The sequence below is a fragment of the Atractosteus spatula genome, chromosome 22 (genome assembly GCF_055471065.1).
Source record: "Atractosteus spatula isolate fAtrSpa1 chromosome 22, fAtrSpa1.hap1, whole genome shotgun sequence".
In the NCBI taxonomy this organism is placed as follows: domain Eukaryota; kingdom Metazoa; phylum Chordata; class Actinopteri; order Semionotiformes; family Lepisosteidae; genus Atractosteus; species Atractosteus spatula.
The window spans coordinates 9,195,304-9,313,735 of record NC_142727.1 but is presented as its reverse complement, the minus strand read 5'-3'; the positions used below and the strand labels follow the sequence as shown (position 1 = coordinate 9,313,735).

The 118,432-nt window shown below is 44.2% G+C and overlaps 1 protein-coding gene and 1 long non-coding RNA gene across 3 annotated transcripts; both read left to right on the top strand.

Moving 5' to 3' along the window:
- Positions 1 to 13,741: 13,741 nt before the first annotated feature.
- On the top strand, positions 13,742 to 36,217 carry LOC148816743 (uncharacterized). Its single transcript, XR_016094666.1, has 4 exons — positions 13,742 to 14,056; positions 16,950 to 17,032; positions 22,433 to 22,574; positions 36,134 to 36,217. It is a non-coding gene; the product is annotated as an uncharacterized LOC148816743 (long non-coding RNA).
- A 1,738-nt stretch (positions 36,218 to 37,955) lies between these two features.
- Positions 37,956 to 69,968, top strand: ets1 (ETS proto-oncogene 1, transcription factor). 2 transcript variants are annotated; one of them, XM_088939519.1, is made up of 8 exons: positions 37,956 to 38,332; positions 55,162 to 55,281; positions 57,080 to 57,280; positions 57,554 to 57,628; positions 57,840 to 58,085; positions 60,508 to 60,768; positions 65,896 to 66,014; positions 66,446 to 69,968. In XM_088939519.1, the coding sequence occupies exons 1-8, from the start codon at positions 38,272 to 38,274 to the stop codon at positions 66,659 to 66,661; spliced, it is 1,299 nt and encodes a 432-aa protein (XP_088795645.1). In that variant the 5' UTR covers positions 37,956 to 38,271; the 3' UTR covers positions 66,662 to 69,968. The 2 variants fall into 2 exon arrangements, with proteins under 2 accessions (XP_088795645.1, XP_088795644.1); XM_088939518.1 differs by having other exon boundaries at positions 37,970 to 38,332; positions 57,551 to 57,628.
- The last annotated feature ends 48,464 nt before the right edge of the window (positions 69,969 to 118,432 follow it).

Genomic DNA, 118,432 nt, shown 5'->3' with positions numbered 1-118,432 from the left:
CATCAAGCAACCTCAACTGGAGACTGATCGCTTAGATTGTCTTGACAAATGAGCAGGGGTCTTTAAAACCGTTTGCTAACAAACCTACAAAATCTGTCTCCCTGTATGCATCATTATACCACTAAAGCCGACTTCTGTTTTCACTTTCTACAGCTATTCAAGGCAGATTTCAGCATTACCCAGTCCTCTGGACTTTATCAGAGCTTCCAGCTTTTTCTCAGCCTGTGCGTTCCTAGATTGTAACACTCTTATCACCTTGCAGCACGATGATGTGGTGGTTAGCACAGACGTCTCACAGCCCTTGGGTCTGGTGTTTGATATTTGCCGAGAGCACCGTCTGTGTGGAGTGTGCACGATCTCTCCAGATTGGAGTGGGCTTTTTTTTTTTTCCCATGTGGATTGGGGGAGTGCCACGACCCTCACCAGGAAAAAAGAGACTTTCTGATAATGGATGGATGAAAAACATCATCTTACCTCTGCCTACATGGACTTGGGGTGGAGCGGTGGCTCTGTGGCTAAGGATCTGTAGCTGGAAGGTTGCCGGTTCAAATCCCGCAGCCGGCAGAGGAATCCTACTCCATTGGGCCCCTGAGCAAGGCCCTTAACCCCAGCTGCTCCAGGGGCGCTGTATAAATGGCTGACCCTGCGCTCTGACCCCAAGCTTCTCTCCCTGTCTGTGTGTCTCATGGAGAGTAAGCTGGGGAATGCGAAAAGACAAATTCCTAATGCAAGAAATTGTATATGGCCAATAAAGTGATCTTATCTTACCTAATTGTGTCCTCCCTACTGCCACACAATACAGAGGATCAATTAAGGTGTTGTTCTTACTGCACTGAAAGGTGAACAGTCCACTACAGTGAATCCAGGTGACTTATGTTCCCATATATAAATCACAAATCCCTGCTGCAAAGAAAGAAATCAGAATAATAACTTCATTGTCATTATTTCCCCCAGTTTGTCCAGTTTGAGCTTTGCAGACTATAAATAATTTCTTGACACAGCTACAGGAAGTGCAAATAAAAAGTGTGATTTGTTCTTCAAGTCATTTGAAGTGTTGTTACCTAGACACCACAGCAATTCCCCTGCAAGCAGTCAGAATTTACTTCACAATAAGATTCTGTGGTTTGGCCCCATAGTTTCCAGTCAGTTCTGTTTGCATTGATCAAAAAATACAAATAAATCACATTTGTCACAGGTTTCTCACCAATCTTATAAAGGCTGGGAAGTCAGATGAACAGAACTTACATATAAAGCCTGATTCCTCGAAATGATAAGCATTAGGCCAAATGAAACACAATTGTTTCATACACTCATATGTAGACATTTGATAGCGACTGCAAATTCACCATTCACAGCTAGAATAATCTCAGCTATGACGCCTGCCAGCAAAAAAAAAAGTATCAGGGAATACAGCAAGGCCAAGCAGAGTGAGTGGTGTGTTACACATGTTATAGCAAAGAGAAACGATGGCCAGGACTATTGTCTTCAAAACACCGGAGTGAAATAAAAAAAGATGCAACATTACAAGAAGATCCATCCTTCAAATAAAAAAGAGAACCCCAGACTTCAAAGCACAGGCAGGCAGGGAGGCAGTCCAGGAGCGAGTCTGCGTGTGCGACTGAGAGGGCACTGCCCCGCACGCCAAGACAAAACCACAGCATTCTTCCTGTCTTAAAGCAGCAGTGCGGCCCCAGCGCACAAAACGACAAGCGCTCAACACCGCATTCGCAGCTGACCGCCCCACACTCATGTGATTATTTGGTCAAATTTAGGTGGCATGTCACAGCCGGGAGTTAGAACCGGAGAAGGGTTACAAACAAGAGGGGGCCCCTTGAACTGCTTCAACCACAGGGCTGCTGGCCTGTTCCACACCCCCACCACCCTTTGTGTAAAGAGGTGCCTCCCGTGGCACTGTGGTATCCACAACACTGCTTTTTCCACTCACAGGAGACTGAACGTGGGTTCTAGACGTCAACTCAATCGCCCCGACAATTCTGGGACTATTCTGGTGGAAGCTGCCCAAGAAAATAGTTCCTCACTTTGTGTAACTTGGTCGGATCCCTGCAGGTGAAAGGTCAGATGAAGAAACACCAACACGTAGCCAAGACTGATTCTAAAGGAGGAACATAAAAGTTCTCAGACAGAAGGAAGACATCTGCCCTGTCTTTGGTATTTATTTGCTAATGGCAAATGAATACCCAAATTCTTATTTTCAAGGATGCAAGAGGATCGCCTTCAGCAGATCGGTGGAGCTCTTTGTTCCAGACTCTCACAACTCTTAGTGTAAACAGACTGCCTACTAATGCATACCCAAATGCATACCCTCTTCTTAATTTTCCCACAAATCAGGATGTAGAATTACGACAAATGAATTTGAATTTATACTCAAAATATACGACAAGAAAACTAAAATGCTCTGAAATGTCAAAGTTTGATTGCGCTATTGTTATTTTTTTACTTTACCTGTTAAGGTGTTTCCAGAGGCAGACATGCAGCAAGCTCTTTCTTCGGTGTGGGTTAAGTAAAGCCCTCAGTTCTTCCCAAACAGTTTCTCCATTTTCTGTTGATAGGGGGCACCGTTGAGCTAAGAAACTAGCCACAGACAAGACCGTAAAAATATCAATAATGGAACAATCTGTGGTAGTGGGAGCAATAGCAAAGTACTTACATTTGTAGAAACAGTGTTTAATATATCACTCTACAGTCCTCACCCAATAGAAGAATCGTCTCATGTGAGTTAATACACAGTGTAAACCAAGGAGCACAGAAATATTGATAACAACTCAACAGTAGAATGTTTGGCTCCTGTTCTCATCAGTTGTATGGTGCTGCTTTTTCTTCCAGAATATCTATGGATGAACTCCATTTACCAAAAGCATGCATGATTTATTCTAAAATATGAGCCCTACTGAATGTTACCCTGGGAGTTTCAAAGGACAGTTCAGCTGTGTTTTACAAAATACAACTGGATTTGAAGTACAGCGAATCAGCACACTGCTCCCTCAGCTCACAATACATTCAGAAAACTGAAAAGAGAATGTGCCACTGTTTACCAATGGATATTTGATTAATAAACAGCTAGAAGAGGGGGCAACACGACCTTTTAGCTAAAGCGACTTGATCACAGATGTGTAATGTAGGCCTACAGGCAAACAGGGCAGGGTCTGTCAAACTTCATGAAGTCTCTTATAACCCACGACCCACTGACTTCACAGCCAATGGACATATTTTCACGCGTCCTTGTCCAATTACAGTGCTCAAACAAATGATTTTAAGTTCCCATGAAAGCTGGGCTGTGCACCGATGACTTCCCAATGTCCTGGACCACACTCTGCCCACACAGTAGTTAAGCGAAGTGGTGTCAAGTTATACTTTGTTTTCTGCTGCAAAAAAAAAAATCAGATCTTATCTGATGCTTCTGTGACTACTCAAGTGTCATCCATCAAATTGTCAGAGTTAAACTCTCTGGGAGACCCGTGTCTGACATGAAAGGAGACTTCCAGCAGCTCTTACCACTGCCTGGTTCCAGCACAGTATCTGCTTGTCTTGGTGAGATCTATAACATTGAAGTCTGTTTGTACGCTGTGTGTTGTGTGGGTTTCACATGAGCTTTTCCTTTCCTGATGACAGCCTCACTAAAATACAATAAACAGAAATGTTTAAAATATGAACATCTTTTTAGAAGAATTTGTTCCCTCCATCCATGTGCAATAACGGCTACCTTAGTCCAATGAACACCAGGCAGAACATACCTTAGACAGTATGACAATCCATCGCAAATCACACACATTTATGCGTACAGGGGACAATCTAGAGATGCATATAACCTAGACAGCATGTGTTTAGGCTGTAAGAGGACTTCAGAGCATCTGATGAAAAGCCACGCAGAGAACATGCAATCTCCGCACAGAAGGTGCCCTATACCAGGATTTAACCCAGGACCTCAGAACTGTGAGACAGCAATCCCACTGCCCCAGGATTCATTGAGGACACCACCATACTGCAACAGACTTCATCACAATCCTTCATAAATGTAGCCCATATACTGGACAAGTCTGTCACAATCTTCCTTATTTTTCTGCGCAGTTTTGGGTAATTGTGGTCAAAGCATTCATTCAAAACTGGGACAATATCAAATTGGTGGCAAAAGCAACTCAGTCTACTTAGTAAAGAGCGTGGGCATGCTATTTTTACACCTGCTTTTGAACTAATTAGGAAACACCAGGGAAGTTATAAACTGACATGTGAATCTGTCAAGCCTGCTAAATCAAGGGTCTGTGTAGGCAGTTCTAACATTTTTGATTCAGTGACATTAGGTGTTTCTTAAAAAAAAAAACGGCTAAAATTGGGTGCAATGGAAAATAAACGTTGCATGAGTATGCCTCTCTGTCAGAAGGCTTCGGAAGAGAGTGATGGGAACTCTCCTCTCTCCTCCCATGCTGCTGTCTGGCTGCCATGTGGGGGGGGGGGGGTGCTGAGGCGGGCAGATTCAGGAGGGCCCGGGTCCAACAGGGGCTGGGAACGAAAAGCGCTGACACGCAGCCGATAAGGCGGTTTCAAAGTTTTTTAATAAGCGAGAGAGCAAGAAGGGGAGAGCGAGAGAGCAAGGGTGTGGGGGAGAGGGGCTGAGGGCAGGCAACGATGAAGCTCGCCGTCTGTTTCCTCACAAAATCACGACACAGGATGGAGTGCACATCCTAAAAACGTCAAAGCACGGCTAAAAATATCGCACGGGGTGGGGGTGTGGGGGGGGGGGGGTAGGGTCACTGAAGGCACCGGAGGGGGGGCTTCACTATTTTTGCAGACATGATGTGGTGCTCTCTCTAATAGGAGTAAGACTCTCCAGAAGCAGGCAAAAACACAAGTATTCCACTATTAATTACAGGAATCACTCTGTAAACATTCCTCCAAGCGGGGCTTAAAGAGGATGGAGTCAGTCTTGGGTTTATGGGTTTCTCCTGTTCTCAGGGTCGATACAACCAGGTTTTCTCGAGGGAAGCTTTTATTGAAGGCAGCAGTTAAGGAAAGCATGCAACCAGGGATAAAGACAATCCAAACTTTGGTTCTCAAGGCCCAAACGTTGCCCTAACAGTTAAATTACAGTTAAATGGCAACCAGGGGGGGAATAACTGTTTAAGAGAGATGATGGTAAGGAAAACATTTTTTTTCTAAATCTGACAGTGACTTGTGTATCGTTTAAGAACACGTCAGAAGCTTTCGGTCACAATCCTATAGACTCACACCACAGAAGGAGATTATGGCCAGTTCGAATCATTCTCAAATTCGGTTTGCATTCCCCTGTTGGCAATATTGCAGCAAACTCTGTTGCACCAACGGGCAACAACTCTCAATCCATCAAAGAAAACCCGTTTACCAAGAGTGATCCCTGCAGGGCTGCAACAGTGTTGCAACTCTGTGACACAAGAGACGAACACAACACTGATAAGAAGCCTGTGAGAGAGTCAGACAGTAGTATGTGTGCTTCGCACGGCTAAGAAACTAATTTTGAGTTCTCCGAACCCCATGGTCTCTGCTTCCTGACAGCTGCCAACAAACGTGCAATGACTCCAGTCACAACAATGGTACAATATTAGCTTTGCTGTCTTACGAGAATTGTGCAAACAAGCTCATACCCTCCACCACGCTTGCTCTGTGCACTGCCTGTTTTCACCACACATCCCAATACTGTGTATATTATGCAACCAACCTGAAATGGAGAAATTCTTTCACTTTCTTTCAGCAGTCAAGAGCAAAATGCTTCCTGGCAGTTACTGACACTGAAACACTTAGTGAAATCCACAGACATGATGTTTGCTGCATAATTAAACCCAATGTGCTTTGCACGTACCGTGATAATGGGGCTCATGTGCAATACCTGCTATCAGTGAAAATGCCCACGGATGGGATCAGGCGTTGTCTGCATGCTCTCAGGCACCTCCTAAGGATGTGAGAATGAGCTGGAGGGACTTCCACAGGAAGAAGGGACAGAGATTAGAAACAGGGTTCACCAAAACGCACCCTTGTTTGTTTGTGAACGCAAGAGTGAACTGCTGGTGCTACTAGTCACTGCTTTGCAGTCCCCTTCATCCTGAGATGCGTTTTTTTTCCTTCACCATTAGTGAGAAGGTGTTACACAAGCACTCAACACACTCCCTTCCTCATCAGGAGACAAGCCGCTTGCTTTCAGCTGCTAATCCAGAGAAACCACAAATACTGGGCCTAAACGGAGGCGTAGGACATTTGTTTTGGCTTTCTCCCAGGGCTTTATCAAGGTCGCACACCAAGAGCCGCGCATCTCCTGCAGGAGTGATGCAGGCACGAAGAGAAACGCCTCTTCCTTCTTCTTAAAACCAAAAATCTTTTTTGTGTCTTTCTTTCTTTCCTCTTTTGACCGACTCCATCCTCGTGTTTTGTCCTGCTGACTTCTAAGGGGTCCTGCAAGATCCAGGTATGAAAATGAAGAAAACAGGAACCAGGGGGATCCTGAGTGGCTCAAACAGTAAAAGCTCTCGTTCTGAGTGATCTGCTCCCATGTCTAGATATCCGTGGTTTGAGCCTGTCGGACTGTGACCAGGGTTTCTCCAAGCCACAGAGCACAGCTGTCAGGATGGACAGACTCTCAGTCTTGATAAAAAAGTGGCCTTTGAGGCCTCCTGAGGGCACATGGTTCTCCTCCTCTGGCCCTGTGGAGCTACCGACTTGCCAGAAGATGAGCGTCACCAAGAGGTGGTCGTGCCAGAGGACCATGTCTGACCTTCCTCATTCTCCACTCCCCCCCCGTGTGACTTAGTGCTTTTTTAAAAGCAAAAATGGCCAAACTGACTAAAATGCCCAAACTGGGTAAGAGGAACTAAGAGTTCCCAATTTTAAAAATGAAAAAAAAACGTCAACAATCCTCCACACGTGGGCACAAGGCCACAACCGCAGTGTTGCCATGTGTGAGATAATGCCACCGTCGGGCGTTCTGATCAGTTAGTTCAAGGCAGGAGACTTCAGCCTAGCCTACTCACACCTTACATCATAGCTCGTTGCAACTATGGCTGCTGGTGCTGCTGTACATGCTATTGTGTGTCTCTGTGTTGACATCTGTTCTGACCAAACTATCCTATTCTCCTCCCCACACGTCCGGATGCCCCATTACTGCCATGGATCCAAGAGGGACATCATGGATATAGCTATCATTTAGGAGGATTTTGCTGGTCTACAGAGATCTGTATGGAGTACTGATATACAGAAGACATGATGGATGGATTAATACCCTTATTCATTTATTGAGAGAATGAGTGAAATGAAATTGAATGAATGAAATGGCCAGTTGACCTTGGACCCCTAGAGGTTTCTTTTCTCCTTACTAAGGAGTTTTTCTTTCCTCTCCTCCGTTGTCTTCTGGTCTTTTCTGTTCAGTCTTCATAAAATGTATGGTTACTTGCATTAGGAAGCGCCTTGGGGCAACCTTGTTGTGAAAGGCGCTATATAAAAATAAATTGAATTGAATAAGGCCGCCCAACACAACACACCACAGCAGGCCATCTCCTGCAACTCCATCTCAACAGCTGAGCCCCGGAACAAGGCTGTGGTCTTCAGGGATACACATGCAGCATGAAGCACCTGGGTGGACATAAGAAAGATTATGAAAGAGGAGGCAATTTGGCCCCTCTAGCCTGTTCGGCAGTTAGCTGATCCAGGGATCTCACCCAGATGTTTCTTGACAGAAGCCAGGATAGTGGCTTCAACACCATGGCTGGGTAGCTTGTTCCATATTTCCCACGATCCACTGAGTAAAGAAGGGCCTCCGGCCCTCGGTTTTAAATGTAGTGACGTAGTGACGTAGTGTACACTTGTGTTCTCTGATTTGTGTCTTAAGTGTTGCTTTTAAAGAAAATGGCTGGGTTGACTTAGTCTCTGTTCAAGACTAAAAAGGTTAAGTTCCGCCTGCCTGTCAGTGTAGTACAGTCCTTTAAGCCCTGTGAAGTATCCGACTGCCCTTCTCCGGACTGATTCCAGAGTAGGGCTATCTCTACTCCATCATGGTGACCAACAATGCATGCAAAATTCTAGAAAGGCCATTCTAGTGTATTGTACAACTCCAACATAACTGATTTCAATACCGTCAAAGGTCTGTAACCATCAAGCACAGAGGGAGTTTGTCCAAGTTAACAGACTCATTGTAGTTGTTTGGAGAGCTTATGAGAGAGATCGATGCCTTAATTTAAAAATATCATAACGACTCTCAATGTCTCTCAAAATATTAGCACACTCGGTCCTCTGTATTTATGAAAGTGTAAATGTGTTCAGGCTCAGCTTCAAGCAAAGACCAGGAACAAGGTTCATACTGGAACTCCTCCCTATGTGCGCAGCTTTGTTTTCTTGAACGGTACATTCAATTGATAGAGAACGGTTTCCTGATACAATCCCCTCTAGCCATTTTATGTTTAGTCTTTGTATCTGTAAAAGGGGAATTAAATATCAGTTTTGGCTTTAAGAAAGAAAAGGAAAAAAGCTTCAGTTTTCATAGTGCAAATCAGGTCTGGACATCAGCCGTCGATACCGATATAAAATATGACTTTTTTTCAGTTTTGCCGGCTTTAATCTAAAAATAGCAATGCAAGAATTAAAACAGAACCGTGCATGGAGATCAGCTTCCACCTCTCAGAGCAGCAGCCTGTCGGAAAAAACGGGGGCCCAAAATAGACATTTTCCTCATAAAGGCCTCCTTCTTTGTAGCTGGAGAAGCAACATCTGCAGGGCAGTTTCTTTTGGGGAAAAAATCGGGCAGCGTATCAAAGAAACCTTGAATCTCCTGTATAATAAGGAGTGGGAGGAGAGCGCTCCCTTCCATCTTGCTGAAATGAAGAGTAATGTAGAATAATAAGAGTAAGAGTAATAAAAAAAGCCTATTTCAAAAAACGTCCTACCAGAGATTTGGCATTTAAAAATAACCTAAAGGAGTTACTGATGATGGCTTTCCAGGAGCACAGATTGTGGCCAGGTGATACTCTGTGAGGGAAAAAGCCTTTGATTTTTGTATTGCCACCCGAGCTCACAGACCTCCTTCACCCTTAATCCAGGGCTACAATAATGGACATCCAGATGTAAATACCATGAGGATTCCGTGTAGCCATGGGCTTTCATTCGGACTTGACGTAAGGGCTTGCTTTACAGACACAACTTGTATGACAATATGAACGCAAAGCAGACAAACACAGTAACCGGGCAGCAGGTCACTCGGAAAAAGATTATTCGGCAACAGCGTCTCAGTGTGCTCCTCGGCACCTCAAGTTGTTTTAAGAGAGCAGCACTGCAGTTAGCGAACAGTACAGCGTCTTCCCAAAAACAACCCAGAGTCTTCAACAAAAATGGACAACTCAAGCAGAGAAACACAAAATCCCAGAGAGTTAAAACCAGACTAAAAGACATAAAACAACCGATAAATGAATAAAGGAAAAACAAATGAACCGTCAGGGAAGGAGAAGATCCAGAAGAGAAGGAGATTTGTCTGTGTGTCAGTGCACTTGCTAGCCTGATTACTCATTAGAGTAGTGGTTTATTTGTTAATCTACCAGATTACTCATTAGTGGAAAGGTATATTCGTTAATCTAGCAGATTATTCATTAGCGTATGGGCAGATTTGAAGCTGCCTTTCTGGGGGATCTCTGCTGGTTGGCGGCTTTTCACATATTGCTGCCTTCAATTCCATTTGCAGAAGCACGCTGTGCTTGTTAGTCATTCATGGGAAACTCTAACTCTGTTCCAGTCCTAGAATATTGTCGCCCTCGCTCACTTGACATTTTTGGCACTGGTGATGTCGGACGTTTCTACTGCACACGTACTTTTGTGATTATGATGATTGTCCTGGGCGATGACAGACAGCAAAATACACCACCTGTCTATGGCCATGTTGTCCATCACCTGTTGAAGTCATGGAAAAAGAGTGTGAGCTGTGCGAAGAGACTGGAGCACAAAACACAAAGTCACTTAACTCATGGATCTACAGCACAGATTCCGCGCCTGTGCACTGTTCCAAGTTATTTGGCACAAATTAAACCTCGTCCCCCTTACAGAAGGCGTCTACTGTACGAGATTTTCTTTCCATAACCTGGAGACAAAGAGACTCTCTCTCCAAGGACTAAGCACACAAATCCCACGACCTGGGTCTGCGGACATGGTTTTCGTTGCAACCAGTCACCGGCGTCTGTTTAGGATAAAGCGTGACCAAAGTAGGTGAAATGAGAACCGACAGAGCAAAAGGGCAAAGATGAGTGCAGAAGGAAGAGGTGAAAGGTAAGAGGGAAGGGATGAGAATTGTCTCATATGGAGCAGGAGTCTCGCAGCCTTGTCTTTGAACGGGCGAGCTGCTAATTGAAACAATACTGTGGCATCAAAGCCTGGGATCCAATTCATTCTCCTTATTCAATTTGGCTTGTCAGAAGGCGCACATACCCCTCCACACTGCCATACGCTGAGCTATCCCCTGACTCTCTCCAGCATCTGTGCTGGACATCCAGTCCTGACTTGCACTGAGAAACTGCAGAGATGAAATTTACCACACATGGATTTGCTTCACACACGCTGCTCCACCAAACTAGAATTTTGCGTTGGCCACCATGGCATTGAGTGCCTGAGAAACGATCCGAAATAGACTCCAACTACCAGTGATTTTCTGACGTTTTATTTCCCTATTCTTGAATTCTGCCAGTATTACTTGGTGTGAGAGCCCAGTTCTTTGAATTCCCCTCACTGCTTCGCACTGCAGTGATCATAACTGCAGTTAACACTAGTTTCTAGCAAGTCAACGAGACGCGAGACTTTATCATCATTCAAGGTTGCGAAGACAAGCTCTTTCGCCACCAAGTCCAACAGTTTAGTCTTTGTAGTGTTCAGAGAATCAAAACAGAAACAAAAAAATGCTACTTGTCCTAAATTACAATCGGGCAGCAATTTACAAAAAAAAAAAACACATTTAACCTGAACCACTCAGAATTACTTTCGCATTTTCTATCAATCACATCTTGTACTTTTTGCTGTGGTAAACTTAAGGAGTGCTTTCCCTCTTAACAGAGAATTTTTCATTAAAGCAAAGTGTGTGTGTCAACCACATGGTTCTGCACTGTGTCACAGACAACACCCCCCACACATGGCCTTTAAGTATGATCCCCAGCCTCCAATCTGTGTTCTGTATGCCCCCAGAGTACAAGAATAGATGTGTTACTGAGGTGAACCCAGTTTGCACATTTTCAGCTTGATCTTGCCCACAGAATGGAAAAGAACAGAACACAACACAACATAGAACAGAACACAACACAATATAACATTACATAGAACACAACATACCACAACACAATTTAACATAACATAGAACACAAAATAACACAACACAATATAACTTAACATAAAACACAACATAACACAACACAATATAACATAACATAACATAGAAGACAACATACCACAACACAATTTAACATAACATAGAACACAAAATAACACAATAGAACATAACATAGAAGACAACATAACACAACACAATATAACATACAGTAACACAACACAACAATAAACACCACAGCATAATACAACATAACACAACATCAATCCATCCACTGTCTAACTGCAACTTCCAATTTAGGGTTGCACACAAGCAACGGGAGCAAGGCAGGATACACCCTGGAGAGGACACCAGTCCATTGTGAGGCAGACACACAGACTCGCGCACACTCACACCAGGGCCAGTTTTCCCAGAAGCCAGTTAAACTACCAGCAGGTTTTTGGACTGTGAGAGGAAGCTGGAGCAGCCACAGGTAGCCCATGTGAACATGGGGAGGGCATACAACCTCCACACAGACAGCCCCCCAGGTCCGGGATTGAACCCGGGTCAGGATCTGTAAAAATGGAGCAGAATGTCTCATTTCCATAGAACAACACATTCAGCTCCATATTCACCTTGGGTTTAGACTGAGAGGGGGTGCCAGTGGAAACCTCTGAGCGGAACCTGCCTCGTTTTCCTGCATTTATCACCAGAGATATGATTAAAACATTCCCATGGACGCAAAAGAGACACGTGAGTAGCAGTTTGCCAAAAATGTTCCCTGTTCACCAGCAGCAAGTATCTCACGTATTTCCACAGCCTTCACGCTGTTTATCCTGTTGAGGCTGTTGCCATGACACCATGGCTTGTAAACACCTCCGTCCTCAGCCCTGGCCAAGCTCGTCCTCTCTGTGTCTCCCTCTGAACCCTGGTATCTTAACTCCCTGGGACAGGCAGAGGCAACCCAATCACTTCCTTCATCGGCTTCTCTCTTCCTTCCCATCCAAGTGATCATTTCCCTGCCTGTGACTAACAGAAATGGTGGAACACAGAGACAGGAGCTGATGTCACTGACTAAGCCTGGACACCTGATGGGCAAGTTGTCCTTGTTTACGTGGGCTGTTGCTTCTTTTTGAACTGACTCTGTGTGTGTCTGTCTCCATACATGCACATCTGTGTGTGTTTGTTTGGATACAAGGTTGAAACGGAGGATAGGGGCTCTTACATCCGTCTAGGTACAGCTACAGTATATACAGTATGAGAAACTTTTAAAGTTTATTCATAGTTACTTCATTGTCTCCCTCTTCTTTTTGTCTTTTTTAAGTTCCTGTCCTGGCTCTTTGGGTCCACATTTTGAAATATCAGCCATGGCTACTTTTTAACCAGCTCAAATTAGTAGCCCATAAATCACATAGGCTGGCAGGGCCTTTCTCTCTGACCGACACACCGAAGGAGGCCCCCTACGTCAGCCCAGAATACACTCTTGGTTTATTGGCTGGACTTGCAAACCATCAAACCATCAGCGCACTAGAAAATTCTATACAGCACCAGAGCTGGTAACGTTTATGAATCTCACCCTTATACACTCTGCCAAAGAAAAATAAAATACAGATAATCAAACATGACGCGCACACAGAAAGTACTGTAAAAGCAGCCTCATACGCACTTCAACTCTTTCCAAAGGTCCTGGCACTAAGGCACCTAATTAAAAGGCAGGGACATCTCCTACTCCAGAAGTATATTGCCAAGTCATCAGAGTATGCACTTCACTCCACCTAAGATGACACTTAAATTTCATAATTGAAAATGCTATTGTAATAAGAACAGTTATTCACGGAGTCATTCAAGAGTCATTCAGCAAGGAGATATTTTGGCACTGATAAATATTTTCAAAAATTGAAAAGTGCCTTTACTACTATTCTACAATTCTACGTTGTTGTTTGTAAGTATACCACGAACACACAGGAATATTAACATTTAAATCGATGCAAGCGCATTTAAAGTTTAAACAGTTTGGCAATCCGCTGGTTTGTAAATAATAACTCGAGGCGTGGGGCTGTAAAAGCAGAGTAGGGTGTATCAAAACGGGCTGAAAGAGACAGAAACAAAACGCTAAGGAAATAACGTTAGATAAACTGGAGGAAATAAGGTGGTAAAACCATGAGATAACGCAAAGATCCCATGTAGTTACTCAGCTGTTCTTTCGACTTGTCACAAGAGGGAAACTTGTCCGACTGATTTGCCAATTATGTTAAGCCGTTACAAAAAAAGTAACGGCTGAGTTTGAGTGTTCATGGGTTTAAGCGTTTATGCTCACCGCTGAAAGAAATGTCGTGGTTTTCATTCGTGTAATTAAACATCTATTTTGAATTTGCAGCGCAAAGCTTCACTTCAGTCTTTAACTACCCCTTCACTTATCAAGATATCCGTTTAGTCAGACGCCCATGTGCTATGAAAAAGCCTGCATGTCGGTGTGATTTCTGTCCTTAAACCGCCTTTACGACTGTTTTTAATTTCAATTTGCCAGCTGGACTCGAGTAAGGGGAAAGAAAGAGTAATATGAATTCCTAAATGCAGTACCTGACGGTCGTAACTCCAGAGGGTGGGACTATTAGGATGAGTGTGGCAACTCCATCCTCTTTATCCTGAGGGGACTGTACAGAACAGACAGGTAGAGCTGTCTGGAGCGGAGGACGCTGTCGGACGACTGGGGATCACAGAATAAGAGGCTTGAGCAATTTTCAGATAGCGGTGAGTTGCAGTACTTTTTTTTTTCTCTTTTCCTAGCACAAACAGTATGTAAAGTTAGAACGCAACGTTATCACAGCACCAGCTGCGGTTTTAACCCCTCAAGAAAAAAAACAAATTACCCCGGCTTGAGGTTTCAGTTTAAATAGCCTGCTTTGAAGTTGAGCTCTGCAGGTTTCACTAACGAACAGCGCTTGTAGAACATGAGGTTTAACGTCAGGCGAGCTGCGAGCCAGTTTCAAACAATTTTAATACAATCAGATTTACCAGATACGTCGGAGAGGTCCGTGGTTAGTTTGAAACACAGTTATCACTTCTTTAATAGGTTTTCATATATATATAGTTAGATAGTAATTTTCTCAATTATAGTACTCCAGATCATCATTATTATTAATACCATTAGTACGAGTATCACTGAGGAGTTACGTTGCGTTTTAAGCAAACATTTTTAAAGAAAAAAAATGGACGAGAATTGCATACGCCTCGTAATAATTTAGAACGAATGCAAAATAGCTAAAAGGTAAGCGAGGAATGGAAACCACTGATTCTAAAATCCATTTCTGGGCTGTATCTCCCGTCTATCCTAACACGAAGGATTCACTCATAAGGGTCAGGCAAACCTGAGCGTTATCGCAGTTTGTCATTTCAGCACTGTATTGCCCTGTAACTGAACGATAGTAAAAACAGCACCTCTTGGTTAAAAAAAAAAAAACAGAACTCTCTTGGTGATTTTCCCTTTCACGTTTACCATCTATCGCTGAAATTGGTCATTGAGCTAGATTATATGGCGTTACCTTGCTAAATTCGCAAAGCTATCCGGGGTCTATATGCAACAAAAATCTTTCACTGACAGAAAACATGACTTTATGTGCATTTCGGTTTTGTACCCGGCACGGCATTGTGGCCATATCGCATTTTGTTTTTGGCTGAAAATAACTCATCCATTTTTATTTGTGCAAAAGTACGAAACGAACTTTAGTCCATAGGAATGGACTGCGGTGAAAACATGCTAAAAATATTTGTTGTCAAAAAAGTAACGAGTTCAACGGAGTTCGTTTAAATGTGAAATGGCACACACGGAGGTCTGAGGGACTGGCCTTTCATGAGGAAAAGACCCCTTTAAACCTGTCAAAGCTTCACAGCACAGCAGAATCTACAGGAAGCCCGTTGTTTTCTGACCGTTTCAGGCACTTCATTTTAATGATCTGAAACTTCGTTAAATATCATTTTAAGTGTATAACATTTCTGGTTTAACCATATAACAGGTGCCGTTCACATTTCACAGCAAAGCGGAGGAGCTTTAGTCAGAACCGTCTCTTGGTAGCAGGTTGTGCTCAACCGCCTTCAGCCTGCACTATTACAATCCATCGATGTGCTGCGTGTGTTCTTTTTCTTTTCCAAACACGAAGATAATAGTTCCACACTTTTCCACACAAAAAAACAAAACAAAACAACTTTAACCATACTGTGGTTCAGTAAGGCATGAAGTGCGCTAATCAAATCCATCCCCAAGTTTGGTTGGAAAGGCTTAACACGTTTTTGTTCTGAGTGAAACTGGGGCCCTGTTATGTGCAGTAGTTGCAGCAGCTGATGAAGTTAGGAAACGGGGTGGAATTGTGAAAAGGGGCACAGGGCGGAGGAGAGTCTGTTGAGTAACGGAGGAGACACAAGTTACACAGTGTGACCGAATCTAAGCATACTTTTAAGACACTGCAAACAATAAAAGAACAAAACCAATATCGCAAGTGACTCCCAGGTATGTGAATTTAGAGCCATATTATTACTGGAAAAAGAATCTTTCGTTTGATCCTACAATCCAAGTGTGTAAAGGGGGGTGGCTTATGTTTAAATCATGGTGCGAACACTTTTCTGAACAAAACCCCAAATGCAAAAGGCCCCCACAGTGATATCTGAGATTTCTGGCCCTGATTCCGTTAGGTGAGGGATTGCGTTCGGTGCGCTTTTCCGCCAGCGACACACTGCCAGCGTTTTCTATGGGATTAACGAACGGGACCCACCGCTTTATGAAGTTGCGGGAAGGCAAACTCTCGGACATACGTCCCGCAGCAACCCCAAAAGGCATAATAAGGTCTGAAACGTGGGCTTGTGCTGTCTGGTCTTCTGTGTCTTTTTTCCTTCGTCGAAGTTTTTCGGTCATTCTCGATGGCCGTTCTGCTTCGCTGCAGTCGCTCCTAAAAAAAAAGGCAGTGTCGCAAACCAAGCAGCAAAGCCATGCAAATTTTTGATATGGAAAAAAAAAATAGAACCCTTCTGCACCTACTTCCCCTTTTTCTAAAGAAGAAACAACAGATCTCATTAAGAGCAGCTGTGAACAATTTCAGGCCCTTGAGTCTACCCTCTGAACAGCAGATGATGATAACCTCCCTTCAAGCACTTGGTCTAATCTCGAGATGGGAAAATGACTGCAATAAGCCCACCCCCGGCCCTTCTGAAGATCCAGGTTAGACGCCTGGCTGAATGGCTCTTTACTGCGTCAGAGTCGCTGGACGATGGCACTTCAGGACTTTTTCTGGGGTTGAAACACAGGACTTTGAACTGCCGTGTACTTTGAAACAAAAACATCTAGAATAGCTTTACAAAAAACAAAATAAATTAACACGACAGATAACATTCTTAATGCACTTCAAAAGCCCTCCATCCATCCTAATGCACTGAGTAGGCTCTCAGTACCTGAGCTGAGCAGGGATCAAGGGCCATTACGCCTTACAGAACCCACTCTCCACACAGTACTGCACGTACAGGCTGTCTTCCCGTCAGCCTGCTGGTTTCAGAGTTTGTGATCTGGGGTTGTTTGCCCGAAGTGGAGGGACCTGTGGCAGGGCTGGGGGTACCTGGTATCCCCCCTGAGCCGCTGCCTGTGCTGTCTGTCTTTCAGCTGGAGGTTGCAGCATGAGCTACTACATGGATCCCGTCCCTGCAGGCCTGGCCTCACAATCCTATGGCCGTCCAAGCATGATGGTAAGGCCCCACTGCCTTTGTTTCGACACTGCTATCACGTGTGCATGTGTGCCTGTGAGTGTACGTCAGGCTCTCCCAAGTATACCCTTATAACGAGGCCTGTGGTACCTGCTTATTAGCCAGAATCCAATCCAAACTGAATCCAACGCGTTAACCTTCAGTCCAGGGTGCAGTGGAAATTCATCCACCTGACCTCGAAGAGATGAAAAACAGACCAGCACCCCCAAAAAAAACCCTGCTACCCGGCAATGCCCCCTCCCTGTCAGCGGAGACAGCTGGAGTAAAGGCAAACAGATCTGGGGGAAGACGCGACGGCCAGGCAGCAACAGGTTCGAGCTGGTTCAGACCTGGGCAACGATCCGGGTTGTCGTTCGCTGCAGCTACTCGGGGTCAAAACCTGGCGCCACCGCGGACAGCAGGACTCTCAGTCCGCCGGGAGAAAGGGTGGGCGCGGGCTCAGGGGGGGGAGCTCTCTCGTGCTCGCGCGGAGCAGTTGCTGGTGGCGCACACATACAATACAAACAACAAAAAGTGTAATTGACGCGGACTTTGAGATGAGACGGCCGGGAGTCATTGGGATTCATATCAGGTACGTATTCATCCAAAGCGCGGCCGAAATGTTTCCATCTGTATGCAGAATGGGGGCCTGTTAATACGGAGGAAGGAGGTCACATGCAAATGTCTGCCTGACCTACCTCGGTACCAGCCCTGAATGTATCTAATTGGCTCAGGTGGTCTTGTCAGCTTTTGAAATTGAGATGAGTGTACACAAGGCCACGGTGGTCAAAAGACGAGAAAGACGAGGTGGAAAAATCGTATCTGGGGGGGGGGGGGGAATTTATGATGACAAAAATACAAATAAATAGGCTTATCGCAGAGCCTTTTGTGTCCTTAGCTTCTGAAAGGAGCTGTCGGTTTTCGCTGTCTCCTCAGTGGATAAAAAGAGTCCATGTCCTGACTCTACTCGGTTTTGAAGTGAATAAAAGAGGCACCCTCTCTCGCCTGTGGGTCTCGTGCTACTGCTTGCTTTGCTGATCTCCGATCAAGGCTGCCTGCCACTTCTCGGACAAACCTGTGTCCTTCAATGCGTCTATAACACTAACGTTTTGATTTAGGTATGAAGGACTAGTTGTCCTACACTTAAGTCTCTACATTGGAGCAAGTGAAGGCTTATTCCAAAAAGAGAAGAAAAGAAACACAACGTTTCGGCTGTGGAGCCTTCTTCGGGTGTGAATCTCTACATTGGTTGCCTATAAAGTCACGTATTCAATACAAGATCCTGTTACTGACCTTTAAGGCTGTAAATGATCTGGCTCTGTCATACATCTCTGAACTCCTCCACGTTTACACTACCCCCTGTAGGCTCCAGTCGGTTGAGGCTGGTCCTCTGCTCACAGTACCCAGGACTAGATCTCAGACTTTGGAGACGTTGCCTCTGATCCTTTGTTATGGAATGCCCTTCCTCCGACTCTTCAAGAGACAAAGTCTTGTCTCTCTTTAAATCTAAAGTCAAAACTCACCTTTTTACTAGGGCCGGTGTCTGATTGCCCTACATTCAATCCTGCATGTTTCTAAAATAATTCTTTCTGTTAGTTGTTATTGTACTCCATTTTTGTTTATTCATTTATCACTATGTAGAGAGTCCTTGGGTTTGGAAGGGTGCTTTATAAATAAAACTTATCGTTGTTAGTTGTGTATAGATCAGTATCCAGTGGTGACTGGTTTGACTCACAAGGACTGCAGCTGTAAATTACCTGTAGTCATTACATCTGCCGAAAATAAGCTGAGATGTGAGAATATCCCAATCCTTGAAAGGGGAGATCACCTGCTCACCTTTTCCCACGCCAAGCACATGCAAAAGTGGGCAGATGGGTAGTTTGGAGAAGACCGGAATGTTCTTGGCTGGGCCTCTCTGGCAGACTACATCTTGACCTGAAGGTTCAGCAAGCCATCTAGTTACGGAAATCAAGGCACCCTCTTCCTCAGCGTGGAGTAGCTGGAAGACATCGCCCGCCAAGCCCGCCCCCCAGGGCGGCGGAGAGACGCTCTTGTGTTGAGAGAAGTGGAGCAAGCCTCAGCTGTATTAACAGGTTGTAAAGCTGACAGGCAGCTGATAAACCCCGTCTGGCATTAGAAAGAGGCCTTATCAGACTGGCAGCCGCTCCCCGAGACGGAGGGCCCTGGCTGTAACGAGGGCGGGAGACAGTCTGCAGCACGGTTGCCAGTCACCACAGGGGTTCTATCAGGACGTACGTGAAAGAGAACAGACCCTGACAGTCGCGCAGTGTGCTGTTACAGCCTGCAGTGCAGCGCTGCTCACTTCTTGTTCGGCATAAAGGAAATCACCCCCTTCCTCCCCCATACTTATTGAAAAAAAAACAACTGTCAGTATCACCCATCCAGTCAGAACACACCAAAGCTAGACTTGATGACAAGACTGAAGTACAGAGACTGTGACCAGGGGTAGGTTGCACTATAGTGGAGTTTTTTAACAAAACGTATCGCAACCGCTTTGCTACGAACAAAGTATCCAGAACCTTCTCACTTTCTTTGGGGTGAGAAGGCCAGGCCCCTCTACACCCGTTTTTGTTTTTTTTCCTTCAGGCAGAAACTGGAACAGGGAAAGGAACAACCCAGGGACTCTTGGCTGTGTCTGTCTCTCTCTGCCACTGACTCAGGGTTCTTGAAGTCCGGCTGTTGGCGAAAGAGCTTTCTTTACAACTGGATGGCTGTAACCAGCTACCTATCTTTGAGAACCTTTAGACGCACTTATGTAACCTTCCATCTGCTGCATTAAAGGCAGACCATCAATCAAGGTGGTGAATGATTCTTTCTCGTCTACCAATACCATTTGCTGACTGTATGTGACCTTTCTGAGCCGAGAAACTCCCTGAGCAGGCTGTAAAACGTTGTTGCATTTGGGATGGAGATATTTCTGTGGACAACATTAAAAATGACTACCCCATTACACCATGAGGCAGTGCCCAACAATCTTGGTACCAGCGAATCCTTCACACGAGTCCTTTTCAACTTTTTCAGCTGAAGCGCCACTTTTTCAAGCGCCGCCTGGCAATGTGCTGAATGCCGCAGGCCGAGAACTGGAGAGAAATTCATCTCCGTGGTCTTGAACAAAGGGGACGACGAGGAAACACGCCTTTTATCCTAGAAATCCTGGCAGCTATTGACTAGGTTGGCCCACTTCAGGGTCAGCAGTGAGAGGACCATCAGAGGACACAGGGAGGAACTGCAGACGGAGGCCCATTCAGGAATGCAATCAGGAAGCACCCCTTTACGTGAAGAGTAGCAGATGTCTGGAACAAACTGCCCAACCATGTGGTGAAAACAGGTTCCTTCCAATACCTAAAAAAATAACAAGTCAGGATCTTTGGATCAATATGCTGCTTTCGCCCAAATGAGTGACATGGGATGAAAGCCCTCCCCTCATTAGTAACCTTTTACTGTATTTCTATTTAGCATCATATAAAGTGGATTATTCAACTGCGATGTTCGTGTTTCGTGTGTTTAAAGCCCAGGTGCCGTGTGTTTCTCAGCTGCAGTACATCACAGAGAAGGAACCCCACAGTGGGCTCCAAAGACATCTGTATTTTGGTAGCTCACCGTTTGTACCAGAGCACCGATGACAGATGAACAGTATGAAGAGGAGGGGGGAGGGGTTCTTCTGAATAATCTCCTCCCGTCGGCACTTCTGATAACTGTCCCCTGTCACCAAAACAGAAAAACGCAGCACAAACGCAGTCACAAACCAAAGGTGTTTCTCTCTCAATTCCTGTAACCACCAGACAGTGGCTTAACTTCCCCTGCCTCACACTTGTCGCACAGCAGCTCTCTGAAATCTGTAGGATCAAAAAAACATCCCTCTGCTACTGCCCGCAGGTTGGTTTTTTTGACGATGAAAAAGCATCCCCACAGTGTAGCACAATCCTCTGGAATAGCACAAGTGACTAAAGTCAAGAAAAGACAAATGAGAGATGAGAATTGCTCAAGACCCAGCATTTCCACTGAAGGTGCCGTGTGTCACCCAGGAACGCCCTAGTCTGTGGGCCGCCCCTCCTGCTGTTTCGTCTCTGCCAAGCGAAGGCCAGGAGTGAGCGAACAGGTTCACTGGGAAACGAGAGGATTCAGCTCAATGCCAATTTTTCCTCAAGCTCACTCTGGGGTAGAGCCATGTGTTTGGAACGGCCTCCTTCATCTGGGAACATCCCTCTCGTTCTCTGGTTCAAATGCGCACAGCGCACTGCGGTACAGCCCAAGGGTTAAGGGTCCCGGTTGGGTGACGGAGTTAGGGGAGCAGGCCACAATGCCCTCCACCAAGTAACACACCATCGTCACGGAGCAGGACAACACAGTGTCACAGATGTCGGAAAGGAAGGACCGTAGAATGGCAGGAGAGCAAAAAGACCCTATATGCATAGCGGCGAGACGGGGTTTAGCCCGGGCTCAGCTGTTCAGGAAATGCCGTATAGAAACCTATGCCCTCAGGTAGTGGACGTTGGGCAACCTGGTGCTAGGCAGGTTTCAGGACATCCGAACGTCAACGCTGAGCGAGTAGCAGAGCAGAAGCAGGAAATAAATAGGCTACACAACAAGACACACCAGAAAGACAAGAATAGTCACAGGGAACTAGGAACAGGAGGAAAGTAGAGCGCCCTCTAGGTGTACTGGGCGTGACACTCGGCACCTCTGCCGACCAGGTGAACCTTCAAAAGCAACTTTCTGACAGCGTGAAAGAGCCCGCGGCATGCGGACAATGGCAGATACAAGCAGGGCCACTACGAGAAAGGAACAGGAAAAAAAAAACACAGAAAGAGGAATGGATGAAGTAATTTAGCTGCACCCAGACAGCAGCGAAAGTGAGTGAATTGCCAGAATGGTGCAAAACCAGTGGAAGGAAAGTCAGCGTGCACTTATTTAATTATTTACTGAACTAAACTGCACCAACCCCCCCCCCCCCCTACAGTGAGTCAACTGCATAGATAAACTCCCAGACCCTGTCATCGTTTAATGACAACTGCTCTGGCAAAGCTAGAATTCCTCTGCCTTTGTCATCATAGCTCGAGATCGGCTTAATGCAGGCTAATGAGTCCATTTCCTTTAAAACGCGTCAGAGGGTATTCATGTGAGCTTGATGTAAAATGACATCCACTGAGCAACCGAGATATTAAAATAACAATTTATGAGGAAATAGTTTGATTCCGTGCTTTGTAGCTGTAGAATGAACTGTAAGTGAGATGTAGGGGAAGAAAAGCAGACCAATTTCTAAACAGGTCTTAAGCTGCTTCGATACGAGCAGACGTATTCGCTGTCACACTAACACGCCACGCCTTTTGTGCCGACCAGCTCTAGAAAGTCTGATGCTACTGATGCTTTTTTTCCCTACAGAGACACGGTTCTATGGGCATGTACCCGGATCCTGGTGTGACCAGCCCCTACCTACCACAGCAGTTCTGCCAGCCACGCCCATACTGTCCACAAGAGGTCGCTCTTCAGGAGGTCCCAACAGGCCACGAGTTTTGCGCTGCAGGTAGGAGGAGAAAGTAGCGGTCAGCCATGCTGTCATGCCCTTCTTAAAGGAAGCAAAGGGGAAACTACTTGAGCCCCATCACTAATAAAATCTTGGGTATACGTTAAAACATTTTCTTTAAACGGTAATTTCTTAATCCGGTCTATTTAACTGACAACGACGCCGACTTGACACAAGTTGAAGAACGCCGTCACCCTGACATAATCATGACGTCTGCTTAGCTGCTCTCAAAAGTGTAACGCTCCAACAGCACATGGCGTTAAAGCACACGTGTCTTACAAAGCACATATGAACACGCGCATGATGCACAGAAGACACCCAACAAGAAGACTGACTGTTGATCTTGCACACTGAAGGGTTTCTGAATGTACAACGCGGGAAATCCATTTCTGAATTTCAAGACATTTCATGTGAAAATAGATGAAAAACTATCAGGATTCACGTTCCAAAGTTATTTTCCGTATGTGAGCGTTTTTACACTTTTATGGATGGGTGTCATTTTGATCCTATACTGAAAGACCTTAATTTTAATGCTTGTTTTTATTCCATCCAAAAATCGAGTGCGGGGGTCAACGTTTGGCTACCAAAAAGGGTGAGACTGGGCGGATGGGAACTGCCCGTGTCTTCGCCGAAAATAAAAGACCTTCAAAACCACTTCGCCCCCCCTTTGCCACCACAAGAGAGCACAGCACGCAGCTCCAACAGATCCCGCGCATATTTTTGCAGGGCTTTAAAATGGAAAAAAACCAAAACAAAACAACAACCAACCAATTCAAAAAAGAGACAAAAAGTAAAAAAAAAAAATAAAAACCGCCGCTACTATTAAAACCAAAACGAGAAATTGATCGCAGGGCTTTTGAAACGTGCTTCACACTGTGACTGGCATGCTTGGAATTCCTGGAAACGTTTGGGTTCCCAGGGCACATCGCTTTTTCACAGATTTCTAATGTGTTGTGGGTTTTTTTGGGGGGGGGGGGGAGTCAGCCTGCTTCTGTAGCGTGGGCCTCACAGGCTCCTCTGAGGCTGTCTCTCCAAAGGGGACAGGCGACACTGACCCCTGAGCAATGCCTATACCAGATGCCTCATACTTTCCGACCCAAAGTGGCCACATGCCCCGCATTTTTCAGCGTTGACTTTTTCACGTTATTTTTAACTGGAACATTCCTCCCCGTGTGCCAGCTCCCCTCGACATGTCTCCCCTCGTCCTGAGCGTGATTTATCCCGGCGGAAAAAAAGGGACGCGCGCGCGCTCTCTGGGAGAGGGAGCATCCGCTGAACAGCCACTTTCACTCCCCGGCTCCAGAAGCCGGGCGAGGGCGGAGGGCCGGCAGTCTTTTCCCAAGCTTGGGAAGATGACTCCCAGGGGGCTCGGCCCCCTGCGCTGCGTTAAGATGGAGTTTGGTAATGCGCGCGCGGCTTTAGCCAGACTTGGGCCAAGCGCTCTGATCCGCGGGGCAGTGCGCAACCTCCAGCTCCAGCGTGTCGTCTCGGCCTTCTGCTAGTGAGCGGCTAACAGAGCCGAGAATTCCAGCTTGTTCCACACCCCTGCCACTCTCGAGGTAAAGACGTACCTCCAGCTCTCAGTTTTAAATGCACTTTCACCTAGTTTCCACTTGTGATATTGAGCAGAATGTCACCGCCTACGCTCTGTGTCCTAAGGAGCACAAGTCTTCGGGGAGAGAGAGAGCACTGACTTCAAATCAGACTGAGTGAAAAAGCCAACAAGAAGAACAGAAATGGGCGCTCGCCAGAATGGTGTTTGAGAGGATTAAGAGACCGCTTTCAGTATTTTTTCCATACATACCCAAATAGTAGGACTGACAGATATGGGTAGTAAAATTGTAGGCTCCAGCTCTGTGACTGCTTTGGGTGCCCAAGCACTCCCAATACTGTTGATCATATTATTTGTAAAGCATTTGAACGCAGTTTTACTTTATCCATGTTTGGGAGATTACCACAGGATCACTCCCACACAATGCTACATTATTCTGTCTTATTGAGAACTGTGCGGTCTAATTGTCTAATTTGCTCATTATGGTTCAGTTTATTTGTCATTAAGTGGGCTATTGTAACGCAATGGTCAGTGACTAAAAAAGTGTCTGTGCTGATTGTCCGATTCAAGGTTATGCAAACCTTACTCTGAAATCTTGGTTCTTTCATTTAACCGGGATAGAAAAAGAAAGTAACCAAAATTCATGTATCAATAGAACCATTAACCATAGTGCATTGGATTAAAAAAAAAAAGGTTTTCTCTCTTAAAGCTCACACCAGGTGCACCCTGTGTGGGTCAGTCACATTATCGGAGTTTCAACCAGTCAGTCGTTGTGCCATATCACGTTTTATACAGTAGACTTGCAGTTGTTTTTGTGAACTTAATAGTCTTAAAGTAATGCTACATCCATAAACTTAAACAACTTGATGTTTACAAAGTGATATGTGATTGTGGTCGAAGTAGTTAAACACAAAAATAATGTACTGAACACTACAAGTATATAAAGTTAGCTTTTTAACTTTTGAAGGACGTATAATACCTTATAGCAAAGTATTTCGTATTAAATGAACAGTACTAAACCTCTACACAGTTGAATATTTGGCCTTCATTTTCACACTTGTCTCAGAAAAGTGGTTTTGGAGCTTTAGTGTAAAACCAGCTGCACGTTCATGGCAAAACATTTCAATGTTCACACTAATGTGTGAGCGCCGTGCTGCGTTATCAGGCTGACTGTACCTGTAAGTGTAAAGATACGATTAGACGGAACGTCTGGGCAGAATGTACTGTATGACCTGTGAGAGAAGAAGACAGAAACCATCTTCCAAAAAACCGCAGTGCGTAGCCACGGCCCGGCTTTGTGTTGTAGTAACGGCGCGTCCAACCCCTGTGTCACGTTAAGAGGACACTCTTGGCCTTGAGCTTGATGGCACGCAAACTTGGCCGACACCTTCCCCACCTTTATAATAACCCCTATCACGCTGGCCTGTCGCAAGAACGCTTCACTTTGCTCTTCAAAGTGTTCTCGTCATCACAGAATCCAGGCTACGCTCTTAATAAGGGTCTGTTCTCTCCCTGTGCGCCTCTCTCGGTCCCACACACACACACAGAGGTGTACACAGCTGCGAGCCTGCCTGTAGGAACGTGGGACACCAGCGGGGTCTTTCTTTCAGGGGACGTGATGTTTGTGAACCCGAAAGCTGTGAAGCTGCAGCTGGACAGTGTGTGTGTGAGAGCGAGAGAGGAGAAAGAGGAGGAGGAGGAGGACGACGAGGAGGTGAAGGGGGCGGGGGGGGGGGGATGTTGGAGAGGGGATATGGAGGGGATTCGTTGTGGGGCCGGGGGGGGGTTGTGCTGAAAAGGGGCACGTCCTCGCGAGCGCAGGCACATTTTTTATTTCTAAAAGTAAACAGACGGTCTGCGGGGGTCTGGAGGTTATGGGAAAGGAGGAAGCCGTGATGCTAATCAGTCAGGCACACACTTCCCCCCGACAATAAAGCCAAAACCAGAAAAAAAAATCAAATAAAGAGCACAGAGCCCCACCTCCTTCTGGGTTCGACGGTGGGCAGTGACACAGTCCTCTCAGTCCCCGAGTGGGACTCAGTACTGTGGGATAGCGCTGGTGCAGTTTGTCACAGAAAACAGGTCGGGATGCTTGCTTTTTGAGCCTGCAGTTCCTACAAGGGCTGCCAACAACAATTATGAGAAGCAGGAGCAAATTTCAGCTCCCGTGTTGATTGGGTTGGACTCTCTGTTCACACACCTCAAGCGGCGACCTATTCCCAGAGACAGCGGAATCGCTCAGTCCGAATGTTTCCGAGATAAAAGCTCGCGATTAATATAAAAAAACAAACCATTCAGAGAAAGAGAGCCCCACGCCAGGCGATCCGAAAATATCACCATGCGGGACAGGAGTGGCTTCGCGTTATTAAAAGCCTGTCTCATGGTTTAGAGATCAATAGTTCGCGTCCGGGCTGTGTCGTCAGCTGAAGGGGGTCGACGTAGTTTTCAAAAAGGCTCGCAAAATGTCTCAGCAGACCCATGCAGTGTATTTTCTTTTTCCAGTTTACGATATTGTATGAAAGGTGGGTTGTGTTGCCTCCAGTTCGACAAACTGAAAATTGTTCGATCAAAATGAACTTTATTCCGCAATACACGTCTTACAATGAGTGCACACTCTAACCAGTCATGCAACGTCTTCTATATGACAGACATTATTAAAAGTGGTGACTGAGCAAGGGATGCTGGGGCAGGATTTGCACAATGAAAGAGTCTCTCCAAGCCCTACCGTTTGCTGTTGTCGGTGCCTTTCCTCTGTCCCGGCTCTGAAACTGCAGTCGTCCAGTCCTCCGCAGGAGCTCAAAGGAACAGGGTTGGCCTCCTCAGTCCCTATACAGGGCCCACAGTCCCTTCCAGCGCTTCCAGCCAAGTGAATAGTCTAGCCAGTAAGGTGGCAAAGTCTGAGAAACATGCCTGTACTGTCGCCAGTGAGACTCGCATCCCTCCTGCTGCCCGATGTCATTCTTGCCCGTGGACACAGGAGGAGTCGCAAAATGGCGACGAGCTCTGACAGGAGTACGTTTTCGGTGGAAAGCGGGCATGCTCTGTGGCGGCGAAGTTGATCTGATGAATCAAGAACGGGCAGTTCCACATTTTTTCCGCGTTAAGATCTAAATGCAGTAAAGGGCGATATGAGCTAGCGGGGCGAGTGTTTCTATTTATGTAGGCCTCCGACCTCCTGTCTGTGTGGCTGTCAAAAGTGGTTTTGTGTCACGACACTTGTTTAGTGGGAAAACACTGCATAGTGCTTTCTGTTGTCCACAGAGAAAGGCCGCACCAAGCTTTCGAGAGCGTCGCGCTCTGATCTTGTGGTCCTTCGTTATAGAGGAGAGCCTGAACGGCAAAATAAAAATGATACGCTGATCGCAAAAAAGCTCTTAGCAACGCATCATTCCTAACTCAAGGAGTTTTGTGAACACGTTTTTTTGTTTTGTTTTCTTTCCCTCCCGAAGCAAAACGAATCACTTACAGGAACAAAAACATTTCCCCGCCCCCACAACAGTCACATCACCCACCACCTGTGAGGAGCTTCTAATCAAACACCCGCATGATAAAATCATACGAATCAATACGTCATCAATAATCAATCAATAAAATCATGAGGGCCTCTGTCAATCTCCTTTCCAGCACCATAGGTCTGAGCAACAGTGCAAAGGTCCATATACATGATTTCAAGAAAGCCCAGGTTGCAGTGATACCATGGGAAGAGAAAACAGAGGCTCTCGGCTGACAGACACCATCTTTTTTAGCTGCAGTCCGACAAGCCGAACCAGACCAGAATTATCAATACTGAGAGCAGAGGAGTATTTAAAAGACCATATACCTCTTTAAAATAATACTAAGACCCGCAGCTGTATCACCCTGCAACTCACAGCTGGCAGCCCCACTGAAGCTGTGAGCCTGGCCAGTACCTGGATGGGAGACCTCCTGGGAAAAACTAAGGTTGCTGCTGGAAGATTTGTTAGTGGGGCCAGCAGGGGGCGCTCACCCTGTGGTCTGTGTGGGTCCTAATGCCCCAGTATAGTGACGTGGACACTATACAGTAAAAAAGGAGTCATGCTTTAGATGAGATGTAAAACCGAGGTCTCTGTAGTCATTAAAAATCTTGTGTGTTACCTCAGTGTCATGGCCTCCTAATAATCCCCATCTCTGAACTGGCTGCATCACTCTGCTCTCCTCCCCACTGTTAGCTGGTGTGTGGTAAGAGTACTGGCGCACTCTGGCTGCCATCGCATCATCCAGGTGGGGCTGCACACTGGTGGTGGAGGAGGGGAGTCCCCATTACCTGTAAAGCGCTTTGAGTGGAGTGTCCAGAAAAGCCTTATATAAGTGCAACGATATTATTATTATAAGATGATAAAGTCTGTTGCCATTAAAAGATGCCCACTGTCTGTTGAGAGCTGGACAGAGTCAGGATGGTGAACTAGGAGCTACTTTCATATTCTTCTACGAGAGGCCAGGCACATTTAAAAGAAACTTTAAGTGGTGATTAGGACTTCTGGAAGGAGAATTTATGCCATCCCTAATAGTATCCCTGGAAATAGCTTAATCTGTGACTTTTGTGTCCCTAATCCAAACTGCTGGGTTTATATGGAGACTGAAATACAAATACATAATCCGAGGACACCCATCCCTTTATTTGACCCATAGGCACCCTCGCCCTCCAGGGGGCACCAAAGGCTCCGCAGAATGATGACACAGGAAAAGAAAGATGAGCCATGAAGCACATGTTGCAGTTCTGCAAAATTCTGGAATGAGTGATAATTAAAAATATCAGCTATAATCTGAAGGACTTTGTGTTTCCACTGAGGGAAAAAGAAAAGAGAATTGGCTGTTTGTGTTTGTGATTTTGTGATTAAGTTTGTGATTAAGAAAGACGGGAGAATGAGCTTATCTAATGACCTAAAGCGCGGCGAGATAGGTGGATTAGCACCATGGATAACACTCAGCGCAGGTCCCTGCCTTTTTTCAAAACTGATCTCTTCTCATTTCACTGTTGAGAAAGTGACCTCCATAGCTCATTTCACAATAATGGGTAATAACAGATTAACTCTGCCACTAGCTTGGGCTATTGAACAACATTTGCCTTGTCACACTAAGATAGAACGCAGCTGCAATCTGCTTTCACAAGAGGCCAATACCAACCTACTGACCAGCATGAAACACACCCTAGGAGAGGACAGCGTCACAGTGAAACAGCTATTCTCGAACCCGTCTTGGTCCACAGCACACCTTGGTATTCCAGTGCCCTGACTTACACCATCAAAAGCTTGCGCCATTAAATATGCCATAACAAAACTGCTGTGCTTCCCTAGTGTTGCTGTCCTGGCCTGCCAGACTATTCCACACAGTGTCACTGTGTTTTACTGTAATACTGTGTTGCTAGTATGGTATATCACTGGTATATCACAGTAAACATTTGTGAGAATGCAGGGCTGACATAAGATGGGAAAACACGCAGTTTTTTTTGTCAACTTCAGAAATTTCCAGAATTAAGTTACTGGCCTGAGCATTTAATTCTTGCCCACTTGCATTGACAGGCTCTGAGCAGCTCCATGTGATTGGACCAGAACCAGTGGCTAATTTAGCACCATCTCACTGGATCCCTGATAATTGGCTAATGGTTACTATTTCAGCCTTAACTAAAGCTCTTTTCCCTTGGCTTGATTGCAGTTAGGTTTAGCTTTAACTGACTTAAAACCTCCAGCGTCTGGGGAAAACTACTATACTGGCCCTGCTGATGATGACACTGAAAACGTGTGTTAGTCTGCAGCTGACTGACCCGTTTCTTCATACGCTTGCTGGAAGTACTGTGGACAAATGTCGTAACACAGAACAGCAACAGAGGGCTCAAAGCAATGTTGGCAAATACTGAAGAAAGAACAAAAAGGAATCTGGAAGTTGCGAACACTTAATACATATTTTTGCATGCAAGCCAACAAATGTTTGGATAAGCCACGCCTAGGAAATCATTTTAATTTCGGTTTAGAAGCCATGAATGAAACCAATTAATTAGTAATCAATTGATTTAACAGATGGCTACACGTGGACACAGACCACTGTTTGTGTAAAAACCAGGGTGCACAGCAAGAAAAAAGGAGAAAAATGATGCAATACTAGCCTAAATCTGTCACATGCGTCCCCACATACGAATACAAAGGTCCATCTTTGCTTACAGCATCTTTACATTTAAAAATGAAGCACTACTGCAGAACTGCAGGCGCATGTGGGCTTATGATACGGGCACGGCACTCTGGCCAAACGATTCCAGCCGCGTTGGAGAGAGCCGCTGAGAGAGAGAGAGATGCAGAGTGTGGTCTCCTATGGGCTGGAGACGGAGGGGGAGAGCTAATTCAATTAGCTCCACAATGGAGTGATGGAGGGCACGTGGTGGCACTAATGGAGGAGAGAGATGTCCTTTTAGCGAGGCTAATTGTTTGGAAAGAGCCAAGCCTTTGTGTCCAGCCTCCCCCCCACCAGCACTCCCCGCCCCCCCCCGGCAGGAGTCCTGTGATCTCTGTGGAGCCCTTGTCCAGCCCACTGTTTCCACAGACAGCCGAGACACGCAGCCAGGCAGGCAGCTATAACTAGGCCTACAAGAGCTGTATTGTCAGGAGAAGGGGGTGGGGTGGAGTGGGGAGGGCTTGTGAGAAGCTAGCAGATTAAGACCATAAGGGCATCATGAGCACTGATGACCATGGCAGACACAGAAGCAGGCCTCAGCACAGCTTTCCCAAATGGAAAAACTGGACGTCAGGATGCGACACACCTTTAGGCATCACAGACACGCCACATCGGCCAGGAGGCACTATCATATTATTTAGGTCCAGGTGATCAATGCGATTAACCAGTACAGAACACAGTGTTTGACTTATAAAATGGACACTGTTTTTATTTCCACTACTTTCTGAAGGCTGAAGATGATTAAACTGGGTGGGAGAACGCAGCAGGAGAGAGCAAAACGCTCCACAGCACTCGGGGACAGAGCACAGTGATTGCAGGTGGTAATTTGTCCTGGCTGCTACAAAAAACGATTTAAGACTGCAGTGATTTTGTTTAAAACAAAAGGTCGGAATTGCTCCGTCCAGCAGATCTTCTGAAACCATTTTCAGGCTGGCTGTATGAAACTGCGTCGAGCGTAGTGCTGGGAGCCAAGAGCTGTCAGAAGGTATTTAGCTATTTGAAATCGAAGAGGAGAAGAGGTGGGAATTGTGAGTTGGGTGTTTTAGGCAATATGTGACTGCAACAGGAGAGACGTCACGTGAAAAAAGGTCTTTGATTTAAGATGATACTCTTCATAGCTCTAAAAATCTCAGTGTCTTCAGTTAGGTACAGGAGCTCTAACCTATGAGGCAAATTAAATCTTATTCAATTACAAACCAAGTGGAGGGAAACCTCCCATTCCTTCCTTCCTCTATGCAAATGCTATGTGTTGTGAGGGAAGAATATCAAACTGATCCGTATGAGTAGGTGTAAAATTCAAACCTATTTCCGCTTGAACTGTTCAAACTTATAACTCCCTTGTTTAACCTGTTACCAGAACAAAGTGTATTCATTATCAGTTTTACAAACAAACGGGAGCTCTTTAGATAATTTCTTCAGGTTAAGGTTAAGAACACCGATGGCTGAGACATAAACAACACAGAAAAGAATGCCCTTTTTTAAAGCGAGGCCTGAAGAGATCAGGATGTGGCACAAAAATGTATCTCAAGGTGCTCTGACTTTCTACAGAAGAAAAATCCAAGCACTGGTGGGGGATTTTCAGTCGACATGACATCACATTTTGGCATCCACTTTGTTTTGTAAATTTTAGTGCAGGGAATTCTGAAATAGTTTAGAACTCTGGTAAACACTCCAAAATTCCTTGCCGAGAAAACTTTATATAGTACGATAAAGTGCCTGAGTCACCTTTTATGCTCAGTGGTATCTTAGAAACTGTTTGGAACAGAGTCTCTAAGAGTAATCCAAGTTTATGAATGGATTTTGTAATTATAAAAACACAACCCAATATCCCCTTCTCTCCTCAGAAAAACTCAGTTCTGCACAGAAGGTTAAATATTTCCTCCTGTAGAGCAGAATTCGGAGGTATCTCCGCCAGAAACAAAGAAAATAAGTGTAAAATCTAACTTCTTTTTGAAGGAGATGGTTGATTATAATTTTCCAATCAATTGAAGAAAATCATGGTAATGTTTTGACACAAATTCTTGTAATTTGTCATTTGTGTGACTGACGTAGTAATAAATGAGTGATCAATTTCAGATAATGTATGAGATATTGGTGTTTTGGTGAAGCAATATTCATTTATCATATTTTATACTGTTAGCGCAGAAAAATTGCAGCATTGCATTAACAGACTTAATCGACATAGTTCTTCTGACTTTAAGACAAACCTTAAGGCCTAATTACTTCTGCTGGTAACTGTGTGACAACAAAACAATATTCTAACCATGTATGAATGCTTACAGAGAACTAAAGAAGAGGAGCCAAACAGTTACTTATCCTGTACACACTCCCTAGCCATTCTTCACCCTAATAAAGTCTTTCAGCCATTGACTGTGTTGATTCAGTGGAAAACATGTGTTGTTGGAAGATCTAAATTAACGTGCATCAAACACGAGTCGAAGGGTTGTAAATGGAGCAAATGACAGATGTCAAAGTAATTGTGACTTAAGTATTTCCAAAACTATTTGGCCTCATTTTAGCTGAGAAAAAATGCTGAGGTTTAGCATTTGTGTTAAAGAAAAAAAAAACTACCTCAGTTAAAAGATCATGCTAAAAACTCCCATTCAGATATTAAGCAGCAGTGCTATTAGACTTAATGGTTTCCCCTCTAGGCTTAAGAAAGGTTCAGGCTGTTCTCTTAAAGCTGGATACAAGGAGCTCATTAAGATAAACATAGGAAGGCGGTGAACAAGCCAGTGAACAGAGCGCAGTAGTACCTCATCTCCATGCTCCGAGTTGTTACCGGCAGACCGCGAAACCGAGCCGCCTCTCAGACTTCTCCAAAGCAGCTGAAATCTGTCATGCGAAACCCAATCCCTGTCAACTAATGGAAACTCTTTGTGATCTCCGTTTTTAAAAAATCTATAAAGGATCAATACAATGCTTTTCCCCCCATAAAATTTCAAATGCAATGTGAAACTGTCTCCTTACAGCCGGGATTCAGAATGAAAGGCAAAAACTGAAAGGATGTTAAACTGTTGTGGAGAACTCTTGAGTAATTTACATTGCTCTACTCTTTTCATGTCATGTCTCCCTTCTTTATGCAGAAATACAGGTCTGTGATGCCCTTCTGCATACGTGTTAGCCATTTTATTCTGCGTTGACAGCTCTTCCTAACACATCTGTATTTTGTTGAGCGAAAAAGAAGCCTTTTAAGTTGTTGGATGTGGAGAAAGAAGCAATTGATGTTAATGGCAGGAGCCACAAGTTAATTAGACATGATTGGAAAGGCGATGGATTAGTTACTGCTCATGTATAGTTCATGGGATCGGATCTTTCTAGACTGCGATCGATGTGAATTGATGTTTTCATTTTACCCATACCGCTTTAGTAGTAGTACTACTAAAAATAACAATAGTAATAAAATAATAATAATAATAATAGATAGAACTAGTGGTGCCTTTTGAATGAACTGGTTATTTACAATAAACAATAAACTTTGCATAAACTGCACATAACAGGCACATAATGCAATTCTTAGCACTTACTGTGCATAGCTCTGTCCATGGGATCAAATAAATAAAAGAAAAGGAACATCAGGAAAAAAAGCTTTTGGGTGAGAAATGACCATTTGAGCTCACCTGGTTTTATTTCTCTGTAGTCAGTACTGGTTTTACTGGGAACAAATCACCTTAAATATGAAACCCCTTGGGCCCCCTCCCTCCAAAAAAGCCCTGTTTGAGAGCAGCCACCCAATCCCAGCACACTGTGGGACATTGGAGGGCCTGGTAAAAAAACCCATGTGAACACGCAGACTCCACAGAGAAGGTCTCTTCAAGCTGGTGCTGTGAGTGCAGTACTGTCAACAGTATGTGGGTTTCGTAAAAAGCCCACGAGCAACCCCCAGCAGCATGAGGTTCCCTGTTCAGTGGTGGAGCAGGCTGTCACTTGTCATGCCTGCCAAGCAGGTCACTTAGATCTTGATGATGACAATGTCACACTCAAAGTGATGCAGCTACCTGCTGGCCCTCTTGTGTGTGTCTGTGTGCTAACATGCTGTGTCTGTAAAACAATACCTTGTTGAAGTCACTGTGTTTATAGACCGGGACGGCAATCAGAGACCCAACTAAAGATGACCCAGGGGAACCCGTGCAAATTACAGGAAAAAGTAAACTTGTTCACATCTATGGCCACGGTGAGGCCATCCATCACTGAACCTCCTTCTGAGGACTGTGGTCTTCTTTTTGAACAAAAAAACAAACAGCAGCCCTTGGTGTTGTCATGATCATTGACCATCATCGTGACATTAGCTTCGAACTGTCGGGGCGATGCATCACAATCACAGTGCCATTCTGTTGCTATGGAAGCTAATTGGGAAAGAGTGCTTGTTATCTACTGAGAAGCTCTTTGCTTCTCATTGTGGCATTGTTGCTATGAGAAACTCAGATGCCGCGCTGGCTAATGAGCCTAACTGAATTACCCAGATGACGTGTTGATTTCTCTTAATGAAGTTTACCGTCTTCAAATAAAAAAAATGATAAAAAAAACTATCTGGAAATCAAATTCTCTTGGAGGACCGTGATGACCAACAACCAAAATTAATTTTTCTTTCAAAAAGATATGTAGACCTCCGCTCAAGAAGGAAGCAAAGCTGTATTGAATACTAGAATACAGGACAAGAAATTAGTTCAAGTAAGCCAAGTGTTTCTGCCCAAACACTAATCAATGAAGGGCTAAAAACTAAACAGGCTTACATATTTCCAAAATTCGGCAGCCAGAATCCTGACCAGGTCTAGTGCAAGTGATCACATTACTCCTATCCTGGAGTCCTTGCACTGGCTTCCCGTCAAATTCCGTGTAGACTTTAAAACCCCCATGCTCACCTATAAGACTCTGCATGGCTTGGCACCTCAGTACCTGTCTGAACTAATATCGCCCTACTCCCCACCTTGCAACCTTCGCTCTTTCTCTGTGAGTCTCCTCTGTGAGTTGTAATTGTGTTTTATCTTGTGTATCCTTTTTATTTATTGTGGTTGTCATTCTGTAAAGTGCTTTGAGAAGCCAACTTTTAAAGGTGCTATATAAAATAAAGTTTATTATTATATTATGAATAATTATAAACCAGTCCTTTACAGTGCCTCTTCTTGAATCAGCCAATCCCTTCAACACCCTGTAGTGTATTTAAATATACAGTAGGAAAGAAAGCGACATGAGTTGAAGTCTGTGCACGCTGTCAAGATGCCGTGTGTGACACAGGCTTATTGCCTGTACTCCTGTGATTCTTACCGGCTGTGGCGTGGTGTTTTTGGGGGTCTGTAAAGGCTGGGGGGGTTGTGCCGACAGGACAAAGCCAAGACGTGATGCACGGTGAGGGAGAGAGACTCTGGAACTGGAGCTGAGGCGCACTGTGTCCGTTTCTGCACCCATCCCATTTATAAATGTTACGCCAATAGCTCAGAAGTAACTTTAACTCAGTTAAAGTTAAAACAATTAAAAACCCCTCAAAATAAAACCATCTTACTTACAGAAACTGTATATGCAGAAATGTTTTTTCCACACGATGGAAATTTTGTCTTTCGCTGGAAGAAAGGTGCATTTCAATATTACCCAACTGATCAAAATACAAATATTGTAAATGGTATTGCTTCCCTGTGCTTTAGATATGTTGTCTTTAATTGTAAGGGACAGGGGAGATGAGAGTCATCAAAGCAAGGCAATTTCAACACAGAAATTGCAAGTTCAAATGAGAATATGTACCAGTAATCCTAGAAATACAATGTACATGGACGCATGCTTTTCCTCTTTCCTTTTTCAGTGCCCTGAAGTTATATCATTCATTTACTTGCAGGCCCTTTCACTCCAGGAGTTCCTGGGAACTGAAGGATCATGTCTTGGGAAGGCTGTGCTGCTTCTTTATTAGCTCAAAAGCCATGTTTTTTTTGCAGGGAGGTTTTCAGTAATGTACTGTGTCATAATAGTAGGGTGGGCAGCGTGACAGCGCAGTTAGCATTGCTGTTTCACAGCACTGTGGCCCTGGGTTCAGCTACAGTCCTTGGATGCTATCTGTGTGGGGTTTGTATGTCCTCCCTGTGTTGACATGGGCTTCCTCCCACAGTCCAAAGACATACGGGTAGGTTAAGTGGCTTCTGGGAAAACAGACTCTGGTGTGAGTGTGTGCGTGTCGGTGTTTGTGTGTGTCCTGTAATAAACTAGTGTCCCACCCTGGCTGTACCCTTCCTGCCTTGTGCCCGGTGCTTTCCGAAATTCGGGCTTGATGGACAACAGTATTGCATAAGGGAACAGTCCATGGGCACAGGCCATAACTCCCTCCCCAGAAACTGTCCTGGCTTCCAGTGAAATTTAGAGTGGACTTAAGTTCTTTCCTACTCGCATATAAGGCACTGAATGGTCTAGCTCCAGGCTATTCAAGGGCCTTTCACACAAGTAATGTATAGTCCCACTCCTCATTCCACACACATGGAGCAATATATTCTATTCTTGCTTACACTTATATAGCGCTTTTCTAGACACTCCACTCAAAGCGCTTTACAGGTAATGGGGATCCCCTCCACCACCACCAATGTGTAGCCCCACCTGGATGATGCGATGATGAACGCTCACCACACATCAGCTCTCAGTGGGGAGGAGAGCAGAGTTATTCATAGATGGGGATTATTAGGAGGCCATGATTGGTAAGGGCCAATGGGAAATTTGGCCAGGACGCCGGGGTAACACTCCTACTCTTTTCGAGAAACGCCCTGGGATTCTTAATGACCACAGAGAGTCAGGACCTCGGTTTGACATCTGATCCGAAGGACAGCGCCTGTTTACAGTATAGTGTCCCCTTCACTATACTGGGGCATTAGGACCCACATGGACTGCAGGGTGAGCGCCCCCTGCTGGCCCCACTAACACCTCTTCCAGCAGCAACATTAGTTTTTCCCAGGAGGTCTCTCATCCGGGTACTGACCAAGCTCACACCTGCTGAGCTCCAGTGGGCTGCCAGTTGTGAGTTGCAGAGTGATATGGCTGCTGGCTATAGATATATATCCCATCTGCCCAGATCCGTTGCACACTCTCTCCGCATTTTTAAAAAAGTGCTCAAAGATCTCTCTTTTAGCTCAAGCTTTCATTGTGTACATTTATTTTATTCTCGGTTTTGTGTAGTCGAAATCCGCCGGGATCTTTACCTCACGGTTTTCTTTTAACTTCTGTTCTGCGTCACATATGACTACTGTAAAGAGCTATGCCGTGTGGAGAAGTGCACACAAGCAAAAACTGCATTTCTATTTTTTTTTCCAGGAGCCTACACACCCAAAAAGTCCTAGTTCCTTTTCTTTCGGTTCTGCCACTTTTTTTTTGACAGTACCAAGCTCAGCTTTCACAATAGCTCGGATTAAAAAAAAACAACAACCAACAACCGTTCCCACCACTAATTAGCTGATTTCTCATCGTTTTTAAAATAGGTGACGGCCCCGACGGAACTGAGTAATTTGCAACAGATATGTCTGTGGCACGGTTTTTCACGAAGTCCCGCGGGGCTGAAAGATATGTTACTGTCAATGAGTCCTGTAAGCGAGAGACCAGGCAAGAACACGATTGAACTCTTAAAGCGCTGACTTGAAACGCCGCCCCTTACTGTGACATACGGACTCGGAACCAGCCTCTTCACAGCGAGAGAAACAGAGAGAGAAACGCCCTGAGGAAGGTAGAGGGAGCGAGCGAGTGAGTGAGTGCGAAAGAGAGTGAGGGAGAAGACAGTTTCAACGGGAGACAAATCTGTGGAGAGAGAGAGAAAAAAAGACAGATTAAAGGTGGGCGGGAAGAAGAGAGAGAGAGAAGAAGGGAAAAAAAAGAAAAACGGTGTGCAAGATCGATAGACGCAAAGAAGTTTTCTGGATCGCAAGAAAAGAAATTGAAGAAAGGTGTTCGGGACTTTTGCAAAGAGAAAAAATACCGTTATCAGAGCTATATGATCAAACAAATATGACGGCAGCTGTTGACATGAAACCGACGTTAACCATCATAAAGACTGAGAAAATGGAAGGTAAGTTTTGCGGTGTTTTTTTTTCCTCCAAATTGTACGAATAAAACAAAAGGACGCAGAAGAATACAGTATTGTCATTCATTTTGCCCTTTTTTATTCTCGTCGCCTGCTCGGTGCATCTACCCGAACCCCTGGCTGCATCTCTCCCAGGCTGAACTTGCAAACAGCCGCTGAGCGCAGTTTGCAAAATGTGTTTTTTTTGTTTGAATGTGTGGGCTGAGAAGTGTTTCATTTTTAATGTGTTACAACGGTACGCTCGAGGCTGGCTTTCATTTAAGAGTTCAGCTTGTCCCGCAAGACCCAAAGGGCAAGCAAAATTTGCCTCGCACAGGCTGAACTCTTAAACAAGTCAGCTTGCAGACGGTAAACTTGAAGAACGAGCGCTTCTCTGGGGGTGGGCTATTTCTAACATTAAAACCACGGACCGCGACTCTGTGGCGGACGCTGAGAAGTTAATTCTGAGGACTGATAGGGGACCATTTTCTTGGGTTGGCCTTCGCTGTGGATACTGCCATGGGAGTGAGATAGGCAGTCTTCGAGTCAGATGGAGTTTGCCAGCTTCCAGACTTTTGAAACTCATGAGCGACACGACCCGATGCCGTTTATACATTTTTTTTTAGTAAACAGAAGCCGCTCAGCACGCACGCATTTTATCCTGATTTTTTTTTTCTCCTTTAGTTTCTGATTTAGTATTTGTTTGTGCTGTTTCGTGTAGCACTTCAGGACACTTAGAATTAAGTTCGGCTCAGAACTGTCACACCTTTTCAGGTCTATGGTTCTAGAGAAAGGCAAGCAGTCTGCCTGCTGTTGCTGCAAAAAGGACTAACACGACTTCATCGTTTGTTATGCACGTAAACGTCTCTTTTTTTTTTCTGAAAGCGCAAGAAAAAAAAAACTTCCTGGGTACCAGTGCCTACCGCTTATATCAGCCTTACCCAGATAATTAGCGACCCTTTCACACTTGCGTCAACTATCAGTGTAGTTTGTTTAAACTAACGTTGACTTTAATTAGTAAGACTTTTGATTTTTTTTAAGTTTATAAGTGCATTAAAATGTTTTTAAGGAACACTTCCTGATGAAGGTTCTTCATAAGATTTGATTTCTTAAATTCATAACTCCGACTCTGACCGAACTCAGGAAAGACAGTTTCTGGTCCTCACTGTGTCAAGATGCCTTGTTCTAAGTGGTAACATCTTTACCCATTCAGGCTCTCTGAAAGCATGTTTTTTTTTTTCGAGTGGATGCTCTGTCAAAGAAGTTACCAGAAAATGCCTCATTAATAATAAAATCGTTACTATTATTAACAAGACGATGCAAACCTTTCAGCTAAGTTACAGCATCTATGAGCCACGTCTTTCTGAAGACAATTCAAAGCCAGACTTGTCTGTATCCGAAACCGTGATCCCACATTCCAGCTTTTCCGAGCTTCCCTCACAGGGAACCCTGTCAGTATCCTGTCATTCCTAGATCCGAATGCCTTTGGATGAGGCTACGCGCAGCGTGACTCACGTCCAGAACTGGGGATCACCTAGGCAGAACTGACACGTTTGGCTTCTGTCAGGAACTTTGAAAAACACCGCTTGTAAAGAGCGGTCAGGCGCGGAGCCCTTACGTTCAGGAACAATGTCTCCAGCGCTCCTTGGGGGTCACCTTCTCGTAGTGACCCTCTTTCTGCTGCTGTGGGAGCTGATGTAGGGGCCAGGCAGCGAGTGAGTGAGGAGAGAGTGTGTGAGCCAGTGTGCCTCTTGTCTGAGCTACTCTGGTGGGGTTCAGGGCCGTGTAGTAGGACCAGGGTGTCCCTGTCTGAGTCACTGGTGGGGTTCGGGGCCGTGTAGTAGGACCAGGGTGTCCCTGTCTAAGTGACTCTGATGGGGTTCGGGGCCGTGCAGTAGGACCAGGGTGTCCCTGTCTGAGTGACTGGTGGGGATCGGGGCTGTGCAGTAGGACCAGGGTGTCCCTGTCTGAGGGACTCTGATGGGGATCGGGGCTGTGCAGTAGGACCAGGGTGTCCCTGTCTGAGTGACTGGTGGGGATCGGGGCTGTGCAGTAGGACCAGGGTGTCCCTGTCTGAGTGACTCTGGTGGGGTTCGGGGCTGTGTAGTAGGACCAGGGTGTCCCTGTCTGAGTGACTGGTGGGGATCGGGGCTGTGCAGTAGGACCAGGGTGTCCCTGTCTGAGGGACTCTGATGGGGTTCGGGGCTGTGCAGTAGGACCAGGGTGTCCCTGTCTGAGTGACTGGTGGGGATCGGGGCTGTGCAGTAGGACCAGGGTGTCCCTGTCTGAGTGACTGATGGGGATCGGGGCTGTGCAGTAGGACCAGGGTGTCCCTGTCTGAGTGACTGGTGGGGATCGGGGCTGTGCAGTAGGACCAGGGTGTCCCTGTCTGAGTGACTCTGGTGGGGTTCGGGGCTGTGTAGTAGGACCAGGGTGTCCCTGTCTGAGTGACTCTGGTGGGGTTCAGGGCTGTGCAGTAGGACCAGGGTGTCCCTGTCTGAGGGACTCTGGTGGGGTTTCGGGGCTGTGCAGTAGGACCAGGGTGTCCCTGTCTGAGTGACTCTGGTGGGGTTCGGGGCTGTGCAGTAGGACCAGGGTGTCCCTGTCTGAGTGACTGGTGGGGATCGGGGCCGTGCAGTAGGACCAGGGTGTCCCTGTCTGAGTGACTCTGGTGGGGATCGGGGCCGTGCAGTAGGACCAGGGTGTCCCTGTCTGAGTGACTGGTGGGGATCGGGGCTGTGCAGTAGGACCAGGGTGTCCCTGTCTGAGTGACTGATGGGGATCGGGGCTGTGCAGTAGGACCAGGGTGTCCCTGTCTGAGGGACTCTGATGGGGATCGGGGCTGTGCAGTAGGACCAGGGTGTCCCTGTCTGAGGGACTCTGATGGGGATCGGGGCTGTGCAGTAGGACCAGGGTGTCCCTGTCTGAGGGACTGGTGGGGATCGGGGCTGTGCAGTAGGACCAGGGTGTCCCTGTCTGAGTGACTGATGGGGATCGGGGCTGTGCAGTAGGACCAGGGTGTCCCTGTCTGAGTGACTGGTGGGGATCGGGGCTGTGCAGTAGGACCAGGGTGTCCCTGTCTGAGGGACTCTGATGGGGATCGGGGCTGTGCAGTAGGACAGAGAGGTCAAGTGCTGTATTGTCTGCTTGCGGGACAGGAAATGCCCATGTTGGCTTCCTGTTCATTGCTCCTTCCATTGTGACCGAAATCGTTCACATTCAGAGGGGCAGTAAGACTTGGGCTCGGAGTGGCGGGGGGTTTCGGAAGTGCCGCGCTTGTCGGAGAGATGGCTTTCGGCGACGGATGGCTGACAAACCGTCGTCCCCCGGAGGGCCGCGGCCACAAGCCAACAAGCTCGGCAGGAAGCATCCCGAGAGGAAGCCCTTCTGACACCGGTCTGCACAGACTGCAGAGCGGATCAGCTGGGCCCACACGCGAGATCACACCGGTGTAACTTGCAACGCTCCAGCTTGGCTGCATAAACTACTCGACAGCAAAAAAACAAAAAGCAGACTCCAAACGCGCTGACAGGAGCAGCTCGGTTGATGAAACTGCACGCTATTTTGCAAAATCCTTTCGCAACGCACTTTTTCTCACAAAAAGCCGTGCTGCCACCAGGTAGGTGTTCGGCTGCAGCCTCACACGAGCTTTTTCCTATCAGTGTGGCTTTGTATCTGACAAAACCCAACACAGGGTCTTCATGACAGCTCATGACTGGTCTCCCATAATATCCACTCGAAACACAAAGTCAGGGGATGTGGAGTGGTTTGTCTCAACTTAAGATGTTGATGTCTTGCATATACCCACAAGCTACTGGCTTGTGGCTGTGGATAGGAAACTGCAAAAAAAGGAAGGGTGTACAAATTTGACTGTTTTGATAACAAATCGACAACTCTTTATTTTTATACCAAATGTCTGAGGTACACCATAAAACGTCAGCACTGAATAACAAAACATTATTCAAGTGGTTAAGTACGGTCAAATTAAAAAGCCACAGTATTAATAAATGTCCCCTTACCATCACAGACCTCTGTTTTCAGCATGTGCACAGTAGCACGCTTTTCTTTGCAATGCTATGTGTGTAGGAAATGGTATTCACGGACATTAACGCGATCGGCACAGATTATGGATATCATCAACCAGACACGGGAGCTTTTTCACATAAAGGATAAATGGGCACGTTAGCTGTAGAGTAGCCTTTAGCAGAGTTTTTAAAGCATGCTTGTGCCACGCTAACTGGGATGCTGGTATTTTGGCTTTCTGCCACTAAGACAAAAAATTGCCCCCGGCCCCTTCTTTTCTCCTATTCCTCTACTTTCCAGCATTGTGACCGGACACTTTCGGAGAAGTACTGGGTACATGTGTTATGTTGCATAACTCCCAAAGTGTACAAAACCACATATCAATCATAACAAAGTGTTATTGAAGGTTATGCCAACGCAGAGGTATATATGTTTCAAAAGGATATTTAATGGTGACGTCAGGTAAGACTGTGATAAGATCTAACTTCTTTGCTTCAGTTGGTGTTTTGTCAGTTTAGTTTGGCTGGGCACATGTGTGCAGGTTGTTCAGAAGACCCGAGAGTTAACTGGAATGTGTGGTCCAGTGATCTTATTTTTCAGAAAAAAATTAGAAGGATAGTCAAGTTATTAGACTTTCCAAGCTAAGCTCTTGAAAGGCAATGGTTATACTTTGCAGGGAGACAGGAGGAACGTGCTTTCATAACCCCTCTGTTCTCTTATTCACCATCCAGCAGTTCATTGTCACTAGTATATGTAGCTTCTGGTCATGTGCAAATTCCCACCTCCTCTGTGTGTCTGTCAAAGGATATCACAGTGTGAGGCACAGGAGTGAGAGCAGCTCAAGAACCGTGATTTCAAACATCACTCAGCCTCACAGTGAACTACTGCAAGAAAAGGTATATGTGGTTGATTACCAACATAGTGTTTAAATGGTAAATGCGTTTCTGCACTATGGAAGTGAGTGGCTGTCCTTGAGGATCAGGGTTCATCAAGGACTGAGTGCAGTTTACCAAAGAGCTTTCCTTAAGTGCATGGTTCTTCTGAAGGTTGAAGAAAAACTGTATACAGACCTTGCACAAATCGATTACTTTTGAGCATTTTTAATATCCTTTTCAAGTATCTTGAAAAACAAAACACAATCACTGCATTAAGATTAAACAGTTCCCAGAATGGATATCTTCAGCTTTGCCTCCATTGTCATGGACTGGAATTACAGGGCCAACAGAGATGTGACAAGAGCCTAATGGAGAGACCTATGACTAAATTAAAACCCCTCTAATTGTATATGAACTGAAATCTGACTTAAGAGTTTCTTTCACTTTAACGACAGTGGCCTGTAAAGCAGAGCTGAAAGTGTTTGCATCAGAAACAGGTGTGTTTGAGCAAAAATGCACAAGCCCAAGTGTGACAAGTGTTGATTACAAGCCTGTTTTAGCAGGGTGATCCATCCAAACAGCGATACACCTTGCCTTTTGCAGTTTCACCAATGGCTCACTTTCTGAATCCTTCCTTCAGACGTGGAAATCCTCCTTCCTTCTGTGGGAAGAGAGCGATTCTTCATTTTCGGCTGCCCAAGCACATCTTATTTAAACAATCGCCGACCACAATTCGCAAACCTGGCCTCACCAGAAACGCAGTTGTGCTCCTGCAATGTCTGTCAGGCATAGGGCTGCAGATTTGATCTGGTCAAGTTTTAAGATTGTGCTTGGCTAGATTGGTCCGCAGGCCTGAGGGCTTGCTGGGCAAGCTGAATGAAGGAATAAGTTGAAAGCAGATGTACAGTGCTATGCCTTCAAAGTGTCAGGTGAAGGCTCTTGATGTAGAAGGACAGAGCTGGGTGTCAATGCAAGGTAAATGTGGACCAGATGTCGCATGCACAATATGAGTAAAGTGTGCGTTGTGCACATAATATATCAGAACAGTCAAAGGTGGAGAAGAAAAAAAAAAGTCTTCATTTATGCCAAAAGCCTGTTGATTGTGATGAAGATCCTTTCATGATCGTCTTCAATGAACTGTGCAGGAGGGGAGTTCCATCAGAATACGAGCACCTCCACAGCCACTGAAGCCACAGTATTAAGCAAAAATACCCAAACTGAAAACACAAAGTTATTAGCGTAGAAGAAAATGCTTCTGGTTCGTGAGATGTGTGTGCAGCTGTGTGACGTATTTGTTTGCGTACACAAGCAGGATCTGATGCAGAGAATACATCACCAGCACAACAGCTCAGTGTTGTTGTTTCCCAGCAACTTCAGCAGAGGTACTGCTTTTAATTACAGTGAACTGTGTGGCCTACTGGAAGGTGTGAAAAGTGCACTTCCTTTCCAAAGAAGATAGCATGAGTTCTGTTCAGTTTTAATTGAGAGTTCCCCTTAATTGCTTAACAGGGTCGAGTGATTAACAGGAATCTCTGTCACGGGCAAGGCAAAAGTTGGTAGGGCTTTCTTTATCAGATGTTAAAAGCTGCACCTGTCTTCACTTGAAAGGGAAAATGCATGTCAAACATCCTATTGCACAAAAAGGACCCACACTATATTAAACCCAGACCAAAAGAGCTGGCTGAGGTCTGAGCTGCAAAGGGAGCAAACAGGACAAGGAGTGATTTCTCAGATCATTTCTCGACCGCATCACTCTCCCAAAATCTGCCTCGATTGTATTTCTTCTTGCAGTGAGCAGCTGTATAAACAGCATTGGCTGTTTCTGGTTTTCTATGATGTGGGCCAGTGGCTGAGGAAAACAAATGACTCTACTTAGGCAGTTTTATTTTTTTCTGGACGTGCACATCATTGATCCAGGTCATCAAAACTGATGTTTCAGTGCACACCGTGGAAGAGTTTACTGGGATGGGAGACGGGTAGCTCTACCCTGCTTTTGTGTGTTACAGTGCTAGTTCAGCAACATTGTTTCCCAGGGCTACTTTAAATATAAAGAGATTTTCAGTTTGCAAGCTCGATGGCGTGCCCTGGGGTAGTTAGGACAAATTGCACACTTGCTTCTTCAGTTTTGTATGGACCGGTGTGTAAAACCCACACCATCCAAAAGATTAACATCAGAAGACTTGTTTTTCTGTTTGGGGATTGAATCCAGCTGTGCTTGGTCATCCAAATACTCAAGGTGTTTCCCACTGTGGAGGGTGGTGCCTTGTCATCTGTATTGCTTTGTTGTAGCTGATAAAAGCTTTGTCATGAGAAGTCAGTCACAGGGGCACACAGCTGGCATTTGTGAGTGGCTCTGAGGTGGGAAATGAGTTCACCTATATGATTTTAGGTCAAATTAACACACAAACCATTGCAGTATGTTGGCATGGTATTCTGCAGAAGGGCACTTATTGAAAATAAAACTTTAAAACGACTTGATATTGTCCATAAAGGACACAGTTTGGCGAAAACATACCAGTAGTGTATGATAATTACTCCTGATTAACATAAAATAAAACACTGTTTACTGACTGACAAGAAACGGTTTCACAAAGAGAAACGTAGTTGTCCACAAGCTGATCCCTGATTCCTAACAGAATTATCTGAAAAATGCCAAACGCAGCCAAATTCCCCCCAAAGAAACAACCGTGAGCTGGAAAGTAATTAGCTGGTGGGCTTTCACATTTAATGAACCGCCGCGCCTCCTCCCCCAGCTGCCCTCCCTGCAGCCACATGACCTCGTCTCACGTCAGCTCCTCTCTTTATGTGTCGTCTGCCTCGGGCGGCGCTGTCTCAGACCTGCAGTCCAGCCTGGCTTATTACTGACTCACAGCGCCTCAAACGTGCTCGCCTCCACTGAGTAACTTCCACAGAGCCACGCAGGGCACCACTCATTCTTACTCTGCATACAGCTGATGCAAAGCGAGGGAGCGCTTCCTAGAATTGTAACTAGCTTTTTAACGCCACTGTGTAATAGCGGGCAAGTGGGTGTACGTGTAATGTTCACATCTTTGGCTAATTCTTTTTTAACACCCAGCGTCCCTGCAATTTAATAGGCGGCTCTAAATCAAGAGAGATGCGGCCTTCGGATTATTAGATACAGTTAAGTTTTTGATTGTCTTTCCTCTAGACCTCGGTGTCGTATCCACCTCCGCACAGCGATGCGCTTGTTGTCCCCGGCTTTTAAATTAGCTGGATAAACCATCTGTTGCCATTTAACAAATTGAATTCTCAGGGATCGTAACCTGATTGACTGGGACAGTGGATGTGTTCTTCTTCCGTTCACTGGAACAGATCGTTTTTAGCAAGTTGAGCAACGCGTCTCCATAAATACAGAGGACGTCTTTGCCCTACTGGTGGATTGCACAAACATTCTGGTCACATAATGGAAATCCCCACACATAAGTAATTATATATAGACACACACTGCATACACACAAACATATGTATATATATATAAACCTTCAAAGTAGAGTACGTGTTAGTTGTACAGTTCACTAGTTACCTACAGTAGGTGCTTCATGTACATGAGTAATACGCTACGTTTTGGTGCATTCTTGTGCTGCATTTACTAGACTTTGGAAAGGAGAAGTGTGGTGACGCACCTTCAAAATGGGATACACATGGCCTTTGAAATAAATTGGAGGTCGGTCGGGGGGAATTTGTGCAGCTGGGCTGCTTTCCTCTCTGTCCTGCGCTCGCAGTTCAGAGGCGAGCTGTGTTCAGGGCGATTAGTGTAGGCGTCTGGCAGAGGCTGGAGGGGGGCCGGCGGTAACGAGCCCCCGAGTTTGACACCGCCCGTGTCGCCTGGGAGAGCTGGGAGGGGGAAGCACACCGGGGGGGCTTCTCCTCAGACCTCTCGGTCAGGGTCCGCACGGCGGTGCGCACGTCTGTTTCAGGGCACGGCGGCTCGGTCCGATTCACGGGACGGCGGAAACTGCCGGCTCGAAATAAAAAAAAAAGAATACGGTTGTTTTGTTAACATTTCGTCGGCATTTAGTCTGACGCAAGTCATTACAGAGACGCGCCTAGCCAACTGTTCGGTTTAAATCAAAGGCACATGGTTTCTTTTCAGGAAGTATCGGGGAACGTGCTGTCCAATGCCCTTGTTAGACCCTTGAAGTGGCGTGGGGCGAGTGGGGGCAGTGCGGTACTGTGTGGACTGTCAGCGTGAGGGGGGCTGTTACATCATGATCTTTATCAGCCCCCTCCGACTCTGGACAAGGCAGAGGAAACAATTTATATTTCTGCCGCCTTAATCTCTTTCTCACTTCCTTCTTTAACTCATGCCATCATTGTGGTTTACAGTAAAGGATTTATTCTGAGGCAGCAGAGTCCTGACTTTTTTCCCCTCTCTCCTCTAAGTGCAACCAGCGACGTATTTCAGAAATCAAAGGCCTTTGGTAAAAATGGGATGTTTTTTGGGTTTTTTTTTCCACTTTAAAAAGTGAGGCTACTAATTCAATTAACAGGCCAGTAGCAGTTGTAAACATCTACATTGAAATAACAATCTACCATATTTAACTTGAACTTTTTATCCTGTTCTATCAGTCTTTGTGCTTCTCTCAACTGTTTCCTATGTCCATCTAACAGGTTACAGTTGGTATTTGTTAATCTGGTGTAACAGATTCTTAAAGCACCCACAGTGCTCAAGATAAGAACTGTAAGATATGATAAGGGAATTTTGTTTAAATTCACGTGACTCCTGTTGCTCTACATAATGACAAAAGCAAGTGTCGTTTGCTGGGAGCGCCATGAAGCCTGTACTTCATCAGTACCCTGGTTGTGGTGTTTTAGTAAACTGTGAGGAAACTGCACTTTCAAATATTAGATTTTTTTTCCCGGGGAATATAGGAGTGAGTCGTGGCACTCTGTGACATTGCAGTGGTAGAATGTAAACAGAATTTTGGGTCTATCTCCCTTGTGTTTGGTTTAGCATATAAACAGTTTCTCCGCTTTTTTTAATCAAACCTAAGCCTGTGTTTCTGAGCCGTGGATAATCTCCCAAGACTGTTTACATTGCATATATGCTGATAAGTCAACAGCCCTTCAGATACTCACAGGCTCTGTTCTCTGGGCCACCAGTAGGAACAGGAAGCAGAAACACAATCATCAAGAAAAGAGCGTATTTAAGAACGTATGAACAGTAACAAATGAGAGGGCGCCATTTGGTAGTTAATTAATCCCAGGGTCTCATCAGGCCACTATTTGAAAAGGAGCCAGGATACCGGTTTGAAAACAGTGTTCAGTCAATTTTTAAAGTTTTTTTTTTATCTTTATGCTTGTGGTGATGTTTTGTTTAGGTGCGGGAAGAGAGCGCGGACAGGGTTCTGTCTTAAAGTAAGGTTTCCTGATAATCTCAAATAAAAGATGGATTGCGTTCATTGAAGGACATTACAAGCAGAAAATTAATTTCATGTGCAATTTCGGTCGTTCTCAAATTCAACAGAATCCATACATATATATACCGAGTGGCAATAATGGAGTAATGGATGTAGTAGCATTTGGTGCATTTTTAATGCCTCTCAGTGTATACATATAATTAAAATCCAGAAAATAAATCACAAGAGAAAGGTAAGGTTGGTGTGCTGGGACCGACCATTCATACACAATAAATGAGCATTAAATAAAAGCCGTCGCTGTTACTCTGAACACAGTTTAAGCTGTGCATTTTAATTCCTGGGGCCAGCAAGCACTCTGTACCAATCTTCAGGACGCCGGCCACATGTTTCCAAAGCTGACAGAGGTTGTCAGGTTGCCACTCCGTTCTCGTGTGGGGTGCGCTCCCTTTCACAGGCGCCGGAAAGGAAATGGTTTTAATAACCGACAACGTTCTATCCAGTCAGACTGTCGGCAGAGGGGGGTCACCGGTGACACTCTCTGGTGCAGTCAGACTGAAACTCGAAAGGCACCTACAGCCCCACCGACCCGCCCGGCCTGCTGTCAGAGCTGTTCGCGGGCTGACGTCACTGCCAGGGAAAGGAGCATGTGTTTCCCATTCAGTGGCTCCTCAGAATGCGGGGAATTTCCATTATTTCCGGCGGGAATTCTGTCAGCCGGGGCGAATGGGTGTGCGTGCGAGTGTGACAGCGCGGGGCTGAGGGGACGGGGGGGGGCGCAGAGCTCTTCATTTAGGAGCAGGGAGCGGCGGGGCCGAGATGGGGGGGGGGGGGAACGCCGAAGGTGTGGGGTGGCGACAGGGTTGGGTAACCGAAACCGCACGGTGAAGAGAGCTCTCTTCTCGAAGGCCGCAAAAAAATGAAGCGTTTTGTCTTATCTCTTCAGATATTTTTAAAAGTGTAGCTCTTGAGGCACAGAATGCCAGTTTTTGTGTTTAAAAAATGATCAGGCGGTCAGCAGAGAGTGTCTAAGAATAGGCATCTGTTACGGGGGGGGGGGGGGGGGGGGGACTCTTGCTGGTTACATTCTTTCGAAACTGTTAATGACCCTAGAGCAGAGCAGGCCTACGCGGGCTTGGCACTGGTCTGAGAGCGCCGAAGAAGCCAGGGTTTCTATTCCTGTCACTCGCCTCTGTATTCAGATGGAAATCAAAATATAGCAGAACAGTAGCCTACTTACAGCAGAGGAGCCTATAAAGTGCTGAATAGGCCTGCTTCATGCCGGGATGGTGTACTGCCTCTGTGTTCCCAGGCTAAAAAAAGAGTGTCTCTGATAGTGGCGACACCTCCAGATAAGACTCAATGAATAAGCAAGGTGCATTGTTCTCATACTGACAAATAATTCAAGACTAGGGTCTCTACAGGGCTGGTCAGGGTCAGGACTTGGATGTGAAACGAGCTGCCCTTTGTACAGCACACCCACGTGTAGTGACAGAGTTTGTCTCCGTTGCGGTGGGCATTAACACAGGAGTAAAGACCTATGGGGGGTCGTGACCATGCATTTCTGAGCCACAGTCCGCTTCCCTCTCGCTTCATTCCAACGTGAGCCTATTTCTTGTTTTTATAACCATTGTTTATCGTTTTCTTGTTTTATGACGTAGCTGCTGTTTAGACTTGAATTGTCCTGACACCCTAAAAAATATGTGTAATTACACAATTAGAAACATTCATAAATGCATACAGAACAATGACTGGATTAGGACCAAGTGAAGTTGCGGGATGTGTTAAAATGATACATATGTCTTGTTTGCTGCAGCGTTTTAGACTGCCTGTCAATGTTTGCCAGCTCTACGCTGGCATTGCATCATTTCTGCGAGCCGTCTATGAATGAACACAGTCGGGAGTCGAAGCAATAAGAAGTTATTGTTCTGCTCTGATGTCAGGAGTTTAGGATGGCTTTGAATATCCCATTCATTTCGTCTTGTGGGCAGCTCACATTACAGCCAACTGAGTCAGCCTGAGCCCCACACCTCTCTCCTCTCTGAGGCCTTCAGCTGTGCTGCGGAATTGCGATTTCATGCACAGCTCTGACATGGGGGGGGAGAGACGCTACTAATGGGGTTCATGTGTTTCTCCCTTGAGCGGGGCTATTCAGAGTCCTGGCGGGGAACCGGCCGGAGTTAAATATGAGTGCTAGCAGGTAGAGGGCTCTGGCACGCGGCCTTGTGTCGGAGTTTCTTTATCATATTAAGAAAACAACCACCTGGCACGACTGGCCTTGTGTCTGTGGCTGTTCTTGAAAGGAAAGTCCAAGGACTCTGGTGTTGTGCACAGACGTCTGCGCTACTGGCATGATGGGGCTTTCAGATCCAGGCACACAGCTTCTGGAGCTGGCATGCCTCCCCTTTCCCCTTGGCGATGTCTGACATCTTTTAACCAGCTACAGATAAAGGCCTGAAACATACACTTTACTACGTATTATCTCATGCTGATGATTCGCTTTCATGCTATACACCAGGGCCTTGAAGATAGAAACTAAGAATGTAGCGATTTCTGGTTTTCTTTTCCATTTTTTTACTTACAATGATTGAATATGTATTTTGTGAGTAGTGCATGCCTCTTTGACCCTGTTAGTACAGGTTCTTTTATTGTTCCCTTGACCTGTGAGCAAAAAGATGCTACTAAACAAATTAAGGAAAAGGAAGTTAAGCTTCTAAGATAATCTGATCACTGCTCTACATTGGAAAACCATCTAAAGCGCATGGGCAAATATCCCAATAAGCTCTAATATCCCCATATGCCAATATCCGTTTTCAGGGACAATCAGAATCTTGGAAAGTACACTGCTGTGACAGAAGTAGTCACTATCTCTTCTGTGTCACTCACAAAGATGGATGAGTCCTTTCAGTTAGGACTGGTGGCTGGAATCACACTACCCGATACAGCACTCGAGACTGTACAGCTTAAGGGCTGGACTTTAAATTACTGGTGAGTGAGTTGTGAAATTCTATCCAAAAGAGTAACCCTTTCAAGAGTGAATGCAAAACAGTTAAAAGAACCCCCCCCCCTCTTTCTGGTGCAGATTCTTTCCATCACATTTTCAAATATGCTCTGAAAAATGTTGCTTCAGAAAGCGACTGTTGCTTCTATTTTCTCCGAATTAAAGTGTCTCAGCTCCCCTGTATTTGGTTGCAGTTCACGTTTTAGTGGAAAGTAGATCATTTGTACTTTATGAAGCAGTTGTAACATTCATGTCTGGTCGTAACTTTAATGCAGAGCTACAAAGTCACTGACATTTGGGCTGTTGATGTGAAAAACAGTTTTTTTTTTTCACAAATGTATAAAACAATTGAGCTAGGCCTCAGTGACCTTTATATACTGGGGAGCTTAGCACTGCATACTTTGTACCGCTGTCATTTAGAGACCACAACCACTGACTGTAGGCAGCACTGGGTGAAACGCTTGCTATCCAAGATGAATGAGGTTAAAAAAAATGAATGATCTACCCCTGCCCTAGAGGCTGAAGAGACATTCTGTTAAAAAAAATAGCTCTCCTGAATAAAAAAAGCAGCAAAGAGCTACAGAGACTATCACATAAAAGAGCATTTTTAGATTATTTTTTCAGAAAACAGGGACTGTCTACACACCTGCCACCAGCGTCAATCTTGCTACCCGCAATACCAGAAGAAAGAGGTGCTTTTCGAGAAGTCCTCCATGTTAAACGGTTTCTAGTTTGCGTGGGAGAGCGTAAGGCTATGAGGAGAAGGTCTTTTAGGGTTCGAAACGGGTTCGAAAGTGCAGATGAACTCTCTACCTCATCCACTTCAAATACACTGTCCTGAGGTGCTGCCAACTTCAGTTCCTGACAGAAGCCATCCTCAACCCCCTGTTCCCAAATACAGACTCCGATACAGGGAGAAAAAAATTCAGGACACAGGTCACACACTCTTGCCATTGTTTCTATAAAAGCCGGTTGTCTAAGGGAAGACAAATTTGCTGTGTCCACGGGCTCATCTACTGTACGTGACAGCAAAAAATGGCTGGGTGAGACAGAAGATACACAAACTATATCATTTCATGTAACGCATAAAGTCATTTGTAATGGAAACATGCAAACAAGCTCTCTTTACCCCCGAGAACAATTTAAACACTCATTAGCGCAGGTTTATTTCAAGCTTTCCCCTGTTGAGCAAACGTGTTCAAATCTCACAAAAAGGAACAAGAGTGTACAGTTTAATCAGAGTATCCGAAACGTGCCTTCATGTAGTGCCGACATGAAAACTACTTCTCAGATGACAGAAATGCTCCACATGAAACTTATCAAGTGAGCACTGTGTAGGGTATGACCCTTAAATGGAAAGTAAACAAAATCTTTGACTAATCAAGTTAGGCAACAGATCATTCTGCTGAACATCCATTTCAGTGCTCTGCATAATGTAGCTTGTCATCTTCAAACATTTGAGTCAGCAAATTTAATACCCATCATTGGAGAGTTTGATGACAATAGGGGTGATATTAAGGGAAGGGAGATTACTTGCAGGCAGATGTTGTGCGCTTCATATGGGACCGTTTTGCTTTTATGAAGCAATAAAAATATCCTTGAATTACAGCTCACACTGGGGTGAAAAATGCTTTTTTCCCCCCCAGATCATACAGGGAACTGGGGTGTCTAGGCTTATTGTGGTCTGCAAAATTTGCTCATCTGATACTTGATAACAATAGTTCCAGTCTCCAATCCTACAGTTCTCATCCTGTTTTTTTTCCTGCTAATCTGCTAATATTTTCTTGGCTGTTGTTCGCTGGAGTCTTCGTGTTTTCAAAAGCTCTTAATAGCCCTCTTGTGTGCTACTAATGAGACTGTGATTGCTTGGATTATCAGACATTATCACTTGCCTGAACCTGAGACTTCACAATCCTTTAACTTTGTTTTAGTTGTTTTGGGTGTAGCTCAAAATGGCACTGTGACGTGTTCTACACGGCTTCCCTGGGCTTGGGTCAGTGTTCATCGGCGCTCGGTTTAATCGGTCGGGCACACCGAAGAACCGCGCAAGTCTCGAAAGGTTTCACGACACTTTGTCCTCTTTGTGGAATCAGATCTCCTTGCCTTGGCTGGGCCAGAGCTTTCAGGCACCCCGTGCTGCGTGTCTCCCCCCTGGGGGCTGGTGAAGCTAATTAAATCTGTGTAAGTCATCAGGGGCTGTTTAAGGCATCAAAGAGGGCTCTGTCTCAGGCTCTGTACCCAATGGCCCTGAGTGGAGAACAGTAGCCCATGTGTCAGAAAAGACAGCGCCTGGTGTGACATCACCAGATTGCTCTTTGACCTCTGGCTCTGGCTCTGCTGACCCCTGTTGTGTTCAGCTACAGTATCTCCTCTGTCTCTGTGTGGATATGGGGTGTGTGGTGATGGCAACAAAATGAGGGGGTGGGGGGGGGGTGATGCACTTCATTAATTAGCATGTGGGCCCTCCTATTGTGCGTTGGGCTATGGGGGGTCCTCTCCCACACACATGATGTGTTTATAGGCCACATCCAGGACAATGTGGCTTTGGGGTCGGGTGTCCGGGGTGAGAGATCAGCAAGATTTGATGCCGATTACAAAGTGAAGCGGACTAGTCGGTACCCAATAGCTACATGTGAGGCCGAACTCAAATAAACAAGCAGGGCTGCCCTGCAGACGGACTCTCTGTGATCCAACAGGGAAATCTAATTAACATACAGTGTACTCTGCAGACAGCATTGCCGCACTGCACGCTGTACTTTTAGCTTATGAACTGTTCTTGCATTGTATAACAGCATTTCAAGCTCTTGCGTAATATTACTTTATGCCGCGCAGTATAAAGATTACCTCCTACTTTTTAATATTCAAATGCCTTTCATTTACTAGGTGGCAATCCAAACCTTTTGCTCTAAAGGCAATTAGCATGCAAATTTAAAGGTGAAAATGACATGAGACACCACTCCGGGGTGGGTGTGGGGATTTAAATAAAGAGAACCTTTTTAATTAGAAGGTTTTGGAATTTGCACTGGATTTTACGGTGACATGGACACATGACCAACATGTGAACCGAAGGCTGTCTGCTTAACGTAGAATTCAACAAGTGCTTAAGTTTTGCGGTATTCATCGGTGTTGCCAATGTTTGTGTTGAAAGTTAAGCTTTTAGGGAACGAATTCAAACCAGAACAACTTGGTAATATAAATCATAAAAGTGAATATTACAATACAGTTTGGACCGATGCTCACGAGAATCTTTGAAAGTCAAAGGCAAACATGTTAAAAATAAAACAAGCAGTGGAGTTTGGATTTATTGACTTTTGAGGTGATGAATACTTTGATGTATAAAAACGCTGTGCAGGCAGTTGCCAAAACTGGAAGGAATAGGAGTGTGTTTGGACATGTGCCTGGGCCATTCATCCAGGTGGGGCTGCACACTGGTGGTGGTGGTGAATCCCCATTACCTGTAAAGCACTTTGGGTGGGGCGTCCAGAAGAGCGCTATATAAGTGTAAGCAATTATTATTACTATGCCACTCAAGGGCTCTGTCTCGGTCTTTCCTGACAGATCTGGAGTGCAGTGATGTTCCCTTGCTCACCCCCGGAAGTAAAGAGATGATGTCACAAGCCTTGAAAGCCACCTTCAGCGGGTTCACGAAGGAGCAGCAGAGGCTCGGAATACCGAAAGGTAACCTGCCCCTCTCCCGTTCAGAGCCGAGAGAGAGACGCGCAGAAATCTCGAGTCGGCGCTGCCGCTGGTGGTGTCCTGAAAATATCCGAGCACCGACCTTGCGTTTGAAAGCGCACGTCTACCATCGGAACGGATCAATGCGGAGTTAAAACCATCTGGTTCCTTGCCCAGCATAGGTTGTGCTTCAAGCTTGAAAGGTTTATCTGCATTTAATGAGTTCCTCCCACACAGGAGAATGACTGTAGCCTTGAGCAGACACAGGCTGCTGGGTTAACAGTGGGGCATAGGATAGTGGAGAAACCATGGACCTCAGGTAGATCTGAAAAGAGAGTCTGGAAGATCCCCATTTTTCTGTTGGGCTCAGAATGTGTTCCATGTCTCCAAGACTTACAATTCCCCCAAACTGTATCTACATCAGAATAAAGTAAAAGGGTAAGGAGAGACTTCTGTGGAAATGGCAAAGGCTTGGCCCCAACAGGAATTGTGTTGTTCTAAAAGGGAGTTTATGAATGTCTCAAACTAGAAACGTGTTATTTCCTCGTTTTAAGAAGTAGGAATGTCTGAAAGTGAAAGGCAATCTTGCGCAGGAGGATGGCAGACAGTGATTCACTAATTGAGGAAGGTCATCAGAAGTTCTATACCAGTCCTGACAGTGTAGGAAATATTTCATTTGTGGGGAGTTGATATCAGTCTGGAAAAAGACAGGCAAAGAGTGTAGTAATGTCTGTTTTGAGCGTCTACAGAATATATGCTTATCTACTGCGCAGCTAAAATACCACAAGTATTATGCGGGGGTAAAGTTCTGTACACATGGGAATTTCAGTGCACAATGTCTTTGCACGATAACCACATACTTAATTAGACAGCTTACATGCTGCCTTCAAATGTTGTGAATATCAAAATCATTCACAACGAATCTGATGGAATCTGTATGCCAGTTGAAACGGTTAGATATGAAAAGAGGTGCTGTTTCAAATATCCTAAACGGTTGAGTTCAATGGCAATGATATATTTTATTTTTTTGTAAAATGGAAAGCTTTGTGTCCCTGGTGAATCAAAGTTATTTTAAATGTCAGGCTCTTCAGAAAAAGAAAAACTATAATCACAGTGGATTGCACAACAGTCAGTGATGTTGAACCTAACTCTTCAGGCTTAACACTTCAGTTTATTAGAAAGGTTTCACTTTCCGGTATTTATAACAGATTGGTAAAAAAGTTCGAATAAATTGGTAGCGGTTGTTTCTACCACCAATAATCTTCATGACGTGTGAGAAATGCGAATGTAAGAAATGCTTTGTACATGGATTATAGTTAATGATCAGACATTCACAAGACTAATTTTTTCATAACCCGATGAAGGACGAAAGACCCTGAAAAGAATATATAATAAAGGGTAGCATTACCACAAATTAAGAAAACCATCATATCCCACTCACACCACCAACTGGCAGTCATTACGCAACTGTTAGAAATGCTGTTCTACTCATTGCAAGTAACTCACGATAATCTTACATTGTGTTGGAACAGACACCTGTAACTTTCAGTCAGCAGAGTAAAATATAAATGCAAGGCATGTGAAAAGTGAAAAAGATTTTATTGCCACTGTCAGTTGCTTTGCTCAGTGTAATTTACTTGAGGTACTTGAGAAGAGAGGGCTGCTCTGTTTGAAATACTGCTGAGAGTGCTGCGATAGTGGGAAGGACCAAGGACAGATGTTCCTGCACAGAGCAATTATCAAGGTAACCCCCTTTTTCTGGTTAGAGCCTTGACCTTTCTTGCTGTGCTTCCCCGTCCAGATCCCAGGCAGTGGACAGAGACCCATGTCATCGAGTGGCTGACGTGGACCGTGAACGAGTTCAGCCTGAAAAACGTGGACTTTCACAAGTTCTGCATGAACGGCGCCAGTCTCTGCGCTCTGGGGAAAGAGCGCTTTTTGGACCTCGCCCCCGACTTTGTAGGAGACATCCTCTGGGAACATCTTGAGATGCTGCAGAAAGGTACAGCTTTGATCTCTGTGCACATTTACCAGCACTGCTCGGGTCTAGCCCTGAGCTGCACACCAGCATCAGTATTGTTGAAAAATAATATTCTTCCTGCAGAACACTGCCTAAGGACTGTGTTCTGTATATAGATTTATATATTTTAGAGATTTTCAGTCACTGTAGAGTGACTGCCCTGTCTTGTACTTACACAGAGCAGCTTTTAGTCTGGGTAGAGAGTTGACGTGACAGATGTTTTCCTAACTGTGACACCTATCTTTCATGAAGAAGACGTGAAGCATTTCCCTGTCAACGGACTGACCTCCAACATCCAGGAATCCCGCTATACCTCAGATTACTTCGTCAGTAAGTGCCTTTCCCTCCTCCGTACAATACAGCTCCTTCTGAGGGTTATTTTTGCTCCTTGCCGAGTTGCTCTTTCACGGTGTTCTGAAAGACTCGTTTTTCGTAGCTTCGTAACTCCTCACCATTCGGGCATTTTGCAAAGCAAGATGCTGTTTGCCAATTCCCATTCTTGGGCACTGATGATCCCTCGTTGATTTTCTTTCTTTGCCAGGCTATGGCATCGAGCATGCCCAATGCGTTCCTCCATCGGAATACTCCGAGCCAGGCTTCATTACGGAGTCGTACCAGACGCTGCACCCCATCAGCTCGGAGGACCTGCTGTCCCTGAAGTACGAGAGCGACTACCCCTCCGTGATCCTCCGCGACGCCCCTCTTAACCCCCTACAGGGGGACTACTTCTCCATCAAGCAGGAGGTCATCTCCCCCGACAACATGTGCGTGGGGCGCATCAGCCGAGGTAAGAGCCCCCCCCCCCCCGACCCAGGCACCCCCACAGGCAGGGGCAGCAGGAGATTCACCTTCTGCACCTTCTGACCGATTCAGGGCACGTCCATTAAGCTCATCTAAAACATGGCTCTTATCCAGCTGTGCCATATTAGGGAGCAGCTGAGCTCCATGAAGCATACAAGATCACGGACGAGGGGCAAACTGCCGATTACACCTGAGAACTGTTAGAGGAAGAATACACATTTCAGGAGATCTCCGTCTGTCTGAATGCCTATCTGCCCTTTCCAGACATTTGATATATATATAGAAGATTTTTTATTGCAAAGTCATTAAAAGAGTTAGAGAGTACACTATCTTACATTCACTTTCCTTATTCAATTAAGCTATAGATTATGCCATGTGTCCCTCACATTCTACAAATATTTAAAGATTATTCTTCATGAATTTGATACACTTATTCTTATGAGAGCAGCAATATGTTCCGACCATACAAGAGAACAACTGCCTGAAGCTTAGCTGTGTAGTGTGTATACATAAAGCACACGTGTAAACATCATAGCCCAGCCCTGGACAGAAATAGGTATTGCACTGCTTTCCAGCTTCAGAGTCCCGTTTGAATAAGCTGAAAAAAAAAAGTCAATAGCTTTATCGCCGCTAATCATGATTTTAAGTCATTGCTGTGGTGAGCTCCGTGTGCTGTAGGTTTCTAATGAATGCTCTCCGTTACCTTGCCTGCATTTTCTTTGTGCTGCAATGCCACATCTGTAGTTTACCAAGTCCAGAAGAAGCTCAATGGTTTGGTTGTGGTTCAAAACAAACACGCCTTAACCGTTTGACTCTGCACAGCTGAGAACTAGACTGAATTGTTGTTTTTTTTCACTGTAAACCTTGCAGTGAAGCCACACAGCTCTCTGCGCCCCGAGCACCTCTGTCTTTTATGTAAAACAACAAGAAGGAGATAACCCGAATAAGCGCCTTTTTCTGCCTTTGCCTCCTGTGTGGCTTTGAAGTTCAGGGTGAATGAGACAGGCAGCAGAAAACAGAAAACCAAGGAGACCGGGTTCCGATAAACTCCTGTACTCGGTTTGCTCCCTGTATGTCAGATTTTTTACTTGCTGTGTTTCTGAGAGGAAGAATTTTATGTACAAATAAGCCAAGAGACCAGTTCTTTGAAACAACACATAGTTAGGCCATTCCACAAGATACACTTCGCTCTGACTGACTTTGACTTACATATCCCAGTTTTGGCAGTTCAGCGCATTTCCTCAACAGTGGGAAAATATTTGTGGTACCAATGTACAACCTCCATGTGGCTTCGATTTTGTAATCGAAGATCTCTGACTCAGCAGCCTTTTGGCATATCTTTCATTCTGAAGAAAAAAGAAGCTTTCAGCTAAGTACACACACATATGAAGGACATGGCGTCTAAAAGTAATTTGCACTCGATTTTCAGAATACAAACGCCCAACTTTCCATGTGTGAGATGAAGTGGGAGTTTGACGAAGGGGCACTGTAAGAGTCTGTAAAGTGTGAATCGGGTGGGGCTGCAACACCCTGCACAAAGAATCGTCTCCATTGAAGTCATCACAGAGGCACAGAATTAAAACACGCGGTCCAATCAATGCTGGATCCAACACTGCTTCTGGGCTGGGATTCGCTATATCAAATCCATTGAACCCTTGAAAAAAATACATTATCACCCCAAGCATCTCAGGAGCACTGCCCACTATGCTCACTGAAGTCATTCAGTTTCTGCAGATTCTAAGTTACCACCGTAACTTAAGTGGATGAGGTGAAAAGCAACTTCTGAGTGTTCCCTCCCTCATTTCTGTAGTACAGCAGGGGCTTGGCATTCAAAAGTGTTTGGCACCAAGAACCATCGCAAATAACCAAATTAGCACATAACCACCCCTGTAGCGTCACATGATGTATTACAGTATATAGTATGTAGGGTCAAAAGACATATGCAACCCTCACTTGTATAATAATAAAAATACTCATGTTTTGGCTTTAAGTTAATTAAAATAACATTGCTCCACCGTAACAAGCAACAGTAATCACAAACTTCCCTGCTCCATGATTAGCACCCCACTGTAATGACGTGGCAAGAAACCGTCAACACAACTGTCAGGGAGCCCGGACGTCACCTCCGGCCCGTCATTTACCACGCTGCTGACCCAGAACCTGGAGCGTTCGTTACGACATCCAAACAAGACCAGCTTGAGATGCGGCTGCTGGGTAGTGGGTACTTGTTTCAGGGAACAGGGGGCAGGGAGAGACACACTCACTAGCTAGATTCCTCTCCAGATCCTTCTCTGCTGCGCGGCTCGGTTTCATCCCGCACTGCCCGTCTTCCACCCAAGACCCCGTCAGCCAGACTGAATTGCGAGCAGGTGACTTCAGTTCAGCTGATGGACTCTCCCTGCCCGCAGGAAAGCTGGGTGGCCAGGACTCCTTCGAGAGCATCGAGAGCTTCGAGAGCTGCGACCGGCTCACGCAGTCCTGGAGCAGCCAGTCCTCCTTCAACAGCCTGCAGCGCGTGCCCTCCTACGACAGCTTCGACTCGGAGGACTACCCCAGCGCCCTGCACGGCCACAAGCCCAAGGGGACGTTCAAGGACTACGTGCGGGAGAGGGCCGACCTCAACAAGGACAAGCCGGTCATCCCCGCTGCGGCGCTGGCTGGCTACACAGGTACTGTACCACCTGCTCCTGTCCGGGCCCAGGGGCCTGTCCCTCGACTAGATACGCAAGACCGAAAATTGACATGTCAGTGTTTGGCTTCTCCCCCACGCTAATGACATAACAACTTGCCTTTTCTCTCTCTGCGTCACCAGGGGTCATGATGTCGATGGTGCACAGAGCAAACGGGTAGCAATCCAGTTCCGACCTCATTTCCGACAGCCTGATGATCTAAACTTTATTTATCCGGGGTAAAATCATCTTAGACAAAACCTGGCATTGTAGGTAAACTGCAAAAGACTAGAGTGAAGATACCCTGTCAATCATGGCATTGTAGTTCACGGCACTACTCTCAACTTTGAATGCTAGAATCTGGGCACTACAGCTTCTGAAAAACATCATATTGCACCAGCATAAAAACTCTTGGGCTTTGGTCGGGCTCTTCTTGGCTGAACCAGTCTTCAGCACAGGGGACACTATTCAGTAACTGGTGGCTGGCTTTGGCTGGAATGCGGTAGGCATTCCTTTGTGCAACTGTAAAAGTACTTTCATGCTCAGAAGGATCTTGCATCTGCTTATCGGTACTTTTCTCAAAAGAAAAGATGAATCCACTGAGGTGAAGGAAGGCATATCACAGGAAACTTGTACTAACTTTTGGCCTTTTTTTTCTCATTTAACCCAAGCCTGAAGAGTTATCATCTGCAGGTTTATCTACCCCACATCTTGACCTATTTTTTAGTTGTCTTGGCAACCCGGGAACAGTGCAAAGCGATACCTGCCTGTACTTTCAGAAACCGAGTGGAATTATCGATTTATCTCAAAGGACCTCTGTCACCCTACATAGCACTTTGTTTTTCATGTTTTTTAAACAACCCTTCAACTTGAAGAGCCTTTTATTTATTCTCCTGTCTTTTTTAAATTGTCTTTACCTCTCTGAATGCTGAGACCTGCAGTACTGTTTAGTACAAGAATACCGACGCTTTTTGGCAAAGGCGTGTGAAAACGTGGAACAGACAATATAAATTTGTCCCCTACTGATTAAGATGGCATAATTCCAAGAGAGTACTAAATTAAAAAGCGCAACAAAACCACAGAATGTAAAATCAACATTGTTTTTTATAATGCGCAGTTTTTTAATTCCATTTAATACATTTTCCAAAGGAATACTGCTGTATAGTAAAAGAAAATGTGATTTTACTATGAAAAAGCATTTAGTTTGTAAAAACCTGCCCATACAGCTATGAGTATCACTTTTAGACATTAGGTACACAACAAGGTAATACACACTCTTCAGCGCTGTGCACCTTGAGAACTGTAGTAAATTAAATCTGCAACTTTTTATCCATACTGAAAAAATTCCATGAGGATTCCTAACCAGAAACTCATAACATAGAATCAATTGGAAGACTAGCGAACATGAAAGAGGCATTGATGTTGGACACACTGAAAAAAGTCCTTTAACCCGATCTTTACACAAAATTTGTAGCGAAAAGCAGAAATATTTGGAGGAGTGCGTATTGGTTTCAGAGGCTGTGATGACAGGCGATAATGCGATGTGGTGAGAGAAACTGTCTCTGAGCAGGAAAAACACTTATGGGCAGTCTCCCACTGAATAAAGCCCGTGATTTCCAGCAGGGAAAGTCTTTGACAGGGAAACTGCACAGACACCAGACAGATTCACCAGAGAGTACTATCACAGGATAATGTCATCCTATACCACCGGGGGCACTTCTCAGGATGTAAAACGCGGTCATATGGATCCAGGGAGGTGATAAGGGGGAGGTTAACATGCTTCCTGTGATTTATGGGTGGATTAGAGGTAGTTGTGATCTGCAGCACCTCACAACCAGTTACTCATTTTTTTCATTGTAATGTAATATAAACCTCCTTTTATTAAGACCAATTAACATTAAGTCTTAATCTGTCCAAATTTTTGCGAAACGTACACATTGCCTTGAATATAGTTCTTTATAACTATTATCCATAATTTATTATGTTATATAATATAATTATACCATTAATTATAATGTTATATATATTATATATATTTGTCATAGTTGAGATTACTGTACACTTCATACATCTCCACCGTTGAAAAGAATGCTGTATGCATCTGTCTGCTGACGAGATTGACAGGGACTGACAGTACAAAACACTCTGTGAAGTTCAGTGCAAAGCAGTTTGCCTTGTTTTGTAATTATCAGGGTTTTAGTGTTTTCTAAATGGGAAAGAGAATTGGCCAGAGGCAAGTCTAAAGGGACATTACATGACAGAAAATTACCACAGAAAACGTGGAACACTATGTATAAGGGATAATAGTTTGTGTTCTGTGGTAAAACTGGTAAAGAACCAACTTAAGGTACAAGATACAATAAAAATGGGGTATACCGCTGTCTACCCTGTACTCCCCCAACGCAGAAATATACTCCACTCTGTCCCTTACATGGTCATTTCTTTCCAGAAAAGTAAAATACAACAAAATAAATGAGTAAAGAAATGTACAAGGACCAGAGGACACCTAACGATAACAAACAGTGCTGTCAAAGGTGTGCTTGACCTTGAAAAGCAATATAAAATCGAACATAGTATACTTATAGTGCCTTATCATGACGCAAGTTAAGATGCGTGTAAGATTTTTTGATGAGCTAACAAATACTGTGTCCGTGTGTCTTTTGCTGATTGGTGCTGTTGCCCAGGAAACAGTAATGCAATCAAAGCTGGAGCAAATGTAATTATGACATTTGAGAGCCTGTTTCAATGCATGCATTTGAAGTGTCCCTCCAACATGGACAGGGCTAATCCAGAAATCAATGGTAAAGCTGTAATTCGCAATTAGAGACCATTAAATTGCATTACCGTGTCATACCATGTGATCAACAATGTGTGTGCATTTATATATAATATTATAGATTATATTATATATAATATTTATAATATAGCATTTATATATAATATTAACACATAGGGAAAACAAAGGAATAAAAAAAGTCCTCCCAAATTAGTTTCACAAGATTAAAAGTGTTCCTTTACGCACTGAAGCTAAAATCATAGTTGGTCACAATTAAAATGTCCTGACACACTGACACTGAGCGGTCCAGGGTTAAAGCCTTATTTCTAATGCAGTTCATTATGTTGGGACAAGTGCACTTTACAAGAAACTTACCTAATTCTCGTTCTCATTATTCCCCTATTAGTCATCGATCTGTAAAGCCTCTATGGCATCAGCTCAGTATTTTTCAATCTGTTCTAAATGGACGAATGAGAAAAAAACTCTGTAAGCACTGGGAGAATTTAACAGGGCTTCTGGCTGAAGCCCATCTGTGCAAACTATTATTAGGTCCTGATCTGAGATCAGATCCTTAAACTCTAAAAAGCGCCATGATCTGTTCTGTAACAAGGCAGCAGCTAAGACGAGATATTAAAAAGTATATCATAATCAGAAGAGCAGTTTATGAAAACACGAGCATCCATTTCCTGTCAGCGCACCGCAAACTTAGGCATTGAGAGATCTTTAGAGATAGAACGCTTGATAAGCTGACGGCTCGAAAGGTGAGAGATAAATGCATAACTGCCTGAGCCCTTGAGGTTTTCTTGTTTTTGCATTGTTCTGAAGGCGCCGGTAACTGCCCCAAAACGACACACTTTCACAACCTGTCTGTTGAGACACGGTTAACGAACTCCGAATGACACTGCCCATTAGCAGAGTGGAGCTGACGCCAGCGCGCAGGCAGACCGAAAGTCAGTGAACTGCCTCAAGCTGTGCTTTTTTTTAAAAGGTTTCCCCCAAATTCAGATCTGCAGGTCAGGCTGGAAAAAAAAACCAGACATTATGCACAAATCCATTTATTTGAACACCAGATAGCCCCCAAATCGACAAAGCGGTCACGTGTTTAATGTCTTCACAAGGAAAGCACGAAGAACTACACAACCAAGTCCGGAGCTTTAGCTACCATCACCTTTAAAAAAAATGAAGCATATAGGTGTCGTTTTCTCATGAGCACACATGCCTCACGCGCACATATGGGAAGTGTTGACCTGCTTGCAATCTTATTGGAAGTCATTGCGAACTGAAGAATTCAATTCCCCTTTGTGTTGGGTGGGGTGGGCAGTCTTGAGGGTGTTTTGGGCAGTCGTGTATAACCAGAGATGGCATGGAGCGGCAGATTTAGCTCTGAGTTCACTGCAGGCAGATGAGAACACTAGGAAGGCTGTAATCAAACCACAAAATCAATTGTAGTACTCAAAAGTAGTGCACAGCCAGTGAGGAGCATACTGGGGGCTTAAAGGCTAACTTGAACGTGGTTTACGAAAAAAGCTTTGTCTTCAATTAGTCTTTATTTGAAGTGCCTGATCTCTGTTCTAAGCACCAGATAGCTTTTGGCAACGGCGCTAAAGGAGGTTTGGTTAAAGTGCTGGGCAATCGTATACCGTTAGCTGTGACTGTGTGGGCTGCAGCCATGAGGTCACCACAGTTCAGCGTGCCTTTGTAAACAGTGATTTAGCGCTGCTGCAGCAGCTATAAAAAAAGGATAGAAAAACGCTTTAGTATGCATTTCTTTCGGTTTGAAATGAAGTGATAATGCGAGAGTCCAAAAAGCTCTGCAGCCAAGGGACATGAAGTTGTGCATGCCCGTCCAGCACTGCTGAGCGCGTTACAGGCGCTGCAGAACACTGGGTGTGGAGAATCCTGACTGAGTGCTGGCTCCCAATCTTTTTCAGCTGCTCTTAACTAAATCTCTTTCACATGTTTGAATCGGTGATTCTAAACTAGAGAAACTGCAGATCGCCAATGGTGGTTAAGCTTAGCACATGCAGCAATGTTAGCTAAGGGAAATGCACTTTTAGTACTTTAGAACCTTTCTGTAGCCCATGTCTTAAACATTCTGTGCTTTTATTTTCTGTAACTGTGACTGAGTGTATTGAGAGGGAAAACCTCAAGGTCTTCTTTCTTAATATTCTTATTTAAACGAAGTATTCTAAAGATTTTATTTTATTTTACTGCCACGTGTTTACTTGCAGTCAACTTTTAAAATCAGTTGTATGGGTGAGAAGTGAATTCTACAGCAGGTGAGCTGACGTTCGTGGTTCTTCACCTAGTGCAACTGTTTTTCTAAAACTTGCACCCTGTTCTTTGAATAGGAAGTGGACCCATTCAGCTGTGGCAGTTTCTCTTGGAGCTTCTGACAGACAAGTCATGCCAGTCTTTCATCAGCTGGACTGGTGATGGCTGGGAGTTTAAACTATCCGACCCGGACGAGGTAAGAACAATACATCGACTATCCCATTTCACCCGTCCACAGTCTAATGCTGTAGTTTCGCAAATACCCCCACTTCATTTGACTTTTATCCTTCAGTCATCGAGCAGTAAGTACGTTGTAAAGCTAGTTGTGTCGGGTTTACAAAGCTGGACACAATGTGAATTCACACCAGTAACGGTAAGAGCGGTTTATATACTCTCATGACTAAAGCTTTTCAGGATGAAAAATTAAATCCCCGCATGGCCTTTACAAAATACTGATGCTTTCCAGAGCTTGTCCGCAGAGCGCCGACGGTGAATCAAAGTACAGCGAAGGCTGCGTTTCATTTCGGTTTGACTGGGCCTTCCTGTTGTCGTTCGGGGTCACTGAGTCACATCCACTGCCAAGCCCTGACGGTGTCTTGACAGCAGCCTTTCTGAAAATTCCCACAGGTCGCCAGGCGATGGGGGAAACGGAAAAACAAGCCCAAGATGAACTACGAGAAGCTGAGTCGAGGGCTGCGCTACTACTACGACAAAAACATCATCCACAAGACATCAGGGAAGCGATATGTGTACCGCTTTGTATGTGACTTGAAAAGCCTGCTAGGTTACACTCCGGAGGAGCTGCACGCCATGTTGGATGTAAAGCCTGATGCAGACGAGTGAAGTGAAGGAGAGATAACCGGAGGACTGTGAATTGAAGGATTAACTGAGTATTGGTGGGTGAAGTGGGATATGCAGGATTTTTTTTTTGTAAGTGCGGAGCTGTTTATCATTTGCCACGTGAGCTGTTCAAAGAGGAAATTTACAAAGAGAGCCCCGAAACCTGTGCACCTCTTCATATTCTCTAGCAGCAAAAGACTGAACTCCTGAAGTTTGTACTTTCATATACAAATATGTACGGTGCAGCTCAAGGCAAATAGATTGCTAGCAGTTAAAAAAACAGAAAGCTGAGCATTTTCGCTTTAGTAGCACAAGAAACTGACACGGAGGCAAGCCGGAAGAGCGCAGAGGATGCTGGGATGGATTGAACATGGACGGGAAGTTACTGCTACAAAAATTTGCCAAATAAAAGGAACTATATAGAATATATATCTTATTTTCTTTGTTATTGCTGTCTTACTGCCCTTCTGTGCAGAGAACAAATGGGCAGTTCTCAGTTGGGACCAAAAATGTTTTTTTAATTTTTTGTTTTCAATAGAAGTTTGTGCCAGTATTATCGTCTTAAGCTCATGTCGTCAACGAATTCCATGTTGTACGTTTGTGGCTAAGTATTGGGTTTGCCAGTTTTAATGTTGATGAAGGTAAGATCCCATCAAATTTGTGAATGCTAGGTATGCGTCTTAAATCTGAGGAGAATTGGACATTAGATTAGACATTTTAAGAATATTGGTTTGTAGACAACACTGGAGACATAGTGCTTCATCATTTTCCACTTTGGTGACAGTATTAAATTGAAGAAAAAAAAAACACTCCAATGAAATATTCCACCTCATACCAAGAGTGACTGATATGCACAACTGAAAGTGACAGTTGCTTTTTTAACTGATGCAGTCGCCTTTGCAACCTCACTGCCAGTTCGGCAAGCAAAAAAAAAAAAGAAAACTCACCTACACAACACTCAAACCTGAGAGCCAGTCTTGATATGCATTTGGTCACTAGCGTTCTGTTGGGGTTCCCTAAGCATTGCTATGGGAACCTTGCTTGGTCTCAAAGTTTCACTCGATTCACTTTAGTGGATTAAATCGGCACGAGAAATTTGAAGTGCTACAAAGTCTTGTTTTTTATTTTCACTTTTGGTATTGTATCCCCGAAAAACAACTGCTGGTATTCCAGTAAGCTACTGGAAGAATAAAGGCTTCTTTTCTTAGTGGAACTTTGTTGAATTGGGAGCCATTCAGTCAGGCAACTGTTACACGAGAGGGCTTCAGAATGTAGGTTGAATGTACTGCATTTTAGCATCTGTGCTAGAACTGCAGATGCTAACCTTGAAAATCGGAGGTGTGATCTATTGTGCGCTGATGTTTAAATACAGAGCCTAATAGTGAACAAGATTGTTTTTTTTTTGGTGGTGCAGATGTTAGTCTTAGGAATGACTGAGCTTGAATGTAAATAACTATAAAAAGACAAACTGGAGGCTTCTTGAGAAAGGACACACCTGGGTGGTAGAAAGAAAAACTAATAACAGAAGTGTTTCTGATGCTGGAAAGAGCTTTTAAAAGCCGTTATAATGCAATTTAAAGAGTAACAACTGCCAAGGAAAATCTGGAAAAGAATAAGGAGCATTTGCTCAGACTCCAAACTGAGGACTATTCCACAGAACCCTAAAAATTATGAAAACCCTTTTCAATGAAATAACATACAGCACACTAAATTAAATATGTCAAAAAGGACTCAATGACATTCTCAATGTTTAGTGGGTGCAAAATTAAAAAAAACCTTGGCTGGCGGTTTTATGATAAAACTCCAAGGAAGCACTCATGCTATTACAGGACAGTTTCAAGTGCAGTTTCGCGCTTCAAACAGAATGTCAGAAAACAAAAACCAGTATTTCTTCAAAAGCAGGACAGACCTGACAGGAAAATCACAATATTTCATTTACTAAGAATAGAAACTGTTATGGTGAATAAACGGTAACTTGTCATCTTTGTGCGAGTGTTACATAGAAATCTGTTTCTAGAGATTAAGGAATGTGTTTGAAATATTATTCTTAAATCTGAAATGAAAATGTATATAAAATGATATATAAAGCACACATGACAGGTTCTGCATAGGGTCTTTGAAGGAGACAAGTCTTTGGCATTAAATATTATTGTTTGGGTCTGACATACAACAGGACAGGTTTTTCTTCCAGTTTATTATTTACAGGCTGAACCTCACTTGTTGAGGAGTTGACAAGAGCAGCATTCCACGTGTGCAGAATCAGCTGGCCTCTGTATGAAGAATGGGGTTCGGTTTTGCAATCAGTCACCTCTTCTCTTTCACTGGAAGGAGGGCAGCTATCCTTTCCTGATGCGACAATCGGATTGCGGCGACATCAGCGTCGCCTTTTTTAACCACGGTATCATTTTCTTGAGTCGCGGGCAGAAAAAAGAACAACAAAAACAACCAAAATCCCAGCACTGCACCCCCTTCTCTTCAGTTGTCAGGAAGCTGGCAGAAGCAAGGGTTGGGATAGACATACAGCAATTCTTCTTTAGGTTCTGCTATTCCAAAGAATGTTTCTTGCCAGGCTCTTTACACGTATGAGTCATGTATACCACATGGAATCCCCACTTTTACATTGTATTGTGGAATTGTGCGCCCTAGGAATTTTTCTGACAGGCGTGTCAAATTTTGAAGGGCAACATATCAGATTCAGGATTGCATCAGTGAGGCACAGTATTATGTTCTTCCCTGCCTTTTGTGTAAACTCCTCTGGATTTGATTCCTTTAAAACATGCCTTTTAAAGCAATCAGTTTAAGTGGAAGTGGAATTTTCTTGCAAAGGTTTGGAGTGTGGTATAATATAGATGAACCATTGTATAGCATGTATCATTCTCAATGGACCATGTTTTGTCTGATATATGCATACCAAGGAGTATTCCGAAAGGAACACGTTTTGTTGTTATTATTGTATTTTTTTAATAGTGTCTCTGTATTTTTTGTTAATGAGATCATTTTTATGTAAGTTTCACGAGCATTTGAGTATTTTTCAAATAATTTATATTTTATAAACTTCGAAATAAGCAGACAGCTGGTGCTTTAATGGAGGAAAAAAAAGGTATTACAGAAAAAAAAATGTAGCGATTTACTTTTTTTTATACAGAAAAGAAATAAAAAATGACCTGTCTGCAAACAAGTTGTGTTAAAAGGCTGATGCTGGGCCATCATTGATATCTGCTGGAAAGTTTTATAAACTGTAGCCTTATTTCTTATTGTACTTCAAATGGTTATGTTACAAAAAATATATGTGAACAAAAATATTTCATAATCCTTGGCTTTTGTGTTTTTGTTGCTTCTAATTACTCACAAATGCAGACCACAGGTGAAAAGATACCACAAGCAGCAAAGAGCCTCCTGAAACACAACTGATTATTCCACAAATAAAACACCTACAGTACATACTGTACATACACAGAGCAATCCTATAGATTTCATACTCTAATGGCAGTGACTGTTTTAAGGTACACAGGTTATCAACAGATTGCAGTAAAAAAAACCTACTGCAAAAAGAGTTTTCAAGATGTGTCTTTGATTTATAGTTTTTGCAGTAGGTTTTTTTTTACTTTGCAGTACATATTATTTGAGTAACATTGTACACTGAGCTGTAAAATCCTCCTCAGTGCTCACTGGTTTTATGAAGACAGTGCCCAGTCTCCTAAGCCCAAACACAAGTTATAATACCAGGGAAAGGTTGAAAAAAAAGCTTACATTTAGAATTAAATCACATCCTGACCAACAATGAACATGAAAGCCTTTTCCTTTCCTAACTACTTTGATCATTCTAGGCTTTGCAGTAAAAGGTTTTCCAAAGAAGTCTGAATCAGTAGAATTCCAGCCAGAGCCAGAATATTGCATCAGTTGCTTTTCATTCTTCCGTTTTTACCTCTCTAACACACCTGGAGTTACTCCCTGAAGTGTCTGATAGTGGAGGGATTCAGGTGACTGAGGTGAGACGATTGTGTTTCAGAGGAACATCCTCTTTCTTCTTCCACAATTCAGAACCATATTGTTTAGGTGTAAAACGTGTTTAAAAGTGCTGTTTGACTTGTGGCCCTGCACTGCAACTCAAAGCCTTCTTTTAATATCTGTACAAGCACCTGGGCCAGAGCCTTCTTGTATATTTTTTTTTGTCTTAAGTGGCAGGTTTCTAGACGATAAGAAGTCACAGAACTTGCTCACCACACACCACGGCAATATCAGAATCGCTCTGTCTCATATCGCGATTGAAAGTCATTTCAGATTTTCTGCAAGATTATTCAGTGCAAGACAGTCTGTCAGCTTCTGTGAAACTCCATCCAATGTTTAGCAAGTCAACCAATCGCCCCACTCCGGTTGAAAATTCAAAGCAGTTTTTTTTTTTAGCAGAGTGAACCGGAGTAACATTCTTCAGAAAGGAAAGCAGTAACTCTTAATTTTTTTTCCAGATGATACAAAGCTGAAATAGCTCAGATCTCCCATGCTCTGATATGCACAAAATTAAAGCACATCATTCAGACCAGCTAGAAACGGTGCAGAATGGCAATACAGTTGTTCACAAAGCATCGGAAATGGGAAAATACTGCACTGTAACAAGGAATGATTCCAAGTGAGTAAGGTGCTATTGTTACTATTTCCAACACTACAATCTTGTTTCCTCTAATTCTAAGACTATATTTACACTGATCTGAAACAGCTGCAGCTTACTGACTGCACTGAGCTTGACTTCAGTGAGGTTTTCTTGGGACAACAACATTCTTCTGACCACAAACTCCACTCCAGCGCTGCTCTTTTAATCAGATCCAAAACATTTAAAAATGAGCCCCCACCACCTCCAAACCCCGCTTCTGTGACACAAACTTTATGACTCAGGTTGTATCACATTTGGCAGCCGACAAATGCATTTAACTAGTTCAAGAACATCCTCCCTGTGTGTGTGCTAACGTGCAAAGACACGATTCCATCAGGGCTGTGACACACGGGCTCTTCGGCGTTGATGTTGTTTGTGGTGGTGTGGGACATGTCGTGAGTGTTGCCAGAGGGTCACTGTGAAGCCATGAGCTCCCTACGAGATCTCACACAACATACAGTGATGGCGCCTTCGCTACTTTCTGATTTTCCAACATCGCTGAAAGAGACTCTTCCTGAAAGTATTTTTTCTGGGATCCATGAACACACCTGTTTTCTTAATTTCTGCTTCAGCGATGTTCATTTTAATAACAATCTTGCCATTTCTCTATCCCCCCATGATGGAAAAGCATTATGTGTAACGTATAATGTTTCAAACATAATTTAAACTGTCGAGAAATGGTGGCTTGTTTTTCTGCTGGGGCTCTCCTTGCCTTTCCAGCAGCTTGGTGCGCTAGACACCAGACTGCTCTCAAGTGACAAACGGCAAATATGCGGTCATCTGTGTTTTTTTTTCTTTAGAGTGGGATTAAATCAAGCTTGTTTTCGGCTGCTCTTTTTCAAAGAGCAAACCTCACAGAACTTCAGCTCCTGGCATTTTACTTTACTGTAAATGCAGAGCTTTTCTTTGTAACGCACACCATGAAGTGACCAAATAACTGACTGTTTTATTAGGGCGCCATTCACATATGATGGGGCCTACAGTGGTTCCGTTTTGTACTTCCAGACGGTGTGGCCTGTGTATACGGTTGTGTGTCCTCGAGCATTCTGGGTAGAGCCACATTCTGAGTGTACCGTCCTTCCTGTAGCGGCGCCACGAGTTCTGCAGCAGGTAAATTCGCGCCCGGTTGCCGGTTAACAGGCGTATCAACTGCCATGGCTGCCGATGACGTCAGGAGGGGAAAACAGGCACAGTGGGGCCCATTCATGTGTTCGTAACCCCCTGGCTCCTGTAAATTCCTCATGTCTAAATAAAAACACGCAACATCGCGGCCTCCGTCTCCCACTCCCTCCCTCTCTCGCTTGCTCGCCCCCCTCCCCGCCTCTTCTTCCTCGCTGCAGACGCACGGCGCTGGCAGGCCTGCCACAGCAGCATGCCAGAGAACAGGCCCTGCTCCAGCACGGCGCATCTGCAGGCAAAACAAAGACACAGCTAATTCACTTCCAGTCAGAAGAGCCCGGCTGTGTTTTTTTTTCCAGTTATTACTGGCAGTGGATGGCTCTTTCGTATGGGGAGGCCTAAAATAAGACCATGTGATACATTCCCTGACCAGAAGGGGCACAGAGGCCGCCTGTAATGCGCAACAGCATTCAAAACAAAACGAAAATAATCTAACAGCTTGCCCAGAGGAATTCTGGTGGAGCTCTTCAGCTTGTTTTATGAATGAATTACTTTCCGACATCGGGAGTAATAACTCGCCATCAGCACATCCTAAAAGCCAACATCACTGAGAGTGCTTTTGTGTCATTCCAAGGAATACAAAATACTGTGTCAAGTACTCTTTGATTTCTAATATGCATCACACAGTATAATACAGTGGTGTTATACAAAAGTGCTGGGTAATAATTTAAATAAAACAATCTCAATGTCTTTCTATCTGAATAAATTCCATTATTCTAGATCACACAATAGAATGTAAACAATATTTTTCCAAAAAATGCCCTGTACCTTTTCCTTCATTTACCCTTCTTTTCTGTATTAGGTTGAGGCACGTTCTGGATTCTAGAGCCTAGAACTGGGTGTTTTTCGACCCACAATTCCAGACAGAGACGTCAATAGGTCAGGGGGTCCGAAGATCATCAACACTAAACTTTCATCGAATGGATGGCTTTTACAGCTGTTTGCACCAGTGCAAACCAATCAGTTTCAGCTAACTTTCCAAAACTACATTCAAGTGCAATACGACGTGTAAATCTATTTTTTCACGTCTGCATGTTCCCTTTCCTACTTTAGTTTGTTAAACAAGTTTTCTAAACGTGCTCATCAGAAAACAAAACAAAAAAAAAATAAGAATCACACTCCAGATCTAACAGCATGAGTAGTGCATGCAGAATTTAATTCGGCTTTTATCTTCATAGACTCATTTTTCCTAAAATGGGCACTGACATGTCGAGAACTACTACTAAATGAGAAAAATTCATGGAATGGAAACTTCTTTCTTGCTCAGCCTCTTCGAGGGGAATAAATAAATGTCAGCAAATTTGTCTTCCTTCAAGAGAAGACGAAAGACTAAAAAAAATCAGGCCGCTTTTCGCAACCAGACCTCTTAGAAGACAGCTTCAGAAATGATTGCCAAAAACAGATTAAAAAAGAGGATACAACTTATCAAAAGGCAATCTATATGTCTCCCTCCTGGTGCTTTTATCTGTTGGCCACGTCTCCTATCCACACATGCGAAGAGCTGGTTTCTCTCAGCACAGGGCCGGGCCCGGCTGTAGCTGGTGCTCGGAAATTAGCAGCTGGAAATGGAGCTGTCGCAGGTGTTTCACTTGGTGCACTCCAGCATAAGACATGAAGCAAAGTTCAGCGAGTCACACACGGTTAAACCGGAACAAAGACATGATCCGCAGAGCAGACCACTGAAAATATCCCGGATAACATTTCTGCTGTCCCGTTTGCCAGGATAGATGCGCCTTTTGCAGAGGTCAGTGGGCGTTCCTAAAGGGGCAGCACGTCTCCGTTTTCCTCTTGTTCCAGCCCTAATAGGCTGTACCTTTTGTGAGCTCGTGAACTGACAAATTCGTGAGTTGGTGGCTATTGTTCTCTCCAGGTGGAAAAGACTGGGATCACACCAGAATCTGCTGTGTTCTCTGGCAGTTACGGGCCCTTTCCCTTTTTAGTTGTGTCCCTCACGAGCGTGTGTGTATTTGTTGTGGATTCAAACTCGCTCTGACTGCACTCGACACAGCCCTTCCCCACCTCCCTCTCCCGCTCAGTATCACTCCAGAGAGACACTAGATTGAACCTCTGACTCTTTGCATTCAGCGACACGGAAACAAAAAATATATACATACAAATGCATGTACACCTTCGAAAAGGGGGAATTCACACTGGTTATTTTTATCTGACACAAAAAGTTTCCATTGCCTTCGACAAACAAGAGAAAAGAGAAGCTTCACACCTGCTAGCTGACTAAAGAAGTCAAAGAGGGTCTGCCTTCAGACCTGGAAGCTCGTGGTAGTTCACCGATTCTGAAAACGCAGCACTAAAACATCCAAGATTGCTCTTCATTGAGAGTGTTTCCCATTTACTTCACACATGACCACCGGTTCAGCACAACCAGCAACTGTTAGCAGAAACAGAAAATGTGAGTCTTCACAACCACGTGATGCACGTTAAGAGACCCTTTGGGGGAGAGGAAGAGAAAACGCCAGCCAGCGGTGCACATTAAACGAGCACGGATGATCATGAATGAGGACAGCTCTTTTGAAATTGAAATTGGAACGAAAGGCAACGCTTGCCAACAAGAGACACTCTTCCGTTTAACCCCCCTCTAACACCTGTTGTTCTGAGCTGTGTCTGAGGGCAGACTTCAGAGAAAGCCCTTCAGAAATTAAGCAAAGAATCGAAACCTTCCCTCACTTAAGGCTTTATTTAAACTACTAACACCTAAAGTGCTCAATCACACTTCACCCAGAACTGCGGTTCTTTATTTATTTTCTATGCCTGAAGACCACAGGAAGTTCAGGGATGGTCAATATCTGAACTCCACACATCCATTCATTTCCTAACTGCTTCATCCACGTCAGGGGTTGCAAGTTTTCAAGAATTTACATGAAGCTGCTTATCACATCGCCTGCATCTTATGTCTTATTTTAATCTGTTCTTCGGTTTGGCAATTTTGAAGGGACCAGCCTGTGTCACACCTACGTATAGGATCTGACAATCTCCGGTTCAGTTGCACATTCAGTAATCAAACACCCATCTGTGCTCTTGTCTGCTGATGTGATGAAACTATGCCAGACTACATCGTGCCAACTTTGCCCCCAGCAAGCAGTGAAAACCGTAGGCTCTGTGGTAGAAACAGTACTATTCTGTACACACATCTTACACACAGCACTATTCTATACATAATAGTATAAACAGTACTAATACTGGAAAACCCTATCTTATCCAATACCAGTGCTACACACTTAAACACAAAGAGTGATCTTTTGCATTTAAAAAGTGAGTTGCCTTCAAAAATGCCCGATGTCAGTGCTTCCAAAATAATAAGGTCAGGCAGGGAGTTTAATGATTGATCAGCACAAAATGAGGTTTATTTTACTTTACATATACATCTGTGTGACAGCAATGGTACCAAATGGTACCTCTCACTGACAATTCAAAATGCTAAGCACTGCATGTCGCTCAGGTAGAGTAGTTGAAGAGATTGATATTGTGTATTCAGTATTCTAAAATGAATTAGAACAGAGGGTATGGCAATACTGAGATGATTCCCTGTATGGTTCAAATGACAAATATCTTTTCGTCTAAATATTAAAAGTGAACAGACAGTAATTCCAGCCAATCCCTGCAAGCCTCTTACTGATGTCAGAAAGACAGCACTGGCCTTTAAAGTTGCAGATAAGACTGTGTTAATGTGGGTGTGGACCACTTACAGTATTTAATTATGCCAAAGAACAGTCACATCATTACTAGCAGGAAATAACAGAACCACTGTGTTTTTCAGGTCTGATCCAATCATTTACCTCATGGTATATGGTTGAGTAATGAGGTTCAAATACAGACTTAAGCACTGTAAGTCTCTCCTGGGCTGCGGTGTTTCCTGCGATTGGTACTATATTTAAGAATGATTCCTGGATTGGCAATGAAGAATCAACTGTATAGCCACAAGCCGTGTTTCTTGTGATGGGCTATTTCCTTCACATGTAACACACCCAATATTTCAGCGGACAGAAGATTTCACCTTCTTTTCATAGGCCTTAGAAAAATGCCCGTTTTTTTTCCCTACTGTCAGTCTTGCACTTGACGCGTTGACCACAAAAACAGGCAGGCGGGGGCCACACTATGCAGGGCTCTAAAGGTTAGGTCCGATGCTGGTTCGTGTTTTTTTCGCAATTTGCATTTTTATTACAGCTGTCGGCTTTGCCAATCACCCTTTGCGCCCTGTCGCTGACCCCTGGTGGTACACGGCGGCGTCCTGTACTTCACAAAATAATCACAAAAATAAGAGAGACGGTCTCCGGTGACTGACATATTCATGAGGAGCTAGACAAAGGAGACCTGGCATTCTGAAAGGGAAACGGGCCCATTTCAGATGGTAATTTGGGCTTCCCATTAGTAATTATGATTGATTTACACAGAGCCACGACGCTACCTAACTCATAACAGCAGAGACAAAGTGGCGACGCTCTCTTTTGTGGAAAGGTGAGGCTGTAGCCGGCGGAGGCTACACATGCGAGATCTTCTGCATAAATCATCAAACACAGTGGGCGAAGTACAAAAAAACCCCAGCCGTTCACAACAAAACAAAACAAAAAAAACAACTTTGAAAATAAAGGCAGAGTTGTGCTCTGGCTTACTGTCAAAGGCTCTGGTATGAAGATGCACTTATAGGGCCCAGGGCTGACGTGCTCTGGGGCTCAAGACAAGAAACGTGGGACGAAAACTCGCCGAATTCCGCGCACCTTCATCAGAGGGGGTCGGGGATATCTGATGCCAGCGTCACACAGCACGAAAAGTTTTTGACCTCCTGACATTTGTTTATCAGTTCTGGATTCTGTGCAGAAGAGAAGCCGATGCCATCAACAAGAGCACACGCCATAGTGCAAGTATGACTGTTCACTTTAGAGAGCTCTGCCCTTTAGAAGAAGCGGAGTTTCGTGACAGGGGGAACGTGTGATGAAGAATGCCACCTTCTACCGCTTTTCAAACCAAGAACAGGAGGCGCTTCTTTGCGCGAAAGGGCACTGGAAGTGTGGAACAGGCTCCCCAGACATGCTGGTGAAGCTGATACAGTACGCCAGGCTTCTTTCAAGAAACAAACAAGCCTGATGGGCTGAATGTCTTCTGCTCGCCTGCAAACTTTTGCAAGCATTTTCTAATTAGAAAAACAAAACTGCCACCATATGAAGAAAAACACAGCTAACAAAACATTTTCTGCCTCTAATCTGAATCAAAGTCAAAGAGCTGATTTCAGTACTGTTGTAAATTCATCCTCCTCTGTTCCCAACCTGAATTCCGTACGGTACTGTTTTCATTGTCAAGACTGTAGTGACTTTAAATTATGGTGGTTTGTGCTTTCTCTTCATCCCTAACCTTTGGATATTTCTGCTCAAGATAAACCACAAGTCCTTTCTTCTCTATTTGCCTTTCTAACGCTGAGTTTTCAAAAGCTGAAATGCGCCGAACCAAGTTTTCTGTGGTGCACGAAACGTTCGGAGTGTAGTTGTTTTTGCAGTGAGGACATGCGCGCGGCTGTTTGCTCAAGCGGGTATGTGTGTGCATGTGTGTGTCTGTGCAGCTGGATTGAAACGGTCACAGTCCAGTTACAGTACTTCGTGTTTTTTTTTTACTCTCGCTTGCACTCCGGGCCAGTTGGGATTCAGCAACGTTCCCAGGACATCTGCACTTGACGCCCACGTTCCTGATCCCTGGGCCAATGAGACGGCCCAGGCATCCCTCAGACCAGGCGGTGCAGGCCTCCGATTGGACGCCGAGACCCAGGCCCAGAAAGGGAAGACTGCAGCCTGAGAATTTTCCGAAACAAGCACCTCTCAGCCTTTACTCTCTCCAACATCTGCTTCCAATCTCGGTGCCCTGCCTCTCACCCCCCCGCCCCCCCCCCCCCTCTTTATTTCTCACACACCGACCCTCCCTCCCCCCCCCACCACCACCACCCCCAGCTCCTCCATGTCTCCTGCTATGTGGAGCCGTTGGTCTTGCTTTGGTTGGGATTTTTAATTTTGTTTGCAGGCTTCTCTTTTGTGGTGTTAATTAAGGGCCCGAACTGACAGCAGCAAAAACAGAGCTCCTTTAATTTGTCCACAGAACAGAGGGATGCGCCTCTCTGTATTCATATACAACCAGGTCAATACAAACCAGGGCTAATTCTCACATGTTCAGATCTTGTTTCCCTCTCTCAGTACTTCAGAAAGGCTTGCTAATGCTCAGACAAAACCTGTCTCAATATCACCTCTCCTTGTCGTACCCCAGACAGATCCTCCTGGTGACAGTCCATTCAGGAGACTGCCTTCAGATCTGATGGTTGAAACAAGAGGACAGTTTTTGTAGCTGATGTAGTCCCTGGCCTCTCGTCTTGCACTCATAAAGTATAGGACGCTTACAAACGAGCAACTCTGAATCACTTCAGGATCAAAGCAACAGCCCTCGTCTGTAGAAGGGCTGCCGTTTATGTTCGTGTAAGTTCTGTTTTTAAGCACAAAGCAGGTGGTGGGTGGGTCATGTTGATTAAATTTGCATTTTTAGAAGCGTGGAGTTAAAATGTAAAGCTTCTGCAATGCGATTCTTATTTCCATGCCTGATTATTAAAACTTTTATATCTTAAAGCCAACAGAATGTGACTGATTTATGTTTAATGACCCCCCCCCCCCCCACTTTAATGGATAAAGCCATCCATCGACGAATCTGAGTTTATTTTTCCCCTGACGCAGCTTTCACTATTTTCATTTTGGAGATTTGCCCGTCTCTCTCCCTGGATCAAGCAAGATCTATTTTAAAGTCCGTAATGATGCGCTGGCCCCCACAATTCAGCCCAGGCTCCGCTAGCATGGCGCAGGCTGTGCGATTTCAGCACCGCAGGAAGGCAAAAAAACATGATTAAAAGGCAAAATCAAAAGCGATCTCAGACACTCTGTGTCCAGGGCCGCCTCACAGCTCCAGACTGTGACGGGTGGGGCTTCCAAAAAGAGATGTTTGGAATGATAATGACTGCCAAACACCATAGGACCCTGAGCTAGAGTCTTGGGATAGCTGGGAGTCATGCAAGTCCGGCTAATTTTTGAAAAGGCAGGACTGACACCCCAGTGAAAACCTTGGGAAAGTAAACGAGCCAACGAGCCCATCTAGCTTGTTCGGTAGTTAGTAGCCAACCAATCCCAGGATCACGCCCAGCCTTTTCCTCAAGAAAGCACAAGCTGGCCTGCGGGTCTATGCACATTTTAAAAAAAAAATCTCAAGATAAACTGGAGAACGGCTTTTCTTTTTGCCCGCTGCGTCTCACGGCAGAGCCTGTCCGAACTGCTCGGAGGCAACATTCCCCGCGCGCGCGGGGAGAGAAGCCGGAGAGTCGAGGAAGCCCCCTCCCCTGCCTGAGAAAGCAGGTCTTGGGTCAAACCGCACTGCCTCGGCCCCTCGGATCCTCTCTTCCCTTTTTTTTTTTCCCTCCTCCAGCTTTCTCGCAGATCTTTCTGCTGTCCCTGCTCATTTAACGCCCTGTCTTACTTTCATGTGTGGTCCGTGTTTCAGCTTTCTTTCCACGCCTTTCCACTGACCTGAGTCAACAAACACAGAACCTGCTTATAATAACAGGTACTTTCCATAAATATTCTGAAATATGCTCTGTAATTCTCCCGAGGCTAAGAGAAGCAGCCAAGAGGCACACTTTTCACTCTTTTTCTCATCCATTTACATACAAGGCAGGATCGGATTCTTTCCACACACACTGCCCCGTCGGTGCTCCGGAGGCACTTGGGAAGCAGATATGTGATGGGACTGGTTTAGTGTCACTTGCTGACACCTCCTGAGAGCAGGTCGTATGTGACACAGCACAAGACAAAACCTGCTCATTACATGAACCGCTGTTTAAAGAAAATGGTGGTTTCGGAGGGACGCTCAGTTTCAACCTGCTGTACAGCTTCTACTGTAGAGTACAGTGCAAAACAGTAAAGTTAAAATCCAGAACTAACTAACTAACTAACAGAAGAGTATAACCTTCTTACTAGAATTAGGCAGTCTGCAACAGTTTGGGGAACAGACACTTTGCATTTTCCTCATAAGCCGCAATTTAAAGTGTTGGCTTTTTTGTATTTTTCCTGCTGACCGATTTTCCCCCCCCCCCCACCACTTCAGGTCCCAGAACTCCAGAAATCAAAGGGTTAAAACGCCGGCCGCAACACCCTGATTTGTCGACTTGCTGCCCGGTGACCTCTGCCCTCCGCCTCGCCACGGTAACTCGGCTGCCTACGCCTCGTGCCGAGGCCTTGATTTACTATCCGGTAGCGGTGACCGCTCCCCCTCGGCCTAATCCTAGCACTGTCTCGCTCATAAATCTGCCCCTGCCAGCCACCGTGGGGGAGTCAAAGATTGGTCAAGCGGGTCCTGTTGAGATAAGACCCAAAACGACTCTCCCGCTCTGAAAATACAAAGAACACACGGGCCTAGGCAGAGAGGGGCTACAGGTCATCCCTGAATCTGTAATCCACTCATTGCCCTACAATTCCGTTTCTAGTTAAGGTATTATGGTATTAGGGATACGGTACTAAAGCACTCTTCCAAGGCCCAGCTTGATAACCCAGCAATCCACAGAGCTGGGAGAAGAACGTCCATTTGACTTCAGGAGACAAGCGATTCTACGAGTTTTCAGGCAGGCAATGAGAATTGCTTTTTGGATTAAGCCAAAATTTGGGTCTACTTAGATAATGGGAAAAATACCTTAGATCAGCAACAAAGCCGCAAAATACTGATGAGAAAGTCAATAGCATCCACAGTTTTAGTCCACACAACAAGATATTTTTAACATTTCTGCCACTTTAGTCCAAGTCCAAGCTATGAATAAGTCCAAACCCCAAACCCAGTCAGAATTAGAATCAGATCAGGAAGAAAATCTGAAATGTGAAAAAAAAACAACACAACAGCAATGTAAAAAAAGTGTGATTGATCCCGAGCCTATTTTATATCCTGCATCAAACATGTTGAGACAATGGTTAACCACGTTGATTAGTTATCAAGCTTTCAAAGCAGGACATGAGAAAACTGCACTGATAACGCATTTCGGAGATTAACTTTAGTCAAAACAATATGGCGTGGTCCAAGCATTCTCCAAACTGTGGTGTTTTTTCCCAGGGATGCTGGGTAAGCACTGAGCGCGGAAAGAATGCCCTGCCCGTAACTTTCTGTGCTTCAAGAATATTTTGTTTCTTTTTTGCCCACTGCCCCGTGGAAACCGAGCGGAACGGCAACAAAACTTCATAAATTGCACAATTAAACAGGCGGCATCATCTGCTTTTCAACCTTATAAGATGTATTCCCCAAGTCGGTTGTGCTCCCTTATGCCAGTCCAAGTCTCGATTTAAAAAAACACGAGAAAGCTCCAGTAGCTGCTGCTTCACCAGCACAATGTTCCCCCCTTGTCACACCCAAGAGCTGCCAGCAGCGCTCATCCAGGGCAACCTTTGGCGCTTGGGAGGTTAAGGTTTTGTGGGAAAGAAATCCCCACAAAGTGTATGTGAACGTAGCCTTACAGGACATGAATGAACTCATTCTCTTACCATAACACAGTAAAAATCTTTAGGCTGCCTTGAGCCGTAAACTATGCGAGCATAAAATTACACAAGAAAACATTCCCAACTAATCTTACTCCCAGCCCTTTGCTCTGCTAAGGTGCCAAGAGGAGGCTGCAGGGAGTTCAAGGGCCCCCAAAGAAGCCTTCAGGCCCTCACTCTGGCATTCGCTAGGCTGCAGCTACACAGCTGGCTGGTTTGACTCTATGAGATGACACTTCACAGTACACTGACACTGGTAAAACCGAAACAAAGGGACCAGTGCATTCAAAGGCAACACAAGCTCTTCCCAGGACTGGAATCACTTCTGAAACCAAAACTTTTCTAGAAGACTGCTCATCCAGAGTCAGTGGACTGAAACTGCTCTCTTCCCCAGCACGCACACACACACACAGCGACCTGTAGAAATGGTTCTCTCAGCTGTCGCTACGCAGGCCATGAGGCTGGCAGCGAATGTCACAACATCTGCCTTGCACCATCTTGCAGCGCGTTGATAAAGTTAAAAAAGTCTAAAAAAAAAGCACAAGTGTTACACATATCTTTCTAAAGCAGGAAGAGCTGTTGTGAGATGACATGTTTCTCGAAATTGGGGCATAAATTCAGAAATCTAAAACTCCTACTTCCTAAATAAAGCTGTAGTGACATAAAGCATTGCTTTCGTATCCTAGTTCAGGAGGAACATACTGTACTTTTCATTCCAGCAGAGCTCCTCAGTTCCATTGTTAATCTACATTTTAACTGATGTGGGCGCTTTGATTTAACTTATTTGTTCTGTCAGTCCTGAGTGTCAAAATACTGTACTTCAAGAGTACCGTTTCCACCAACTTCAGCTTACAAAACATTACGCAGCCTCTAATGATAACTAAAAATCAACTAGCCAGTGATTAGGAAGCAGGTCTGGGGAGCACTGCCTTAAGAGTTATAGATCATAGAAAAATTACAGTCTTCTATGGTGGCTGTGATATATTTAGACAAATACAATCTTGCTTCTTGGCGAGTTTGAATCACTCAATATCATAGTAGCAAGTAGTTCCTAGAAATTGACTCTTTTCCCTTCTGTTTTAACTCAGACAGAAATATTCTGATGCAGAGCTTTAAAAACTGTATTGTCAGGAAAAAAGAATGCAAGTCAGTAGGGTTTTTTTCTGGTGGTGTGTTTTGTTTTGTTTTTTTTTTAGTGCCAGACTAAAACCCAGACCAATCCCTTTACTAAAAGTGAATCCCACACTTTGTTTTTAAAACGAAAAGAAATTCCACACCCCCATGGCTGATTCCCTGTGGGGACTCTGGAAACAGAAGACTAGCTCTCCTTACTTTTTCACTGGCAACTGCAAAATGCATACTAATGCCTTCTCAGCACTGACTGGCTTTTGCCCCAGTCAGTGCCCATCACCTCCAGCTGAAAACCCACACTTCACTCAATATAGGTTAGGTTCACAGTCGAACAAATTTAAAGACTGAGATTTAGGCTCGTGTATGCTTGCAAACTGAAGACTCAAATGCTGTCCAGCAAAACAGTTGGACTTTTTTCCGCCTTTCAGGAACACCGAACTTGACCGAGACGTCCAGCCTTAAGCAGAGACCTGCAGAAGATCACTTTAAAGTGACCCGTTTCCCCCCCCTTTACAGACTGAAAAGCTTCCATCTCATGAAATGCTGTGCTTGCTGCTGCACGTGAACAGCCTGATAGTGTTCATTTCTCGGCGTAAGCATTTCATCTCTCATGGCAGTCCTACTGCCTGCTTAATAAACAATAGACACATCAGAGTTCAGTCACTACGTGAGAAAGAGATAAGTCACTGGATACTGGCGTCAGAAAAATTACGACACCCCCCCCCCCCCGTACAATTCCAACTACTCCCACCCACGCCCACTCCCGCATGTATCCCCGGAGGAACTTTCTTAGCGTGTATCCCAGAAACATTTCGCCAAGGCCAGAAAAGTTTAAAAAAATCCCTCAGCCGTTTTCCCAGTCCGCAGGCTGTGGCAATATAAACACGACCCTCAAAGTGACTCAAGCCTAATATAAACCAGAGCCTGCAGCGCTCAGCCATCTGGGCAACGCCCCACTGAGTCAAGGAAAGAAGGAAAAAAGCCGGAGCAACACAACGTAACACACGCATGAATGGTGGAGGAGGATAAAAAAAAAAACTGTCCGATGAGCTATTTATTCACATGCGCAACTTGGAATAGAACGTAGATTCACGTCACGTGAAGCCTACCCTTAACTTGAATTTCCTAACGTATATACAACAATATGTCCAGCTTGTACTTATACAGTAACTCCTTTTATCACCTGTGATCTTGAACCGTGCCTCACAGCTCTTGGATCCTGGGCTCAATTCTGGGTGGGGGCACCTTCTGGGCGAAGTCTGCATGTTCTCCACCTGTGGAGGTTGCGGTTTTCTGCAAGTGCTTGGGTTTCCCGAATTAAATAGTGTATTTCTGCACGTGCCGTGAAAGAGGCTGGCATCGCCGTGTGTCGTGCGCCTGCCAGACTGGCCTGCAGTTAGCTATGACTCTCTCTTGGCGTTTTTAAAAGCCCTTTTCAGGATACTGCCGAAATATGGCACGGACACAGCTTTTTCAGAAGCAACAGGCAGTTCATAAACAATGTGCCTTTGGAATAAAAAACGGGGACAAGTTCTGGCAGTGCAAACAGAATTAGAGATGAGTAGACGATTGTCTTTTAAGTGGAGTGCTGCAGATTAAAAGCTTGGATGTGACCTCCACAAGTTCTACAATGGAATGGAAAAGTTGGAAGGATCTGGGAGGGGGGCTGTATTTTTGGAATTTCTTCTCCTGGCAGTTGAATAACACGGGTGAAGTGTGGAAGTGTGGAGCCCTGCATTGGAATCTGAAAGGCAGAGCACCGCACAAAGGTAGCTGGTTCCCAGGCATGAGAGACTACAGACAGATCTGGTCTTTATCTGAGCAACACGGGGCGAGAGATAAAATAAATCCAGCCTGTGGTCCTTCTAATTACTTACCAGAGCCCCATATATCACCGCCCAGCCATGGTGGGGGTGGTCACTCTCATCTGACATGTGGAAATACGGTGCCCGATTGACTTGGGTTTGAATGAACGCACTTGAATCAGGACTGGCTCTGTCCTTCTCCCCTCCGTCCACTCCTGCCCAGCCTGTGAAAGACTTCTTGCTGCCACTATAGCCGTGCAGATCAAACTGTGTCCTCCTCTTGCTCTCCTTTCTCCTGGTTACTTAATGAAATAAAGGGGGGGGAAGCCGCACTCTGGTATCGCTGCAGGAGAAAAGCTAGAGCCGCTCGAAATTATTAAAATGGAAGCAAATGACACACAGTCACAAATGTTTAAGGATCAGACAATAAAGCCATTATGGAGACTGTGCGTGCGATTACTGCCAGCCCGTGACATTATGAATCACAAACGGCTCCTGTCCACTTGTGTGGCACGAGCGTTTGGTCTCCAGCGCTAAGGTACAACACCCACCTCTCTTGAAACTGGAAGCCAACCCGAAATGTCTTTTACAGCTCGCCTGGCGGTTAGTAGGAAACACTCCCAGACTGTTCCCACATTTAAATGTGCAGGACTCCTTCCATCACAATCTCATGGGCTACTTCTGGGAAAAACACAGGCCCAGAATTCTCACATGTAGCGGGAGGGGGGGGGGTGTTGCTCAGAGCAGATGTTTAAATGGCAAGAGACAGTGAGAGGAAACGCAGGGCCAATGAAACTGCAGGAACAATAAAAGACTTGACCAGGCGATTACTTACAACATCGCGCACAATCTTTCGGGGATCGGAACGCTTTTATCAAGACGGGGCCAGCACAAGTCGTGTTTTTCTGGCCTTCTGAAACCTTCCCTCCCCTGTGCGTAAGGTGTTTGCCTGCCCTGGAATCTGGGGAAGCTTCCAGGCATTGTTTTCGCACACGTCACAGAGCAAGCATGAATGGAGGGAGGATTCTGCTATTTTTATCCCAGAAAAGAACAGTTTTTATTAGTCTGTTTAGTAGTGTGTTTACCCTGTTTGCCAGTTGCGTACATCAGGAATTCATTGTCCTTTATTATGAAGTCCAAAAGAAGCAGCCCATCTGAAATAACAGCGGAATTATTATGTTAAGAGGAATGATACATTGAAACAGATGTCATTAAAAAACGCAGTGTAAGCTTCAAAGACAAGGCAGGCTTTATTTGGAGGATTTTGTTTCTTGTAAGCACAAAAGGCATCGCCGTTTGAAAATATTACAACGCTCTTTTTGTGAATCTCGGTATCCCAAGATTCCCAAGCTAGCGAAAACGCTGAACCGATAACAAACAGACCGACATGAAATGTGAGGCACTGCTTTGAAAAACGCCGAGCAGGGGAACGCTTCTAAAGCTTTTTGAAAAGCGTATTCCTTTCCCTGTGCTTTATACTTTTATCGCTGGAGAAGAACGGAATCTAGACTTCTTAAGGTCCCGTAATAGAACAATATTAATCATGAGAGGAAAAAGAGGTCTTCCTCTGGCCTTGACAAGCACGATAGTGTAACCAACCTTTAAACCTTCATATGGTTTAGCTTGGCTGGAGTGCTGGATTATGCTTCAGATTTAATTAAAGCATTCGGTACATACTCCCATACATGATGAAAATATAAGTATTACTCTCCATTCCCCTCCAAACATCCTGGCAACAATCTGGAATAGTCTTTTATATACTGAAAAATAACAGCCTTGAAACAATTGGCTTCGATAACTATCATAAATTACAGCATTTGACTATTTTAAACTGGTAGATCAAGCTTGGAATCACAAAGGAAAATATGTATGTGGTCTGACAGACTATATATATACTGTATGTGTGTAAGCTCAATGAAAAAGAGAGTAGCAGCAACTCAAAGAGATAAAACGATCTGGAGCCCAGAAGCTTTAAGTGAACGGTGCATCAAAGCTGTAATCTTTGGAAATGCGCTATACATCTTCACACATGAACCGCACAAGGTAAAAACAGGTGCTTCAGCAGTTTTTGAGAGCAGCACTGACAAGGCGACAGCTCTTAAAGCTTCAGTTTGCTGGCTCCTCAGTGTGAATTAACTATAAACAGGAAGAGAATCCAGTTCAAGTGTAAGCACAGAGGTGAAAAAACAAAATCACCTGATTGAACTTCTGTTCAATTTGTCAGGGAAAAAAAAACAAACACCGAAAGCAAATCAGAACTTCCGTCACTGATAAAATTACCATGTATTACAATTTTCAGAAACACAAAAGCTGCGGACGTTTCTGACTTATGCAATTCAAACTCGTCTGCAAGAAAACAACCTCGCATTCAGCTCTACGATACTGACGTGCAAGATCAAACACAATCACTGTACGAGACGCCTTTTCTCAAAGCTGCCATTTTTAAGTGTGTGGACTGCATGATCACTGCAGATAAAGTCGTTCAGAAGCCAGTAGTTCCACTCTCTAGCACCTAGGATCCTCACAAAGACTGTCAAACAACACAACTGGGACTGAGGAGTTTGGATCTGTTGCAAGAGCTAGATTTTAGCTGTGATTGCAGTTTTACATTCTGTATAACAATCTGGGACAAACTGACAGGAAACTGCCTTTATCTACACAAATACATGTGTTACAAATAACCTTGTGCACTGTTAAATGTAAAATCCTGCCACACAGCATTAAAGTGAGAGTATTCACACTAGGAGGTGTCCTGTGAGTGTAAGTTAGATCTTCTGTGCTAGTCACTGACTTTCATTTACAGAAAGCTCTGCATTCATGGCAACTAACTACAAGATAAAAAAAAACACCTACACAATCTTTTAAAAACCCACAGAGAACCCAGAGGTGACATTAAGTCCTTTTTATTGGTCTTAGTGTTATTTTTTAATACTTTAAAAATAACTTACTATTTGAATACTTTAAGAGGTTTTTTTTTGTTTGGTTTCTTAGAACAGTGCACCGCTGTGTTACAATATAACATTTTTATATAAACTTTCAGAATTATAGCTACTTCAAAGAAAGAATAACAAAATAATAATACCATAGATAACAATGATGTTGATAGCAGTTACTCCACATATTTAAAAGTCTCAGTTTAGTCTGACATTTTCCATAAACAATGAATTACTGCAATTTATAGTGCTATCGATTACAAGCAAGTTATTAATAACCAAGATATTTTACTTAAAATATACAAATATAAGGAATGCAAAATGGAAAGATTTTTTTTTTGCAAAATCAAGAGTCATTTAAGTCATTATTTTCAAATAATTATATTTGAACATATAATGGTTCTTACACCAATTAAACTTGCAATCAATGGACATAAGGAGTGACAATAGTTAGATTTTCCACTGTACTAGGAACAAAGTTTTATGTTTTCTTATAAATTAAAGAGGACTAGCTTCTGCGACAGAGGAGTTTATACTAATAGGAAATCCCCATCCAAAATGAATGAAGAGTCTGCTTTCTTTTTGATATGAGTGACACAACCAAGGTCAGTGCCAGCCCACCTTGGAAAAGACTTGATGTTGCCAGTGTACAACAGAAAGACTGCAGTCATAGAAACTACACATCACAATCTGGCCTTCCTTTATTTTCTGCACCTGTGACCTGTCTCGTAAGGCAAGACATTGTTATGGGCAACATAGAGCCGAAAGGAATTTGCAGCCACTTAAAAAAAATAAACCTGGTTTACCATTCAGATTCCAATCGAGTTTAGAAATGGCCTTCTATAACAGACGGTTAGGAAGCCATACACAAAACAGAGTCCTGAAGCAAAATCTGGAAATGGTCACAAACATTTGTTGCTTGCAACAACTTCTTCCTCCATCACACATCAAAACACGGCTGTTTGTAAGCTTTAGAGAAAAGAAACATCTGGTGTACACTGGATGGAATGAGGACGCAGGTGGGATTTTTAATATATCCCACTCACCAGAAAGATATTTAAAACCCACTAGAGGCTTCAAATCTGAAGGGTTACGTGATGCTTGCAGATTCTTAAATATGTTATACCTCATTAAAACGTATTAGGCATCACTCATTACACATTGGTAATTGGTAACAACATGTCATGATTGGCCAAAAATGGATCACTGAAGGCACCACTTCTGGCTGGGGTAAGGCCAGTGTGGTGCCTACGAAGATCACTGGGGGAGCAAAAAAAGAGATAGTTCATCGAATGGCTCCACAGATAGACCTAGACACCTGCCTTGGTAAAGGCTAGGACTAATTATACTCCTTTTGTCCACACATCATATAAACAGTGAGAACATCGCAACCATGCGAAGTGGTCACATCAATAACAAATCACCCTTTGTTAAGAAAAGAGTCGTTCACTTGCAATCGACAGGAAGGCAGTGAGAAAACAACAGTGGAGTAGAGGACGGAAATCAAACCGAACCAGAACGTCCTATGAACTGATACATATGTGAAGGAACTACAGAAGGTACATTAGAGCATGCTCTGTTCGTAGTGAAACACCTCGTTGTCTATTGTTTTAACTGTAAGCTGTGCAGATTGGCATGGATCAAGACACAGCTTCCCTGAACAATCCAGACCGAAAACAGCGGGAGAGAGATTGATTACACTAAAACCGATTAAACTATCGACTCCTCCCTGACTGCTGCACAGCCTCTCTTATGCCTCTCATTTTCAACATTTCACGCTTCTGTACACACCCCCCGCCAACCAGGGTCAGTACCAGAATATGATGTCGAAAAGTGATCAAATGTGGGGGTGGCATGGTGGTGCGGTGCTTGGCATTACCGCCCCTGGGTTCAATTCCTGAGGTGCTGTCTGTGTGGAGTTTACATGTTCTCCCTGTGTTTGCATGGGTTTCCTCTCACCGGCTCTGGCGGCGGACACAGCAGTTTAATGGATGGATGTTTAGAAGCTGCTTTTGGAGAAACCCAGGCAAGAGAGTCAGCCGAGAGGTCGTGGGACAGCTAGAGAGAGGTGAAAGCCCGTCAAACAGGAGAGGCCAGGCCCGTAGCGTGGGCCTAAATATAACAACAGATTATAAATTAAAGCGTTCCGTGGCCAGGAAGAGATTAACACGGAGCATCTGTGGTGATGTTTGGAGAATTTATCTGTATTTTTAGAATCGGACGTGTTTTTAATTTACCCACGGATGTATAAAAAAATGATTTACTGATCCCCATTTCACCCCGCTCTCCAAAGGCAAATTAATCAGGTGTCAGACACATGGCACAGACAGGGAGGCAGACAGGAGGGGGGTGGCAGAAGTCAAATTGGAAACATGTCCTTTCAACATCTCTAATCGGCAAATCTTATCTCCAGAATGGGGCGTGCTAACCCCTGCAGTTCAAAGCCAAGCTCAATTTGGAGATCAGGCTGTGCAGACACTTCAGCAGAGCTTGCTGGTGCTGGCAGCTGGCTGACTCCAGAGGCCCGGCGTTTTCATATTTACGTCTTTGATGTCGGGCTGGTGTGCTTTAGCCACGGCCCATCACGGGACGGCGGGCTCTATTTTTATCTGCGCCCAGGTGTGATTGGACCCAGATGGGCACCCGATTTTCCTTACTGAGCTGCGTGGTCCTGATCCCAGGTTTAACTCCTTGTTCAGCAGAAGAAAAAAAAAAACAGACAGGCCCCGTCAGATGGGCAAGCAAAAAAAATTCCAGTTATCTAAGCAAAAATAAAACAGCATGAAAAATCATTTATATTATATATAATATAAAAATAATATAACAGCTCATTGGAAACCTGTGTGCAGGGCATAGATTTTACTGGCTGATGCAAACTAATCCTGTCGATGAAAGAACTGTGGCTGTTTGCACTTGAAAAAGCCCTGGTTCTCACAGTACAGAGTCTGGACTGAAGTTTTTTTTTTCTAAGGCCATTTCTTTGGGCAAATCATCAGCCCATGTTGTGACCCACAGATGAGATAGAGACGGTACATTTATCAGAGCGTGTAGTGTGACCAATAATGACAGCATCACATGCGCACGGACAGGCTGGAAGAGGACAGTTTTCTCTGGCTGGATGTAAAGAAGTCAATAACGTGAGTATACAGTATGTATACGTTACAATGATGATACAGTAAACCCTTGGTTTAATGGAATAACAGGGTGGAAGGGGTGTCCATTACTGCCGAATATTTGTTAAATCACAAATGACGTTTATTTAAACCAAAAACGCACTATTACAGGAGCAAAGAATGTACTATATACATGCTTTCTGGATCTTTTAACGTATTTTTTAACAGCTGGAATCAATCAAATCAATACAATTTGTCCCCGTGGCTATTTCATTATAAATATCCCGGCTATTTAGTTAATAGTAAAGATACTGTATAGAATTTGCTAAAACATACAAACTTCACCCATCTTAGGTACTCCTACAGGGTACCATTCCAGAATTTTAAACCAAAGCAGTTTTTATCTTTACCTTGTTTCATGCCTGTTAAAAATTTTAATGTTATCACAGGCAAAAGTCTGGTATTTCTGATTGTACTGATGAAACTCCCCCTCAGCAGATTATGCTTCGGATGTTCAATCCGAAGTCCCTTAAGCCGAAGGTTTAGTGTATTATTTTATATTGCACCTTTCAAAGTAAATCACATTGTGCTGTGCAACAGGTACTTAGCAATATAAAGTTGGAAAGTATGTACCACGAACAAATTAAAAGTAAACTATGTAGTAGAGAGCATCATTTTGAACAAGCTTGTTTTGAGGTGGGTTTTTAAAGCCCATAAAAATATCATAATCTGTGGCAATCAGAAGTCGCAATCAGGATTCCAAACAGACAAAAGATCAGGCAATTAAAGGGGGTCAAACCATTTCAAGTTTTCAAAGTCAACAGAATGAAACTTTAAAATTCATCCCAAACTTGACTGGAAGGCAGTGTGGAGACTCCAAAACAGGAGGAATACTGTAGGATCAGCTGAGCAACACCTGGGCGATAGTCTGGCGCTGCGTTTTGGCAGTAACGGTTTGCGGTTGGAGTCAGGGGTCCCCTGGTACCCCTCGAAGCAGGGCATCGCCCCAGTCAAGACAGAAAGAGCCAAAGGCCTGAAGTAGCATCTCTGCATCGGGGCGGATGATGACAGAACAGGATGCAGCTGAGCGATTCTCCTGAGATGACTTGAAACAGGGCTGAACAATATTATGCCGTGCAGAAGTCCAGCTCAGGTACAAGCGAGCCACGGCCAGATGCACAGAGGCTCAAGTCAAGCAGCTGTTGAGAAAAACAATTCAACGTGACCTCTATTCTATCACAACTGAGCTGTAAATGATCCAGTTGTATCCACATGGTTCGATATTCAAGATGCTATCCAATAGCATTGAATCTGCCAATAAAATAATAACTTCAGTATGCATATACATCCGGGTGTCTTCATCATAAAATCAGAATTAGTACAATACGTCACTTATCCATTGATCATTTTATACATGTGTATATGATACACATGGACAACACCTATGGGTTTATTTATGGGTATTACGAGCATGTGTGCTTGATAGATTTATACGTGGGGCTATGGCAGTATTCATGTGTTATTTTTACATCTCTTTGTTTCTTTTAATCACAGCAGGTTTTCTGTCTGCATGAATTATACCCCTGCTGGTGGCAGATCCAGAAGGTGGCAGTAAGAGCAGAGGGCCACAGACTAACGTGCAGCAGTTTGGAGACATTAACGAGTCTCTCCCGTGCTGAATCAGGATTTTCATTCAGCATTTGAGCCTGCCACCATGACACTATACTGTGCATGGGAGACAGAAATGGGGGAAGGGAAACTCGGAAACTCAGAGGCTGTGCAGAGTACACTGAAGCTGGGGTCAGCCTGACAGGAAACCTGGAGGATGCACCTTATTAGGCCTCAGCTTCCTTCAGCTTTGAAGCTTTCTGCATTTTTGCAAAACTGAACTGGAGTTTAATGCTGAGCGGATCTGTTGGATATCCGTTCTCCATAGGATTCAATTGATGTGTAAAAAAAGAAAAAAAAGATAGGTATGCAACTATTACACTGTAGGTCTACATCTGAAATTCTGGCAGCAAATCCCGTTGCTTTAGCCAAACAATCTGGGAAACATTATAAATCTTGGCAATTTTATTTGTATTTGATGCTTCAAGATCATCTGCTGCTTGTAACTCATATTTTGAAAAGGAATAAATCAGAGAGAATAATAAACTGATCCCTTCTGATGCGAAATTAGTTAAATTGCATGTACAGTATATTCAGGTGATGTCACGGACAGCTACCAGCACACAGTGGAGAGTATTCAACATTTACAGAATCTGTCAGCTTTTTATATAGCCCCCTTGAAATGAAAATTCAAAACATGTAGGTGGTTTTGCTTTTAATTCAATAAAACAGTCATAATTCTCTGGTACAGATGAACAAAACTGCACCATATATCTGTCTACAGAAAGCTGGATAATTTATTCATTCAGTCCTGTGACAAAAGCCACAGAGCATGCTATCCTTATAATGGGCTTTAGGCACTGATTCAGATAATACTTTTCTTACGTGGGTTTTGACATATATACAGGAAGGCAGATTAAAAAAGGTACAAAAAAATATAAAAAGCAGTTTTTTTGGAGCCCACAGGTTGTGCAGGAATGGAGATCACTACACTTGAACTTTAGTGCAGCACCCCTTCCTTATTCAGAAGAGAGGCGATGAGTCTTAAACGCAGCCCGTTTTAACCTCAAATGACAAACGTGTCTCACAGAGGAGAATCGAGGACAAAGAAAAGCATCTGAGCAACGACGAGAAGCAGTTAACGGTTCTTCCTTGCTGTGCAGGTCAGTTCACAAAAGCCAGCTGCTTAAGTCTTTTAGTTTCACACAGAGCTATCAATGATTTTAAACAATAATAGCAAGACATTTTACTTTGGTCACATTAGTGGCAGAATAAACACTTCTCCTCCTCTTTCCCAATCCTCCCCCAGTTTTCTCACTCAACAGTGTCAATATTGCTGGTGAGCATGTCAGCCTGATTAATCATGAACCTATAGGCGAGTTGCATTAGGGTAATATTAAATGCACTGTATACAGATGAATTTCCAGTGTATCGGTACTGTTTGCAGTGGAACCTGCAGCTCATACCAGTTGCTGTATTTCACTGGGAATGGGAATCTTATTTCCATGCTTGAACTAGTGAGCACCCAGAAAGTGGGAAGCAATGTCCAATTACGACACCGCCTGCCCTGAATAAAAATGTGGCTGGCACAGATGATGTCAGACCATTTATATCATTTTGTTTTGTTTTTCTTCAGTCTCCAGCATCTGCTCTACCACAGTAAAAGAAGAAATCCCCTATGATAAGATGTGTACCTGTTCTCATTCTGGCATCAAAACCTCAACCAAGATCAGACGTAAAAATTGCAAAATGATAAACCAAGACACTAACAGGATGTATTAAAACATAACTGGAAGACGGCCCCGAGATCCAAATTAGTGCTGATTCTTCAGAATCGCTCCCCTCTGATCGGGCAGTCCCCTACCCAGAAAGCAAATGATACAAAATTTCAGCCTTGAGGCTTATTTGGGTGGTGGTTGTGTGTGGGTGCTCAGGGGAGGGGCTGTATTGGCTGAGCAGAAACCACAATACTGTGTTGCTTGCTATCACAAAGAGAGGCAGTGTGCAAAAGACTGCTCTTGATAGCAGCTGAATTTAGAAAACGAACGCTGACGTCAAATTCCCTCCCAGCATGGCGTCTTGCATGCAGACTGCAGCCTAGCGTGACAGAGGGTAAACATAGACAGCCAGATGTTATTTTCCAAAACTAGATATGGCAAGATGGGATGGTTTTAACAGGCCCTACTCTTGCACTGTTCGAACACATGCACGGTGATTGCACGGTTTCCTTGAAAATGTTGAAATGACACAGACAGCATCGCTCTCGTCCCCACAAAACCAAAGAACAAATTGAGCAAGATGGACTACGTTTGCTAACAAAGTGGAGCAAAACTGTATTTTTTTTAATGCAGAAAGTGAGTGCGGGCAGTTTTCCCACATTTAAAACTTCACACTGGAGACGGTGTCAATGCAGGTGTAACGCAGCAGAGGCAAAAACAGTGAGAGATTACCCCTTGACAGCGTCATTTACACTGAGCAGCTAAAAGGGCTTAGAAGAGCCGACACACAGTTTCAGCTACTGTGTGCAAACGCCAGCCTTTCTCTTGAACCCAGACGCTGCAATAACCAGGCCCGCCCCACCGTGAGAAGCTCCCACTCCCAGCTGGGCAGTGTCACAAAGAAGATGAACTCGCGCGTCTCCTCTGGCTCGACTCCCTGTTGACAGACAAGCCTGAGAGACACGCCAAAGTCTCGGGCTTCACAACGCCTTTAAACCATCTTACTTCTCAAGCTTTGTATTTGCCTTGCCTAGGTTATGGTTAACTCTTACACAGTAATAGTGCCTCGGGAACTACGCGCATTAAAATGAGCCCAGGCAATGTTGTTGATTTGTAAAGGGGCATCCAGTACACAGCAGTGCACTAAGTGTTTCTCATTAACAGCGCGTGCCTGCACAGCAAAGAAGCTGTTTGTTATTGTCAGAATTTCTCCTTCAGTGTAGCTGCAGAAGATTTTTTGGGGGATAGTACAACTTGTGCTTTTAAGCTTGGACTGCTACAGAACAGACACTTTGAATCAATGCTTTTTACATAATAAATAAGACACCTTCTGCTTTTGTTTTGTTTTTATTTTGCAAGTAGGCATCTTGCAGTACTCCCTTTGTTTCATCATCTTCCAAGGATGATTTTGTTTCGCACGGTTCCTCTAGCTGTAAATGTTTTAGGGAAGACAGAAGTTAAACAGTAACATCTGTGGAAGAATGACTTAGCTGCATGATTTGTTCATCCTCTATATGTTGTGTCTGCTACACTGAAGATAACTTTGAAGATTGACTAAGTTTAATTTAAGTAATAACGACATTATTAACACACCCATGTGTTTAAAACTTAACCTACACACCAGACTTAAAAATAACTTTCATTTTTTCTCACTTCCGGTCAAACGATGACATTTTGGAATTATTTGGTTTTGTTGCTAGGATACCGCCTATGTGATAAGGCCTTGGATAAACAAAGCTGACAAGGCCCAAAGTACCAACACCCGCTACAGGCCAGGAGGACAGGCGAACAGGCAGGCTGCGGCCTACTTGCAGACCAGAAACAGGTTAGGAAACATCTGGGAGCCTGAGAGAAACAGATGTCTTTGCCTGATAAATGTAATAAAGATTAGCAGTGGTTAGAATTTACTCCCACTCTCCCAGAGCAGGCCTTTTAAATCCAGGTGGGCCGTAACCTTGGGCCGAACTTTTACAGGACAAAGTAATCAAACCAAACACATTTTCTCACACAGGGACAAGCACCTGGGCAAGGCTGTCCTTGTTTTCTGTGACTGGGGTCTATTGTTTGTGCCTCGTTTTGAACTATTGTCAAAGACTGTCTCCAGAGGGAACCCTTTTCAAAATATGTTTTTGTCTGTCTAAAAGACCCCCCCCCCCCCAATCATTTCCTACTACACTGCAGTCCTGTGAACTTTAGAGTTCTTCCTTCTGGACTTCCAGAGTATGCAAAGTATCTTACAAGTTCAACCTTAAAATCTAAACCTGAATGGCTCAAGTTGAACTTTTAATCTTGATGCCAAAGATCTACATTATGAAAGGGGTTCTAAAATATAAGAAGACTCATATAATCTAAAATGACATTCCCCTCGTTTACAGTTCCTACATAAACTTAAATCCACACATAAACTAATCAGCTTTAACGTTTACAATATTCTTTCTGCTTCATTACATGAGCCATCATAATGTGAAATCCCAGGAAGTGCATGTGAATGGGAGATAACAATGTTTTGATTATACCCCGATCCTATAAATAGACAGTCCAGATAGAGGGATAACAAATGCTTTCCCTTATTCAAAAATATACCAGTGCGAGTAAAGAAGAAACAGCAATGTTTATTCAAAAAAGGACACGTTTAAATCATTTTGAAAAAGGGGGATTTTTGAAGAAAAAAAAACTACCTACAATTTTGAAACACACGGTCGGCCTTTCATGTATCTTGAAAGTTTATCAAATTTCCCAAGAACCAACAGGCAGTCACACACAGATATATTAAACAAAAACGCCCAACATTGGTCAAGAGCTGCAAATAAATAGGCAATAATAAATGGGCCTTTAAATATTTCTTGGTTCACATCTAAATTTGTCTTTTATCAGGTCAAACAGCCAGGAAGAGAAATTCCTTCGAGGAGAAAAGCAGACATGACTCACTGCATTGTTTTTCTCCTCCAGCCCCTCTTTTCTTTGGGCTGAATAATTAGGGAAGCCAGCTAAACAACCCCAGAAGCCCAATTGTCAGCCCTGAGACTGTTTCACAAACAGGAAGTAGCGGAAAAGGACAGCAGGCTGGCCTCTCTGGTTTCCCCCCCCCCCCCTCCAAAAAAAAATACTGTAACAGGAAGTGAGGCAGAGGAAGAGGAGCACACCAACAATGAGAGTGGAGGAAACAGCTAATTATAAATCAGACCCCGTTGTGCTCTGGGTCAGGGTCATCTTTGGAAACAATGGGGAAATGACGAAGCTGACCTGCGAGAGCCTACACACTAGACAAAAAAAAGCAGGCAAAGAGGGGACGAGCGAACCCCGCCTCCCTAGCACCCTTGGGGACAGTTTGGTGGAGGGGGACGTGTGGTTCCAGAGAAGAAATTCTCGCCGTGTCCCCTCAGACAGAAGGCCAGAGGGAGTGTAGGCCCTGTCTCAGGCACAGCCAGAGGAACAGTCATCCCACTAAGCTGATGGGTTCGTGCCCTCAAGGCCCCCTGCAGCATGGGCGGGATTTCAATGTATCATACAGCATCTGTACACTTTATTAGAAATACTGTCATTCATACAAGCAATTAATGCAAGAACGGTTCAGGGAAAAAAAGTATTTGCCTCCCTTTCAGGTTTTCTGAATTTATGCAGATGTGTGCCACTGAATGTTATCAGAGCTTCATGCAGGTCTAAGCGACATATACAGGGTGTCTGGGCAAACAAATAACACCGAGGTTCAGTTCGGTGGTTGTTTCATAACCAACATGCAACATGCATGGGCCAAAAGCATAACGCCCCCCCCACCCTAGTTCAATCCATTCAGATAAAGAGATGACTAGGGCCAGCTGTGTAAATACTTTATTAAACAGTCAGGGCTGATCTGGGCATCCCAAGAGCACCTGGAGTGCCCACCTGGGCGACTCACGGCTGCCATCCTGTTTCACCCATTCCACTGAGGGAGAAAGTTAAGAAGGCAACATTGTGCAAGCCCAGGCTGCACTTCGAGCAGAGCATCAGGGTTAATGTCCCAGTTCTTCCAAACGATGCACTGGGATCTTTACTGAAGAAGGAGTCCGGGCCCCTGTGTAACATTTCCGATGAAAGATGCTTAATTTAGAAGCCTTAAACTGTTATCAGGATTTTCAGAACGCCTACCTTCCTAACGCGGCTTTTTGCAGTTTTTAACTGAGAATTAAATTTAATAAGGAGTAGCAGTTCCACTGAAGGATGCTAACATTTTTTCTTTCTTTTTGAAACGAACCCCTTTTTATCCCTCTGTGCGCTGACTGTGGTCCGCAGTGCAGATGAGCATAGCCATCTCTGAACAAGCAACAGGCCCTGGAGATTTATCTTACATGCTTCTAACTCTCTAATTCTTCAGCTTCTTCTGTGTTCATAATCAGAGTATTAAACAAGGTTGCATCACACAGTAATATGAAAAAAAAAATGAATACAGGCTGAGCAATTGCACATTAGTGTATGGAGTTGAACCGAACAGGCCTTGTTGGTACTTAAGCTTCTTAAACTAAAACATCAAAGAAAAAAAACAAACCTCTGCACTCAACAGGAAGTACAAAGACCTCAATGAACCATGACTGCCAGGTTGCTCAGTCAATAACACGCTCTGGGCGCAAGTTGCTCCTACCAAGCTAGACAGTCCTGGTTCCACTTGTCCTGGTTCCACTGGCACAGTGACAGCTGTGAGCCTACCAGCTTGAAGTGCCAGCAGTGAGAAACTAACTGCCCCTCCAGCAGTGCAATAAATAAATGCCAAATGGTTTGGAGGGCTGGGTGTATCAGAGATATGCCTGCATGGCTTCTACATCTCCCGATGTGAGAATGGTCACATCACATCACTTTATCAGCCCTATACAATTTCTTGCATTAGGAATTTGTCTTTTCGCAGACCCCAGCTTGCTCTCCATGAGACACACAGACAGGGAGAGAAGCTTGGGGTCAGAGCGCAGGGTCTGCCATTGTACGGCGCCCCTGGAGGAGCTGGGGTTAAGGGCCTTGCTCAGGGGCCCAACGGAGTAGGATTCCTCTGCCGGCTGCGGGATTTGAACCGGCAACCTTCCAGCCACAGGCACAGATCCTGAGCCACAGAACCGGTAACATCCATCCACCCAACCATTCATTAATTGTTCATTAATTTTCAGAAAGGTACTTAACCCTGGTAGGGTCTAAAATGGGGTGGGCATAAAACAGGAATAAAATGTAAACGCTGATGGCACATTTTATCAAACAAAAGACTGAATAACCTCAGTTCACGATGAGTCCTTGCATAATGGAGAATGTATTCACCCTACACCCCTAAAGTTGATATTCAATCCAAAGACCTTGGTTTGGAATAGACAAAAGTTGAACAAAGTCTGAGATCAGTAGCGGAGGTCTTGAGCTGACTTCTGTGTTGAACAGCTACTGCAGGAACATTAATACTATTACTAATACTATTACTAATTACTAATACGCCCTTTTACTACACTGCACTGTAAGGAGCTGGCTTCAAGGAAGAAGTCATTTGTTAAAAAGGCAAAGACACTTAAACATAAATGGCAAGAAACATAAAAGCTAGGAGAAGACCGCAAAGACAATGATCACTGAAGTAGGGAAAGGAGAACATCCTAATTTACAGCTACCGTGAACTAGAAGGTTACAGGGAAGAATCGCTTGAAGCTAAGAACGTTGTCTAATGTGGAATGAGGCCAAACATCTAAATGCTATCAGATTTAGACACAGAGACATTATACATTAAAGAAGACAAGTCCCTTCATTTGTTATTGATGTATTCTGTGTAGATGGAATTAGAATGAGGACACTAGCTGGAACCTCAGGAAATTAGTACAGAAAATGGATCCATGTCTATTTTTTTAATTCTGTTTTTAGAAGCTCCGTCTCAGATAAAAAATGACAGGTATAATTTTTATGAAAAGACCAAGAGGTCTCGGTGTCTGTTTGAGATCAAAACTCAATTATTACATATCAATTGACTCTGACAAGTTCAGATGCGCTACAGAGGAAGATAATAGTGTGTGATAATAGCCGTCTCCGTGAGCGACAGACACCACTAAGCTGTCAAAGAGACAAATAGCCAGAAATAACAAGGACTTTGTAAAACAAATGCACATAATTTATGCAGAAAATTCGAAAAAAAAATGTTTTTTCAAGTTGTTTTCTAATTCAAATCTTAATCCAGTATTTAGTCAGAGAATGTGCTTTTTAGCTAACATACAGTACCTCTTAAAAGCATAAAAAGCAGAGAATGCTCTGGTAGACCTAAGAATAAGATTTTAAAACCTGCAAAACATGAGTTTTTCAATGCATGATGCAGCACTGTATATTTGTATTCCTCATGGGGCCACAAAGATTTATACGAACTAAAAAAACAATCACCTCGAGATTTTGCACAGTGTGTATATAATTTTTCCTGGGACATCTTCCACCCCTTGTGAAGGAAACGCCTAACTGAACTTAGCTGGTTAAGCAGCCAGTCCAACAACCCTTCTTATAACATTTGAGGTCTTTTGTAGCAACAAGACAACACACATGCCATTTTTTCTCTTTAAGTGGTAGGTTTTTCTGCACTTTTGTGGTATTACTTCCAAAACTAGAGCTTTTTCTCAGGAAGCCATTAGGATTACGTGTTTGATGTGGGATTTGCAATATCAGAATCATCCCAGGTATGTCCACAGGTGTATCTTGCTTCAGCATTCTGTATGATAGCATTTCCATCTGCTTTTTACTGGGGACAAAAAAAAAAGTTGTTTACCTTGGCTGAATGTTCACTGTTCGGGCTGAGCTAGAAAAATATTCCCTGAAAGACAGCGGTACTACATGGGCCAAGAGGGGTCCAGGGGAGGTCTACACCACCGAGCATTAGGCCGAAATTAGAAAGCTTTGTCTAGTAGCTGTTAACAGCCAGGGTCATGATCTCTGTCCTGTTAATGACCCCCTTGAGTTTTGAACTGTAACCAGATCTTTGGAATAACAGAGAGACCGAGCAGGGTTCCTGATGCGCTGAGAGGGAGGAACTGCTCACTGACAGGAGGGGATCTGAAAAGTCCGAGAGGTTAAGGTGTAGGGTTAGACTAGGAGGAGAGGTCAGCAGATACAAAGACTTGAGTGAGGCCATTCTCAAAAAAGTACAGATCTTGATTCTAGACATTGCAGAGGACTAAAACAGGACCTTTAATTTATGGCTGGATGGACTGAAGCAGGCAACTCTCAGTTCAAAGGTGGATATGCTGTCTGCCTTAACAAAATAAGACTGGTTCTGCTGAAGGAGCAAAGGGGGGGAAGCTGTGAGTACTCAGCTCCAGCCAGCTTCTGGGGAAATCCATTATTTACCTTCACACAGGCTTCACTACAGTAGCTTTTCCAAGATACAGCTCGGCAACCTCCAGTGAGCACGAATTCCAACACAGAGCTGGAGCCACAGTCTCAAGGCAGATCCTTTTGATCTCTCGTGCATGACGGACAATGTCACAACACTGGGTCCCAAGGCCAGTAGTCAGATGCGTAGCTTGTTCACGTTCCCTGGTAGAGTACTCCACGAAGGGAAAGCACGCAGCGTGCACTGGCTGGTTGTCACAGAGTTGTGTGGGGCTACACCTGAGCGGCTGGAGAGGGAAATGGCATTAACTGTAACAGGTTTTTCCTCCCCCCTGTGCTGTGCAGCTTATTCTACGTGTGGTACGTTCTCGGTCGACATCCAACCCCAAGAGGGCGCTCCACTTCTTTCCTGGTCCTAGTTCCGTGTGATTATTCATGTCCTTCCAGTGTGTCTTGTTTCCGTTTCCTACTTAGTCCCTGTGTCTCCAGTGTTCCTTGCTCAGTATTAGGGTACGGATGATGCCTAGCACCAGGTCACCCCACGTCCGTGTCCTGAGGGCATAGGCCTCATCCCCGACATCGCCTGACCCCTGAGCCCGGAGCAAACATCTATGTTTGTCCTGTCTTTGCCCCTCTCACTGGGTCTCTACTGCTCCACTGTACATTCCACGGCAGGCCTATCCGGCATCCGTGACACCTGGGGGCTGAGAATATCTGGGCAAGGCTCTCTCACTTCCGAGTGAAACAGTGCCCCCCCCCCCACCCCCTCCACCACTTTTCGGGTGCCCTTGCGCTCATGGGGTCACCAAGGAGGGACACTCCCGTCCCCCGCTCACTGCTGAACCTCTTGTGTGCCTCCGCAGAGCTTCAGGAGCGGCTCAGAGGGTGAGAGGGCCTGCCCACGCTTCCTTGTTCTGCTCATGCGGGTACATGGGTTGTGGCTGTGAGCTGAGACCTAAAGTTCATCTGGCAACTCCTCATGTGTTGGGTACAGAATGAAAAAAACAAAACAAAACTAAACAAAACAACTGCCAACTTTTAAATTAAAAAGTGTGGTACTGTGGTAAACCTCACCAACATGTCAATTTGTTTTCGAGCAGGGTGTTCTTTTGCCCCCCCGAAAGATCGGCCAAGATGAGCCGTGTCACCAGAGAGAGCAGGGGCTCCTGCGTCGTGATCGCCGGGGAGAAACGGAGTGGACGTGCCAGGGTGGAGGGGTTCTCCTGAGGGGATGGAATCCTGGAAGAGGGACCAGCCGGCTGGCAGACTGAGACCTGGCGCCAGAGCAGGCCCTCCTGACGGACTGACAGTACAGTCAACAGACACTGCACCAGGGCATCATGGGACTGCTCAAGCACTGCTGTGCTAAACAGTGCTAATACTCTTAGAACAGTGTCAATAGCAGTATGTGGAGAAATTCCTCTTTATCGAACACTACTACTAATAATAATATTAAACACAGAAGCAGGAAGGATATATCCTCCTACACACATATATATACAATATATTTTGTATATATATATATGATTTGTACACTTCAATGGAATAAAGCGAGCAGTCTTCCAGAGACTGAACAAGACCAAAAGCACAAAACGTGGTGATTACACCATGGACATGACTTTAGCACAATCAGTGTGGTCTATCAAATGGCATAGTGAACTTTCAAGATCCATCCTGTTTTTTCACAATGGTGGGGCCTTTTTATGGGAACTTACAATTTTGTGTGTTTTATCTTCAGTCCTCGGACATTGTGTATATAGACACGCTGAGAACACTTGCCTGGGTTCAGCAACACAAATGCCTTAAATAGACTAAATGTTTTGTAGAGGAACATTGGGATTCGTCTGCTCCTTATGGACTATGTTTCCGAAATTGAGATTAAGTGCAAATATAAAATACCCGAAAGACAAAAACCAAAGTAAGATAGCCAATTTGTTGGAGGAGAGTAAACTATGCAGGGTATTTATTTATATTTTCCTGTAGCTCTGTTTCTAAATGGTTGAAAACCCTTCTGCACCTTCCTTTCTTGCAGGGCTTGTTTAGCATGTCTCCTGCCTTTTCTAACTGCTCAAGTCTCTCCACCTTGCTGTGAGATGTCTGACAGCTGTGTCTTAGCTGCTAGGTTCTATACCCCCACCTACAACCGTGCTAATAGTCGAATTTGCATACATACAAAAAGCCATTTACACATTTACCTTGGCAACTTCTTTGTTTTCAATCTGCAAGGAGCTTCCCCAGCTCAAAACTGGAGTAGGCCCCAACTTCTCTTACACTGAACACTTACCTATTCAGCATTGCTTTTCAACCCAAAGCAAAACCTTAAAGATGACTTAGTCACAGTTTCAGCCTCACACTCTGCAAATACTTTTTTTTTATCATTGAAATCCAAAGGGGCACAGACACCATCAGCACTAATAATGTCTCTGTGGTTTCACAGCACATTGTGCCCAGAAAGCTGAAAAAGAAATGCTAAACAGTCAAGAAGACAAATAAAATTAGCTATCTGACAGACTAGCCAAGCAGATGATCATATTGTACATATCACTCATAAATCTTCCTACCATTGTATATACATTTACATAGGCACAGAATGTCAATATACAAGTAACAAAACTTGTACAACTGAACACAATTCTTAATTCTTTACTTCTTTTTGCTCTACAAAAACAATACTGCTCTGCAGGCTGCACCAGACATAAAAAAACCTCAGTGGTTTTATACTAACGCACAAAAGAACGCTGTTTTTCTCCTGTTGTGTAGAAAGAGAGCACTGCTACCCATCAACATGACTAAATGTTAAAGGTTAAAGTAAGTGGGTGATGAGGTTCAAATTCTACTCAGTAAAATCAACCTCATGTGAAGTCTGAGCTTTACATTTCAAACGTAGGTCAATTAAGGGATACTGGTAAACAAATAGGGTTTCCCATGGGCACAAGGCTCTTAAAACCACAAACCTGATTTTACTCCCACCCTCGAAAAAAAAGTGTATTTTTAGCTTCTAATGTCACAGAAATAAGGTAAGGTAAAATAACTCCCTGCTGCAAAGACCTAAAATAACAGGCACCTGTTGCCTAAACCACACTGTTTACAAAGAGGCGAAATTAGAACGTCGCCCTAGCAACTGCGAGTTTAATCGCCACCTACAACATCAAGCTTGAAAACATATGGAATTATACAACAAGAAATACGATATTCATATCAGCTCTGATCACAGCAAACACACTTATAGCAAATGTTTTTTAAAAAGATGAATGTGTCAGATACACAACCTGAGGGATGGCTTTCTGTGCATTTGCAAAGTGGTACCAAATGAAACCTTTAACCCATAAAACCTTTCCACTGTTCAATTTAATTCACTTCAGGGGAAAAATATATGAGACATTTAAAAATATAACCATGCACATCTATACATTTACAAAACTGTACTGTTAAAAAATAAATTGTCCAGTTTTTTCACAAAAAAGTCACCCCAGGACTCTCCTCACAAACATGAGAGCACTTATATTTGAATATGCGCTATATATGCTGGGAACACACAAATGCACATTTGTTACAATTTTCTGCTTTTCTTAAAGCAGGATGGGAATTAAAATGCACCAAGTAAGATGTTTTTATTCATTCAAGATTTCATGACCTTAAAAGCATAAGTAATTGCTGATTGTCTGCATATAAACCATTTGCTTCAATACTTTTTATCGTGACATATATTCAAAGGCATCACTAGAGCTCCAAAATACTGTGCACAACATTGCACCTCTGATCTCATTTGACACCCTTTAAATCTACGTTTAAAGAAACACCAGGGTAACAGATTATAATCTGATACAGGCAGGTGTAAGTATATCTATGGTAACATATTTTAAAAAGCAAATATTTCTAACGTTTTGAGGTTTTGGGGGAAAGCTGTTCCAAATGACTGCAGCTGAGTACGCAAATGAGTGTCTGCTTAGCTATATTCAAGTGAAGAGTGTGTTCCTTATTTAGCAAGTGTCAAAACTGTATTCCCTGCAGTCGAACGCCATCACTTACTCAGTTTAGAACATTTGTGGGCAGAATTAGAGAAACATATATTCCAGACTGGTTTGGCAATTGAAGTTGCTGGATTCGTTTGACCTTTAGAGTACATTTTTGGCCGGTAGTGTTTTGGAAGGACGGCTCTTTGAGTGTGAGTTCCCTTGAATCTGAGTTTCTGAAACCGAGAAAGTGAGACTCGGGCTCCATTTTTCACGGCCGCTATTCAGGAGTGCTCAGCTCGAAGCAAAGGGAGAAACAGGACTTCCACAAGCTCTCTCGTTTTTGCATTCCGTTTATGAGTTCTGCATCAGTGTTTCTCTCTCCTTAAAACCCCGCAATTTGTTTAGCATCTAAAAAGCTTAAGTGTTCAGCACTTTGGCAGAGTCAGTTTGAGTGTGTTTTTGATACAAAACAACATGAAAACATGAAGTTATTACTGAATGGTCTGAAGTCGTTTTAGAATAGCTGGAATAACAGTGACATTGCATTTGTAACAGTGAAATCGCATTAAGGAGCCAGCAGGTATACCACCCTGGAACTTGCTTCTTGCAATACAAGGTGATTAGCAGGTATGAGCCTGGCCAGTACTGGATGGGAGACTGTGATGGACATGATAGCTGTGATGGGAGCCACAGCTTGGATGGGGAAAGGTTGCTGCTGGAAGAGGTGTTAGTGGGGCTCACAGGGGGAGCTCACCCTGTGGTCTGTGTGGGTCCTAATGCCCCAGTATAGTGATGGGGACACATACTATAAAAAAGGCTACCCTCCCCACTGACAGCTGATGTGTGGTGAGCGTACAGGTGCTGTCACATCATCAAGGCGGGGCTACACACTGATGTTGGAGGGGATCCCCATTACCTGTAAAGTACTTTGAGTGGAGTGTCCAGAAAAGTGTTATATAAGTGGAAGGAATTATTTATTGGGAAAGCAGTAAAAGAGGACCATATTCCTCTTTCAGCTGTGCCACTGCAGAATTAGGCCAAAAACCTTGTTTCATAGATGGATTCTAAGTGAATGGGTTTGCATTCAGTATCGTTCAAATCCACATTGGCTGCCACCTTGGTTGTCTTTCAAAGCCCCAAATCAGATGGCGCTCAGTGCGGCTGGAATGTTTTCGTTCGAGGAGATCCCTGACGCAGCCTTGAGTAATGGCTATAAAATGTCTGGCAGTACTTTATGAGAAAGGTTCACAAACCTTCTGCTGCTCAACAACACTTATAAGTCAAGAAATAACAACAGGCACAAGAAAGCTCATGTTGCAGGCCGTCCAGAAAGGTGCCACAAGCAAGCGAACTGCCTTTCCCAGGAGAGAGCTGCCTATGGCCTGGTTTGGCTGAATAAAACTTTTTTTGGCAAGACCTTTAGAACCATCCGCACACATATGGCTAATGGCTTCAGCAGTATCAACGGTCGATGTTGAAGAATGTTTGAGCGATCTGAAAACAGTGAAATAACTAAACGAAGAAGAATTAAATTAAAGTTTCCATTTGCAAATAAACAACTTCAGTGCACTCTCTGTGGATTTCACACCTCCTATTAACTTATGCTATGTCATATAAGGCTAACAGATAAAGCCTGGGTGCCCTATCAGTGTGTGAAATACGAAACATGTGGATAACTTGCACCAGTGTTAACTGTGCAATGTCAAGTCATTTTGTTTTTCTCACAAGCGGAACTCAACATTTTTAAAAATCACTTAAGACCCATGATGTGCCAAAAGACCGCAGTGTGTTCCCTGTCAAATGGTCCTCAGTTTTATCGAGCACACCATGAAATATTAATACCTTAATATATCTTTTCTTCCAAAGTACCATATACTGTTATTCTGATAACCACCTAGACTGATGCTCTCATTTCAGTTAATGTACAGTAAAAACTGCTCCAATGTCGATATATGCCCCCTCATAGTGATGTAACATTGCACCACAGCTGTGACCTGGTTTCTTGAAACCAGCCTTATCTTACTTGGCGAGGCCAGTGTGGTTGAAGGAAGCACTTAAAGACCTGGCTCTGGACAGCATTCTCTTTATTTGTTTATCTTACCAGTAACACGGCAAGAATGACAAAGTTAAGTCAACTTAACTGCGTTAAATTAAATTCAGTTTAGCCAGCGGGTTCTGTTCTCTTTCACTTCGCCCAACACAATTGTCTGCGTGCAACCCGCACTTCAGCACGATCTTCATCTGAATGGACCCAGCAGCACCTTTTGATAGTGGCCCATCAAAGAACACTTTTACATCTAATGCCAGACTACAGATATATAAAAAAAAGGTTTGATGTCTAACTAGGTGAAAGCAAACCAAGCCTGCAAACTGGAGCTTTTGCAGCAGACAAGTCAAAGCTGAAAGCAGGCAACATAAATATTTGTTTTTGGATCCAAATACTTGGACTTCCAGATACATTGCAATCACATTCCAAGGGTCTACTGTTTGCATTCAGCTGAAAAGCAGGTCACTTTTTGCCTGCGTTGCTTTATAGTGAGGTAGGGGTTCCTCTAGTGGTCACGGCAAAGAACTGCATGCACTGGAGAGAGCACGGTTTTTCTACTTAAAAAACAGGGCAAGGGAGTAAAACTAAGCCACAAAAAACAACCCTTTTTTTTAGTAACAATTACATTTGTTTCCTCCTGTGATTGATTTTGCATCGTGCGCTACACGCTGGATGGAAGCATCGCATTTGCAAACCGCCAAATTCGAGACACGGAAGACCGAGACAGTAAGAGAGGGCAGGCATGTCACACCCCGAAGGTCAGGGAAGAGAGGGAAATAGCAGCCACTGGATATCGGACAGAAAGGGCTGCCAGGATGAGTACAATTTGCATCTGGATCCACCGGCCGGAATTTTCATTTTCTCCAACTGAAGAATCTGCAGCGGATTCCTGATCCGGTGAATGCATAAAGGAGGAGCAGCTTGCTTCCGACTACACATTACACAGCTTTTCGGTAACTTTCAATATCCAGAGGGACAGAATGCGCCTTAATTAGGCTGAGTCTTCCAATGCAACTCCAAGGGGTGCAAGAAATATCTTTGAAACATCAATGTAAAAGTGGTCAAACCAACTACCTTTGACTGTCACATACAGAAAAGTACGTACATCATTCGATCTATTTCTAAATGCATACTGTACACTGTATAATCAGCCAACTGATATATAAAGACACTAAACAGTTTTTTTTAATAAGTCTACTCAAAAATGAAGCCACACTCGTGCTACGGTGCCACCTCTACATGTTGCCAGCTGTGGGCAGCTGTTTCACTGAACTGGAGACTGAGCTGTTTCACAGCCATCTCTAATCAGGAAGTGTCAAACACCCACTCCGCGTGCAACACACATCACAAGCCTGCAGGATCTCAGCCTCTGTCTGGGCACAAACCGAGGAAGCCGGCTTTTTTTTGGGGGGGGGGTGGGGGTCAGATTCTGGTTTGTTACACAGGAATATGCTGCGTATGGATTTCAAGCCATCAGCTTGCACAGAGCAACGTTTTGATAGAAACCAGTCACGCAGCCGCCCGCCTGGGCATGGCGTGATAATGGGGACGTGTCTCTGTGCCAGTCAGACATGGAATGAAATAACTGCTGCTTGAGTTTTAACGCGAAGCTTTGCGTCAAGGGCAATGCGGCGCTTCTGGAAGAAAAAGAAGATTTGGAAATCAGCCTTGTGGGAGAACAGCGAACTTGAGCATGTGTATAAATATTCACTTTGTGTTGTGCATCATTAGTGAATAATTACATTTTGCTTCACAAGTGCAGTATTGTCAAAAGATCCGGTGGGAATAGTGATAAGCACCAGTTCGCAGCTTGGCTTGATCGTTAAAATATTATTTTACATGGCTACACTGCCAATTCAAAGAAGACGGCAGTGAGCATTAACAGAGTCATTACCCTCATACCGGAGGAGGGGAGAGGCCGGGGAGAGAACCTCCCCAGCTTGGCGAGGTGAGGACGTGGTGAGGGGACGACCCCAGGCTGCCGAGAGTCCGAGTGGAGTCTCAGGGGGCTGCAGCTGCGTGCCCTTGGGAGAGGAGAAGGGGGTCTAGGGAAAGGGCTGGGATTTCTTTCCCTTTTCTGGAAAATGAACCTGGAATTGGAAGCAGATGTGCAATGTTGGGAAGGGGGCTGGCAGGGCTGTGGGGGGCTGATGTGCGAGGGGGTTTTGCTGATCAGAGAAAAGGCGAGGGGCAAGCTGTCAGGGGAGCATGTGAATTAAGACCCCTATGGAAGACCTCTGGTTCTGCACGGCCATGGAGGAGGAGGAGGAGGAGGAGGAGGAGGAGGGGTAAGCAGTCCAGAGGAGGCCTCAACTATTAAAACCACATTGGTCCAATAAACAATAAACCAAAAGCAGACAAGAAATACAGTTAAGGGCTCCATGCTGCCACAACCACAACGTTCTGCAGAGAAAGGATGGCGCATCTGAGACCTTGCTAAAGGCAGCCTGAGCTGCTGGGATGGGTCATGTCTCTGTATGGAGCAAACAGAACCAGTGAGGCCCAGTTCTGCGTGCTTCTCCAGCCACTGGGTCACCTGACCCAAATTAGTTTCGGACTCCAGTATTGTGGCAATACGGGACCTTAACGCGATGCGAACCACACTGCGCAAAAACACATGAGTCATCAGCTTATTTTTTTGCTTCTTACCATCACACAGTTATCTTTTTCCTGTCTGGTTTTTGAACAATGCTCCCAGCGCTACAAGCTCCCCACTGCCTCTCGTTTGAAACTACCAGCTATTGACCAGGAGAAAAACAGATGTGCTCTAACTATGCAGAGACGTTTCTGACGCTGCCGATACAATGCAAGCTGATAAACAACAAAATAATCTCTTCCTGGTATTGTTTTTTTTCCACTTTGAGGGTCTTCAGGGAAGTGACATGGTCACTATAAAATAAGATGCCATTCCACAGGCCAGGGTGTTAACTAATAAACGTTGAATTTGCTTGGCACTGCAGATGAGGGGAAACAGAGGACTCAGGTATAACGACAGCTCTGCTGAAGTTCTCTCTTTCTAATGCCTGACAGCTGTCCGCACTGTGGACTGAAATGCACACCTTTATTTTGTTAGGTACTGCATTTGCATGACATGTTGCCCTCTTCTTGAGAGCTCTTATTGAGAGCAATTGCATCTGTAGTCCAAAAGACAACAGAGAAAGAAAAACCTGGAAAGTTAAAATTAGTGGCAACATTCTTTAATCAAACACCCTGCTTGATAGAAATCGGTTCATTTAGTTGTGCAAGACCTCCCTGACCTCCCCTTTTCTGCCTAAACCTTCTTTAATAATACGTGAGAAAACCCACATGAGATCTGCTGCTATTTATATTTATTTATTTTGGGTTAATTCAGACAGAATGTAAGTCAGGACTCTGGCCAAAACAGAATTTCCTTTTTTTTTCCCCCCTCTTTGGATTTCTGCCAGGAAAAGTAACGTTTACAGCCCGGCTCCATCTTATAGCCTCTTTCTGTGTAATAAATTAGAGTGGGGGGGTGGGGAGAGAGGCAGCACAAAAAAAAAGAATGAAGGAACAGCAATAAAATCCATGAATTACATAAATAGTAGGTCGAGGAAGGCAGGCTGGTCTGGAGTTGGACGGACACCAGGCCCGGACGTGCTCCCTCCTTACCAGCTGAACTCTGGGTCCTGTCATAACTACCTGCCAGGGATTAACTTGTGCCTGTGCCGGCTCATGGAGAAATGACATTTTCCCTGGGCTGTAATGGGAAGCAGCTGGAATCTTCAAGGGCATAAGAAGCAAGATGGGGCCCATTCATAACCTTCAAGTGCGTTTAATGAAGCCAGACTGTACTCTCTCTTTCTCTCTCTCTCTCTCCGAAGAGGGATGCAGGGCCAAACCCCGGCACAAGAATCCGATACCTGAATTCTGCCCCCAGACGCTGCCTGATTCCAGGGGTTTTTTCTTTCTTTCTGGACCTCTTTTGGCTCCAGCTCACATAGTTTTTCAGCACTCAATCTGTCCTGCACCTCGGGGACTGAGGACGGTATAAAATATATATACGCGCCAGTGTGATTTAAAACTGGAGGAGTGAGGGTGGCGAAAAATACCTGCCTGAGTGAAAAGCCATGAATCATGTAAAATGATCTTCTGGTAGATGTTTCACAGCTCATCTGCATACATGAACTCTCTCTGTCGTCGAAATATTAGGATCCCCGCCCCCCTCCCAGAGTCAAAACGAATATCCTCTCAGTAGCGGGCCCGCTGTGTCGGCCTCAGAAACTCAAGACAGACTCCTGCCATCTTCCTTCCCTCTCAGAACGATCCCCACTGGACCTCCGGCGTGTCAAACACTGCTGGAGCCAGGACAACCTGCAATTCAGTCAGACACACCGTTACCCCCATCATAGCCGGGACAGAAAGCCATCCGGCTGTGAGATACCGACGGGATTGAGTAAGGAATATTCCGGAATCCATGCCCCGTTAAAGCTGCTTCTGCTGCCTCCGACACGTCATTCAGCGCTTGCTTGTCCCTGAGGGACAGATGCAAGGGTGAATACAGAAGCTGACAGGAGCCCTGCCAGGGGTCCTGCGCCTCCTGGGATTGTAGTAGCAATCTCGCCAGAAGTTCTAGATCATCAGCCCAGAATGCCTTTCTCCCCCTGGAATTCGTAAACATCACAGTAATGTACATAATCGTCTAACTGGTATTCAGAAATTGCAAAAGCTGACTTCATGCTTTGTTGAAGACACCACACTTTCTTCTGCTTTGCTTTCCTGCACCTTTTCTGTCCTTATGAAACAGGGCTGGTAGCGTTGCACGCCTGCCCTTAAACTTATCTAAATAAGGATGGGTGGAGGTTTCTTAGATTATCTTTGTACTCAAGGGTTTCAGGAGGAATGAGTACTACGGGTAACACAGATGTAGATATTCAGATGCAGTTTAAGAAATTGACTCAAAACGTCCCTCCGCTGTTTGGTGATTTTAGAACGTTTGCATTTATAAGCCAATATAGGCTAAACCAGTATATGCAAGATTCAAATCTATCCTCCCAGTAATTTAGTAAATAGAGAATTCACTGACATAGGAAAAGGTTTTTTTTCCAGTGAAGAAAACTCTTTTTGCAAAATGAAGGCTTCTTATCAGACATCTGAGGTTGACAGATAAATTATAAGAAATGAAAATTTAAGTTGCGAAAACGAACTAGTAAACACGACTCTGCTGGTCTTCCTGGTCTTATCGTTACTGCAGTTACTCATAAGGCTGCTGAAAACGCATTTCGGTCCAGGATGTCATGCAGAAACATTTCAACCTAAGTGCATGTGCTGCTACAACAGCTGGCCAGATGTATTGCCTCCTGAAACGTGGCTGGCTTCTTATTTACACTGCTGGCTCATCTCTGGCCTGAATATCTTTCATTTGCCGATTCCCCCCCAAAAAAAAAAACGCTTCTGCGAGGAGATGGTGTAGGAAATTGAAATAAAGTTTTATGTGCTGATCCCTGGCAGCGCTAATGGATTCCAAATGCTGTTCTCCTGGGACTAGGGGGAGTCTCTCTCTTGTTATTTCTTGGGGTAGACAACGTAACTTGAACTGCTTAGGTAGCTCTGGATAAACACAGCCTCTTCCTGGGTCAAGACAATGCTGACTCTAATAAACTTTACACATAGCGCATGGCTGCTTTTTTCCTCCTCTTCTTTTGCGTTTTCCCATAACTTTGACAGCTGTTTACGGCTACCCCTCCTTTCCATTCTTCACTCCAGTGCATATTCCAGCACTACTGACTTTATCTGCTGCAAGGCAGTCCTCTGGCCAGTTTTGTGGATAGCCACCCTCTTGTAGCTGAAGAGACCCCCCGCCTCCCTGCGTCAGCCACGGAGACTGTGAATGTTTTCTCAAACCGAGTGAAACTGTGGCTCGAGCAGTTGTGTGAAAACTGCTGGTTCTATGCATTAGGATGTTTCCCCAAAGTCATTAAAGACCTAAATTAACACCAAACTCCACAGCAACGAGAGGCTGATTCACCTGTCTCTCCTGCAGCGGATGTGAAACGCGACAGACGGAGATGCTGAACAAAAAGAGACCTATCAGTCATGCTGCAAGAATATCTGAAGCAAAGACACGCTGGCATGAGCTTCTTAAAGGACTGGCAGGCTCTTTTTTGTGCCAAGCATATAAATGTCAGTTACTGTGAGGATTCCTGCCAGGTGAACATCTAAGGTACTAATATGATTTCTTGAGGGGAAACCAAAAAAAAAAACACTACTACTGCGGGATTTTTTTTAAGACAGAGTGGCAAGCTGGGGTATGAGAGAGCTATCAGGTTGGCTTGCCAGGCAGCTCTCTCCTGTCTCATTGCAACGATCCTACTTCAGATAAGAAACTGCTGCTTCAAAACACATAGTGAGGTTTTAAGGTCAACTGTCTAGGGTTGAAGGAAACTTGACTGGACCAACTTGCATTCAATGTGTGAAGCCTCCTCTCTGAGCAGCTGCAGAAGTGCTATGGTGAACTCTTTTGGGCAAATTAAAAAAAAAATCCTTAGTTGTCTCTTTGATTTTGTACAACAGGCAGGATACCACTAAATGCAGATTGCCACCTGACTGTGATGATGTAAACACAAGTCTCCGGAAGCTGGTCTTTAACTAAATTATACAGAGGATTCTAGCTATCATTCTTGAGGACGGTTCCTAAGATGCCTGGCCTGCTTTCTGGCGTTGTGATGTGGGAAATGTTTAAAATAATCAAAGCTTTTAAATTGCAGACCTCAGCTGGGAAAGACTGCACCAATTTACCTGCCAAACTAAACTGACTGCCACCTACATCTGACTGACTGACCACGGCTCAGTTCCGAGAGAACTTTTAAAATGTTTTCGCTCCTGACACCTTTTTGTACAGGTCTGTACACAAGGGGCTTCATTTAAAAAAAAATAAATAAAGGGGAAGGAGGAAGAGGAGAAGAGGAAGATCCGCATCTTTCTAACATGCCACAAAAAAGTGTTTTTAAGAAGCTGATCATTTTCATGCCTCTTAAGAACTGCTGTGAAGTTTCAGCACAACTAGCCTGTGTGGTAGTTACAGTAGGAGCTGAATGGTTTAAGGATCTCTCCTTGTGTAAAGACGTTCACATTGAGTGCAAAGAAACGGCTCCTGTCCTCAGGATTTCATCCAGCTGTGTCTTGAAAGAAGCCAGGATCAGCTTCTCAACAAGATGGCTGGGGAGCTTGTTCTAATCTCTCCCAAGCTGCACATTACAGTGAAATGGAAGAACTTGTGTTTTTTGCAGAATGTTGCTTTAGAACCCAGGAATGCTCGAGATAGAGCCTGTTAGAAAGTCTTTTGTGTAGCTGGGGCTGTTTTCCATGAAGCCGTAACCACAAAACAATGATAGGAGCAAGGTGGGGGCATTAAAGTCTGAGTACTGCCCCCTCTTGGGATTCAATTAGGAAAAACAGTCAAAGCAAAGTACAGCACACACCGGACTTGGCCATCTCTTTACACTGGAAGCATTTTTTTTTCTTTATGAGCTCACATCTGATTTATTTGCATTGTAATAGTGGAACTTATTTCTGGTTGTGGAACAGCACGGGGTCTGTGCTTTGTGAAACTGGAGTGCCAGGTGTGCTGCACTCAGGCTTAACCAGTGAAATGTAAGCAGAGCAGCGCAAAATTAAACATTGCTTTTGCGAGGGGACATTAAGCACCCGAGCTGATAAAAAAAATACTGACACACAGCACCATGAATAACACCCTCTTTCAGCCTGTCAGTGGCACTTACTTATTGGCAATTTCTCAGCTTTCTGACACATGATTCAAACCATTTCTGGAAAGGAGCAAAACAACTCCAGTCAGGCTTCATTGCAACCGTCTGAAGGTTAATTCTCAAAATATTTCAGACAACATTTGAAATTGAATTTAAGTTTGCCCAAGTTCTTGCCTTCAAAGGTTAATTATTTGGGAGTCCCACCCAGACCACCGTCTAATGAAGCCCTTACAGTTCTCCTCTCTCATGCCTGAATGACCGCATTATGAAAAGCTTTTTTTGCATTTGTTATTTTTTAACATTGAAAAGCATGAGAGGTGCTGGCGAACTCATCAGAGCCAAACCACATAAAAGTGATAGCTCAGAAGAGAGGGCAAGACAGGAGACATATCTTCGCCTTTTCATCACATTTGTTTGCTGTAATCGGTAAAAAAAATCCAAAAAAAGATGAGAAAAAAAGACCCGACCTCAGGCTGACCTTCAAACCACAGATATGTGGCTAGAAAACAGGAATTTTAGGACAAATCTCTGTTTGAAGGCCTGGTAAAAAGAAGAGCATAGAAAATAGAACCGCATGAAACTGACGTTATGGACATGCAATAGATTTAATTAATTTTGAATTGTTAAACAACAGCTTTAGCAGAGAAAAATGGAATGTAAACGCAACAAAATTAGAAAGCGCTTTAAAACGCAAAGCCCAAGAAGATGAACTCTTGGCTAAATTATGTGAACTGAGGTAACCTCTCTGTTTAGAAGCCTAAATAAGGATGATCTGCAGTGTAAACTCTCCCAGACCCATAAGAAGCTGCCAGTAGCCCCACAAAGTACAGCGTGTTCCTTATTTTTAATAACCTATTGCTCTGACTCGAGTGAGATATGAGCAGTTCATCTTTTTTTTTTCCTTCTCAAACTGCACACTCATCATTTGACACTGTTTGCATACTTCTTTCCTTTAGAAAGAAAAATGCCCAGTGAGCAATACAAGCAATGTGTGTGGTGTGGTTAATTTCAAGAGAAACCCAAATGTCACCTTGCCAAATTTCCACCTTGCCAGGGAAAGACCTGTGGGTTCTCGTGAAAGATCACTTTGATTGTGCGCAGTTAATGCATTTTCCCCAGTGCAAAGGAAATACAGACATTCTGAGTTCTGCACTGGCTGGAGCTTCAATAAGCCGATCCACAACGATCAATTTGCGCCACTAAAACGTTATTGAAATAATTAACCCTTTATATACATCGGGACCAAATAAGATATGAGAACACAAGCACTACAGAAACAAAACAAAACAAAGCCTTCAGGTGTGATTTCAGAACATTGTGCAAAAGCTACATTCTACCTGGGGCTCCCTGTGTCTCATGGAGAGCAAGCTGGGGTATGCGAAAAAAGACGAATTCCCAATGCAAGAACTTGTATAGGGCTAATAAAGTGATCTTAACTCTCTTATCAGCAAGTTGCAAAGTGTCCAAATGTGCAGCCAGACTTCTAACTCACACCAGACCTTGGCAGCATATCACGCCTACACTTAAGTCTCTACATTGGTTGCCTATAAAGTCACGTATTCAATACAAGGTCTTGTTACTGACTTTTAAGGCTGGCTCTATCACGCATCTCTGAACTCCTCCACGTCTACACTCCCCCCCAAAGGCTCCGTTCAGTTGAGGCTGCTCCTCTGCTCACTGTACCCAGGACCAAATCTCTGCCTTTCGGTGATGGTCTTCCCTGACATTTGTTATGGAATGCCCTTTCTCAGAATCTTCTGTCTTCAAACCTCAACTCAAAACTCACCTTTTTACCAGGGTCTATCTCTGACTGGACATACATTCGATCCTGTATGTTCTTGTTTAATTATTACTTGTACTTTAATTTACTTTTGTTGTACTTTTTTTTTCTTTATCACTAATCACTGCCTCCTTGGGTTTGGAAAAGCACCTGTTTATAAAGAAAATAATCGTAATAATAATACATCTAAATCCAGAATTAACTGTGAAGAGGTGGTCCGCAAGGCCCCAGCTACTGGGAAGAAAAGCCTTTACATGTTAACCTAATTTAATTGTCTGACATGATTACACACACCATACCATTCCGTTCTGTTTAGTAGTTATTAGCTTACTGCTCCTACAATCTCATCCGATCATGCAATATGGCTGTGCAGCCTGTTCCAGACACCTACAACTCTTTGTGTAAACATGTGACTGCTGTTCTTGGGTTTAAATGCGCAAAAATGCTGGTACAGAGGTGCTAACTTTCCATGAAGACAGGGGACACTAGCTTTCAAAGACAGCCCAAGACAAAAAAAAACCAAAAGAAATCAATTTGTTTCCCTCACCATAGGAAGACTACTCATAAAAGAGTTAAAAGAAGATACCCCAAAACAGAAAAGTTCACTATTTCATCATTCAGTTAATATTCTCTAATCATTCCTTCTTAAATTGACATTTTCTTGTCACATGGACCTAAATGTGCTCCCACTCAACTTTCATCCCCTTTGGATAAATGGCACATGAATCATTAATTGTGACAAGTAGTCCGAATAAAAGAGTGAGTTTTTAAAGCAAGCATAACTTAACAGTGACAAATGGCCTTTCCAAGGCACCACAGACACTTATGGTGGTGGAGGGGAACGATTTCTGAAGCTGCTGGTCTTTTTTCAAAAATGTGTCAAAATGAAACAAATGATGATTAGGCTTTGCTGAGATAATAGGATCTGATATGTTCCATGGGCCAAAAAAACAACAACGAAAGCCACAGAGCCAGTGTAAACTGCAGCTCAATGACCAGTTCTTCATCTAAAGCTCTCTGTCGCCCCCTGGCCCAAATTACTCCTAACTGCAAGGCAAGACCTGCTCCAGATGAGTCCTGACAGTTCTTTAGAAACCTGGGCAGCGAACAGGGCAATGACATCACACTGGAGAAAACGAGAAAAATAAACAAGACCTTTTTCCGCCTAAAATAATTAAATTATAGAAATAAATAACTCTTGGAATCACTGGCCCCTTCAACAACAGCAGTCTTAGGCTCTAGTGAGAAGAAGAAGGTGAGAAAAATAAATGATCTAATATCGAAC

Bases quoted from the DNA above. Each gene is read 5' to 3' on its own strand.
- ets1 (XM_088939518.1), top strand. From the start codon at position 38,272: ATGACGGCAGCTGTTGACATGAAACCGACGTTAACCATCATAAAGACT. The intron at 57,281-57,550 runs GTACAGCTTTGA...TCTTTCATGAAG, and splicing joins TCTTGAGATGCTGCAGAAAG to AAGACGTGAAGCATTTCCCT. The intron at 58,086-60,507 runs GTAAGAGCCCCC...CCCTGCCCGCAG, and splicing joins CGTGGGGCGCATCAGCCGAG to GAAAGCTGGGTGGCCAGGAC.